This window comes from Ochotona curzoniae, unplaced genomic scaffold, assembly GCF_017591425.1.
Source record: "Ochotona curzoniae isolate NIBS_2020 unplaced genomic scaffold, NIBS_Ocur_1.0 scaffold_1852, whole genome shotgun sequence".
Taxonomy (NCBI): Eukaryota; Metazoa; Chordata; class Mammalia; order Lagomorpha; family Ochotonidae; genus Ochotona; species Ochotona curzoniae.
This window is the reverse complement of record NW_024467087.1, coordinates 54,449,177-54,563,009: the sequence shown is the minus strand read 5'-3', so window position 1 is coordinate 54,563,009 and position 113,833 is coordinate 54,449,177. Positions and strand designations below refer to the sequence as shown.

Genomic DNA, 113,833 nt, shown 5'->3' with positions numbered 1-113,833 from the left:
AAGGCTGTTACGAAAGCTGTTTTGTTTTATAATCTGTGTTAACTGATATGCATGTACATGTTTATGTGGCAAGCTATGTAGTCTATTTAATTAACATAGATGAAAGTGTTCATAGATGAAAATTGCTAAGTTAAATCTCTTCATTTTGTAAATAATTCCTTGAGATTAGGGCCACAGAGAAATCCTCCAACTTAGAATGCTTGAGGAATGACTGAGTATATTCCATTAGATCCTATACAGAAGAGAATAGGTGCTGTATAGATGCTAGATTCTTAACTACCCTGGACGTTAGGACAGAACTTTAGAAACTTACAAATGGGACCTGAACATACCCTGATATCCTCTTAAAGGGGTCACTATGGTCTTACCTTAAAGACCAGGAGGGGATCCCATGGCAGAGCAGGATGAGAGAGGTGTGTGCTCCTGGTTCCAGTGAGACCCCCGGAGGCCTCCCAAGTGCTCTTCGTTGCAGAAGCAATGGACACTTCGCCAGGAATCATCAGAAAGGACACCCAGGGCCGTGTCCCAACTACCAAGGAGGTCACTGGAGATGTGACTGCCCCTGAAGGCCAAGTACTTCAGGTCAGTCATTTCCCATTGGATCTCCCACATGGGACAGGAAGCAGCCCAGGAACCTGCACAGGCTCAAGGCCATCCACGGACTTTGGTGACACCACGGAACAGCACCCAAGAGCCCCGGGTGGTTCTCACAGTGGAAGGGAAAACTGTAAGTTTCCATCTGGACACTGCCTTCTCTATCCTAGCTAGCTTTGGCTTCTTCCCTCTCTTACAGTGACCATCAGGGTCTCTCAGGAGCCCCAAATTAGCTTAGGTGACAGAGTAATCTAGAAGCTCAGAAAAGAAGCCATTTCTAGGGAAAGGTTAGTTCACCTGTAACTGTTCAGCCTGCATCAATGACCAGGCTCCTGATAGACATGTTTGCCATCTCGCTCTTCAGTTTTACTAGACTTCACTGAGGTAGGATCCCTGAACTGTCATAAGGTAGACTTCATGTCCTCCTTATTTGCCGAGTTATTTTGGATTTCTCAGCTCATCTACTTAGGATTCTTATGTTCTTCAATCGCCAGTACATGCTTGTTAACCTGCAAGTTAGTAGATTGCTTGCCTCTGCCTTAAAGTGTATAAAGTTCTGTAAAATCGTGTTGGAATACTATAAACTGCTGGGTTATTGTAAACGAAATAGTTTAAATCTTGTGCCATCTACAATGTGACCAGTAGATCTTGTACCAGAATGTTTTAAGTGCTGTGCTTTATGTTCTAGGCTAGATGTCTTCTTGAAACTCTTAGGGCTTACAACAATTGGTAAAGTATAATTGTTTAGAAAAATCGAACACTTGCCCATTCCCTAGCTAGATGCAAAACTACTATAGCATTTCCAAGTGGAAGTTGGCTTGCATTTACCTGTATGTTCTGATGCCACATACTAATCCTTTCATTGTTTCAGATAACAATTTTATACAACCGAAAAGGTTTCATGTGTTCCATTGCATTCATTGGGTATGTTTCAAAATTTGGGATGTGAAATAGTTAAGTTAAACCTAATATAAATCTAGTCCATTGTTTTACTCTAATGTAATGTTTCCTCTGACAAAGGTTCAAACCTGACAATTCTTTTATATCTAAGCTTGAAAGCCCAAGTATTCCAACTGGGTTTCTAACTGAACTCATGACCTGCTAAGTTGGGAAAGATTATAATTCTAATATGTTTTGTTATCTAGACCAAGAAAGAGAAGCCTTCAAGTGCCAGGCAGTAGTACTTCAGACATCTGATGACTTCTACCTTCTACCAGGAACCTCTAGAACCCCCCTACTGCTACATTTCCTCAACGCCCCCTTTCAGCTCGAAGAAGCTAGAGCGGTCGTCGTCCCGTTATCCCTGTTCACTCCTGTTTGGAAATGTGAGGAGTTAGATAGTATGATAGGCAGTCAGGGTCTCTGGTTCCTGGTGAAGCTACTTTGTCTGCATTGACCGTTCAGGAGTAATGAATCCAGTATAAGAAGGCCTGCCTAACAGAAAATGAACTCAAGCCAGCTTTTCCAAGGGACTCTTAATAACCCTTCCCTCCATTCCCATCCACTGAAATGTAAAATTCTATTCTAATCAAACCATTAACAAGTTTCTTTTGCAGGACTAGAAGCATCCCTCCATCTCCTATTCCACCAGGCTGCAACCACTGCCAAGAGAAAACAGCTCCTAGAAGCCATAGAGAACAATGCCCCTCTTCCTTTATATATAACAAAAGGGAGGAATATAAGGATTTATTCCAATATCCCACCCTGGACCCTGCGCCATTTCTTCTTCCTCACTGTTCACGGGATTCGCGCCAGTGCAGCCATCCACCAATCGGATGTAACCTGGCATTCCACCTGAGAATCCCACCCCCAATCTCCCAGCCCCTTCCCCAAACCCGCCCACTTGCCAATCATCCCCAGGCATTCACCTGCAGGCACCAATCCCCTGGGGCCTTGCCCTCAATCCCTCCCAATCCCCGCCCTCCCACACCTGGCAGACAAAAAAGGCCCCCAGGTGCGGTTCGCCCTTTTTTTGCTCTCTGTCTTCCTCTCCTTGGTTCCTCTCCCCTGCTCTTCCTCCCTTCCCTCCCCTTCCCCTGTTCCTGCCCCACTCGGTTCTCTCTCTCTTGCTCTCTCTTGCTCTCTCTCTTGCTCTTGCTCTCTCCTTGGTTCCTCTCCCCTGCTCTCCCTCTCCTCCTTCTTACCTCCCTTCCCCCTCCTTCCCCTTCCCCTATTCCTGCCTCGCTGGAATAAACTTCCTAAGATATGTCGTTGCGTCTGGTGTTTTCAGCTCACGGTAAAGAACCAGGTTGCGAGAATTAGCTGCGCGTAAAGTATCTTAATATCCTATAACCGAAAACTAGAACTCTTACATTCTTTTAAATAACTAACACTGTGGAATTTCGAGAGAGATTGGCAGGGCCTTTAGGCAAGCCCGGGGCGCTTCGGAGGGTGCCTCCCTGTGGGCAAGCACTGCTCGGGCAGCCGTGCATCTACTCCCACCCGCCATCACCACCCAGGGCAAAAGCTCTGCCTCTTACAACTTAATTCTCCCAGTAGGAAACCAGCAAGGATTTTCGTTAAGAAAATACCAGTTACTGCAGTAAAGGGACGATTATTTCCTTGAATGAAATGTTCTTTCCAGCTTCCGAGATCATCTGAGAAAAGAATTGGAATTATGATTGGAATTAAAAAAAAAAATCTTTTTTTCCCCAACACCATCTTAGATAAATGGAATGTTGTCTTACTTGTTAATGCGGTCTTGTCATTATATGGATTAAATATTTACCTAGCCAGTATCTTCATAGATTGCATTACCAGCCTCCCCCCCCCCCCACATTTTTAGCAAAGGCTTTCGAAAGTCTAATTGCTTATTGTTTCGAAAGTATTTGGGAGTGATTATGTAGTTCCTTTCTCTACCAATCTGAAATAAGGAGAAGGTTAAATTGTAACAGGAAAAAAAAAATCACCTGAGATGAAGTTTTCCTGCCAGGAAAGGTAGGTATGCATTGATTTTCAGTTGTTAGAAGGAACTGGAATTTTCTTCCCTTCAAATGCTGATATAAAGGGGGAGAAAACTCGGTATGGTGAATTACTCTCATATATGAATTTTAAGCTCCAAACTTTCCAAACTGGACTTGCAGTACCAGTTTTGTATTCATAACAAAGAGGTACTGTGTGCGCCTGCTGACCATGACGAGTAGGCGTCCTGGAAAGCACACATTTGCTCTTCATCAAGGATTGGTGATTGTGTTTAAAGGCAATATCCCCTGGAAGTGTGTCAGAAACGCCACCCGGACTTCATGGATCTCAGGCCACCTGCTCACAAGAGCCCTAGGTGATGCCAGGCGCAGGCAGGTTTGCGAAGCGCTGAGCTGAGCAATTTCCTACATGGAGGAAATCCAAGGAACGTTCTATTTCCAAATATTAACTCCTCTAAGGTGACCCGTGGTTCAAATTTAATCATTAAATATTCTTTGGATTTCTGTGTTTGTAATGTTTCATAAAGGAATAACAGTGACAATAATATAATTTTACCTTGCTGTAGATTATTTTCACTTTTTTCAAATTATGTTCGTTACCTATGATGCCACTTGATGGCACCTCTGTGATGGACTGCTTATTAATCATTCTATGAATAAATACATAGTTAGATCAATGCTGTGTTGTTGTTGTTGTTGTTGTTAATATTTATTTTATTTTTATTACAAAGTCAGATATACAGAGAGGAGGAGAGACAGAGGGGAAGATCTTTCGTCCGATGATTCACTCCCCAAGTGAGCGCAATGGCCGGTGCTGTGCCAATCCAGAGCCAGGAGCCAGGAACTTCCTCCAGGTCTCCCACATGGGTGCAGGGTCCCAAAGCTTTGGACCATCCTTGACTGCTTTCCCAGGCCACAGGCAGGGAGCTGGATGGGAAGTGGGGCTGCCAGGATTAGAACCGGCGCCCATATGGGATCCCGGTGCGTTCAAGGCCACGCTACCGGGTCCTGTGTTTTTTTTTTCTATATAACATGTTATTTTTTTCCTATAAAACATGTTTTTTTTTTCCTATATAACATGTGGGAATGACATTCAAGTACATGTAAGTTGTGAGCTAACGGAGAACGTTGTAAGGATATGCCTCTGAACAGCAAAATACACAGTGATTCCCAGAGTTCCACCGGAGCCTTTTATCACTGGGTAGATTTTCATTGTTATTTGTAAAAATAATATGTATTCTAATTGTAAATGTAAAAATATAGCGGCTGTCATGCTTGCTCCAGCAGCACATGTACTACAAAAACATACTGGCTCTGAAAGCTACATTTGTGCTTATTTGAAAGAGTAAGCAACTTGGGTGCGCTAGAATCACCCCAGGAAGTAGAGATACACAGTACAAAAGTGAGGCTAATGTAGAGACCCAATTAACTCAGGGACTAAACAGACAGGCTTGTAGATGCCCTTGAACCCTGGCTGTGACGGTCTGGCTTGAAATGAAGAAGGTGCATCGACCCAGTAATACCACTTAGTGCAATAATCTGTGATGTTGCTTTACTCCACCTCTAGCGGTAGTGAAACCTCGTGCATCCTTACATCATTGAGGACCTGCTCACAAACACTAGGGCTTAAGAAGTGAGCAGGAGGGGCCAGCACCTTGGCTCAACAGGCTCTACCTGCAAGCACCAGCGTCCTATTGGGGCGCTGGTTGGTGTCCTGACTACTCCACTTCCGATGCAGCTCTCTGCTTATAACCTGGGAAAACAGCAGAGGACGGCTCAAGTTCTTGTGTCCCTGCACCGTGTGGGAGACACAGAAGAAGCTCCTGACTTGGATCACCTTGGTTCCAGCCTTTGCAGCCATTTGGGGAATGAAGTAGCAGATGGAAGATCTCTCTCTCTCTGTAAATCTGCCTTTGAAATAAAAATAATTTTTAAAGAAGTGAGCAAGAAATGATAGAAAACTATTGCTGGTTATGGAAGCTCCAAGTCCAGGCTGAATAGTTTTGTAGTTTTCAAACACATGTCTCAAGGGAATCTTTCTAAGTTGAAAAAGTGTTGAGTATAAGCACACCAACAGAGAAATCTAACTGGCTGAACTGCCTCCGGGGTCAGAAACATTAACTAGCAATGAATGAAAAGCCACAATTTGTAAGCTCAATGACAGGTTCTAGGTGGCTTATACATGTGACTAAATTACAGTTCCTTGTTTAATAGATTTGGCTATTTAATTAGAAGGTAGTATACAGATGTAAAAAGATGGTTCAAAGGACCTGCATCGTGGCAAATCAAGTTAAGTTTCTGCCCGGGGTGTTGACATTCAGTATGGGTGCCAGTTAGAGTTCTGGCTGCTCCACTTCTGATCCAGCTGCAGATAAAGCTGCTAACTTCGGCCTGGCCCCACCCTGGCTGCTGTAGCCATTTGGATATTGAACGGATGAATGGAAGATCCACCTCTCTTTCATTCTCTCTCCCAGTCTCTTCAAAGTATGATTAAAGTGTCAAATGGGTAAGAGAATAAATGCTAACTCAACTAGAAAAGCAAAGACGGCCGGAAGTCAAGCAACCCCACAATTGCACGGCCATTGTTATCAGTTAACTCGAGTTTTAGGCTTATCCCAAACACTTAGGGATTATAAACCTGGTACTCAAGTTCTCCAAACCTCGGTTTTCTCTTCCATAAAATTGGAATGATCATAACAGCTTCTATGTTGTTTTTCAGGAGCTAATGAACCGTGTGTAGAAAGGCTTAGCAGTGTGCCTAGCCACTGGATGTTCACTAGGACACTTTCTGCCCTGACTGAAGGATCCTGGGCAGGAGCACAGCAGCGGGTGTCTGAGCATGGCCTCACCCAAAAGCAGCAGCTGCAGACGCAAAGATGCAGCTGCGAATACTGTCTACTTCCCCAGGGCCTAAGGCCATCTCCAAAGGAAGACCTGGATCACATTCCCCGAAAGACACAGCTCTGTTCATTGTAAGCTTGATAACGTATGAGGGCATTGCAATAAAGTTCATGCGAAGTGGCAAGAAAATGCTTGTGACAAATGTGCTGTCATGTTAATGACAAGAAATTAGGGTGGGCATTGTGATGGAGCCAGTTAAGCCACTTCTTGGAGCATCCCACGTCAGAGTGCTGCTTTGGGTCCTGGCTGCTCTGCTTCCGATCCACCACCGAATAATGCACCTGCCATTTGGGAAATGAACCAGCAGATGGAAGATGTTTTCTTCTCAGTGCCTTTTAAATAAATAAATAAGTAAATAAATATATATATTTTTTTAAGTAATGGTGGGTAATCAGGACTGTGGCTCAATAAGCTAATCCTCCATCCTGTGGCACTAGCATTCCTTATGGGCACGGGTTCAAGTCCTGGCTGCTCCACCTTCAATCCAGTTCTATGCTTATGGCCTTAGAAAGCAGCAGAGGATGACCCAGGGCCTAGAGACCCTGCACCCACGTAGGAAACCTGGAAGAGAATCTTGGTTCCCATCTTCAGATCACCTCAGCTCTGGCCATTCTGGCCATTTGGGGAGTGAACCAGCAGATGGAAGACCTTCTCTTTATCTCTCCTTCTCTCTGTAAAGCTGCCTTTCAAATGTAAATAAATAAATCTTTAAAAAAAAATAGAGGAAGGGCGTGGTGTAGCACAGCAGGTATACTTGTCGTTATAGCGCTGGCATCACATGTGGATGCTCCACTTGCGAACTGCCTCCTGCGAATGCAGTGAAAAAAGCATCGGAAGATGGACTGAGTGCTTGGGAGGCTGCACCTGTGTGGGAGCCTGGCAGAGGCTCCTGGCTCCTGGTGTCAGCTGGATTCCTCCGTGGCCATTGCAATCACTTGGAGAGTGAAGCAGCAGATGGAAGATCTCTCTCTCTCTGCCTGTCTTTCCTCCTCTCTAACTCTGCCTTGCAAATAAATAGACATTTAAAAAAATAATAGGGAAAACTGGATAGCTGTACTATTTCACAGTATTTTAAAATAAACAGTAATAGATTTCACTTAAAAACATTTAGAAATTACTAAAAAAAAAAAAAAGAAAAAACCATAGTTCTATTACCCAACATACTGTTAACCTTCCCTGTGCTTTCCTCTATATTTTTCTCTATACATTCTTATATTGCATGCTTGTGATAACTGATTTTGCATTTGTATCTCTTTTACAGTCACCCTAAAAGGCAAGACTTCATTTCCTGCTTACACTACCACTGATATGCCCAACCTAATTTCCGTAATCCATACTGCCCCAAGATGTCTAACGCTCAAGCCTACTGCTTTTTAGAGGCAGAAAGATTCTGGTCACTGGGTTGGAGGGTGGAAGGATGAAAGCAAGGACCGGTAAAGGGAACACCGAGTAGCAGAAAAGCGCTTCCTGGCTATCCTCTGTACAGCACCGCCACCTGGTGGTTGTTTAGTGAATCACAGTATCCTGGCCTCCGATTGGTCCTGCCTGGCAGCCCAATGCTCCAGTTGTTAATTGAGAGAGCAGATTGCTAAATTCTGACAGCTTCCTGTGGCTGCTGTAGCTAATTACTGCAAACATGGTGGCTTAAACCAAAATACATTAATCCTGTCACGGTTATTGGGTCCAAAACTAAAGTGTCGGCTGAGCTGACACGTCTTCAGAGGCATTGGGGACCGTCCTGTCCCTGCTTTGCCTCTGAGGTCCGCTGGCATTTCTGAACTTGTGACAGCATCGCTCGTTTCCCTCTCTCTCCACTTGACCTTCCCATCCGGGTGGCTAATCTGCCTGTGCCTCTGCAAGAGTCCTCTCTCCAAACAGGGCAGCATTTGCAAATTCAAAACTTTTTACAGCAAAATCACTTTATCCTTTAAATTCATTTTCCTACTAGTTTTTGGAGTAGCCTCATACAGAAGATTAGTCTGCTGACCAGGGTAGGCGGAGAGGATGGGCTGCGAGACAGTGAGCTCTGAGAGCAGATGTGAGGAGGGAAGCAGGGAGGGAAGGATCTGGAGTGACTTCCTTCCCAAGGGAGGCTGCTTGTGAGGGGCAGCCCAGTGAGGGACCCTCTTGATGCATGCAGCGGAGGGAGTAGAGAAAGGACAAGATAGGGCCATTGAGTCAATACTTTAAAAAAAAAAAAGATGTATTTGTTTTTGAAAGTCAGCATTACAGAGAGAAGGAAAAACACAGAGAATGATCACTCCTCAAATGGCTACAACAGCTGGAGCTGAGCTGATCTGAAGCTAAGAGCCAGGAGCTTCTTCTGGGTCTCCCATGTGGGTGCAGAGTCCCAAGGCTCTGTCTCTTATGTAAACCAATGGATGCTGTGATGCAGCCCAACCCTGCCCACCACACACTCAGCCCTCATGCACACCAGAGGGCGCTGCAGCCTAGTCAGAGCAACTCCCAGTAGCCCCTACTAGGCTCCCAGACTGGTCCACTCTATTCCACATCTCATTCACCTCTTGTACACATCAATGGGCATTGAAGCCTATCTCAGTTTAACCAGCCCCACTATCCAGCACACACTAATGCCGGTGGGTGCCACCGCTTGTCTATCCTGGCCCACCACCAGCACTGATTGTCATGATTACCAGAGGGAGTTGCAGCCCATCAGAGAGGTGCCACATCAGTTTCCCCGCTGGGCCTACTCCCAGTCCTGGATCTTGTACTCTCCAGGTGGTTGTGTATTTCAGCTTAACAGGATTTTCCCCCAGTCCCAGCATTTATCAGCTGATGCTTGCAGCAAAGCCCAACCAGCCTGCCACCTACCCTGGCTCATGCATGCCCCAGTGAGTACAGTCGGTTAGCCCAGCCTGGCTCTCCTTCTAACCCAGCTCACATGCAGACCAACAGGTGTTATAGTCTGGCCTGGTCTGGGTCTGCCCTCAGTTCCAGATCTTGCTGGTGGGTGCTACAGCCTAACCCAGCCAAGCCAGCCCCCAGCCCTGGCCCTAATGTGAGCTGCTTGGTATTGTAGCCTGACCCACCCTGTTTTGCACCCTGTTCGGGTTCTCAGATCTGCCAGTGGGTATTATGAACTGGCCCAGCCTGTCCTGTCCTCATACCTGACCCCCACATATGACAGCAGGTACTGTAACCTAGCCTGATCTGGGCTGCTCCCGGCCTTGGTTCTTGCATTCACCTTTAGGGACTACATGCTGAAGGAGGAGTCCCCCAAGCTCCTCTATGAGGTCTCCTCCAGTGGCAGATGTCACACACAGCAGAGGGTCCTTGGCCCAGACTCAGTCCACTTCCTCAGTCCACTGGAAGGAACAGTGGCCTTGTCAAACCAGTCCACACCCATTCCGGTTCTTACTGTTGGGTGCTACAGCCCAACCACACTCGGTCCACACCCAGACACAGCTTTTGTGTGATTCAGCAGTGGCAGAGACTCAGTTCGGCCCATCCTACCCCCACTCTGGCTCTCACAAGCTGGAGTATTGGAGCCTAGCTTTGTCTGGCACAGACCCGGTCCACAACCATGCTGAAAGACACTGCAGTCATGTACAGCCCAGATTACCGCTCCTATTCCAGCTCCCACTCTCACCAGTGGGAACCACAACCTAGTCAAGGCATCCCCTTAGCCCCCCCAACGAGGCCTGTTCTCAGGCACAGATCTTGTGCATGCTAGTGGTTGCTCTGGCCCAGCTCAGCATAGCCCATGCCTCATCTAGGCCTTTGCCATCAGATGCTGAAGCGTGGCCTGTCCTGCCTGCACCCAGTCCCAATTCTCACTGGTGGGTGCTGCAGCCTAGCCCTGCCCAGTCTGCTCCCATCCCTGGCTCATGCAGATTAGTAGATGTGATAGCCTAGTCCAGCATGACCTACACTCCAGCCTGGCTCCTGCACCTGACAGTGAGGCAAAGCTGGCCCTGCCCTGTCTGGTCCACTTCCCCCTCCAGAAACAACCCACACACTTGCCTACGGGTAGAGCTTCCTTACCTGGCCTGACCAAATGGAACAAATGGTGGTTCTATTGTTAATTTTTTTTGAGGAAATTTCATACTATTTTCCATAATGGATGCTCTAATTAATTTATGTCTTTTATGATTTCTGCATTTGCTTTATGTTTGGTTACAAAAAAAAAAAAATCCAGGGCCCAGCACCATGGCCTAGCAGCTAAAGTCCTCCCCTTGAAGGCACTGGGATTCCATATGGGCGCCAGTTCTAATCCTGGCAGCTCCACTTTCCATCCAGCTCCCTGCTTGTGGCCTGGGAAAGCAGTCGAGGATGGCCCAAATCTTTGGGACTCTGCACCCATGTGGGAGACCCGGAAGAAGTTCCTGGATCCTGGCTCTGGGACGGCACAGCACCGGCCGTTGTGGTCACTTGGGGGAAGTGGAGCTGCCAGGAGTAGAACCGGCGCCCATATGGGATCCTGGCGTGTTCAAGGTGAGGACTTTAGCTGCTAGGCTATGCCGCGGGCCCAAAAATAAATAACTCTTTAAAAAAAAAAAAAGAAGTGAAAACGTATTGTGACAGGCAATGTTGCAGAGTCGATGGGATGCGTTGACTCATCTCTGTATGCACGTCCTTGGGTGAGCCCTTGGCCTTCAGTGTGTGTGCCCTGCGGTGGGCCGAGGAGGTGTTACGAGCCTTGCCCCCAGCTAATAGAAGATGGCAGAGGTTATAGATGTGACATCCAGGGTCAAATTACTGTGATGGTAAATATAAGCAGATTTTGAAGATGGAATCAAAGATACCAAGTTTGGTCATTTTGAATAAATCAAAGGGGGAAATTACATTGGGTGGAACTGACTTCATGAGGCAAGAGCCTTTATGAGAAAAACCTGGCCTTGCCTGAAGTGGAATTTGTCTTCCAGCTGTCGCCTCTGAAGCGGCCTCTGTCTTGGTGTCCCTTGCCCCACGGCTCCCAGGGCACACTCTCAAGCAGCAACAGGGTGGGTGCGGGCCTAGCAGTTAAGCCGTCGACACATCTCATCCCACACTGGAGTGCCCGGATTCGCGCGCCAGCTCCAACCTTCACCCCAGCCTTTCGCTCCCGCACATGGTGGGAGGCAGCAGGTGGTGGCACAGACAGGGCGCTGCCGGGCAGGTGAGAGAAGTTTCTCCACAGAGTTCCCTAGCACCAGCATAAACTCTTGGCCGGCAATCTCAATGAGCCCTTTATGTGCTCAGCGACCTCATCCTCTTTTGTGGATCAACTCATTCACTGATATCCCAGCAACCCTTTTTACTTTTCTCAAATCTCTTACCCTGCCATGCCTCACTGTCATTCTCAAATCTTACTTCAGAGAAGACATAGCAGCTGGACGGTCTCTCAGCTGCTTCCTACTAGCAGACATAAACATAGACAGCGACTTCTATGCACTAGGACAGGTATTCATCCCGCCTCTGTGGCGTGCATAGGAGCCCACTCAATAAAAGCCTTGTACAGGGTGATGAGGAGTGGACCGAATCTCCCTGTTGAACCAGCAGGGAGGAGATTGGGTTTTGGTCAGTGTGTGTGGAGTTCGGGTGCAAGGCTGGGTGCAAGTTGAGGTGCCACTGCGGTGGCGCAGTGGTTAAGCTCCTCTCCTTGCACGCCCGGGATCCCATATGGGCGCCAGTTCTAATCCCGGCGGCCCCGCTTCCCTTCCAGCTCCCTGCCTGTGGCCCGGGAAAGCAGTCGAGGACGGCCCAAAGCTTTGGGAACCTGCACCCGCGTGGGAGACCCGGAAGAGGCTCCTGGCTTCGGATCGGCATAGTATCGGCCCGTTGCGCTCACTTGGGGAGTGAATCATCGGACGGAAGATCTTCCTCTCTGTCTCTCCTCTCTGTATATCCACCTTTCCAATAAAAATAAAATAAATCTTTAAAAAAAAAAAAAGCCTTGTACAAAGAGTTTGAACGGGACAGAAGGTGACTTTACTGCTGCTTTAGCAGTAAATCCAAACCCCTCTCCTTTATGCTTTTGATGTGAGTAGGCGGTAGCTAGAGCGTGGCAAGGAGCAAGTGACGGCCAACACTCAAGTTGCACATGTTAGGGCCAAAAGATCCCCGAACCACGGACAGACAGGTTCCACACGCAACAATGCAAGAGCAGAGAAACTTTCTTGCTAGCTCGAGCTGGGGTCCATGTCTCATCCATCGCAGTGGAGTCTTGGCAAGGACCCTGCTGGTCTCTTGCAGACTCTTTTTGTTCCCTCCAGCAAGCGGTCCTTATCTTGGTCACGTAGGGCTCGTACCGGTGGAAGCCACATTCCACTTGCGGACGTGCGGATGCCTCTGATTGGCCCATCTTCAAGGTCATTCCCCCTGCCCACTCCATCAGGCTGAGGAAAATGAGACTTTGAAGCGAACTTAGACTTAGGCCTACTTCCCAAACTTAGGCCCATCATGGCGTCGGTCCTGTTCTTTATGCAGCAAAGTCAAGCAATGATTACAGAAGCCAGATATGGGGTTATGCTAACAGTTAAGAAACTTCCTTATCAGCATTGTTGTTAAGAGTAAATCCGTGCCACCCAGCCTTGCACCCCAACTCCACACACACTGACCAAAACCCAATCTCCTCCCTGCTGCTTCAACGTGGCCGAAGATTCGGTCCATTCCGCATCACGCAGCAAAGCCTCACTTCCCATCATGCACCATGTCACCGTCATGAAGGTCACCACGTGTGCTGCAGTCCCGCCCCCAACCCTGCCTGCTTTGGACATCCACTAAGGCCCTGCCTCAAGCACCGCATCTCATCCTACAAAAAGGAAGACCACAACCTGAGTGGGAACGATTCTCTGAGATAATCTTGATGATAACCGTGTCTCTGGGTGTACTATCCTTTTGCCTTTTAGTAAATCCTGCTTTTCTGCTCACCTTTATGGTTCCTGGCTCTATTCTTTTATTATTATTATTATTAGATTTTTTGTTGGAAACGCGGATATACAGAGAGAAGGAGAGACAGAGAGGGAGATCTTATGTCTGATGATTCACTTCCCAAACAGCCGCAATGGCTGGTGCTGCGCCCATCCGAAGCCAGGAGCCAGGAGCTCTTCCAGGTCTCCCACACGGGTGCAGGGTCCCAAGGTTCTGGACCATCCTCAACTGCTTTCCCAGGCCATAAGCAGGGAGCTAGATGGGAAGCGGGGCTGCCGGGATTAGAACCGGTGCACATATGGAATCCCAGCACATTCAAGGGGAGGACTTTAGCTGCTACGCTATCGCGCCAGGCCCCCCTGGTTGTATTCTTAAAGAAGCACCTGGTCTAATTGCAGTTGAGGGGCGCTCTGAGTCCAGCAGGGCCTGCAGATTCCCGCAATGTAATGTAAGGGTGCCTAACCCCAAAGCACGTTTGATGTCTCTTCCTTAGCTTGCAGTTCCTCTATCTCCAACGTGATGATACTGAGTCAGCTCAAGATCAAGTCCCTGAGAGACTGGTGCGTGTGTCAGGCTGACCTCCCAAGACCCCAGACAAGACTCAGCAGTTGGAGATGATTCATAGAAACCCTAGGTCCTAAGCCAACCAACTGATCGTCTACCAGCAGACCTCAAACAGGCTCGTGTCCATTTTGCCATCATTTCACATTCTCAGGATACACCAATAGTTATATGGCTGAGCAATCCTGGGCCATGAGCACTGAGAACCAATCAGAGACCTGCTCATGAACCGATCCCACAGGGCTGAAGCACTGCTTCGGAAGTCTCAACCCCTAATCCCTCAGAAAGTCTGGGAACTGAGCAAGAGCTGGCTGTGCTCTCTGTTCTGCACATTGTTAAATACATTTCCTTCTTCCACCATCCTTAAGTCGGTGATCGGCTTCCACTGTGCACTGAGCAAGTCAGCTTGGGTTTTATGTGGGGGTTCTACAGCAGTACAGAGGTAAGTGGTCCCGTGCTGATAAGGGAATTCTGAGTCTAAGGTGACTGCTCTAGCTTTTGCCATCTCCCAGACAGTGGGAATGGAGAAAAAAGCCAGAAGACACCAGGATCTTTATTTTTCAGGGTCCCAGTGTGAAAAGAGCTTACATGGGCCTGGCGCCATGGCCTAGCGGCTTAAGTCCTCTCCTTGAACGCGCCACGGGATCCCATATGGGCACCAGTTCTAATCCTGGCAGCTCCACTTCCCATCCAGCTCCCTGCTTGTGGCCTGGGAAAGCAGTTGAGGACGGCCCAAAGCCTTGGGACCCTGCACCCGCGTGGGAGACCTGGAAGAGCTCCGGGCTCCTGGCTTTGGATCGGCATGGCACCGGCCGTTGTCATTTGGGGAGTGAACCATCGGAAGGAAGATCTCCCTCTCTGTCTCTCCTCTCTGTACATCTGACTTTGTAATAAAAAATAAATAAATCTTAAAAAAAAAAAAACAAAAAACGAAAAGAGCTTACACAGGTTGCTCACTCTCAGCTACAAAGAGGGTGGGAAAATGCGGTCTCCTGCCGTGTGCCTGACTGTAACCAGGTGTTCTTGGGGAGGGAGTTCGGTGCAGCTGTCACTGTGCCGCTTGGGATGCCTGCATCCCACGCCCCAGTGCCCGAGTTCTGCTTTCCCTTCCAGCTTCCTGACGTTAAGGTAGTTAGGCAGGCATGAGTCTGTGTGTGTGTGTGTTGCAATAGGCCTGTCCTTTTTGTTCGCTCTTTTCTCATTACTTTACTCCAATGTCCCTGGAGGTGGCAGATCTATTTCTGAGGCAACACTTGGGGCCTGTTAAGGAATTAATTGGCAAAAAGAGGCCCCTCAGGGAACTTAACTAGTGCCTGTTTATACTGACTCTGAACTTCCTATCTCCCTTCCTTTAATATCCGAATGCTATAAAGAATGGATAACTTCAACAGTCAAAAGAAATGACATCTTAACATTTGTGGATGGCTTATTTTGTGCATGAAAGAGGATCTAGGTTACAGACCTGCTAAATCAGAGGTTATGGTAAAATCACACAGTTCTTATGCCTTAAAGAAATCCTGCAATAACTTATCGCCCACACTATGGTTCTTTCAGAGTTGAGGATGCTAAAATAATTCAACGTATGTAAAATATTTGCCGATTGACAGGTTGGTGTTATATTGGTGGACTACAAAAGAGTTCTGTTAATTACTTAACAAGTGGATTCAAGTGCCACTTGGGATCCCTGTATCTCTTGTCAGTATACCTGGTTTCATTTGGACTACTCTGCGCTTCTGATCCAACTTCCAACTGATGCACCTGAGACACAGTGAAACATGGCCCAAGTACTTGGGTTGTCACCAGCCACGTGAGAGAGCTGGGTGGAATTCTTGGCTCCTAGTGTGTGCTCACTCGGGGAGTGAGCCAACCAAAGAACGATTTCTTCTTTTCTGTCTGTCTGTCTGTCTCTCTCTCTCTCTGTGTTACTGCCTTTCAAATAAACACATAAACCTTTAAAAAACAAAACTTCAAAAATAATATTCCGGGCCCGGTGCGGTGGCCTAATGGCTAAAGTCCTCGTCTTACATATGCCGGAATCCCAACTGGGTGCTGGTTCTAATCCTGGCAGCCCCACTTCCCATCTAGCTCCCTGCCTGTGGCCTGGGAAGGCAGTGGAGGACGGCCCAAAGCCTTGGGACCCTGCACCCGCATGGGAGACCCTGATGAAGCTCCTGGCTCCGGGCTCCTGGTTTTGGATTGGTGCAGCTCTGGCCATTGCGACCACGTGGATGGTGAACCAACGGATAGAAGATATTTCTGTCTCTCCTCTCTGTAGATCTGATTTTCCAATAAAAATAATAAATCCTTTAAAAAAAAGAAAAGAAAATGTGTTACCTTGAGCTCTAAAGTTTTCAGAGATAAAAACTAATGTTCCAGCCTACATCACTAAAGTGCACATATGCTGTGGAAGAATAAAGCATGGTTGGACACCAGAAAAGCCTTCAGCTGGTGTGCAAAGTTTGATTTTGAAGTTTTGTAATTATATTGAAATATCTCCCTTTGTGGGAAATCTGTTTGATGGGGATTAAACTTTAATTACACAAATTAAATAAGAGGTCCTAAAAGGCTTGGTATCTAAGTTTGGCAAAAAAAAGTCAGAAAAAGTAAAAATAAATACAATATGCTAGACAGATTTCTGTCTGATAAAAACATTAGCCCCAGAAAGTTACTCTGAATGGAGACAAAAGGGCAGAAATTGTGAAAATATTTGAGCTGAAATATTTGTACATTCCTAATTCAGAAGCTAGCACTGAGAATATACTCCATTTAGTAGACAGTATTTTCTCGATTCTAATATTATCCATAGAAAATAATCAATTTAAGATTCCATAAATGAAAATGTATTAACCATGTAAGTGAAATTGTGAACTAGATTTCAGATAATTTAATCAAAAAATCCTAAAAATAATAAAGTTGTATAGGAAAAGAAACTTTTTGGAAGATTTCCGTTATACGGCAGTGGAGATGACATGGCTGAGACCTGACTGAGGATCTGAATACGTGGGTTCTTCAAAAGGTTCAGGACAAATGGAATTGAAAGGTAAATTTATTTTCTCACATGAAGCTTTAAAATCTATGTGTGGGGCCCGGCGCGGTGGCGCAAGTGGTTAAGGTCCTCGCCTTGCATGCCCCGCATCCCATATGGGCGCCGGTTCTAATCCCGGCAGCCCCGCTTCCCTTCCAGCTCCCTGCCTGTGGCCTGGGAAAGCAGTCGAGGACGGCCCAAAGCTTTGGGACCCTGCACCCGCGTGGGAGACCCGGAAGAGGCTCCTGGCTTCGGATCGGCATAGAATCGGCCCGTTGCGCTCACTTGGGGAGTGAATCATGGGACGGAAGATCTTCCTCTCTGTCTCTCCTCTCTGTATATCCGCCTTTCCAATAAAAAAATAATAATAAAAATAAATCTTTTTTAAAAAATAAAATCCATGTGTGGTTTTTTCATCATATGCATTTCTGTGTGCATTCTGAGCGACCTTCGACTGCTTTCCCAGGCCACGCACAGGGAGCTGGATGGGAAATGGAACGGCTAGGACACGAACGGGTGCCTGTGTGAGATCCCTGCACATTCAAAGTGAGGATTTAGCCATTGAGCCATCACATTCACACACATTTTCTAAAAGTTTCAGGAGTCTATCTTTTCTCTTTAAAATTATTTATTTACTTGAAAGTCAGAGTTATAGAGAGAGACAGAGTTCTCTGATCCACTGGCTCATTTCCCAAATTGCGCACAATGGTCAGTGCTGGGTCAGGCAGAAGCCACGAGTTGAATCCATATCTATGTGGGTGACAGAGCCCAAACCTGTAGGCTATCATCTGCTGTTTTCACAGGGAATTAACAAGGAGCTGGACAGGACATGGAGCAGCCAGGACTTGAACCAGTGCTCATATGCAGGTGGTACCTTTACCAGCTATGGCATAACACTGAGATCTTGGCTTGGTAACCTGCTCGAAGCCTTACCGAGTTATAAGCTAGGTGTTGGGCAGGGGAGGCATAAGCAGAGGTTCAACTAAGGCATGATCCAGTTTTTATTTTCTAAGGATTTTTGGCTGAATTCATCTCCTTACAGTTGGAGGAGTGAGGTCCTGTTTTCTTGATTCTACCAGGGGCTTCTGTTGCCCCCTGCAGGCCCCCACAGTTCTCTGTTGTGTACCCCATCACAGGCCCTTGCACAACAGGGCAGTTTATTTCAGAGCCAACAAGGGTCACTCTAGGATGTACCAGCTAGGTGGGCTCTTACATCCACATGGGAACCAGCTTATGGCAGTAATATCCCATCATGTCTGCCATATTCAGAAATAAGTCATAGGCCTAATTCACATACAGGAGGAGGGAATTATCCAAAGATGAGAACGCTAGAGGATAAAGATCATAGGGACCATGTGAGAATGGTTGTCTACCTTCCCTGGGGAGCAGGCTGTGAGATGGAGACAGATGTGCAGGGGGAGTATGTGGGCTGGGGGATGGGCTTCAGGAAACGACAGTTATAGAGGAGTGACGAAATAAGGACTGGATAGAGGGGGTACAGATTGCGATAAAATCTTCAGTCGCATCCAAAGACAGTTCTGAACTGGTGGTGGTCCTTTAGAAATGGCCAGAAACGAAGCAAAGTCAGCCTTTTGTGAGTGCTGTGACTAACCACTGTTGCATGCCCCAGGGAAGGGAGCAGAACCTTCGGCAATGCAGAATTTTTCCAGAGTGTAATTTCTTGAGGAATGACTTAACTGTGAACTGAGTACAATACTCCTCACTGTTAAGAATGAGTGACTCAGCGCCCGGTGCGGTGGCCTAGCAGCTAAAATCCTCTCCTTGAATGTGCTAGGATCTCCTATGGGCACCGGTTCTAATCCCAGCAGCTCCACTTCCCATCCAGCTCCCTGCTTGTGGCCTGGGAAAGCAGTCAAGGACGGCCCAGAGCCTTGGGACCCTGCAGCCGCGTGGGAGACCTGGAAGAAACTCCTGGCTTCAGATTGGCTCAGCTCTAGCCATTGCAGTCACTTGGGGAGTGAATCATCGGAGGGAAGATATTCCTCTCTCTCTTCTCCTCTTTGTATATATCCGACTTTCCAATAAATATAAATAAATTAAAAAAAATGAGTGACTCAGTTCTGAAAGGGAGATTCTGAGTAACATTGTCAGCTCATCATCACACCTAAGTGGATCAGAATATCTTCTGAAACAACATACACATTTTCCCAGCACACTAAGTAAAAGTGGAATTTATGATGGAAGCTTGCTAAGTGCTACAGATTGTATTGACAGATGGGTCAGCGGGTGGAGAGATTCAGAAAGAAAATGGTGGTACTGACCCAAATTGCCAAAGGTGTGTGAAAGTGGCTGAGAGCTCTGCCGGGCCTTCTGAAAATGGTTTTCAAACTAAGAACTTAGCATTCCTTTTTTTTTAAAATTAATTTATTATTATTATTTTAATTTGAGAACATGGAGAGAGAGAGGTGAGAAAGAGAGAGAGGGAGAGAGCTCACTCACCATATGTCTACGGTGCCCGGGGGTTGGCCAGGCTGATGCCAAGATGTTGGAACTCCATTCAGGTCTACCACACGGGTGGCAGGGGCCCAAGCACTTGAGTCATTAGTGCGGTCTCCCAGGTTTGCATTAGTAGGAAACTAGAATTGGAAGTGGAATTTGGGCACTGAGACGCATGGGCATCTCAATCAGCTTCTCGCTGCTGGTTAAAGGAATGCAGCTATGCCCTTATTAGAAATGTTTATGGGAGATTGAGGCTGGCTGTGTGGTACAACAAGTTAAACTGCTTGCAACACTGGCCTCCCTTATGAGTGCCTGTTCAAGTTGCAGGTGATAGGGTTAATTGTCAAGGTACCTGTGCTCCTGGAAATCTGGAATCTCTAAAGAGATACCTGCACCCTGTTATGAGAAAAGGCTCCTGCTTCCTGAAACACCAGGAGGCAGACAGGAGATAGGGAGAATCTTGGAATTTTTGAGATTTAGAGGAAAGACAGCTAGCTACCTTCCAGGCATGCTGTTTCACTACTGTCTGCATTGAACCGATAGGATCAGAATCCCAAACCTATGCATTGTAAATTTCTATTGCCTGCGGGGAGGGGTTGGGGGAATCCCAGAGCCTATGAAACTGTGTCACTTAATGCAACGTAATTAATTAAAAAAAAATTCTATTGCCTGCTTTCTGCTTTGTGTCACAATAAGCCCCAATCTATATTTGCCCACTGTCAGGTAGCTTTTGATTTTCCCATAGACACTGGCTATAGAAACCAGAGGAAGTAGCTTCCTGCTCATGGCAAGAGGTTGCCCCTGCACTGGAAAGCAGTATCATTTCACTTGCCACGGATGCAAAATTAAAATCATTGTACTCGCCTTGGAGTCTTACTCGAGGTCTTTGCACCCCAACACCCAGGTGCTCTGCTTCTGATTCAGCTCCCTCCTAATAAACCTGGGAAGGTAGCCAAAGATGCCCAGGTGCTTCGGCTCCAGCCCTATGTGGGCCGCCTCGGTGGAATTCCAAGTTCCCGGCAACCCCTGGAGATTGCAGCTGTTGCAGCCATTTGGGGGAGTGAGCCAGTGATTAGAAATTTCATTTCTCTCCCTCTCACACTGTCTCTCTTTCTCTCTTCCTCTCCTGCTCCCATATCCTGCCCCTCCCACTTCCAAGCTCCATCTGCGTAATTCTTGCAAATAAATAAAATCAATCTTTAAAAATAGAAGAGATGCATACTGAAGCATCCAGTGTACTATGTTCCTGAAAAGCCAATTTGAAAGAATTTTCCTTGTCTGGAAAATAAAATGTAACTGAGAGCATTTACGAGCTAATTGTTGCAGCCCACCACAATGATGCTTGTAGATCCTCATCGTTAGTCCTGCTTCTGTAAATCTTTAAAAGGATTTTAGGTTGCCTGGGCCAAGAATCAAAGTTAAAGATGCATTTCAGGAAAACATAAAATAAAAGGCAGAAGCAAGATTAACTTTAATAGGGCCTGGCACAGTGGCCTAGTGACTGAAGTCCTTGTCTTGCAACTGCTAGGATCCCATGTGGGCACCAGTTCTAATCCCGGTCCCATCCAGCTCCCTGCTGTGACCTGGAAAATCAGTCAAGGATGGCCCAAAGCTTTGGGATTCTGCACCTGTGTGGGAGACCTGGAAGAGGCTCCAGGCTCCTGGTTTCAGATCCACGTAGTTCCAGCCATTATGGCTGCTTGGGGATTGAATCAATGGTTGGAAGATCTTCCTCTCTGTCGCTCCTCCTCTCTGTATATCTGACTTTTTTTTTTAAAGATTTATTTTTATTATTTTTTATTGGAAAGGCGGATATACAGAGAGGAGAGACAGAGAGGAAGATCTTCCGTCCCATGATTCACTCCCCAAGTGAGCCGCAACGGCCGATACTATGCCGATCCGAAGCCAGGAGACTCTTCCGGGTCTCCCACGTGGGTGCAGGGTCCCAAAGGCTTGGGCTGTCCTCGACTGCTTTCCCAGGCCACAGGCAGGGAGCTGGAAGGGAAGCGGGGCGGCTGGGATTAGAACCGGCACCCATATGGGATCCCAGGCGTGCAAGGCGAGGACTTAACCACTTGCGCCACCGCGCCGGGCCTGTATATCTGACTTTGTAGTAAAAAATAAATCTTCTTTTAAAAGATTAGCTTTAATAGAAAAAAATCTAAAATCCTGTCTCTGAATATACCGATTCTTTGTAAAAATGAAAAGGGAGGGGGCCCGGCGGCGTGGCCTAGTGGCTAAGGTCCTCTCCTTGAACCCGCCAGGATCCCATATGGGCACTGGTTCTAACCCCGGCAGCTCCACTTCCCATCCAGCTCCCTGCTTGTGGCCTGGGAAAGTAGTCAAGGACAGCCCAAAGCTTTGGGACTCTGCACCCATGTGGGAGACCTGGAGGAAGTTCCTGGCTCCTGCAGTTACCTGGGGAGTGAAACATCAGACTGAAGATCTTCCTCTCTGTCTCTCCTCCTCTCTGTATACCTGATTTTGTAATAAAAACACATAAATCTAAAAAAAATTTTTTTAAAAGAAATATCCACAAATTGCTCCCATTTTTTACTTAAAGAGATAAAGCCTGATTATCCTTTTCCTGGATGTGGGATGAACTTAGTGTCTCACTACTAATGGAATGTGGTTAAAATGATGGTTTGTGATGTCTCAGAGCAGATCATAAATGGTATTGTGGCTTTCTCCTCATCCTCTCACTTGGGTCATTCGTTCTGGGGGAATGCAGCCGTCATGTTGTGAGGACACTCAATCAGCTTGATGGAGAGGAGAGGACCATGTGGTGAGATCATTGTCAACAACCATGTGAGCATCATCTAGCAGGGGGATCCCTTCGTCCCACTAAAGCCTTCAGATAGCAGTAACTTGACAAAGACTTTCTTCTTTAGCCCTGACTTCAGTCAGGCTTTTTAGAGCCCACTGTTGGATCAGACCTGACCTTTGCCTTCCCTCTCTGTCATTGAAGAATCCATTTCCATCAAGAATCTTGCTGTTAATTTAGGGACAATTCTCCAACCCTAGGGCTCTGACCTTCTTGATGCTAGATAAGGGGACTAGAAATTGCAGATCACTGTTCGATTGTAGATTAAGATAAGAACCTGGACTTCATTCTCAGGAGGGTTTATCTGTTCCTAGTCATAGCACTCGCAAGGTATTGCCATTTAGGGTTGCAAAAAATCCAAAAACTTTTGGGGTTTATCAGACACCCTTCTCCTTGGTGGGCCCCAATGTCTGATTTATTCTCCTCCAGTCTCTTGAATCTACTGAAGTCTTGCTCCTTTTCTCAGTCTTACAGCTGCCTGTGTTGGAGTTCACAGACACCATTGTGGGAAAAATAATTCCAAACACGACCTTATGTATTTCAGTTTCTTTCTTGAAAATTGGCTTTATAATGCTTCACTACCTTTGGAAGTTTTGTTTAAAAAAGCCTTATTTATCTGAACTGCAGAGTCACACACACAGCCTCTTCTGTCCGGTGGTTCACTTTCCTAATGGCTGAAATGGTCAGGGATGGGCCAGGCAGAATCCAGGAACCAGGATCTTCACCCATGTCTCCTGTGTGAGTGCAGGGGCCCAAGCACTTGGGCCAGCTTCTGCTGCTTTCCTAGGCCATTAGCGTGGAGTTGGATTGGAAGTAGAGCAGCCAGGAACAGGAACTGGTGCCCATATGAGCTACTGCCACCAATAATGTCGCAGTTTGGTCTGGCACACCTCCAGTCCTGGCTCTCGCAGGTTGGTTCTGCAACCTGGCCTGGTCTGGTCTTCCCCTAGCTTTGGTTCTTGTGTGTGTTGGAGGGCATGGTGGCCTGGCTAGGGGAGGCTCTCCAGTTTCCCTCATGCAATCCACCCTCAGTCTCAGCTCTCTTCATTACTTGCTGGTGCAACGTCCTTGTCCATGGAAGCCTTATAAAATCATTTTATATGTCAAACAAGCCCTCGGTGACCCTCATCCTGATCTGGCTCCAGTCTCCTGGCTCCAGGCACTGTATGACTCTCAAAGGTGCTGGTGAGCATCCGTAGATGCACAGTGGGTGCTTTGCCTCCTGTCCCCTCAAATCTTTTTTTTTTTAAAGAATAGACAGCTATACTGGCATATTGGCTACTTTTCTCCCAGCAGTCTAACTCTTGCCCAGGTACAAGACAACCTAGGCAGTTTCCTACAGCTGGGGAAAACAGATGATATTTTAAAGTTCTGTACGTTAAAAAAATACATAAGAGGCCAACATTGTGGCACAGCACATTGAGACACTGCTGCGAAGCTGGCATCTCAGACAAGTGCAGGTTTGAGTCCTGGTTACTCCATTTTCCATCCAGTCCTTACTAATGCACCTGGGAATGTAACAAGGAGATGACCCAAGCATGTGGGCCCCTGCCATTCACATGAGGGACCTGAAGAGGGTTCTAGGCTCCTGTCTTCAGTCTGACTCAGCCCTGGTCATTGCAGGTATCTGGGGAGTGAACTAGTGGGTGGAAAATCTGCCTCTCCCTGTCTCTCTTTCTGCAGCCCTACCTTTCAAATAAATCAATCTTTAAAGGAAAAGTTGAGATTTTAATTATTTCTCAGTGGGAACAACAGTCTTAATAGTCTCTTTAGCAGAGGTAGAATCCTCCCTCCAAAATTTTTTAAAATAACAAATTTGATCACACATACCACTCTTATTTCAATAGTACAGAAAGATATTTTCAGGGCCTCGTGCGATAGTCTAGTGACTAAAGTCCTTGCCTTGCATGTTCTGGGATCCCACACAGGCACTGGTTTGTGTTCTGGCAGCTCCACTTCCCATCCAGCTCCCTGCTTGTGGCCTGGAAAGCAGTCGAGGACGGCCCAAAGCCTTGGGACCTTGCACTTGCATGGGAGACCTGGAAGAGCTCCTGGCTCCAGGCTTTGAATCGGCTCAGCTCCAGCCACTGTGGCTGCTTGGGGAATGAATCATCGGAAGGAAGATCTTCCCTTTGTCTCTCCTCTTCTCTGTGTATCTGCCTTTCCAATGAAAATAAATAAATCTCAAAAAAAAAAAAAAGCCATTCCTGGAACTTCATATTACTTACCCACTGCTTAGCAGCAAAATAGAAGGGGACTGTAAGAAAATACACAAAAAAGGAATTAAAAGGTAAAGTTCATTTTAGTGCAGAGAAGTTTTGAAATGCATGCCTGCTTTCGCTAGAACATAAATTTTCTATCGCTTTTTTGTAACACCCACAGTGTGAAGACCCATAGCTTTTGCACCGAAAGAAATTCCTTACTTTCCATGAATTTCCAAAATTTCATTTGAATTTTTTTTATTTATATGTTTGAGAAGCAGAGAAAAAGAAGGAATCAAAGAGAGAGCTCCTGTCTGCTAATTCACTTCTCAAATGCCTGCAATGGCCTGGGAGGGGCCAGGGTGAAGCCAGGAGCCAGGAACTCAACCCGGGCCTCCCCTGTGGGTGGTAGGGACCTAGCTACTTGAATCCTCATGTGCTGCCTCTAAGGATGCACATGGCAGTGAGCTGGAATCAGAAGCGGAGCCAGGACTGGAACTCCAGTGCTCTGATATGGGGACATGCGTATTTCAATCAGCATCTTCACTGCTAGGCCAAGTGCCCCTCCCCCCACCCACGAACTTTCATACTTTAAAATTTAGCACCTTAAAACATCAAGCATGTATTGGAATTTGGGAAGAAAAGCCTGGGTAGTCCTGACTCACAGTCTCTCAGGAGACTGCAGTCAACACGCAGGCTGGGTTGATCTTCCTCTCTGCTCCTCTCTGTATATCTGAATTTCCAATCAAATAAATAAATCTTTAAAAAATATACTTGTGTGTGAAAAGGATCTGGATTGCAAATTAGCAAGCTGGTGCTCACAACACAGTGAGCAGAGGCAAGTCGCCAAGGAACAGTCCACACTGAAGAGGGGAATTCTGCTCCACCTTTCAAAAAGAAGAGTTTCGAAATAATTTGTAGACATTTTTCCAAATCACTGGACATTCTAAACCGAATGCTCCTGCAGGACAGTAACCCTGGCAGGAAGGTCAGGGGTGGGTGGAGAACAAAAGGCCTTGCTCCACTGGCTGCTCTGTTTTATCAGAGGGCAAAGTCTCCCACGACGCGTCGGCCTACCTCGCTGGCCCCAATTGAGTCAGTGCGCTTTCACAGAGCAGTCGGCAACAAAGGCCAACAGGATTACTATGCTTTGTTTAAGTCTATCATGATTCGCCTTTGGGGTTGTGAGATAAGCCTATCTTCCCCGGGCACCTGTCCTCAATTCAACACTCAAGCAAATCCGGTGTCTGCTAGGAAGGCAATGGGGAGGAAACAGTTGTTTTACAGGCAATGCTAACTGAAGAAATGGCTACCCATACCCCTCAGGATAAAAAAATCACATCTTTAACACTGTTATAAGGTTCAGTGGATCTGGCCTCAGCTTCCCTTGCCTCACCAATTTTATTTGAGACCTATTCCACCCTCCCTTTATTTTCCAGCAACACTGGAAAACGTCACCCCAGACTCCAACACTCTTAGGGTCTTTGCTCCTTTGCTGCAGTTTCAAATCAATAGTAGGACAAAGACCCCTGATCTTTCCGTGCATTGACGCGCTAATCTATGAAACAGACATCACACGGCAGCTGCTTCCCCAGGCTACTGCGCAGAGTAAATGAATCCTGCCAGCTCAGCACTCAGCAGTATCTAACAAATGGCAAATGGTTAGTAATTGGGGAGCACTATTACATCCCGGCTGTCAGCCTGTGAGCTTTTTGTTTCCTTTTTCTTTTAAAGGTTTATTTATTTTTATTGGAAAGTCAGATATACAGAGAGGAAGAGGGACAGAGAGGATCTCCCGTCTGCTGATTCACTCCCTAAGTGTGTGCATTCACTCCTCAAGTGCCTACATAGGCCAGAGCTGAGCTGAGCTGAAGCCAGGTGTTCCTGGAACCTCTTCCAGGTCTCCCACACGGGTGCAGGGTCCGAAGGCTCTGGGTCATCCTCGACTGCTTTCCCAGGCCACAAGCAGGGAGCTGGATGGGAAGCGGGGCTGCTGAGATTAGAACCGGTGCCCACACCAGATTCTGGTGTGTTCAAGGGAATGACTTTATCAGTAGGCTACTGCACCTGGCCCTTGTTGTTTCTTGACTTTTGTTGCAATTCCCTCTAATCACAGTAACTAGGCGGAATGAAAGCAGTGCTACATTTATCCAGAACGTTCCTGAGAGGGCCTGGAGGCACAGCTCAGCCTTCCGTGTAGTTATTTCCCAATTCGGTTTACCATTTTGTACAGGGGCAGGGTTGAAAGAAGTGTATGTGTACCTTGTAACTTTAAATTAGACATGTTGTGTCTTTTCTAAATCTCTCCTTACAGGGTGACTCTAAAATTGTTGGCTACTAAGGTCCTAGTTTCTATCAGTGACACTTAAGATTTGGTGTACTTAAGGACTCTGGGTCTGCATGGCCTGGCTCTGGACTCCCACTTTCACGCTCTGAAGACCTGAGCTAAACCTTTGCGCATCACCTACTTCGCCTGCAAAATCAGGATGTGGCCCGAGAGTTGTGAGCATTAGATTCTTTAATACAGGATAATGCTACACGGGAGTGCCACAGCGTTCACCACGCAGGAATCAGAGCAATTACTTTGCATTTCTCATTTAAACCAATAGTGGAGGGCGGCGGGGGAGGGGGGGCTGGGCTTTTCTTGATTTCTGACATACTTTAGGTACCACAAATCCATTTGGGGGAGACTGGCAAAAAGGAAGTGTCATTTGCATTGATGCTTCTTATGAAGGAGAGGAATTCCAGGGCGTCGTGGGCTTGCGCAGTGGCGCGGCTCCAGGGCCTCCACGTCTGCCCCTCGGCGCCACTCGGGACCCGCTTCCGCACCACCTGCTGGGGGCTCCTCGAGTTTGCCTCCAGCTCCACCCCTAGTCGGGAAGGTTCTTCGCTGTCGCTCCGTGCCGGACGTGACAAATGGAAACCGCACGTCGCACCAGTGCCCTCGCGGACGGACAGGGCATCGGAGCAATGGCATCGCATCCGCCCCTTCGGGCCGTAGCCAATCACCGCTGCTCTTGCCGGCGCGCCGGGAGCCGTGGCCGGGAAGGGGCGGGCGGGAGGCGGGGCTTGGGGAGCCGTGTGGACCCGCTGCCAGGCCGCGCACCGCTCAGTCCGCTCCACGCGTCCCGTCTGAACGCACGTTGCTCTCTGTGCTGTGCACGCCTCGCCGCTGCCCGAGACTCCGGCCTGTTGCATCCGTTCAACCGCCGAGATGTCGCTTTCGAACAAGCTGACTTTGGACAAGCTGGACGTGAAGGGGAAGCGGGTCGTGATGAGGTAATCCCCGTTTGTGTCTGCGCTCCCTCGCCCTTGCCCTTGGTCGCTGCAGCAGCCTTTCAGGCCGGGGCCCAACTTGCTTCCTCGGCGGCCCTAAGTCGCTTGTAGCCTTCAGACTGGCCCCTAAAGGGGGCGAGACTGCAGTGCGTTGAGGCTTGGACCTATAGAAGGTTTCTGGCTGCTTTTTTTAAAAATACTTACTGAGAAAGCGGCCGCAGTCACCGTTTGGGCGTGGATCCCACTGAATGAGTTAGGGCTCTGATAGCCCAGACACGTTTTGCCCTCCCCGCCTCCCACTTTTTTTTTTTTTTTCCTTGTGGCCTCCAGCTCCCAGGCGGCAAGATGGGACTTGACTGCTCGTCTCGCAAATCTGTAGGCCCCAAGAGAGGGACCTTGAAAGGTCATTGGACAAAATTTCCCTTCCCCCACCGCCCCAGATCATCCCAGATAAAGGCGAAACGGCTCCCATTTCAGAGGGCTCTGCACAAAGGGAAACCTTTCCCAGAGGATGTCAGATTTAAATATTCTGGAGTAGAGCTCCCCCACCCCTCCCAAGAATTAGGGTTGGGAGGGGCGCGCCAGAAGAGGACCCCCGTAGAGCTTATATAACCGGCCCCTGCTACAGAGCTCACGAGCCTGCAGGCTCTGAGGTGTGCATCAGCATTGTGACACAGGCTGGGTGAGGGTAAGCAGGGTGTGGCTCCCAGGCTGTCCTCCAGCCTCCCGCGGCTTGGAGACTGGAAGTGGGAAAGGCTGCTTTGGCTCTTCTGCCCACGTGGATCCCTGGTTACTCACCAACATGGCTTCTCACTTCACTTGCCAGAATTCCTAGCGTGGTGTATAGAGTGTACTGCAAAGTGCAGGAGGGTGATGAGGTAGGTGGCTGCTGGACCAGCCTGGCTGGATGTACCTAGGCAGCATCCAGGGGTGGGCTTTGGAAGGACTGTAAGGGCTTGGATTGATGGTGGTGTACAGCCATGACCTTTTGGGGGGAAGTTGTTGATTAATGGGGAGGCAGGTGTGATCCAGCCGGTTTCCCATTTTGGGCAAGGTAAAGTGAGGGATGTTCACAGACATACGAGGCAAGAGGGGATTTATTTAACCTTGTATTAAACGTAGGAGACCACTTAGGACTTCGAGGACTGTGTAGGTATTCTAAAAGTTCACACCTCTTTCTTTCCCTCTTAATTTCATTATCACCAGTGTGAGTTTGCAGAAAAAAGTGAGTTTGCAGATGGTCTTTTCTGCCTCGCTTTGAATTTAAATAAAAGACCCCAAATAGCTTCAATCTGTGTGGGAAACACGTGCTGTTCACATGTGCCCAATTAACAGGCCTCTAATCTCAGCAAGGAAGAAATCACAACCTTCTAAGTATTAGATAAGGATCCTTTCCAGCTTCATGATCCTAAAGAAAGGAAACAGACGTTACAAAAAAAGAAGAAAAGAATAGGTGGGTATTTGTGGGATCAGCCCATCAGTTTTCATTATTCTGTCCGCTGTGGCCAAGACTGACCTTCCCAGATCTGCCATAGCTGAAAGTCAAGGATGGGGACGGGGGGGGGGGGGGGGGAACAGCGCTGCGTGGAGGCCCAGTGGCTAATCCTCACCTTGCACGCATTGGGATCCCATGTGGGCACCGGTTCTTGTCCTGGCTGGAGTCACTTCCCATCCAGCTCCGTGTCTGGCCTGGGAAGGCGGAGGAGGACAGCCCAAAGCCTTGGGACCCTGCACCCACGTGGGAGACCCAGAAGAAGTTCCTGGATCCTGACTTCAGATCAGCTCAGTTTTGGCCATTGCGGCCACTTGGGGAGTGAACAAGTGGATGGAAGCTCTTTCTGTTTCTCCTTCTCTCTGTAAATCTACCTTTCTGGAAAATTTTCTATATATTATATATATTTTTATTTATGTGTGTCTGTATATATATATGTATATCTTGAAGTCCAGAATGAGGCATGCTGGTTACCTTCCTGTAGCTTGAGCATGTCTACTCCCCGGGGAAAGTGAGTGTTTTGCAGAATTAACTCCACTGGCTGGGGGTACAACTGGAGGAAGTGTTAGCTTTTCTCCCTGTGCAGCTAATAAATGACCTTTAGCAGGTTCACCCCGAGCCTTGAAATCATTGGCTAGTCGAGTTTGGTTGATGCACAGTGACCTGTTTGAGCTTAGTAAAGTAGGAAGTGGGTGCCAGAGTCCGGGCTAGAAGTTCAGTCTGCTTGGCTACGGGCTACCAACTAGATCCTCCCCATACAAGGGGACTTTTAAAAGGTTCTTGAAGAAATGAATTGAAAAGGTTATTGAGATGCATGCACAGTTTTGAGGAGCATTGTCAAAAGTCTGCCTTTCAAGGTCAGTTTGAACACAAACCCTTGTCTGCTGAAGGCTACAGTCAACAATCCCCCCCTTTAATACTCTACTTGTTTGGGCTGCAGTTATTTTGTGCTCTGGTTATTGATGTAGCCGCTTGGACGAATCCTCATGTTATTGGGCTATTTTTTTTTTTCTGAGGAGACCAGGGCAGCCACAGGCTGGCAGCTCTATTCAGCTTTTGTCTCCATGCCTTTATGTGATGCTTTCTGGCAGCGCTTCAAAAAATGGGTGGCCCCGGCTCTTTGTCCTTCCCAAGAGAACTCTCTGGTATTTGCTGAATCTTCTGGCCCCTAGGCTTGAGTAGCCAAGGGCAATCAACAGGAGCTAGAAGCTTCAGACTAGTTTGTTTCCAGATTCTACTCCAATTTTCTAGAGCTCCAGTCACTTCTGCAGCTTCTCTGGGGCAAACTTCCTGCTTAATTATGCGGTGTCATTTCCTTTCTTTCTCTCATAGGTTGCTAGTCATCCTTTGCCTGCTTATAAGAAACTTCCCCCTATTTTTTTTGTTTTTTTGGTTCCTTCAAATATAAACCCAATTTTTTTTTTCAAACTTGTTGTAAGTTGTTAAGCAACAGGTTTGTTGCAGTGGAGTGAAAAACGGGGAAAAAAGGAGACCAAAGCAAAGAAAGACAGCCAGAATACCCAAATTTTCCAGTAAAGAACAGTGAAGGGTGGCATAGTTTAAGAGTTTTAACAGAACCTGGCTTGGATTGCAAAATTTGAAGTAGTAGACTATTCTTATTCCAATTAAGTCTATTTTCAGTTGCGTTTTGAAATTATTTAAAATTTCCAGGAAAACAAAGGCTGTGCGTTGAGATCTCTGCTTACCTCGTTTTCCCCAATGGATACATTTTAGATCATTAGCAAAGGTTGACCTGTCTGTGCTGTTTTATTTATCACATGTTTAGATTTGTGTGGCTGCCATAATTGGGACAGAAGACTTTGATCACAGCCAAGATCTCCCTCACACTAACCCCTTTATGCTCCTGCCCCATTCCTCGTTCCTAACTCTTGGCAATCGCTGATCTGCCCTGTGTTTGCAGTTGCCATTCTAAGACGTTCTCCAAGTGAAATCAACAGTGCATAATTTTGGGGGGTTGGCTTTCCCACTCAGAATTACCCAAGTGGTTATGTGTATCAGCAGTTTCATGCGTTTCAGTAGTTTTCCATGGCCTGCATGTGTGACACATTGTTTAACTATTCTCCCGCTGAAAGCTGGGTGGTTTCCAGTTTTGAGCTCTTTCAAATATTGCTGTTGTGAACACTCTTGTGCAAGCCTTGGTATGGAATATGCTTTGTCATTTGGGAGGGTAAAAACAGAGGGAGTAGGTAGGATTTTGGGGTCACATTTAACCTTTCAAGGGAGTCCTCAGACTTCCAAAGGCACTGAATCAGTCAGCCTTCCTCCCACCGGTATGTGTGATTGGTCAGTTTCTTTATATCCTCCCCAACATTTGATTGTGTCAACATTTGATTTATTACTTTAGCCATTCCTGATGGGTGTGTTGGGGACATCAAACTGCCTGCCTGAGGCAAAGCGCACAAGCATCTGGGGGAAGTAGAAAAGGAAGGGGTGCAGATGTTGCGAAAATGAGCCCTGTTAACTGGCAAGATCAGTTCCTGTGGTGGGGTCAGAGGAACCTAAGCAAAGCTGTTCAGAGTGAGGGAAAAGAAAGGGGCAGGGGAGCTAATCTGGAGGGCAGAGGGAGAGCGTGAATCTAATATGCATCATAAGCTGATGCCATGGCATTTGGCAGGACTTTCTCAGTGTTTCTGCCCTAAAAATCCTCCTTCCTGTAAGGATGTGGGGGTGGGGAACAGCCTGGCAGGTGGTGCCACCCTCTTAGCGAGAGCCTCTCTTTGGACCACAGGCCTTCTGGGAGACTGCATAGGGGAACATGATCCAAGGTAATGGAATACTCTATCCTCTTTGGAATGTACTTTAAGGCTGGCCAGGCCTTGGCCAAGATATTTAAAGAAGATGCTTATAATCAGAATCCAGCAGTCTGAAATGAAACTGATTTCTCCCTTCAGAGATGTAGTGTTTTTAATTTGGAAAGCTTTGAAAAATGCGTTTACAATTCATGCAACACAAAGTTAATTTCCTCACCTCATCTTTGTAAAAGTTGCTCTGCAGTGAGGTTGATTAGGTAGGTCTGTGGGGTGTAGGAAGTTTTGTGATCCTGTCAGGAGGTCTGTAGGATTTTTTAAATTATTTTTAAGATTTGTTTATTTTTGTACCTGGCATGATGGCTCAACTGGCTAATCATCTCTGTTCAAAGTGCTGGGATCCTGTATGGGCACCAGTTTGTGCTCTGGTTCTTCCGCTTGCCGTCCAGCTGCTTGCTTGTGGCCTGGGAAAGCAGTACAGGGTTCCAAAGTGTTGGGACCTTGCATCTACATGGGAGACCCTGAGAAATTTCCGGACTCCTGGCTTGGCTCAGCTTGGCTCAGCTCAGCTCAGCTCTGACTATTGCAGCCATTTGAGGAGTGAGACAGAGGATGGAAGATCTTTCTGTCTCTTCTCTATAGATCTGCCTTTCTTTTTTTTATTATTATTATTAATTACATTGCATTATGTGACACAGCTTTATAGGTACTGGGATTCTCCCACCCCTCCCCAGACCCTCCCCCCTAGATCTGCCTTTCTAATAAAAACAGAAAACTCAAATCTTTGGAAAAACCTGATTTATTTTTATTATAAAGCCAGATTTGGAGAGGATAGGCAAAGATCTTTGATCCACTGTTTTACTCCCCAGACGACTACAGTGGCTGGTGCTGAGTTGATCCAAAGCCAGGAGGTTTTTTTGGGGGGGGTCTCCCACATGGGTGTACAGGATCCCAAGGGTTTGAGTCATTCTCTGTTGCTTTCCCAGGCCAGGAGCAGAGAGCTAGATCAGAAGTGGAGCAGCCAGGACATGAATTGGTGCCCTTATGGGATGCTGGTGCTTGAAGATAGATGAAGGATTAGTCTGTTGAAGCATGATGCTGACCCCAGGCTATAGAATGTGGAGCCCTTCTGCCATGTCTTGGCCTTAGCCTAGAAAGAGAAGTAAAAAGGGGAGAGAGCAGAAGGAGTTTGATCAAGAAGAGCAGTCATCTCCTTGACCAGGTCATATTTTACCATATTCCTTTATTTACAATTCATTTTTATTTGAAAGACAGATTTAAGAGAGAGAGGAGAAACAGATCTTCCATCTGCTGGTTCACTCCCCAAATAGTTACAGTGGCCAGAGGTGATGGAGCTGAGCTGATCTGGAGCCAGGAGCCTCCTCTGGGTCTCTGTAGATGCAGGACCCCAGGCTTTCTGCTGCTTTCTGAGGCCATGAACAAGGGGCTGGATGAAAAGTGGAGCAACCAGGACACAAATCTGTACCCAAATGGGCTGCTGGCACTGGTAGGTGGAGGATTAACGCAAGTGCCACCAGCTGTTCCTTGTAGGGAACATTTTAAGGACGTGTGCTAGGAACTCTTTAAGCACAGAAAAAGTTTCTAACATTTAATTCCTTCAGTCATTATGAGGTAGGTATTTTCCTCATTGTACAGATCAGGAAAAAAATCATGAGTGAATGATTTCAGTAGGCAAAGGAATAAGCTGAATTTCAGAAATACAGAATAACTTTTTTAAAGAACTGATTTTTAAAAATAGTAAAGAATGGAACTGGCACTGACACAGTAGGCTAATCTTCCACCTATGGTTCTGGTATCCTGTATGTGCCCCTGTTTGTGGCCTGGGAAAGCAGTCGAGGATGGCCCAAAGCCCTGGGACCTGCACCCACGTGAGACCCAGAGGAAGTTCCTGGCTTTGGATTGGCCTAACTCTGGCTTTTGTGACCATATGAGAAGTGAACCAGCAGGTGCAAGAGCTGTCTCTAAGACTGTGCCTTGCAAATAAGAATAAAATAAACTTAAAAAAAATGGTAAAAAAATGTTGGGTAAGGAAGGAAAGACTGCAGTGAATTACTGCCTCTGGTCGTCTTGGTCTCATCCCTTCTGATTGGTTGGGTGGGTTCGAGTGTATGTCCCACCTTTTCCTTTTAGACTGATAGGCCATCTTATTTACATTACTTGTGTGAACTTTGTACTGGATACTTAATTTCCAGTTAATCTAAAGGTCAAGGTTTTCTCCAAGAAGAATTCTTGGCTATTCTCTTAGTGTGTTTTATTACTCCACTTAATTTCTTCCTTTTGAGTGGTATAGTGGCAAACGAGGGAGACCCAGGAGCATTCCTTGGCCTTCATCACCCTTCCCGCTGCTGCTCCTTTGGAAATCATGCTTGGCCCAAGCAGTAGCCGCTCTAGATGGAGCTGGTTTTCACTTCTGCACTACTTACTGTGGCTTCAGTTGGGTTTTGTCTGGACATCTTTCCAAAATATAAGATCCTTGTCTAAGAGGGCGCATCAGAAGCTCAAGGAATTACCACAAATCTGCATCCCTATGCAGTCATCCAGGTCAGGAAATGGGAGGTAACCAGATGTTCTCAAGCCCCCTGCCCTGCTGGTGCCCGTGCCTGTCACTCCGTTCTCCTCCCCAAGGCTCAGTACTGTTTTGCCTTTTAACACTACTGAATAGGTTTAAAGTGAGAGTTGAACTTGAATTTGTAGACCTGGGTCATTCACAGTCTTCTGCTCTTGGAGACAATAAGTAGATCTTGGTTTTGAACCTAAAACTTTTTTTTTTTTAGGGTGGACTTCAATGTGCCTATGAAGAACAACCAGATAACGAACAACCAGAGGTAAGGGCTGTGCGAAACCGACTGGCCGTAAGAAAGCTGTGCCACTGCTGGGAGGAAATGGCATTTCCCTTCATGTTGTGCGAGTGAAGCAACTACAATTTTGGCTTTTCACTAACCCACCGGATGGCCTGTTGGGTTAATTGAAAATAATCATTTAATTGAAAAATAATCATATTAAGAAAGTGAGTTTCTCCATTTTTTTTTTAATCTGAGTTTTGAGATTTTTGTTTCAATTCCAAAGTTTAAAGTTAAGTGGCTTCTCTAGCAAACCAAGGAACTATGCAAGACAGGGATTTTTTAATGTGATTAGTTATTAAGTTTACATGTCATCTTTTAAACCCTCATCCCAGATGGTTGAAATTTATTTTTTGAGAATTTTTATATCCTTTTGCTTTTGAAAAACAAAAGGGAAAAGGATTCAGAAGTAACATTGTCAGTTGGGAAAACTGCTCCAGTGTCTTAGATTCCTGATTTGGGAGCAGAAAATTTTAGTATCGATAATGCTTTTCAGTACTCTAAAACTGCTGTCAAATGGCAGAGCAAACCACATTTTATTTAATGTGCTATTTAAAATGGTCATTTCAGTGTGTAATAAAGCTGGAAATGAAAGGAGCATTTCGCTTTTAGCTCCGTTTCTTCGAGGTATAACATGTATTTTATAGTTAGAGCATGTCTCAGTTTTAGGCTGTTCACGCTTCTGGTGCTCAGTAGGCACATGTGGCTAGTGGCTGCCACCTTGAAGCATGTACAGCTAGACCCAGAGCAACTTCAGTACATGGATTACTGTGCTGGCATTCCATGTGGGCAATGTGGAGTCCTGGCTACTTCACTTCTGATGCAGCTCTGTGCCAAATGTGCCCGGGAAAAGCAGTGCAAGGTAACCCACATGCTTAGGCACCACCTGCAATTGGGATGCTCCGAAGAAGCTCCTGGACTCCTGGCTTCAGCCTGGCTCTGCGTTGGCTGTAGTGGCCATTTGTGGAGTAAAGAAGGTAGTGGAAGAACCATCTCTTCTATCCAAATAAATAAATTAAATATAGAAGAAAAAAAGAAAATAATAGAATTTACTGATAATGGCTAACAATTAGTTTCATTGGGCAAATTTTATATAATACATATTCCTTTTATACAATGACTTTTTGTATCTGCTAGATACATAGGATACTTTGAAAGAACTTGGGTTTTTATCATCCAGTATACTTCAATGGCACCTTCAGGGTCTTTCCTTTCCCAGCCTGTCCAGTCATTATGTGCTATATTTTGTTTACATGTACATACATACACACACACACACACACAGTCTGTTGTCTCTCCCTCCTTTAGATTTTTACTTACATTGGAGCAGAGGCTGTATTGTGTTTCATTTCTGCAGCCTCAGAACGTGGAATGTCTTGTACATATGAAGCATTCAATAAATGTTGAATAAATTAATGCTTTACTTTGTTATCAATATTTCCTATAAGCTGGTAAAGGTAGAAAATAGCAGTATGTGCAAAAGTTTTCAATATTACAAGAAACTATTATGTGCCATATGGAAAACAATGTATTTATAATAATGGGAAAGCAGTAGAAGAGGGCCCAAGTCCTTGGGACCCTGAACTCGCATGAGAGATGCAAAAGCTCCTGGCCTCACATCAGCTCAGCTCTGGCAATTGTGGCCATTCGGGTGGTGAAATCAGAGGATGAAGACCTCTCTGTCTCCTTTCTTTGTAAAACCTGCCTCTTGAATTAAATTTAAAAAGTTGAAAGGAAAAAAAATGACATTATGATGTTGTGAATAAACTATTTCCCACTAAGGCCTGGAATTCACATTGTTCTGTCTGTTCTTTTTGGTTACAGAATCAAGGCTGCTGTTCCAAGCATTAAATTCTGCTTGGACAATGGAGCTAAGTCGGTTGTTCTGATGAGTCACCTTGGCCGACCTGATGGTGTTCCTATGCCTGACAAGTATTCCTTAGAGCCAGTTGCTGCAGAACTCAAATCTCTGCTGGGCAAGTACGTGCATGGTCTGGGGGTTGTGAGCTGCCATGGCAGGAGGTATGGCCAGGCGTGCTGGTACTGCTTCTTAATGTTCTGACTGCTAGCATCTTCATCTGCCCCCCTCTGCAGGGATGTTCTGTTCCTGAAGGACTGTGTGGGCCCAGAAGTGGAGAAAGCCTGTGCCAACCCTGCTGCTGGATCCGTCATCCTGCTGGAGAACCTCCGCTTTCATGTGGAAGAAGAAGGGAAGGGAAAAGATGCTTCTGGGAACAAGGTGGGCCATGGGATATTCGCCTGATTGGTGTTGGTGCTTTTTGTCAGGTGCACGAATAAAGGATGTTTAGATTTATTTTTCTTTAGAGACCATGTTATTGAATTATAATAAATGTAAAAATGCATGCAGCTTACCTAATAATTATTAGGTAAACCTATCTGTGTGCCCACTACCCAGGTCATCAGTAAAATGTTGCTAGCATCTCCGAAGCCCTTCTGCTCACATGGGTTTGAAGTGCCTTTGACAAAGTCACCACCACTGGGATGTGAGTCGGTGAATATTTCTGGAGAATTTGGAAGCATTTTCCCTTAACATTAGGAGGTATAAGTAGCTGCCTGATTTCATAATGAAGCTAAGCCTCAGGATGCACACACAGCGTCCTTTGAGGTTAGAGGTGTGTGCTGTTGTTGTGGCATTCCAGAAGATCAGCAGAGTTTATCTATAAATGGACAGATGGTCAATATCAGGATTTGTGGGTCACATAGTCACTTATGACCATTTATGGCCTGTGGGAACCACTCAACTCTGCTTTTGTGTAAAAGCAGTCATTGCTAATGCACAAAGCGGACTGCTGTGACTTGAAAACCAGAATCCAAAAACTGGCTTTTAGAGGATGATTCTTGAGTTTTCCTGTTGGCTAACTGGGACACTGAAGGCATGTTTTAGTACTCTGGTGGTCCACTCTGGTGTCTTTTTAGAGAACATATGCACCAAGGCTACTAAGTCGGTTCATTTTTTTTTTAAGGCTAGTAACTTTTTTTTCCCATTTTTTAAGTTTTATTTTTGACAATCTTTACATAGTTGATTAGGGCACAAAGGTTCAAGGGCTACAGGAAAGAGAGTAAGACTATCATTTCCATATTTTTTTTCCCTATATCTGGGGTAAAGGGGGGAGGTAAAGGGAGAAGCCCTACCCAGTCTCCCACCCATCCCAGGTCCCTGATGTGGGGTATCCTCTGAAGGACCTGCTCAAGTGGTTTGAGAGTTCAGCGGTTATGAATTGCTGCCAATCTCACCATCCCAAGCACAAAGAAATCACTGCAGAATCCACTGATTGACATAGTCCATCTTAGAGTCTCCGATTGCCCTGTTTTTCACTGCCAACATATGGCTGGGGTAGTTGATTTATTCTCTCCTCTGTCTTTTCATGATTAGGGATCTGAATCTGGCAGTTTGAGGGGATCCCTAAAGAAACTTTGTCTGAGGTGTTCCAAGTCCAGATTCTTGTGTGTGCTAGCAAGTACACAGGGTCCAGTACAGACTATTGCCCCAATCAGCTGGTAGTTGCAATTGCTGGGTCGGTTCTGTTTCCAGCGCTGTCTTCTACTGGAACCAATGGATGTTGCAGCCCAGTCAGGCTAGTAACTTCTGACATTTCTTAAGGTCACTGAAAGTGCCTGCTTTCAAGCAGTTTCTTTTCTTAGCATCACAGGCTCTTGGCCTTGCCGTAGCTTCTCTTTGGCATGGTCTTGCTACTGTAGTAAGACTCAAATGCTGACCAAAAATCTGGTGCCCTTTGAAACTGAAACTCAAGATACACAAGCTCTAGGGCTTAGAAATGGCAGAAGGCAACTGGCAAATTGAGGCCTGTGAAGGCTTCTTTGCCTTTGCAGAAAGGCCTTGGTACCAGCAACTTGAGGCTAGTGTAATACTTGCTTTCACAAGGAGAACGTTAAAATGCAGAAGTGAGGTTGAGATAATGGTAGGGAAGAATAATCAGAATTTTGATCTAGAGGTCCTGGGGCTGCCTATAGCTAGGGTACATTATCTATGTGATTAGAAGTTGCGCCATAGATTGAGAATGCTTCTTGCTTTGCAGTTTGAGGAAGGTGGATGGTAAGGATGGTAAAAGGACCTGGACTAGTTGGGAGAAAGGGCAGGTGCTCTTGCCAACTTACTACATTAGCTCACAGTGGCATAAAATACTTCCACAGATCTTTTTGGAGCCATCACTAGTTCCTGTTTTTGTTTTTTTTTTCCTTACAGATTAAAGCGGATCCAGCCAAAGTAGAAAATTTCCGAGCTTCACTTTCCAAACTGGGAGATGTGTATGTGAATGATGCCTTTGGCACTGCTCACCGGGCCCACAGGTACCAAGAGCTTTAGCAGACCACTGTGCTGAGGGCAGCATTCTTATTTGAGCAGCATGAGTTTTGGTTTGAATTATACTGCCATCATTTGAGTTTCTCATTGGAGCTGCTTCTGTGGGTACCGGTGAATATCCCTGATCTACAGAAGAATAAAGGTTAAAACTGTTGGGAATTGTAGAGCTTTCTGTACAGCTGCAGATCACCCACTTTTTACTTTATTGCATTCTCCCTTTATGCATTTTACAAAACCTGAACCTTGTTTTGACATCAGCTGGCCAGTTACCTATGGAAATTCTGCTCTGCGCCTGTCACGGGATGTCTTTAGATACAACTGCATTGCTTTTGATTCTTTCACTTTGACCCTGTGCTGTTGATCAAAAACTTGTTAACTGAGTTTTTGTTGTTATTGTTGGCAGTTTAGGGATGGGAACTATGGTTTCCTGCAGTCACAGATATAAAAATATTTTGATAATGAGGAGATAACCTCTAGGACTGGCAGAAATGGTGAAATCTGAACAAAATCTGAATGTCTTTTGCTCTTTCCTAGCTCCATGGTGGGCGTCAATCTGCCACAGAAGGCTGGAGGGTTTTTGATGAAAAAGGAGCTGAACTACTTCGCCAAGGCCTTGGAGAGCCCAGAGCGACCTTTCCTGGCCATCCTGGGCGGGTATGAAGAACTCTTTAAGATCATGGTTTTGATTTTGTCTGGTGGTAGGCCATGGTTTGAATGGTTTGTAATCATGGAGTGCAATCACACTGGGTGACTGAGGAGAACTTAGTAAAGTTTGACTACAAAGGTAAGGGTAGGTTTAGGGAACCAGAAAGAGGCAGTGCAGTAATCTGGGGCTGGCAACGTGCAGTAGCATCCCGAAGGCCTGAGGGGGTTACCAGAATCAAGGGAGGGTGCTTGGTGGAGAAGGTCCTCTGGCAGGACTCAAAGCTTTTGGCAGAAGACTGCAGGGCTAATGATCTGGCAGGGACAGAGCCAAGGGAGGTGGATACTGTGATACTGACTCTGAAGGAGTCTTCTGCTCTCGCGTGTCCCCAGTCTGCTGAGACTCGCCTGGAAACCAGGGAGTGAGGGAGCGAGCGGGGTAGGGAAGGCAAGGAAGGAGAAATGGGCAAATCAGTGCAGATTGCTCATCTGATGGTTTTGAAGCCCTCAGTCCCTTTACGTGCTCCTCAGGCATGTGTAAGCTGTCATTTAGACCTCAGCACTCCACATCACACACTGACTTCGTGGGAACATGGGTAAGGATATTCTGATGGCTTAGTTAAAAATAGAAGCTTCAGAATTGAAGGTCAAGAGCAGAGACTTAGGTGATTAACGAGGAATGGGGATCTGGGATTACTTAAGATAACTTCCTGTCACTTGGCATGACTGTCTAGGTAGTAGGCCTTTTTATGGCTTAGAGGACCGTGACCTTTGTATGAGCAGGGTTTTATTCCCACATGGGACTGCACACACTCAGCATTTCTTGAGAAAATTGACTCTAGAGTTGGGTGTCAATTTCAGAAAGCAACTGCTCTCCAGCCACCATGAATGCAGTTTCAATGTCCTAAAAATAATTCAGGTGGATATAGTTTTCTGTGTCTTACAGAAAGCATGTTCCCAGAAGCATGGCTCTTGTGTGTTCTGGGTTTTAATGGTCAGACTCTGATCTTTGCTGTCCTGGAGATTAGGATCTGAGCTGTCTGGCTTTGTTCTCCCTTTTTCTGTAGACATGGAATATGGGATTGAGTGCCATCTAATGGTATGGTTAGGTTTAAACTTTTTTTAATATAAATTTAATTTGTACAAGATGAAGAAATTTCAATACAGATTTAGGAATATAGTAATATTTCTTACCCTACCCCTTCTCTTATTTTTAAAACATTTTTCATCAGTAGCATACTTTCATTTCACTTTACAATCACAGGCTTAAAGCTCTATTGGGTAAACTATAAACAAACAACAAGTAAAAAACTACCGTTCCTCAATAGTTTTAAACAAATCCTTAGTAATCTAATCTCAATGCCAGTTATACAGATTACACTTTTTCTATTGTATGTATTAGTTACCATGGATAAGGGAAAATATGGTATTTTTCTTTTGGGACTCATTTATTTTAATATACATAATGGTTTCTAGTTGCATCCATTTTGTTGCAAAAGTCATGATTTCATTCTTTTTGGTTAAGTAGTATGCCACAGTGTATATACACATTTTCTTTATCTAGTTGATGGACATCTGGGTTGATTTATTTTTTTTTTCCCCAAGGTTCTCCATCTGGTAGTTATTTCTTCAACTGATTATGTTTAGTTTATAAATTAGCACACCAGGAGATTACCAATAATAAAGTGGGACAATTAAGGTTTTCTTTTCCTGAAAGAGTTACAGAGAAAAGGAGAGACAGATTTCCCGTCTGCTGGATCACTCCCCAAATGGTGATGATTAGCAGCGCTGCCCCCGTCCAAAGCTGGGAGTCAGGATATTCGTCTGGGTCTTCCTCCCTACCACATGGGTGCAACGGCCCAAAGACTTGAGCCATCTTTTGCTGTTTTTTTGGCCGTAATAATTGGGGATCTAGATCAGAAGTAGAGCAGCACGGATAAGAATAGTGTCCGTATGGGATGCTGGTGCTGCAGATAGAGGATCACCTTGCTACAGCTTTTTGCTGGCCCCAAGAATTGTTTAATTCTAAAATTTTCTAGTTTAATATATCAGATCATAGTTGACAGAGTATAACAACCTCAGAAGGTGGAGGTTCAGAGAAGTTGAGACTGTCTTACCTCTTTTGAGAAGTTGATGTGAAGATTTATTTTACCAACTGTCTTGCAGCATAGTTCCCCTGCTTAGTGGTAGTAGTGTTGGAGATAATGTTATAGTTTTTGTAAAACAAAAGTGGAGCAATAGTATACCTCAGACACCTATTTCACCTAATTCTGCTTTGATAATTAGTGACATTTTGACCACTTTTTCATCTATGTTTTAATATTTTCATTTGTGCTGAATCCTTAGGCGCTGTGTGGTTATAGTACTTCTGTATACCTCTAGGAACTGATAGGGAGATTAATTTCACTTGAGAGATTTATTTGTTTGAAATGCAGAGCTCATGCATGCATTGGCACTTCCCAAATGGCCACAATAGTGAGGGCTGGTTCAGGCTGAAATCAGATCCAGGAACTACTTCTTAGAACTACTTCCTGCTGCTTTCCCAGGCACCTTAGCAGATCAGAAGCACAGTAGTACTCTGATATGGGATGCAAGTGTCCCAGGTGAGGGCTTAACCAAAACAAATTTCTTTTAAATAACCATACTATACTTAAGAAAATCCGAAATTTTAGTTTCCTGTCTGTATCTAAATGCTATTTCAGAAGTACGTCTTCACTGTTGATGTGTTTGCATAAGTGTCCAAATGACTCATACTACACTTGGTTGAGTATTAAATACCTTTTATTTTAGAGTAATCCCCCTTTCCCCAGTGCTTTTGTTCTGTTGATTTGTTGAAACAGGGTCAGTATTTGACCTGTCCCACATTTTTAGTAGAAGTTGAGCCTTTTGGGTGTGTTGATTTTGAAATCTCTGTATATCAGTAATCTTCAAAAACTCAAGGCAAATGTGTATTATGAAAAGATTCTGCATGGATTTCAAGATTTTTTGCATTAAAATAAACTTAGTTTGAATGCTATTTTCCATAAACTTTTTGAAGCAGTGTGTTTGTTAATAATTCAGGGTGGGCATTTGGCATAGCCGTTCTGAAGCTGCTCGAGATATTTGCATCTCATATTGAGGTGTGTGGATTTAAGTCCTGGCTCTGCAGACAGTGGCTGATGGCTTCCATCCTTGCCAACCAAATGGGGACCTGGATTAACTTTCTGACTCCTGGCTTTGCCTGGCCCAGTCCTAGATATCCCTGGGCATTTGCAGAATGAACCAACAGATGGGAGGTTGCTGTCTGTCTCTCTTCTTTTTCACTAAATGAAATAATCTATCCTCATACTCCATAGTGGCCAGTCTTTCCTTATACCTGAAATAAGAAATAACTTGTCACCGTTTTCCCATGTTAACTGTTTGGGTCTTCTCTTACAGGGAGGGGAAAATGTTCATGTGTATTTGTTTCCTTCTACTGGCAAACAAGCTCCAACAGCATAGGGATTTTTGTCTTGTCCACCGAGTTTTGAGTGCTTAGCAGTTAGGTACTCAACAAATGTGTTAGATTGTGGTCCAGCAGAAAAAAAACAATGCCATAAAGCAAATGTCCCAGCAGCCGAGCATAGAGTGTGAATTGAAACTAGGAATATCTAAGGTTTTTTTTTTTTTTTTCACAGTTTGTATAGTATACAATGATATCCCTGCACTGTGGTTAGGATAATTCTGGGTAGGCTCAGGGATCCCAGAGTTAGCAATCTTTCCCTCTGACTTTTCGCAGAGGGGGAAAAAGCAGGCATCTATGGAACCTGTGCTTCCATAAGATAATCTTAGTTCTTCTAAGTCCTTGATCTAGAGCCAAGTTCTTAGTTTGACCTCTTTGGTTGGAGAAAAGCAGCACAAAGCTAGGCAAGACTTCTGTCATTATGTGACAGTTCTCTATTTGCTTGATACAGAATCTCGAGCTTTCTGTATGTCACTTCCCTTGTCAGTTGCTTCTTTTGTTGATGATTTTTGTTTTCCTTTTAGAGCTAAAGTTGCAGACAAGATTCAGCTGATTAATAATATGCTGGACAAAGTCAATGAGATGATTATTGGTGGAGGAATGGCTTTTACCTTCCTTAAGGTGCTCAACAACATGGAGGTAGGGAACAGTGGATGTGACAGACTGGTGGGTTGTGTAAAGATGTGGGCCCTAAGAAGTCCCATTTTTATTTATTCTAGCGAGTTTTTCATTTTTCTTTGTTCCTTTGTTAATTCTGGTTCCTGTTTCTTTTGTGACACAAGCATGATTTTAGTATAGAGTCTGATCCTCAACCTTTTGGTTCCTCTGTATAGATTGGCACTTCTCTGTTTGATGAAGAGGGAGCCAAGATTGTCAAAGATCTCATGTCCAAAGCTGAGAAGAATGGTGTGAAGATTACCTTGCCTGTTGACTTTGTCACTGCTGACAAGTTTGATGAGAATGCCAAGACTGGCCAAGCCACCGTGGCTTCTGGTATACCTGCTGGCTGGATGGTAAGTCACTTGGGCAGATGAGTGAAAAGAAACTTTTTGGTATTAACAATTCATTCACTCCAACTACTAATCGACTATGTGTGGTCCCAAGACTCCCAGTATTGGGATCATTTCTGAAACCTCATAAAAATTGCAGGTTCTTGGGCCCTATACCAGACCTACTGAATCAATCTCTAGGGATGGGTCTGGCAGTTTTGAGTTTGAATAAGCTTTCCTGTTGATTCTCATGTATGCCAGAGTTTAAGAATACTGATCTGTCTAGTTCAGTGTCTTGGCATTGTGAAGGTACTCTCCAGATTCCTTTCTTGACTTAGAAATGGTTATGAGTCAGGTTTTTAATTTTTGTTCCAGAACAAATTCTGGTGTCCAGCTTTAAGTTCTTGGTAGAGGTAGTACCTGTTCCTCTAAGTAGTTCCTCTTAAGTTCATCCTCTTTTAATTGTTTTAACCATCAGGGCCTGGATTGTGGTCCTGAGAGCAGCAAGAAGTATGCGGAGGCTGTTGCTCGGGCGAAGCAGATTGTGTGGAATGGACCTGTGGGGGTATTTGAGTGGGAACCTTTTGCTCAAGGAACCAAGGCCCTCATGGATGAGGTGGTGAAAGCTACTTCCAGGGGATGCATCACCATCATAGGTAAGATTCCTGTACAAAACTGACACTGGAATTCTGATCAGTGGACAGTAGAGAGGAAATGGCTAGCTTTTCCCTGAGTCTCTTTGGGTAAATCTTGAGAGAAACGCAGGTGTATAATTTAAGGAGGATGTTCTCTTGATGAGGGGAAATTCATCAGCTGCCTTTAGGTCAAGGAGCACATTGCCTCAATATCTTAGTATCAATTATTTTCCTTTCTCCTTTACTATCTGGCTTTGTTTTGACAGGTGGTGGAGACACTGCCACTTGCTGTGCCAAATGGAACACAGAGGATAAAGTCAGCCACGTGAGCACTGGCGGTGGTGCCAGTTTAGAGCTTCTGGAAGGTGAGGTTCCTTTCTGTATTTTGGTTGTGTGGGCAAAGGTGGGGACAATACAGTGAGTAAGATAGTGCAGTAGTGGTCATTATTAGCTGGATTGTACAAATGGAAGGACTTGTTCTGGGTATCCATTTTAAATGGGGAGGAAAGACAGGAACTTGTTGTCAAAGAGGTCACATTCTAGTACACCTGGGGCCTGAAATACAAAAGGTGCCCATGTCTCATCCTGTAAAGAAGAGCCGACATGTTACTGGGGAGTTAGAAGGGCAGAAGTCAGGTGTAATGGACCCTATAGTAATCCTATCTCTATGTGTGCTCTCTCAAAAACAGGTAAAGTCCTTCCTGGGGTGGATGCCCTCAGCAATGTTTAGTGCTTTCCTGCCTTTTGGTTCCTGTTCATAGCCCCTAAATCAACTCGTTTTCTGCATCTCCACTTGGCATTGGCTAAAAGCTTTCCCAACATCAAGATTGAGCTAGTGGCCAAGGGATGCAGCACCAGGAACCCTTAAACGGTTGCACAGCATCTCAGCTCATCTTTACTGCACCCTGGATTTGCCTCCATTCATGAAGATCTCATGTAATTCCTTAGTGCTGAAACCATTGTACATTCTAGAGTGCATATATTTATATTTCACCTGTTAAAAAGAAAGTGAGCTGTGTTAGCTTAGCTATCTTCTTGATGCAGTTACTCTGATCAGCCTTGTCACTGTTTCACTGTTCAGCATGGGAACAAGATGAAGTTCTAGTTGCAGGTAGGCAGACAAAGTTGACTATCTCTTAAACAATAAAAATGTTCATTGAAACTGGGATTTTTCTCTTGTCATATTTTGTTAGGAAGTGTGAAAACAGAATGTTAAGAAAGGGATTGGCTGTGTGCATTTCTGAATATAGAAATGAGGCAGTAGCATGGCAAAGTAAGGGGATTAAATGTCTACATTTTGGCCAGGGCCTATTCTAGCACAGTGTGGTAATGCTTTCCACAGTTATGTGATTATATTTGATTTATTTTATTTTATTGGAGAGGCAGATTCACAGAGAGAAGCAGAGAGAGATCTTTTCATTTGCTGGTTCACTCTCCTAGTGGCTTCAGTGGCCACAGCTGAGTTGATCCAAAGCCAAGAGCCAGTAGTCTCCACCGGTTGCCCATGCTGGGGACAGGGTCCAAGGACTTGAGCCGTCCACTGCTGGAGGCCATAGGCATAGAGATGCATGGTCATAATTTTAAAATATTTGAGAGGCAGAAAGGCAGAGACAGAGCTCTGACCTATTGTCTCACTTCCCAAATGCCCACAAGGGTCTCTGTCCAGGGGCCGAAGCCTGGACCTGGGAACTCCATTTAGTCCCAAGGGGGGACTAAAGAGCCCAATTACTTGAGCTTGCCTGAGTCCCAGAGTCTGTGTTAGCTGCAGGCTGGAATAACTAACCCAGGTACTTGCAGATGGAATTGTTTTAATGCTAGGTGATGTTCTTGACCCATGCATGCTCGTAACTTAGAAAGTTAAGGGTTGCGGCTGGTGCTTGCAGTATCAGCATCCCATGTGGGTTTCTGTCCTGGTTGCCCTGCTTCTGATCCAGTTCTCTGCTTGTGGCCTGGGAAAACAGTGGAAAATGGCCCAGGTCCATAGGTGCCTGTGCCCACGTGGGAGACCTGGAAGAAGCTCCTGACTTTGGCCTGGTTCAACCTTGGCCTTTATGTCTGCTTGCGGAATGATCCAGCAGATGAGAGACTCCTCCACCCACCCATGGCTCTTCCTCCCCACCCCCCATAACTGCCTTGCAAATAAAAATAAATGAGGCTTTAAAAAAAAGTAGGTTATAATAAAACAATAATAATAATAATATAATAAAACAAGAAAAGCCTAGCCTGTCCATCCCATTCAATTCCTGTTACCCAGAAATGGCTGCTTTCAACTCTGTTTTTCTAAGCTTCACATTTCTAAGTCACATGCTTATACAAATTTCTGTCCTTGCTTAGCTACCACAAAAGATTGAACTCTTACAGCTTCTGTTCCATATAGTCTTACAGACATTCCTTGGCATAGTTGTGTCATTGTAGTTGAGATCAGAAGTCTGCATTATAAATATTGCTTGCAGTTGAGCAAGGTAGAATGCTATGATTGTATTTAAAATTATTTAGAATACATTTTTCTCTTTGCTACATACTTGACTGTCAGTTTCATTCCCAAAACTGCCAGAACTGTAAATGTCTCAATACCCTCAAGAATATAAATCTGTTAATGTTTAAAAACCTATTTAATTATCTGAGGCAAAGAAAGACGGCAAACTGCCATTCACTGGTTAGTCCCCACATGTTCCCAGCGGCTGGGGGCCTGAGGTCAGGAACCAGGTGGCAAGAATCCAGCCTTACATTCCTGCCTCCCAAGGTCTATACTGGGAGCTGGAAATAAGGATTGAACCCAGTCACTTTGAGATGCAGGCATAGTATGTGCATGGTAATTAAAGATGTATTAAAGGTAATGATGATGAGGAAAAAAGTCCATTCATTCTTACTATAACTTTTTAAAAAAATTTGTTGATTTGAAATATAGGGAGAGACAAATCTTCAATCCACTGGTTCATCCCTGAATGGCTGCAGCAGCTGCGTTGTGCTGGCAGTGACCCGAGTACTAAGACTGTCTGCTGTTGCTTTCCTGGGCACATTAACAAAGAGTTGGACTGGAAATGGAACAGCAGGGACTTGAATCTGGGCCTCACATGAGATGATGGTGTCAAGGCAGCAGGCAGCTTCAGCTGAATCCTGACAGTCATGTTTAACGCAATTCAGAATTTTTTTCAAGATTTATTTTTAAGGCTTATTTGAAAGGTAGAGTAACAGAGGTGGCTGGGGGAAGAGAGGGAATCTTCCATCTGCTGGCTTACTCCCCAAGTAGCCATAAGAGCCAGAGTTCCAAAGCTGGGAGACCTTCTGGAGCTCCCGTGTGGGTGGGTGTAGGGACTCAAGCACTTGACCATCCTCTGTTGCTTTCTCAGGACGATAGTAGGTTGCTGGATCAGGAGTGGAGCAGCCAGGACTCAAACCAGTGTCCTTACAGGATCCTGGCGCCACGCTTCTCAATCTGCCCTGGTGCTGCACCGTGTTTAGTAGTTTTTAGAAAATTGATTTCTGTGGTTAGTTGAATCTTCAGATGCAAATCCATGGATATGGAGAGCTCTCTATAGAATTTTTGCATGGATAACATTGTCTCAGACTGGAAGGCAGTGTCTTTCATTATCAATGGAGTTCTTTCCCCTTATAACTTTCCCTTCCTATGTCTTCCGGTCATTCTAATAAGGGAGTTTCGGGAAAGAATAGAGGTAAATATGATTGGAAAGAACATATTTAACTATCAGTTCTGCTGGGCATTTTATATACAACAGGTATATCTTACCTGGAAGAACTGTCAGAATAATCTGCAAGAACTCAAGTTCAAGTTTGGCTGACACTTTAATATTGTGCCTCCCCTGAATAAGGCCCCTCCTATACTTGGACTTTTTGGCTTAATTGGGGAAGAGCAGTAAAAGGAAATTTCAGTAGATGCTTTAAATAACACAAAACTTTGGAAGTTTCAATTTTGTTCTTATTTCATGTTTCAGTTAATGCTGTCCCCAACGTTATAGCTAATTTTAATGTTTCGAGAAATGGTTTGAGCAAAATCGGGAATTCTAATCTAGGCTTGCAGAATGATACCTAGAGACACCATCCATAGACCCAGCAAATTAAAGTCATTGCTGGACTAGAATTTTAGCAAAATGTTAGCTTCTTTCCTGCTGACTAACTTCCCTTCCAACATTTTATATCAAGCATACAGAGGAATTGAAGGAACTATAGAGAAAATATCCATCCACCCAGTAACTGTACCATTGCCAGTATTCTCCATCAATTCTAGAGTGCTGCTTTTGATTACTTTTTATTAGACTCTGGGTCTGTGATCTTCCTCCAGTTTATTGGATTGTTAATCTAAAAAACCAATGGGGAAACTCCAGTCTTGGGAATTAGCCCAATATTTGAGTACTCAGTATGTACAATGTATATAAGGCACAGTTGAGGGAATATAAAGTATTTTTTATCCTGAGAGAACTTAAAACTTAGAAAAGAGTGGAAGGGGCAGGCACTGTGGCATTGCAAGCTAATCCTCTGGCACTGGCATGCTAAGTGGGTTCCCACATTGGGTCCCCAGCTGCTCTACTTGAGATCCAGCTTGTGACCTGGGGGAGCAGTGGAAGATAGCTCAAGTCCTTTGGCCCTTGCATGCACTTGGAGACCTGGAACAAGCTCCTGGCTCCTGGCTTTGGATCAGCTCAGCTTGCCCTTGTTATTTGGGGAGTGAACCAGCACATGGAAGCTCTCTTTGTCCTCACTATAATTCTGTCTTTCAAATAAATTTTTAAAAATCTTTTTTTTGAAAAGTAGAAAACAAATGACAGTTTATTTATAAACTTAGTTCAAGGTATGGCTTCCCAACAATTATAAATTTACTGGTAAAATGTTGCTCACCCTTGTAAACTGTTTTTTTTTTTTTTTTTACTCTCAGGAAATATTTGCGGGACTTAAAATCCCTTTTTATTCTTTTGAGAGATAGATATACAAAGAGGAGGAAAGAAATCTTCCATCTACTGATTCTCTCTCCAAATGACCACAAGATTGGAGCTAAGCTGATCCAAAGCCAGAAGTTTGTAGTTTCTTCGGGGCCCAAGAAATCCTTGGGATGCAGGGGCCCAAGGATTTGGACCATCTACGGCTGCTTTCCCAGGCAGTAGGCAGGGAGCTGCAGTAGGGGAGCAGCTGGGACTTGGACCATTATCCATACGGGATGCCAGTGCTACAGGTGGAGGATTAGCATGCTGGTTCCCAATATATGAGGAACTTGAACAGATTTTGAAAAAGAAACGGATTTCAAATTTTTTGTATCAAAATAAGCTTTTTTTAAAAAAAATTTTGAGAACGGCCAGCACTGTGGTATAGTAGGTAAAGTCACTGTGTGCAGTACCTGCATCCCATATGAGCACCAGTTAATATCTGCTGCGCTACTTCTGATCTAGCTCCCCTACTAATGTCCTGGGAAGTAAGTGGTGCTTGGGCCTCTGCAAGCATGTGGGAGACTCGAAGAAGTTCCTGATTCTGGACTAGCCCTTCTCTGGTTGTTGGAGTCATTTGGGCAGTGTATGGAAAAGCTGCAGAGAGCTGGAAACTCAATTCAGGTCTTCCATGTGTGAGACAGAAACCCAATTACTTGAGGCATAACTGCTGTCTCCCAGGGCCTGGGTTAGCAAGAAGCTGCAGTCAGGAGCTAGGTATGACATGGATGTTGCCATCTTTAAAAATAATTTGAAAGGCACAGTGGAAGAAGGGACAGGCAGAGAGGTTTTCTATCCACTCATTCGCTGTCTAAATGGCTACAGGGTTGGCACTAGGATAGGCCTCAACCAGGACTCAGAAACTTCCTTTGGATCTGCCATATGCGTGGCAGGGGCTCACTCAGGCTGTCATCCACTGCCTGCCCACACACACTAGCAGGGAGCAGTATTGGAAGTGGAATAGCCAGGATGTGGCACCTATATGATGTAACCACTGCAGGTGACAGTGCTGTGCCTCTGTGCCAGGCCCCAGATGTGCCTTCTCCACTCAGTCTTTTCATTCTATTTTCTCATGAGCTTTTTGGAGTTTCTTCATATATATGCCTATTTGTAAAAAAAACCCTAATCTCCATTTTAAAAAATGAAGAAGGGCCTGGTGGCGTGGCCTAGTGGCTTAAGTCCTCGCCTTGAACGCCCCGGGATCCCATGTGGGCGCTGGTTCTAATCCCGGCAGCTCCACTTCCCATGCAGCTCCCTGCCTGCTTGTGGCCTGGGAAAGCAGTGGAGGACGGCCCAAGGCTTTGGGACCCTGCACCCCTGTGGGAGACCTGGAAGAAGTTCCTGAATCCTGGCTCTGGATCGGCATAGCATTGGCCATTGCGCTCACTTGGGGAGTGAATCATCGGACGGAAGATCTTCCTCTCTGTCTCCTTTGTCTCTCCTCCTCTCTGTATATCTGACTTCCCAATAAATAAATAAATCTTTAAAAAAAAAAATTCTACCTGGAGGCTGGAGGCCAAGAAAGCTGCCTCAAATTAACTCTAGCAGCTAGATCTGGGGAGATATGCCAGAGTAAGCAGTCTTTACACAAAAGAGCAAACCTACCATGATCTGATCTGCTAAGAGAACAGCCAGATGACAAGCTGAATTAAGATTTAAAGGGTATAGATATCCCTTAAAAACAGCATGTGATTTCATTCAACCTACTTACACCCTGATTCACTCACTTTCATTTTGCTTCATTATGAGTCAGACATGGGCTGATTACACAAAAAAGCAAACAAGCGTACTATGAGTTCATCCACTGAGTAAAACTTGATTATTTTATTGCTCTCAGAATTGTTTGGTCTTGTTCATTTCCCTTGACTCCCTTCAGTCAGTCATAAATGAAAGATCACCAATTGCTCAAAGTTTTATTAATAATCTTAGAACAAATATAATAGTAATAATCCCATATAGGTATCTAGCATTTTACAACTTTGCAAGAATGTGTACAAATGACACCTCACAACATCCCTGTGAGGTAGGCAGGACAGGTGTTATTTTCCTGTTACTAGTGAAGAGAACAAGGCTCAGAGGTGAAGTAAGGTCACACAGTTGGTAAGTGATGGAGCCAGGACTGGAACCTAGGCCTTCTGACATGCTGCCTCCCTGAGAACATTCAAGAAATGATATCCTGTGCAATGTAATGAGCATTTCTCTCCTATTGCTGATCAGATTGGTTCTTGTCAATTCAACATCCTCTTTCCTGAACACTCAGACATATTCAGATTGTGCTGATACATTTCTCTCTAGTGAGATTCTCTCAGACATATCAAGCACTACCCCACGATGAAACTTCCATTTACGTTTTCAGGATCCTTGGCCATAAATTCTAAATTACGTTGTGAAACTTTACTTCAGATTTTGCAAAAGCATTTCTATATTGAACTTAAACAGAAACAAGGGCTGCTTATGATGTCAAAAGCTTTGCAGCCATTCCCAGTTGAGAATTTTAGGTGTGGACAAATGGGAAATGCGGAATGTGATTTTACACCTAAATGGAAGCTGCATCAAGCTGCAGAGACAGGAAAAACATTGGAGTCTACTCCCAGGTTTGATCCCCTCTTGCATGTGACCAGCTGAAAGTATGATCTGAATTACGCCGCTAGGAGTGTTCAAGCAGTAGTGATGAAAGCATGTATGTGCATGGTAGAAAAGAAGAAAATGCTCTTCAGTGGTTTTGTCTTGTTTAAATATTCACCATGGCGGATTTTAGGCTATACCCTCTTTTTGTTAAATTTTGGAAATGTGAAATATGGTAGACTTATCAACTTGGAATAGAACATTGGAACAAATGTAACTGACCCAGAACTACCTGTCAAAGCAGAATAAAGCTTAACAGGCATAAAACACAAGGGTCGAAGTTCAACTGCTCTGCTTTGGATTCAAAACCAGAAAGCAAATGCAAAGCTTCAGGTAAAAGTTGAACCATAGACCATGAGGCATGTAGAACATATTTTCAAAATATGAAAATGATGGTTGCATTATCAAGAATGATATTTTTAAAATTCCACTTATGGCCGTTTGAATTTAAGAGCAACAGGAAGAAACTTAAAACCTATATGGTAAGGGTACAACAAATGGATGGGATCTTGTAAGGGAATTGAGGTGGAAAGTTAGAACCAAGAAACAAGTTAAAATACAATCAAAATAGATTTGTAATCCTAAATCTGTCCTAGCCAAAAATGTTTCTTAAATTGAGAAATTTGTTCAAAAAAGCTAGTAACAATAAAAGTGACTTTTATCTTATAAAAGAAGGCAATATTTAAATGCGGGTTAGAAGTTATGCTGTTAAAGATTAGGCAGATTGTCAGTGACGTGGTAAAACTCTGATTTCTCAAAATGCCATGGTAGGCCTCAATGTTAATAAAATTATTAAGAAACAAGTACTTAAAGCCTAGTAAGAATTGTATTCTTATTAAAGAAATCCAACAGTTTGAACTAATATGAAAAATATTGCAGCTACATTTTTTCTAAGACAAAATTTAAGATACAGAATGGTCTAGTTCAGTATTCTAGGCTCAAAAACTGTTTCACTTTGGAAATGCGTCTAGACTATTCACATGGTATCATTGTCGTCCTCATCATCTTCATGCTTTCTCTTCAATGGGTTTGACTCGTTGGCCGCGTTCTGTGATGATACCATGTTGGTAGTAATAAGAATATTTTTCGGCCCAATCATTGAAGGGTTAATCAGAACATTTGGAACAGAAGTTGTTGGAGTAACTGTAAACGGGGAAAAAAGCGCCCCCAAAATATGAATTACCCAGAATCAAAAGGAGAGACTATGTAACAAAACAGAACTATGTAACAATGCCAAATATAATTTTGATAACATAGGTAATGATAACGGCATTACTATTATTGACATATAACAGTTATATTTATGGAGTACAGGGCAATCTTCTATGTATGCAGAAAGTAAATCTGTTTAACCACATTTAGTGCAAGGGTAAAGAGATTCTGTTACTTTAACATAACAACTGTCTGAAATTTTCATTAGTACTTAAAGTCATGGAAAGCAGTGCCCTGGATTCATCATAGAATATGCTAGAGGTACCTATTCAAGGTCAGGGATCAAGGTTCTCACAGGCCAATATTTTATATAAATTGTTTATAAGCAATCAGTTTTCAGAGGTGTAAAATATAAATACAGGCATTAATAAACTGATTTAACAGAACTCTTGTATTATTCCAACCGTGTATGTAAATATTTGTGTACATATGCACATGTATATGCACACATACGTCAGTCTCCTATAAAGGCACAGTTTCTTCACACTCATCACTAACTTGTATTCTTTTTTTAAGCTTTTACTTTAAGTGCTTTTCCCTGAGCACGCCTGAGCTTTACAGACCCTACCTTTTCAGTTCACAATGTTGAGAATGTGACAAGCATCCTAAACATTCTCACCTCTCCACCTCCAAATGTCACATATATGTAAAGCTGTATATGCTTTTTAGCGGGTCCACAGAGCCCTCTGAAGAAACCAGATACACAGCAGGGTTGCCACCCTTCAGTGGTATGAAAACAATGTACCCCTTGCTATAGGGACACAAGACTGTTAACACAATTGTAAAATATTCACAAACTGCTCCTCCACCGGAATCACCTTACCTGGTTTGACAGGCGTAGACTGAGAAGGTGGAATCTGCACCGTGAATCTTTGGCTTGTCACTGATCCTGGAGCTGCAACTTTATTTGGAACAGGCGCTGTTTGTGGGGTTGCTGTAGCTATAATTAACAGATCATGTTATCTAGATGACTTCCCATACATATTTATATACTTTTCCCATTAGCTTACCACATACTACCTTCAAAGCACAGGAAACCAATGAAAAATGAGAAAAACAATCAGTAGAAATAGGAGCAAAGGAATTCTTGAAAAGCACATGATGCTACAGAATGTAGGTCTGGGCCCACATGCTTGCGTTTGAATCCAAACTCTTATGCCCCATTAGCTGAGTGTTCCTGGGGAAATGATTAATCTTTTTGTGCCTCAGTTTTCTCATCTGTAAAATGGGGATGACTATCCATTTAATAAACAAAAAAAAAGTCTTTTGAAAATTAAGTGAATGATCCATGTGAAACGCTTCATGAAGCATCTGGAATACAGTAAGTACTAAGTTCTAGCTACATGTAGCCATAGAGAGTTTGAATAACATACTAGAAGGAAGGCAAGCTTTCTATCAATTACTTCAGTGGTACTTCCAATCTTTGTCACTTGCTGAGAATTAGAAGATTCCTCCTGTGCCCATGATGCTAAGCCAACACGCATCTAACAAAAGCAGCTGATCTTTGAGGTCCCTAAGTAATCAAAATATTTACTGCTGTCCTATGTTCAGAGACTTTCCAAGCAGACAAAGATCTTGGGGATAATAGTACCAATCTAGTCCGAGCCCTTCATCATCTAAATTCTACTTAAGAACCATTTAGAACATTTAGAAAATGTCTTGATTTGTTTTGTCACAAGTCCCACCTCCTGCCTCTGGCATTTCCTTGACATGTCGTAGGAGTCCTATTAGTAGGATTTATTTATTTATTTATTTATTTTTATTACAAAGTCAGATATAGAGATAGAGAGATAAGAGAGGAAGTGGAACCACCAGGATTAGAACCAGCGACCATATGGGATCCCAGCACATTCAAGGTGAGGACCTTAGCCACTAGGCCACACTGCCGGGCCCTATTAGTAGGATCTTATCCCATATGCTAGATCAGAAGCCTTGGTTAACATCCTTTAGCCTTGGGAGCATACTGCTCCTGTGCTTTGCTCCTAACAGGTCCTCAACATAAATTTGAATAAATTTTCCAAGACTTCATATGAATACCGATGTCACTGCTCTCTCAAAAAACAGCCTTATACAAATGTGTCTGTTTCCAATTTTTCCTTGGGGATGCAGACGCGAATACTTCTCTTCCTCCGAGAAACAGTCCATTCAGGGATAGAGTTACTGAAGACAAAGATATTCAGAAATGGATCCTAGTGTTTCCTAGACTCAGAGGCGAGCCCTTCCTCTACGGGATCAGATATTCCTCATGGCTTTCTCATGCTTAAGTCTGACTGTTTATAGTTTTACTAGAGGACAAGTCAAATTATCAATGGCAACACAAATACAGGAGTTAGTGACTCACCTTTTGACATGGATTACAGTTCAAAACCAAAGGCCCAGGTACTTCTTTGCCAGTCAGAAAAATCATTTCCCCCTCTCACTTACCTAGAGTAGGAGTGGTAGGCCTGTTATTGACAGCACCAACATTTAAGCGAGGAATTAGTCTTCCTTGGTTAGGTCCCTGGGGGATTGAAGAAACAAACTAGTTTTAATATTGCTAAGATTAGACATATATTTACCAAGAGTGAAAGTCTGATTGTTGAGATTATGAATTAATTAATGGATAAACCATGGTGGACTGTCCTGCTTTTATTTTACCAATGTTCCCAACCCAATATTCAAACTAAAGTTTTCATAAGCAAATGTGTGATGAAAGAGAAGTAGACAGCACTATACAGTACTTAAGGAAGAGTCCTATTTGAATTAGCCTAACAGCAGACTTTCTTGTGATTTTAAAAATCTGTTTAAAAAAAATTATTTATGCGAAATTCAGAGTTAGAGAGAGATCTTCAATCCCTGGTTCACTACCCAGATGGTAGCAAGGACCAAGGCTGGGCCAACCTGAAGCCAGGAGCCAAGAGCTTCAGCCAGGCACCTTATGTGCATGTAGGAGCCCAAGCACTTGGGCCACTTTCTGCTGTTTTCCCAGGAGCATTAGTAGGCAGCCATTATCACAGGAGGCAGGACCAGATTGGTGCCCATATGGGATGCCCATAGCTGACGGCTTAACCTGCTGCATCACAACTCTGGTCTCTTGATGACCTTGAGTGATAGGAGAGCCTGTGGTTGTATTTCAGAAAGCAGGCTCTATTCCTATTGGTCTATCATTCACTCTATTATAACGCCTCACTAAAAAGTTTGGTGCAGTAGAAAGTTCGGAAGTTAGAAGCCCTCGTAATCAGTCTTAGCTTTGCTACTAACTCCATCATAAATGAGTTCAGACTCCATTTCCTGACATTAAAACAAAACAAAACAAAAAAAGAAAGAAGGAAATGTTGGGCTAGATGAGCAGCGCCTGGCACTTTTAGTTCTAAAAATTAAACACATTCTAGTAAATTATCTGAAGCTTTCATCAGAGAGTGGCTGTTCAGTGTAGCTGCTATCACTGGAATGTCTGCATCCCATATCTGAATTCTTGGGCTCAAGTCCTGGCTCTGCTCCCCAGTCCCAGCTCCCTGCCTCAGCTCCCCTACAAGACAGTCGGGGATTGCTCAAGTGCTTGCATCCCTGCCACCATGTGGGAGACCCAGATGGAGTCCCCAGCTCCTGGGTTCAGAACTGGCCTAGTTTAGGTTGATGTGGGTATTTGGGGAGTGGACCACTGGGTGGGAGACCGCTGTGTGCTTTTCCAAAACACATAAAGAAGTATCTTAACCGTTAATCTACTGAATGGGTATCTTATCTTTCTGTTTTTGTTTTCATTTTTTTTAAAAGAAAGGAATGTTGTGCTCGCTTCGGCAGCACATATACTAAAATTGGAACGATACAGAGAAGATTAGCATGGCCCCTGCGCAAGGATGACACGTAAAAGAAAGGAATGCTAACCAAATAGTCTTACCTTTTTGATGAAGGATTTCAGCCTGTAGTTTGGCGCTGTTAAGCAGTATCTGTCAGGTGGCAGTCTGGGTCCTGCATATGGCTTAATGAGTGGCAAGGGGGTTTGATTTTTCTGTCTTGCAATATCTAGTAAAAACTAAAGAAGAAAAGCTTTATGAGAAGTGTAATTCCAAAATGATTAAGTAGACATCCCTTTCAATAAATGCTTGCTCACATCTCTTGGAGGAGGAGAGGTAAAAGACTGGTCAGCACGGCACTGGATGGCCAGTCGCACGTCATCTGCATCAACATTAGGCTTCTTAGCATGGCTTGAATACATTTTTGCATCATCCAGAATTGTAGTCACGTAGCCTTTAAGAACAAAACAATTTTTTCTTAAACATGAACACAGCTTAATATTTACGGCTACTTGCCTTAAGAAGTTCTGCTAATTTGTAAAATGTTTGCTAAATTTTGCTTTTGATAGCCAATTGTCCTGTCCATAGGATAGGTTTTATACAGGTACCGCAGTATCTCACTGCGCTCTACACTGAGCTCTTTTTTTTTTTTTTTATCTTATTTGTTAGTGCTTTAGGCTGAGTTCTGTTCACACGCTTTGGTTGAAAAAATATAGTAAAGCAAACTCTTCAAATTCACAAGTTAGGCAAGCCTTGGGTGCTTTGTGAACTTACGGAAGGCAAACTCCAACATTTGATTTATGACCCGTGGTTCATACTCTGTGATTCCCATATCCTTCAGGATCTGCGCCATCACCTGTGGATTCCAACAGAAACGCCAGATACGTAATGTAGGCAGCAGAAATCAAGGCTGGCCAGCAGGTAGTATTCACGTTTTTGATACAAGGGCCCCTTCTGCATGTTTCAAACCTCTGTTCAGGGTTGTGCTAACAAGTGTCAGTGATTACCCAACTCACATTATACGCTCCCACCAAAAACTTTTACTCATTTTTTTTTTTTTTAATGTGGGTGGGGGGAATGAGAAAGAAAAAAGGCCGTGGTTGGCCGTTCGCAGAGGAGGTAGGTAGCGGTGGCACAGCTGGCTGTCATTTCCCGATGCGGCAGTTAGGGAAACTAACATCAGAAGCCTGGACGCCAAGGGTCAGGGCTCGAGGACTGGGCCAGACGTCTGAGTCCCGCGGCCCGAGGCCCAGGAGATAAACTGGGCGGCCGGCCAGTTGCGTGGGTTGAACAGCCACCCTCCGGCGGGGCTCGGCCAGGGCGGCAGGAGATCGCCTCGGGATGGGGGCCAGGAGGAGCCCGCATCGCACTGTGCCACCGGCCGGCCGCTCCTTTGCTGGGCTGAAAGCCAGCCGGCGAGCTCCCCTCAGGCTGTCAGCCTGGCTCAGCCCTGCAGGTGCCCGGCCGCGTCAGGCTCCGCGCCCCGCCTCTCAGCCTTTGCACTTACCAAAGCATCTCTCGGAGCGTTCTTGGGAGGAGGCGCCATCTTGCTCGACTCCATGTTATCCTGAGCCTCGTCATCCGGGGAGAGCGAGCTGGGGCAGTCGAGCGACTCCTCGCTCAGGCTCCACCCCTGCGGGGACGGGAGGCGGGCTCAGCGCGGCCGCCCGCGGGCTGCCGGGCGCTCGGGGCGCCGGCGCCCGGGAAGCCGGGCCGCGAGGGGGCGGAGCAGGGCATGGGGGTGGAGGGGCGCCGGCTCCGCAGGGGCGCGGGGAGCCGGGGGGGGGGGGGGGTCCTCCCGGAACCTCCGCGACCCGGGGCAGAGGAGAAGCCGGCCCTCGCGCGGCTCGCTGGTCCCCAGCTGTGAGGGTGCCCCGGCAGGAAGCACTCAACACCTGCCGCGCCCGCGGGGGCCCTTCCTGCTTCTTCCTACCCGGCCCAGGGTTAGGTGCACACGTGTTGTCAAGCAACACGCCAATAGCAACCTCGTTTTTATGATTAAGTATGTCCCAGACCTTGTTCGCGTTATAAACTACAGATGTATTTGTTGTTCCTTTGATGTTTAGCACGGGTGTTCGGTTTCTTATTTGTTAAATCTCGCAATCCTGTCCTGCTGGTCACATATCAGGACTTCTTTCAGCTGTTAACTACACGCAAGGCTAACGCATTTGATGATCATCAAGGGTCCTCCCGGAACCCTGCAGTTCTATATTGGGGTGTTTAATGGCTTCCTTTCAGCGCCCGAGGAGACCCTCATGGGGTCCTTCGTAGCCTTGCGGAGGTCCTCAACCCCGACCCCGCTGGAATGACTTTAACAACTGTCCATTTAGCTTGAGTAGTTTTTGGAAAAAAAAAAAATCCTACCAGGCAACTCTCCGGCTTCAAATGGCCTACAGAGTGCTTTCTGAGTTCTGCTCATCTGCCTCTTCGTGTCCCAGCGCCCGCCACCTGGGCCTGGCAATGCTCAGGCCGCCTTTCCGGTGCTCCCGTCGGGAGCCACACACAATCCAGGCCGGAGGCCGGCAGGGCCGCCGGTGCCACGTCAAATGCCTGGGCCTCCCACATCCCTGCCCAGTGCTACCACCTTCACAAGCCTAAGCCTTACTGAAACTATAGAAACTACTCCTCCCCGACCCATACATTCTCTCACAGTGCGCCTCCGTTTTTCATATAACCATAAACTATGGATTTCCTTAAAGACCTCCAACGGCTTCCTTATCTCTGTCTCTTCTCTTTTTTTCTCTCCCTCTTTCTGATACACACACACATTCTCTCTCTCTCTCACTGGTTTCCCAGATTTACTAAATACTTCAGTTTTGGGTATTATTAATATTATTATTATTATTATTTTACCTCGGAAGCATCTTCAGAATCTGACGGACTCGATGAAGCCATCCTGAGCTTTGCTGGGTAGCGCTCCGAGCGGCGTCGTTCACTGGTGCGTCACGGCTTCAGGCCCCCCACAACCACGTGTTCGCAATACATTGTTTCCAGCCGGAACATTCATCTGTTGTCTTCAAGAACGCCCTTCTTCAGCGTCTGCATGGCCAACGCTGGGAAACTAGTTAACAATGTTCTCCCTCCAGATGAGTGGGAGATGTACAGAGAATAACATTTTAACCGATATCTCAAAAATAAATTCAAGGCCAAGCAAGTCTGTCCTACCTGTTCCAGCCATTCATTTGGCTTTTGCAGAAGGCCCTGCTGCGCAACAGTTTCTCATCTATGCTGTTTACAAAATGAACATCCCCCTCACCCATAGGGCAACCAAGCTTTAGAGAGAGGCAGCTTGGCCCAACTGTACCTGATACGCAAAAACAGAACACCCTGCAAAGCCACATAATCTATAAGTATGTGTATATATGTGTAAATAACTGTTCTCTGGAAACTATGTCCTCATTTACTTCTTTATTACATAAACACTGTTATCTAAATAAAACAGTGGACTAGTTAGTAGTGGCGATTGGTAAGAAGTAATGGTAGGAGTGTGGAAAATCCATTTTTTATAATATTTGTGTCCTTGGTCAGAATCACTTATTTGAACTCTTGGGAATTTAAATTTTGAGTCATGTGATTGTGCATGCTTAATATTCATAACTGTAAACCTTTAGAAAGGAAAATGTAAATATGCATCCAACTGAATAGCTATTACCTATATTTCACAAAAAAATGAACATTGACATGTTTCTTTTGGTCCCATGGTATAACAGCATATTTTCACTACTTCTGTTTCTTTTCCAATAATACTTCTTTGAACTGCCTGCAGCTTTTGCGATACCCTTCTCTTTTAGACGGTGGTCAAACAATACAATCAAATGTGATATTCACTTGGGGTATACATCTCTGCTCTTATCAAGAACACATTTGATTGATTCTTGATGGCAGTCCATCCAGTGTGATGACACTGAGTTAAACATCCCTTCCAAAAACAATATGGAAATTTAAAAATCTACTTATGAGGAAAAGCAGACTTTAGACTTGTAGGAGTTCCTGGTTCTCTGAAATTGTCAATTAGAACCAGAAGCTTGTATTGGTCAACTACCTATTTGTCAGCCATTTGGGCTCTTTCTGTCTATACATCATATATGCTGTGGGCTTAGGGCCCAGGACAAAGTGGATACAGATTCGGAGACTGAGTCAGAGCACCTTGTGCGTTTGTGTGTCCTTTGCTGACAGTGAGGGTGAGAAATGTACAAGGAACAGTCATGTGGTCCCAACAGAGATGGGACCACATGAGCTATCCCCACTCGTGTCCATGGCAGCAGCTGAGTGCGCACACACATAAACAGCTATATCCACCAGCAGCCACATCTAGTCATCTAACCATGCCCCCAGTTGTTCATATGGGCTTAAAACAATAGTACCCTGGATGAGCCTGGTGCAGTAGACTAGTGGCAAAAGTCCTAGCCTTGTGTGTGCTGGGATCCCATATGGGCCCTGGTTCGTATCCCGGCTGCTCTACTTCCCTTTCAGCTTCCTGTTTGTGGTCTGGAAAAGCAGTGGAGGATGCCAAAAGTCTTGGGACCCTGCACCTGTGTGGGAAACCAGGAAGAAGCTCTTGGATTCAGATTGGTTCAGTTCCGGCCGTTGTGGCTGCTTGGAGAGTGAGCCTGCAGATGGGAGGATTCAGAAACACACAGATGTCATCACAAGTTAGAGGTATCTCATGGAAAAAAGGGCTCACTTATTTATTTATAGTATTTTTTGATGGCTACTGATATATTTAATACATGAAAAATGAATGCATCATTATGAAAATGAAAACATGCTTACCCATATAATACCCAGATTCTCTTGTGCTCTCCATAATCTGCATATAGCTTCATTAATTCCTCTGAGGCTTCTGGACTCAGCTGGAAACCAATTCTGAACAGTGAGCTTGCCTTGAGGAGAAGGAAGCTGCCAAACTAGCCATTCATAACTTGGCACCAAGGTCACATCATGGGACTGAGAGGAGGCACAGGACCCCTGAGTTGGCATTGATTTGAAGTGTGATTGTCGTGATTGTCTGCTGGCTGGAGAGATACTTCTTGAGGGATGGTCCCCAAACGTGTATCATGGGGCAAAAAGGCAGGCAGCAGCTGAGGCTTGTTATCTGGGAGTTGGAAGTTGGTCTAGTTCCATGACATCTGCCAGGGATTGTGCCCCTCACTGAATCCCTGTGGGCAGACCTGATGAAAAACCCTCCTTTCCACAGGGGCCTTTGATTTATGGGCGTCCCCTTTTGTTGGGGGAGTTACTGATACTGAATCACTGAGAGAGCCCTGGACATCACCAGGGGGACTCTGGAGGGTCACCCCTGAAGTGGCAGACCGGGGATCCTGAGATGAGATCGGGCACTTTCAGGGTGGTATGGCCGTAGACAAGAGATCCATTTATCTGGGGGGCACTGAAGATCAGGTGGCCAGTGCTAAGTACACTGAGATGAATGCGGGGAGCGGGTAAGAATGTGCTTAGTTCTGAGGGCATGGACGGCTAGTCCTTCCCAAAACACCTCCTGGTAGCCTGCGGCCATCTACTGCCACCCTGGACTTTGTTGTTAGGGTACCAGCTGGGTGGGTGGCTCACAGTGGGGTGTCCCTGGGGTGGGATGAATGGCTGCCCTGGCAGTGGCCAGTGGTGCCCAGAAGAGAATGAGAAGTTTCACAGCATTTCTCTCTTCACCATCCTTGGGACCTTCCTGCTGCTGCTTTTAGATTGGGATCCAAAGAACAACTTGTCGCAGTTAAGATAGAATGCAGCTCATCAGTCTGCATTTGTTTCTCTTCCTCCGTGTGAGCAAGCATTAAGGTGCTGCCACTGGATGGGTGACCTCATAGCTTCTCTTAGCCCCTGAGGCCTGGAAAGCCCCTGCACCCACCGCTGTACTTGTGTCGGTTTTCTGGTGGGACAGGAGCTGGGTGCCTGCAGGGCTGCCAAGGAGAATCTCATCTCATATGATGCCCCTCTATTCTCATCCTTAACATGTTTCCAAATTTAAAGGACTTTTTTTTTCTTGCTCCATATTTTAAAAATTCATTGATAGACAAAGACAGAAAGAGAAAGAGAGATCGATCTTCGACAGCGAGGCTAGGCCAAAGCTGGGAAGTGAGAACTCAACTCCCATCTGCTGTGCAGGTGGCATTAATTCAGCTTGCTAAGCTGCTTCACAAAAGTCCACCCTTTGTCCCACATTTGAAAAATATGAATTTACAGTAGCCCAGTATTTTACATCTTTTCTATATCCAGGAGCAATGGTGACCTCATCTAGGCACATGTTTTAAGTAGGTTCAAAAATATCTTATTAAGTGTTGTCTGTGTAATTTAAGGACACTCAGAGTAATCAACAACTTTCCTTATGAAAGCTTCCATATCCTGGGTAGACAAATCACATTCCCTTTTAGTAGAATTATGTAAGTTTGGCAGGTTAAGATCTTTTCATTTCTCTGAATCTGTTGAGCAATTTGTTCTTGTGGGTCAAATTCTTCAATTGATTCTTCAGTTGAATAGTTTATCTCTGAAGGGCAAATCCTTCAAACTCTTCTCCAGAGTGGGAAATAATGGGTTATTATTATTATTGCTTTCTAAAGATTTATTTATTTTTATTGGGAAGTCAGATATACAGAGAGGAGGAGAGACAGAGAGGAAGATCTTTTGGCCACAACAGCTAGAGCTGAGCCAGGAGCTTCTTCTAGGTTTCCCATGCAGGTGTAGAGTCCTAAGGCTTTGGGCCGTCCTCCACTGCTTTCCCAGGCCACAGGCAGGGAGCTGGAAGGAAAGTGGGGGCACTAGAACACAAACTGGCACCCATACGGGATCCTTGAGCTTGCAAGGCAAGAACTTTAGCCAGGAGGCTACTACACTGGGCCAGGGTTTTTAGTATTATATATACTCTGTTTAACCAACTATTGGTTATTTGGAAAATGTTAGCAATCTTTCTGCTCACGCTTTCTGCCTGTGTTGCAAGGCATAGGTTAGCCACTCTCGTTCATAAGCTATTGCTTGGTTTTCAACAAGCTCAGTTTAAAAGATCCTAACTTATGTTTTATGTCACTTCTTGGCATGCATGCCCCAAACATATTGGAACAAATGAAAAACACAGGAGAGAAGGGTGAGAAGGTTTGTCACAGTATGTTGGACTCAAATTTGGCTGACTATGGAAATAATGCTTTCAATTCCTCCTAACTGTGTATATCAAAAAATTTCCTGTTAACTGATAGGATGTTTTGACTTTATTTTTTATTATGTTTCAGCAAAAACATCAAAAAACAAATTGAAAGATGCATTGGTCAGTGGATTCTTTTTTCTTTGATACAAAGTTTATGGACTGAATGGAATGTGATTGCTTTTGTATTTGTACTCTACTTGAATATGAAGAGATAACGAAAATATTTTTGTATTTGAACAAAATAGCAACACTCCTTTATTTTATGTTTTCTGAAGTATTACTGTATCTGTAGAATCCAAGAAGAAAAGATGAAGCTCCATTATCAAGTCCAAGTTCCCAAAAACTTGAGGGAACTTTTTTTTTCTATTGTCATTAGTTAACATGTCAGTTAATAAACTTGTAGAATCAGCTGGGCAGTGTAGGGGACCAACAAACTTGTTGCTGAAATGTTTGGTTTTTGTTTGGTCATAGAGCGTTTTAATTGCAGCCTGAATCAGGAAATGTAACTTAATTTTGTAATGCAAACAAGAGAACTGGTGCTGGCTTTGTAATTGCTTTGATGTTCATTATGAGTTTTGGATCCTTAACATGGTCACAATGTTCGCAAAGTTGCATATTAATCCAGCCTTACCTTGATACAAAGCAAAAACAGGTCATCTGCAGGTCAAGTCAAAAATGAGTTGTTAATGTCCACAATTACATCTCCTGTGATTTGCTCACGTAAATCGTAAGATATTTTGTATATTTAATTTTGGAATTCATGCAGTTTTTGCACATTATATATTTGCATGAATATTTTGAAGTCCCCTTGTATACATATATTTCAAAATTATTTTGTACCAAAATAAACATTTTTTTTTGTTGTTGTTGTTGCTTCAGTGTTCCGTGGGCTTTTTGAAGTACCCTAGTATTCTGTTTTTTTTCCTAGCCATTTCTCTACACTAATGATTGACAATTTAGTGCTGATGGCTGAGAATGGCCATCCCAGTCTGAGAACATACTTTATATGATTTCTAGTATTTTTAAAGCGTGGGCCCAGATGGCTGTATTGGAGGATTTCACAAACATTTAAACAAGAATTAATATCAATCACTCAAAAATTCTTCCAATAAATAGGAAGTTGAACACTTTCCATGTTATTTTGAGACCGCTATTGTCTGATATCAAAACCAAAAGCATTGCAAGAAAATTATATATCAATATTTATTATGAATATACATGGAAACATAACCAACAAAATCTGGCACTAAATATAAGAGCATATAAAAAGAATTATGTACAGTGACCAAGTCAGATTCATCCTAGTCAGATAAGGTTAATTAAGCACATGAAAATCAATACCATACAACATAAAAATATGGAACGCTTCAGGAATTTGCATGTCATCCTTGCGCAGGGGCCATGCTAATCTTCTCTGTATGTCCCAATTTTAGTATATGTGCTGCCGAAGCGAGCACAATATCTGGTGTTTTCAATTTGCTACTTGGAGCCTGGGAAAGGATGTTGTGGGCAGTTCTTCCTGCTTGCTTCAATGCAACTTGTATCATTGTTCTATTGAAACCAGGCTTTGTGACCTCTCCCCTGGCTTCCCTGACTCTTGAAGAGCCGTGGTGTGTGAAGAGCTGTCCACACTTGAGTCTCCAGAGTGCTTCATCCAGCTGCTATCTTACTCTACTTCTTTATTCCAGTATTCTAGTTTTTTCATGGATCAATCTTAGTAAGCTGTGTGTGACCAGGAATTTGTTCAGTTATTCCAGGCTTTCCGTTATTGGTGTATAGGTGTTCATGACAATTTCTAATGTCCCCTGTGTTTCTGTGGTGTCGTTGCAAGGGCTTCCTTTTCATGTCTGATTTTTGGGTCTTTTCTAATTTTATCTAGTTATTCTCCCTAAAAATTTGTCATTTTTTTTCCGTATCTTTTTGAAGAACAGGTTCTTTGATCCATTTATCTTTTACCTTGTTTTCTTTAGTCTCTCATTTATTTCTGCTGTAGTCTTTGTTATTTCTTTTCTTCCGTTAACTTTCTTCTACTAATTTGGCTGTTCTTATTTTTCTAGCTCCTTAAGTAGCAATGTCAAATGTTTATAGCAATCAACTCTTCAAATCTTCTTTGATTGCTATAGACCTCCCTCTTTAGTAGTGTGCTTCGCCTTGTCCTGTAGATCTGGGCAGTTTGTGTTCATGTTCACTTGTTTCAAGAACTGAGCAGTGGGACTAGACAGCTACGGAGAAGCTGAGTGACAGATTCAGTTGAGTGTGGGCTGAGGTCAAGGAAGTGGCTACACAGAGTCAGCAGGAACTCAGCCCTCTGCACCCACCCCCTCCGCCTCCCACACATCTCAGTGAAGTCAGACATCAAAGGGATCGCTGTGCTCTCAGCGAACCTGATTGGGAACATCAGCCCCCTTGAAGTGCCCTCGGACTGGACTGGGGCAGACAGAGTGAGCAGTACCCTGCTCCGGTTCGCTGGCAGAAGCAAAAGAGCCAAGTTGGGATGGACCCTTCTTGTCTGGATCCCATTGGGAGTAGAGGTGGAAGGAGGTGGCTGAGCCGGCCTCTTGCTTGTGCTTGTCCCCGCGGCCACCCCCAGGTACAAAACGCCAGGACCCTTCTTTCCCATCAGACTCTTGCTCCTGGCAGGAGCTTCCGTGCAGGCAAACTGACAGGGACTATGCAGCTAGGATGGGTCCCTAGTCATGCTGGTCTCTTGTTGTGCCCAGATTTTGAGATCCCCAGAGATCACCAGGAGTCTGAAGTCGATCCAAGTGCACAAGGATGGTTTATTGAAGCTCAGCACATCCAAGCCTGGGTTCTTGGTTGAGAGCAGGTAGCTGGCTGACCAGCCGGGACCAACACCCCTCACCGGGAGTGTGGCCCTGAACAGAACATTCATAGGGTTTTTATAGGGGCAGTCCACGATAGCTTGAAAAGGGGCAATTCACAATAGCCTGCAAGGTAAGGGGAAATAACACACATTCCCTACTTACTTCAGCTGGACAGCCCATGCTTCCAGCAACTAAGGGAAGCACCCACTTAATTACTTGGAGCCACCTGTGATATAACCAGACTTCGGTGGGCCTTGGTTCATAAGAATTGGGACCCATCAGTACTAAAGGTCACATAGGCCGTTTAGCCTGCAAGCTCATACAGTTTCTTAGTAGCAATGAGCCATGAACAAATGCCATGAGCAAATGGTTGGGATTTGGATACTGAGGTTTTTCACTCTGCTGCCCTGGGCCCATCGCTGAAGTTGGTTAGTGGGAGATGACGGGGCCCAGTGGCTGGGCAGGTCCCTCTATCCTCTTTACACCTGTGCTTCAGGGCAGAGCGAAGAAGGTGGCTGAGGACGCATGGGTGGGATCTCTGGGTCATGAGTGGTGGTGCTGGTGACTGTGCTACTGGTGACTGTGTAGGTTGTGGGTGCTGGGTGCTGAGTCACGAGATTTGCTTCAGCAGGCGACCTAATCTGATTTGGCTTCTGCAGCCCACACGACCAGGGCTGTAGGCTAAGTGGCAGCAGAAAGGCTCACGATCGAGCCCGGCGAGGAGACTGGGCTCCTTGTACACCTGACAGCCCTCAGGTCACCACTCATCTGGCAAAGGAGCACCCCCTGGGCAGCTGGAGATGCCAAGTGGGAGTGCATCCTGTGGGGTCAGAGGTGGCTCCCCAGGGGGTTACCTGCCAGTAGGGCACCAACGTGACCCAACTCCCAATCCTCTGCCCTCCCCACACCAAACCCTCCTCTGTGGGACCGCTAGGGCCAGGAGACCTCTGAATCCAGTCCCACCCTGTAGCGGGCAGTGTTGACCGGAGGAGCGACAGAACCTGTAGTCACAATGAGAGAGGTGGAGGAGAGGAGGCCGGGGAGCAGGCCTTGAGCCCTTAACTCAGTGGGGTTGACCTTCACATACTTGTGAGGGGAGGGAAGAAAAGAATCCAGGCTGAAAAAAAGATGACCCAAGGTAGTACTCTCCTTCAATGGCCAGGATAGGTCTGCAGCTCAGAGGGGAAGGGTGGAAAGATCACAGGGTCTAGGGTCAGCCCTTGAACCAGGGCCTCCTGGCTGCAAGTCACACTCCCTGGCTGCCCCCACACCTCAGGCTCTAGGGAGAACCCTGGAATCATACAATAGCTCAGGCCTTGGGGTAAAAATGTTCATCTACTGAATGGGTATTGCCTGAATTTGGGGCTGCTTCTGGGTGGCTAAGCCAGAGCCAGTGAATGACTCCAGACCTCCAAAGCCATCATTTGGGTCCCTTTGTGGTACACGTTGTGGCCCTGCAGGTAGCTGATTCTGTAGCCATTTTAAAAAGGTTCTGGGTTGGAGAGGTAGCATAGCAAGCTAATCTTCTACCTGCAGCACCGGTGTCCCATATAGCTGAGGAGCTGACTGCTCCAATTCTGATTCAGCTACCTGCTTATGGCATGGAAAAGGATGGCCCAAGTCCTTGGGACCTTGTACTGTGTGGGAGACCTACAAGCTCCTGGCTCTTGGCTTCCGATTGGCTCAGCTCTGGCCTTTGTGGTCGTTTAGGAAGTTAAACCAGTGGATGGAAGATTTCTCTCTCTCTTTCTCTCTCTCTTTCTCTCTCTTTCTCTCTGCAATCTGTAAATCTGCCTTTCAAATAATAATGATGATGGTGATAATAATAATAATAACACAATGAAAAAATTGCCCCTTTAGGTCTAGCTCAAGCCCTACTATTGAACACAGCCCTGTTGCCCATAGGTTGCAGGTTGGGGACCAAAAATGGGATGAGGGTGGGGGTTCTGTGACTCAGTTTTCCCATCAATACCCAAAGAGCTGCTGATAGAATGAGGTAATGAACGTCAAGTGTCTGGCATAGTGTTCAGTACCTTTTCACAGACAGTGCTGGGCACCTGTAAGTAACCCCCAAATAATCAAAGCACCACAACCTTCGCATTAGAGCTTCGCAGGCCTTTAGAAAGCATCTGCCTTCACTTGGTGTGTGGTTGTATGCAAATAGCTTTACCTCTCTGAACCTTGGATGCTTCTGCCAAATGCAAAAAACACTCTAAAGGAATGTTATGGAGAGCTAAAGTTTTTATAAATAGCATATAGTATCTTGTAAAAATAAACATCTATTTACTTGAAAAGCCAAGTGACAGAGACAGGGAGAGACAGAGATGGAGTGGGGGAGGGGAGAGATACATCTCTCTGTTAGTTCATTCTCCAACTGCCCACAACAGGAGCTAGTCCAGGCTGAAGCCAGGATCCAAAAACTCCATTTATTTCATCTACTGAGTTGGCAGAAAATCAACTACTTAGGTCTTCATCCGTAGCCTCTCAGATACAACAGCAAGAAGCTGGATTCTAAGCACAGGGTAGCTGGGACTGGAGCCAGGCACTTCAAATATGAGATGCTATCATCTGAAGTTGTGGCATAACCACAGCAGTCAGGACTTTTCTTTCTTTCTTTCTTCCTTTCCTTCTTCTTTTCTTTCTTTCTTTCTTTCTTTCTTTCTTTCTTTCTTTCTTTCTTTCTTTCTTTCTTTCTTTCTTTCTTTCTTGATTTGTTTTATTTTTATTACAAAGTCAGATATACAGAGAGGAGAGACAGAGAGGAAGATCTTCCGTCCGATGATTCACTCCCCAAGTGAGCACAACGGCCGATACTATGCCGATCCGAAGCCAGGAGCCTCTTCCGGGTCTCCCACACGGGTGCAGGTTCCCAAAGCTTTGGGCCGTCCTCGACTGCTTTCCCAGGCCACAGGCAGGGAGCTGGAAGGGAAGCGGGGCTGCCGGGATTAGAACCGGCGCTCACATGGGATCCCGGGCGTGCAAGGCGAGGACCTTTAACCACTTGCGCCACCGCGCAGGGCCCTATTACTTTATTTTTCTTTCAAAAAAAATTTATTTTACTTATTTGAAAGGCAGAGTTACACAAAAGAAGAGACAAGATCTTCCTTCTGTGGATTCACCCCTCAAATGGCTACAATGGCTGGAACTGGGCCAGCCCAAAGCCAGGAGCCAGGAGCTTCTTTTGGGTCTTTCATGTGGGTACAAGGACCAAGGTCTTGGAGCATATTCTGCTGCTCTCCCAGGCACATTAGCAGGGAGCTGGATCAGAAGTAGAGCAGCTGGGCCCAGCGCAGTGGCCTAGCGGCTACAGTCCTTGCCTTGAACGTGCCGGGATCCCATATGGGCACCAGTTCTAATCCTGGCAGCCCCACTTCCCATCCCGCTCCCTGCCTGTGGCCTGGGAAAGCAGTCAGGAACAGCCCAGAGCCTTGGGACCCTGCACCTGTGTAGGAGACCTGGAAGAAGTTCCTGGATCCTGGCTCTGGATCCACACAGCACTGGCTGTTGTGCTCACTTGCGGAGTGAATCATCGGAAGGAAGATCTTCCTCTCTGTCTTTCCTCCTCTCTGTATGTCTGACTTTGTAATAAAAATAAACAAATCTTTAAAAAAAAAAAAAAGAAGTAGAGTAGCTGAAACTTGAACCAGTGTTCACATTGGATGCTGGCACTGCAGGAAGCAGATTTCATCTTCTATACCACAACACCCCCGCTATCTTTTTTTTTTTTAATGGAGAATTTAAGCCATTTGTAATGAAGGTAATGATTCATAGATAAGGTTTTATTACTGCTATTTTGATACTAATTTTCTATTTTGACTGTCATGCCTTTCTCTTTCATTCTTACAGTTTTAATGTATGGTTAAGTAGTGATTCCTTAAACTTTTGGTGACTTCATTATAAATTTTTGTTTTACAATTATTATGAGACTAACAAACATGGTATTAGTTATGATATTTTAAATGGCAGCATACTACGATTGATAAAATATTAAGAAAAGTAGGGCAGGTGCTGTGTCATAACAGGCTAATCCTCCAGCTGCAGTTCTAGCATCCCACATGTCCCAGCAGTTCCACTTCCCATCCAGCTCCCTGCTTATGTTCTAAGAAAGTAGCAGAGGATGGCCCAAAGCCTTGGGACCTTGCAACCACGTGGGAGACCTAAGGAAGCTCCTGGCTTCAAAGCAGCCCAAGCCTGACCATTGCGGCCATTTGGGGAGTGAACCAGCAGAATGAAGATCTGTCTCGTCCCTTCTCTCTCTCCTTCTTATTGTGTCATTCTGACTTTCAAGTAAAATTTTCTTTAAAACAATTTTCAAATCTCTCTTTTCTCTTTAATTGTAAGAAAAAGAATGGAGGGGTGGAATTGGGCATTTTCTTTCTTTTTCGGTTGAGTTTGGGTAAACCCCAAGTAAAAATAGTTTCTATACATAGTAGTTTTTACTAAGAGCAACATGATGTGCATATTTTGAGATGACTAGTTTCCCCTTCTTCCTGCTAGAAGCACAGGGGGGATTTTTAGAAGCTGCTGTTGATATAGGGTAGCTTTTTAATTAAACTCTAAGGTGAGCTGGAACCTTGTATCCTTGCTGAGTGGGAACATGTTGCATCTTTCACTGTTGATTTGTTACTTTCAACCCTGCCTGGTGTATTGAGGACCAGAGCCTATGCTCAGACCCCACACTTTGGTATCACACTGTACCTTGTAGAGCGGTGGAAGGTGGGAGTGGTTTTTTTTTTTTTTTTTTTGCCACAGACTAAACTTGGACAGCCTTCTGTCACTCTTGAATGGACCTCTCTGGCTCAGAGGTGCCTTTTTTTTTTAAGCTTTTTTTTAAAAAAACATTTATTATTATTATTATTATCATTTTATGATACAGTTCCATATTCCTTATCCCCTTCCCCCACCTAGTTCCTCTATATCATTACTAACATATAGTTCTTCATTCTCAGTCATATGTCCATCATTGCGGGCATGGACAATGGCAGAGATCCCAGCATCCTATTGTCAAGATATAGTAAACAGTTTCATTGTAAGTCTATCTTTGGAAGCAGAAATGCATACTACACTGCATCCTCACATTTGGATGTTAGTTTCCATTTCACAGCTACTGTACATCCCCTTAAATGAAAAGTCATGATACAAAATCAACAATAGAAAGAAAAATAGAAATTTACAATGCCATGAAGTTAAATGACATCTTACTAGATATGACAGTCTCCATTACACAGCTACTATACATCCCCTTAAATGAAGAGCCACAAAACAAAATCAACATCTGGGAGAAAAAAGAAATGAACAACACCAAGAAGTTAAACAATATGCTATTAAATGACTAACGTGCAGCTGAAGAAACGAAAATCAAGAACCTTCTTGAAGAAAATGATGCCACTGCATCATATACGAGTCATTGAATGATTTAATCAGAAGAAAGTGTTTTGAAGAGATGAAACTAACAGAAAACAACAAAACCCATACGATATAGTTTCTGCTGATTTTTGTTGGTGAAGTGTGTCTCTTCTAGACAATAAATAGATGGGTTTTGTTTTTTAATTTAGTCTTCTAATCTATGACGTTTGATTGAGCTTGAGCCATTTACATTCAGAGTTCAGTATGTATGGGTGGTACTTTGGTTCTGTCATTTTAGGAATGGGTTGTTCATTGGTTTAGTCTTCTGTTGTCTTTTTACTGGGATGTTCTTCCTGTTTCCCTTTGGTTTTGTATGGTGCTATTCCTCTTCTCTGTCAAGAGAACATTCTTAACTATCATTTGTAGGGCAGGTTTGGAAGAGATATATACTTTTAACTTTTTTTATTGTGGAAGAATTTTATTTCATTTTCAAAGACAAATAAAGCTTTGCTGGGTATGTTATCCTGGGCTGACAATTTTTTTCTTTTAGAATCTGGAATATGTCCCTCCATTCTCTTCTTTCCTGCACAGTTTCCTGTGAGAGATCTCCTGTGAGCTTAATTGGCATTCCTTTTTATGTCAATTGATGTTTTTCACGTGCACATTTAAGGATCTTTTCCTTATGTTCAATTGAAGAGAGCCTGATGATCATGTGTCTTGGTCAAGATCGTTTTTGATCAAGCCTGTTGGGAGTTCTGTGCCCCTCCTGGATCTTGTTTCCCAATTCTTTCTCCAGATTAGGGAAATTTTCCTTGATTATTTCATTAAATACATTTGCAAACTCAGTTTCTCTTTCTGCACCTTCTGGGACTCCCATAACTCTTACATTTGGCCTCTTAAGAGTATGTTTTAATTATTGAATACTTTTTTAGGCCTGATCCAGCTCTGCTTCCAGCTTTTTGTTTGCTTCCCCCTGATGACAGGAGATATCTGCCAATTCTGAGATTCTTTCTTCTGCTTGCTTCATTCTGTTTTGGAGACTCTCCACTGTACTTTTAATTTGCTCTACTGTGTTCTTAATTTCTGATATATCAGCCTTGATTTGCTTTATTGCTTCCTTAAATTCTTTGAACTCTTGCATGAGCTTCTCCTTTTAGATCAGAAGCATTAAAATGAGTTTTATGAATTCTGTGTGCCCCATTTTCTCAATCTCTTCCTCAGTTAATTCTGAGGTTGGCATAGGGCTTTGTTCCTTTGCAGGGGAGTTTTCCATAATATTCATTGTGCCTTTGTCTCTTCTTTTGCTCTTGGTCATTTCACTTCTGGCTAGCAGAGTCTTCTCCCTGCACAGGTTTCTAAGCTGTGTCACCCACAGGTCTACAATGCGATTTTACTTATTGCAGTTGGTACACAACTTTTTGCTTGCAGCAACTTGTGCCACAACCTCCAGCGAGTTCTAGGTCTGGGTTCTTATGTTAGAGTTCCACCATGGTCTCTACAGCCCCAGCTCTTGGCTCACCACTCTCCACCTCTTGTGATATTGTGCTGAGGCTGCACCGTTGTCTCTGCAACTTTTCTCCCACTTCTGGTTCAAGCAGGTCCCAGGATTAGAGAGACACCATGTGTCCTATATAGTTAGGTTGTTGGTGGCACTGATCTTGCTGGAACCTGTTGGACGTTAGGTCTGGGTGCCACACGGAACTATTTTGACCGGTATGATGCCACAGTCGTTATTGTTTTCCTGTGGGACCAGTGCAATCCACGGAACTCAGTGAGTTCTCACGAGCTCAACACTTGCGCAGTTCACTGTTGTCCCCTGCAGTCCTAAAGCTATTGCCACAGTGTACAAAATGGCACTCGACGTACCACTACTAGAGTTCTTGATCTGCTGGCCATCAGATCTGAGGGCTACCTACACCTGTCTTGGGTGGAACCTGTAGAATGCCATGTCAATGCAGTTCCCTGAGTCAAAAATGAGCTCATTCCCAGCTCAGTGTTTTCCCATGCCCTTTCCTCCTTATACAAAATGGAGCCCAATTCTGCTGTAGGGGCCTGATTGGGCTGTGAAATCCACCCTGTTCTCACATTGTCCGTCTGAGATCTGCTGCTCTGTCTCTGCTCCTGGTCAAATCAAACAGACCAGCAGGACTGACAGTTCATTGTCTGGGTTCACCTCCCAAGCTCCCAATGAAAGTCCCTTCCCACCTGGTTGCTGGTGGAGTTCCAGCTGCTGGTGGAGTTCAGATTGCGGTTAGCTGAATGCCGCTGGTTTATCTTTACTACAACACCACAATGCTGTGCCCGCTGCTTTCCTGTGTCTGTCAGTCTCCAGGTACCCCTCTGCTGTTGTTCCGTCCTTTCCCATTTCCTGAAAAATGTCCTCTCTGCTTCATCCTGATTAAATGTTTTTCTGTCCGTTTAAACGTGTCCTTACCTATTCCGCCATCTTGATTCTCTCGAGGTGCCGTTTTTGTTATGTTTTCTTTCTCTCATTTATAGGCATCTCTGGTCCACTCATACTGGGTATTTCTGTATGTGACATGGCCCCCACATTTGCAATATTGTGTGTTTTTTCCCTCTTACATAAATTCTGTTCTTTTTTAACAAAAAGATGTATTAATTTATTTTTATTTGGAAAGTTAGATTTATAGAAAGAAGGAGAGATAGAAAGATCTCCCATCTCCTGGTTCTCTCCCCTAGTGGTTGCACCAGCCAGAGCTGAGCCAATATGCAGCCAGGAGCCAGGAGCTTCTTCTGGGTTTCCCACATGGGTGCAGGGTCCCAAGGCTTTGGGCTGTCCTTGACTGCTTTCCCGGGTCACAAGCAGGGAGCTGGAAGGGAAGTGAAACAGCCAGGACACAAACTGGTGCTCATATGGGATTCTGACACATGCAAGGTAAGGATTTAGCAAATAGGCTATTGTGCTGGGCCCATAAATTCTGTTCTTATTTGCACATAATACTAGCTGCTTCAATGGCCAGGCCTGATCTCAGGTGAAGTCAGGAGCCATGAACTCCGTCTGGGTTTTGAGGAAGCCCAAGTATTTGGGCCATCCTCTGTTGCTTTCCCAGGTGCACTAACAGGGAGCTGGACCAGAAGCAGAGCAGCTGGGCCTTGAACTGGCCCTCTGATAGGAGATGCTGCTATAGAAACCGGCAAAGTACCCTGCTGACCACATGCCAACACCATCCATTGATATTTTTTATCAAAGTTTTATCTATGTTGAGCTTCCATGCCAGAGGCCAGCTCCAGCCGAGTTTGGAGCTTGAGAAGCGTGTGTGGAGTCGGCGAAAAGAAGAGATATGGACACTGTCACTTGGTGCCCTCATTTAATAGCTCAAGAAGCTCTTTTTAAATTTTTTTTTTTATTTACCCAGTTATATCGCAAGCTTCTGTACAAACATTTAGTTGTTCTATTTTTGCTTCATGACTAAGGGGGTATGCCCAAACATTTGGTCATTCTGCTTGTACTTCATGGTTAAGCAGATGTCCTTAAAGAAAATTCTGCAAAATACTATATTTATATTCTTCAAAGCAAGCCATTATTCCTTCTAGCCATGGAATGACAGTCACGACTTCAAGGCCAAGGCACATGTGGTTACCTGTTAATCCGTAATAATGTTCCTACTACATTTCTACTTTTGCAATTTACCTATCACTTAATTGAAAAACATGTCACAAGGAAAAAAAAACATGAAGATCTAAGACCAAAGTTTTAAATATTAAATCCCCATACACTTACAGACTCCACAATTCCATAAACAATTAAGCAATAATTAAAACCGTATCTCTATTAATAAAAGCATCTTTAATTCCATAATGTTGTATATTGATACTGATGTTTTGTTGGGGCTTTTAACTGACTGGATCTTTACTCTGTTAGCTCTACCTTCAGACCAGAGAAGGTCTCCCCAAGAGGCCACTGAACTTATCTGGACAATAAGACGCTGGACTTTATGCTAGGTATATGCTTGCAAGGAAGGAATCTCAACTGAACTTGAACTGTGGTTATGCAGCAAGGTGGAGGAATCCACCATGGGGGGAGGGGTATGGGAGGGGTGGGGGGAATCCCCAATGCCTATAAAACTGTATCACATAATACAATGTTAATAACAATAAAAAAAAATATATAAAAAAGCATCCTTAAATTCCTCTAGCTAAAAATTATAAAAGTACAAATACATTTTCTATGCTGAAACAAATACATTTCCTATGCTTCAAAAAATTGCAAGAACAGGCTAGCCTTTAAGATCACAATAATTGTATTTATTGCCATAGCAGTTTCATCTCATACTCCCATCATTTGCATTAGTATTTAGGATACTTATCAAGCCCTTTCCCAGAAGGTGTGCTACATTTCTGGATCAGATTCAGGGACAATGGTTATTCACACAATAAGGTGTCCAGAAATGGTACGGGCTTACTTGTACCCCTGTGTGTAAATTGTAAAGACTTACTCAGCAAGACCTGGTCAGCAATGTCAAAACTCATCTCACACTCCCAGATCCTCACCAAGGACTATCAGTATGGGCACCAAGGACTACATCCGAACTGCCAAGGAGACCACGGGGAATTGGAGTGCCTTCGGAGGCTGAGAACTCTGAGGCCACCCACCTGCATTTGAATCTCCCACATGGGATAGAAGAAGTCCAAATCCCTCCTCGCAGAGTCCAAGGTCATCAGAACAACAGCAGGAGCCCTGAGCGGTCTGCAGAAACAGAAGAACAATAAACTCCCTTCAGAACTAGGGAGAGGAGTTTTCTCTGCTCCTTGCTTAGTTCCGAAACTGAATCCCCACCCTCTCTTTCAATGACTATCAGGGTTGCCCTGGAGGTCCCCCACCCAACAAACAAACAAACAAACAAACAAAACAACAAAAATTAGAATAGAGAACGAAAAGGAAAGCTTAGAACTAGACAGGAAACGGTCAGTGGGGATTTACATATACCTTACTAGGTAGGACATGAAAATAAGTTACTCCTAACTAGGGTATGGAGGATTTCTCTGCACACCCCTCCCTCCCAACAGTGTTCTATGCCTCAACTGGTGTTATATGTCTTGCTGGAGGTATAAGCCAGTTTAGACTATCCCAAAAACTGCCAAGTTCAGTAGAAATTATGCTTCAACACAATAAGCTGCTAAATACTAAAATGAAAATAGATACGAGACAGCTGAATAGTATCCTATAGCCATTTTAAGGTGGATAGAAGCCAGTTGTATATAAACTAAAATTGAAATGTTAATGAAATGGTCACAGGATGTGGTTAAGGACCTGCATTTTCTAACATATCAGTCACTCAATACCATGTCAATTAACCCCATAATGTTGTAAAACTGTTGTTGATGTTATGTTATGGCTTTTAATTGGGCGGAACGATATTCTGCCAGCTATGTCTTCAGACCAGGGATGGTCTCCCCAAGAAACTGTTGAATTCGACTGGGCAATAAGATACTGGACACTGTGCAAGGCACATGCTTGCAATGAAAGAAACAAGATTGAACTGTAATACTGCAATAAGGTGGAGTAATCTACCATGGGGGGAGGGCACTGGTAGGGGTTGGGGGAACACCAGAGCCTATGAAATGATGTTGTAAAATGAAATGCAATTAAAAAAAATCAGAAAAAAAACAAACCCATCTCACAAGGGCAAACAATAATGCCTAAATGGATTACAGAATTATTTTTTTTGTAATTTAAGATTTTTAATTTTTTTTTTATAGCAAAGTCAGATATAAAGAGAGGAGGAGAGACAGAGAGAAAGATCTGCCATGTGCTGACTCATTCCCCAAGTGACCACAACGGCCGGTGCTGCGCCAATCCGAAGCCAGGAGCCTGGAGCTTCCTCCGGGTCTCCCACATAGGTGCAGGATCCCAAGGTTTGGGGCTGTCCTTGACTGCTTTCCCAGGCCACAAGCAGGGAGCTGGATGGAAAGTGGAACTGCTGGGATTAGAACCGGCGCCCATATGGAATCCTGGCACGTTTAAGTCAAGGACTTTAGCCGCTAGGCCACCGCGCCCGGCCTGGATTATAGAATTCTTAGAGCAGTGATTGAGTGTCCATGCACAGATGGGTGAAACTGCGTTGAGGTGGTTGGAGAGACATCGATCAGGCCCTGGCATACAGCTGGAAGCTCCTCTCCGCCTAGCCAACAAGGGGAACTGTCCTCTTCACACTTTCGTATCATCCATACCCACTGCATGGACCCAGCACTTCCATATGATTTTCAATTAATTTCAATTTCTTTGTAGTGGTACCCATTGTCACAGAAGTTTGTTGTCAGCAAAGAGACAAATTTTACTCCTTTCTTCCTGTTGGGTTGGGGTTTCGTTCTTTGTTTTTGTCCAGTTGTGTGATTATATTGTATTGGCCACATTTTCATCTCTTCATCTGTTAATGGACACTTAGGTTATTTTCATATCTTAGTTATTGTAAATAAAGTAACAAAGAACGTGGGAGTTCTGGGATCTCTTTGAAGTGTTTTTGTTTCCTTTAGATGTATAGCCAAGAGACTGGGTTACTGGTTATGCATTAGTTCTGTTTTTAGTTCTTTTTTGAAAAATCTTCATTGAGTTTTTCATAATGGTTATACCAATTTATATTCCCACCAGCAGTGTCAAAGTGTTTCTTTTGTATGCATCCTCACCAATGTTTGGGAATTGCTTTTTACAATAGCCATGAGATATATATCATTATGGTTTTGATTTGCATTCCCTAATAATCAGTCATATTGAGCATTCCTCCCTAAACCTGTCACACATTTCTATGTTTTATTTTGAGAAATGTCTTTTCAGGTCCTTTGGCCTGAAAAATGTTAAAAATTTCAAAATTTCAAAATCAGGATATTGTCCTGTATTGAGATAATTGACTTCCTTATATGAAAGTATTTGAAAAATCTCATAGAAAATGGAAGTGTAAAAAGTTTTCTGAAATCCATGCATTTTTCATAATATTCATTTTCCAGGAACTTTTTGAAGATCCTTGTATATTTAGAATATTAGCCTATTATTATATATGTAGTTTTCAAATATTTTTGTTACAATATTTAGAACACCTTTTCATTTTGTGTGTTTCCTTTGAGTGTAGAAGTTTTTTAGGTTTTTGTTACCTGGGTTTTTGGTGTTATATCCACAGAAACCACTGCCAAGGCAAGAGTTATGAAGTTTTCTCCCTATTTTGTTTGAGTGGTTTTACAAGTTTGGGACTTATATTTAATTTTTTTTTAAAAAAACATTTTGAATATGCACACTTGCTTCCAAATCAAAGATGGGCTTCCAATGTTTTACTTTTCTTTTTAAGGTTTATTTTTATTGGAAAGGCGGATATACAGAGAGGAGAGACAGAGAGGAAGATCTTTAGTCCGATGGTTCACTCCCCAAGGAACCACAACGGCTGGAGCTAGGCCAATCCGAAGCCAGGAGCCAGGAGCCTTTTCTGGGTCTCCCACGTGGTGTAGTGTCCCAAGGCTTTGAGCATATGGGATCTTGTGACCATATGGGATCCTGGCACGTGCAAGGCGAGGACCTTAACCACTATGCTATCGCGCCGGGCCCAGCTTCCAATGTTTTTCAATGAATATTTGAAAGCAGAGTTACAGAGGGAGGAGAGAACGAGAGAGATGTTCCAATGACTGGTTCACTCTCCAAATGGCCACAATGGCCCGGACTGAGCCAAGAGCCAGGAGTTTCTTCTTGGTCTCCCGTGGGGGTGCAGGGACACAAGCACTTGAGCCATCTTTCTCTGCTGTCCCAGACAGAGTAGCAGAGAGCTGGATTGGAAGTGGAGTAGCTGGGACTTAAACTGGTGCCCATTTGGGAAACTTACACCACAGGTAGGGGCTTAAGTCACTACACCATGACATTGGTCCAATAGGTAAATCATTAAAAATTAAAATAAAAATGAATGGAGAAGTAACTTGCTCAGAATCTTAAGAAAGCAGCAGGTTTAAAGTTTGTAGAATCTTCTATTCCCAGATAAATTCTTTCTCACTCTGTCCTTCTCTCCATTTTAAAAGTGTATCATGTAGGGCCCGGCGCCATGGCCTAGTGGCTAACGTCCTCACCTTGAACCCGACAGGATCCCATATGGGTGCTGGTTCTAGTCTTGGCAGCTCCACTTCCCATCCAGCTCCTGCTTGTGGCCTGGGAAAGCAGTCGAGGACAGCCCAAAGCTTTGGGATCCTGAACCCGTTTGGGAGACCTGGAGGAAGTTCCTGGATCCTGGCTTCAGATCGGCACAGCACCGGCCGTTGTTCTCACTTGGGGAGTGAATCATTAGATGGAAGATCTTCTTCTCTGTCTCTCCTCCTCTCTCTATATATTTGACTTTGCAAAAAAAAAAAAAAAAATCTTAAAAAGGAAAAAAGGTTTTGAATAATGTATACCTGCTTCCAAGTCAAAAATGGGCTCCCAATGAAACTGTTGGACATATTTATTTTTTTAATTTAATTTTTGTTATATTTTGACAATCTTTACATAGTTAATTAGAATAAAAAGGTTCAAGGGCTACAGAAAAGTGGGTAAAACTATTATTTCCATATTGTTTCCTTCATGTTTATAGAGGGTATTAAGGGAGAAGGCCCACCCAATTTCCCACCCACCCAGGGCCCTTGATGTGGGGCATGCTCCGAGATTCTTGCTCAAGTGGTTTTGATAGTTCACCGGTATGAATCACTGCCAATCTTGCCACTCCAAGCATGATGAGGTCTTCGAAGAATTGACTGATTGACATAGTCCATCGTAGAGTCTCTGTTTGCCCCGTATTTCACTGCCAACATATAGCTGAGGTGGTTGATTGACCCGTTCTGTCTTCTGTCTTTTCTTGGTTAGGGTTCTGAGTCCAGTATTTCGATTGGGGAGATCTCCAAAGAAACTTTGAGGTGTTCTCAGACCAAATTCTTGTAGGTACTGACAAGTACAGGGTCCGGCACAGTCCATTGCCCCAATCAGATGGTGGTTGCAATCGCTGGGTTGGTTCTGTTTTCAGCCCTGACTTCCACTGGAACCAATGGGTGTTGCGGTCCAGCCTGTGTCCAGCACATACTCGGCCTTCGCATAAACCAGTGGGAGCTGTAGCCTAGTTGAAGCCACCCACAATAATCCCCACCAGGCCCACCCCTTACCCTGGTTTGCCAGCATGTGTAGCAGTAGTCCAGTCTGTTCCACACCCCATTCAACTCTCATACATGTCAATGGGTGTTAAAGCTTTGTTCCATTTAACCAGCTCAACTATGTAGTCCCCACAGATGCCGTTGGGTGTCTGTCTAGCCGTCTCAGCCCCTGTCCTAGCTTGCAGAAAGCTGGCACTGGGGGCTAATTCTGTCAAGTCAAACCATAGAACTACCTACCTGGAGAGTGCATAATCCGGGAGTGGGAGAGGCCTAGAAGGGAAATAGTGGGCTCCTCCCTCTTGGGTTACCAATCCCCTGGGAGGGCACGAAACTAGGACAGGGGCTAGGGTGGCTAGACAGAGAGGCACCCAACAACATCCGTGAGGGCTGGATAGTTGAGCTGGTTAGATGGAGCTAGGCTTTAATACCTATCAACATGTATGAGAGCTGAATGGGATGGCAGACAGACCAGCCTAGTCTGCTGCACATACTGTCCATCCAGGGTAGGGGGTGGGCCTGGTGGGGGTTATTGTAGGTCGCTCCGACTAGGCTGCAGCTCCCACTGGCTTATGTGAGGGACGAGTGTGTGCTGGGCAGAAGCAGGCTGGAGTGCAACACCCATTGGTTCCAGTGGAAGTCAGGGCTGGAAATGGAACTAACCCAGCGATTGCAACCACCATCTGATTGGGGCGATGGACTGTACTGGGCCCTGTGCTTGCTAGCACATACAAGAATCTGGTTTGAGAACACCTCAGACAAAGTTTCTTTGGAGATCTCCCCAATCAAAATGCTGGACTCAGAACCCTAACCATGAAAAGACAGAAGACAGAACAAGTCAATCAACCACCTCAGCTATATGTTGGCAGTAAAAAACTGAGCAAACGGAGACTCTATGATGGACAATGTCTATCTATGGATTCTTCAACGACCTCATCGTGCTTGGAATGGTGAGAGTGGCAGTGATTCATAACTGAGTCCATAGACTACACAATCAAGTTGTGGTGGTTCAGGTGGGAGTGGCTTTGTTCTGACTCTTATTGCTCGACTAAAAGGGCTTAATCCATATTGATTGATGGCTTGAATTCTGATTCTAGTGATAAGAAGACAAAATTAAGATCTATTAATTTTTAAAAATTTTGTCTTTGAAAGACAGATTTACAAAGAGAAGGAAACACACACAGAGCAATAGAGATACACATATATATAGAGAGAGAGCTTGCATCTACTGATTTACTCTGTAAATGGCTTTAATGGCTAGAGCTGAGCCAATCTGAAAGCAGGAGCCAGGAGCTTCCTCCACGTCTCCCACATGGGGGCAGGAAGGATTTGAGCTGTTCTTTGCTGCTTTTGCAGATCCTAAGCAAGGAGCTGGATCTTAAGTGGAGCAGCCAGGACAGAAGCATGCATCCATGTGCGATGCTAACCCCACAGTTGGAGGCTTACCCTAGTACACCACAGTGTTGACCCTAAGATATATTAACTTAGATTTAGTAAAGAAAGCCATTTTTGACATGTAAGCCAAGCTCCTCGTACCCTAGTGGGGGACATTAGCCACAGTATTATACTAATTTTTAAAGACAGGCGTTCAAAACAAAACGTGATTTTCATAATGTATTGACTATTATTGATGAGAAATATAAATTGGTTCTTGGTAATACTCGATTTCTCTGATATTGTAGGATTGTTTTCCAAAGGAAATACTGTGCAGATGATGTAAATATGCAAATGGAACTCCACTCAAAGTGGAGATGGCTTTTATCACTGATGTGAACTTGGGAGTTAATGTTATTGATAATGTTCTGGTGAGGGGCCTTTAATTGCACACAGGAGTACAATTAAACCCATGCCATTTCTGGACACTGTACTGTGTGCCTGCTTACCCTTTGCCCTGAAATCTGGCCCAGACATATAGCATGCCTTCTGGGAAATGGCTTGACAAGAATTTTACAAACTAATGGAAGTGATGGAAGTATGAGCAGAAACTGCTATGACAAAAAAAAATACAGTTATTGTGACCTTAAAAGTTAGCCTGTTCTCGCAGCTCTTTAGCACATAGAAAATGTAGTTGTTTTAGCTGCTTTAATATTTTCTTAACTAGAGGAAATATAGGGTGATTTTATTAACATCATAGAGATATACTTTGGATTACTGTTTGATTGTTTATGAGGTTGTAGAGCCTGCAGTTGTAGAGGGATTTAATGATTGAAACTTTTTGTCTTGGATCTTTATGTTTTTTTTTTTTCTCTTTTTTGTATTTCTCCCACTAAGTGATAGAGAAGCTGTGAAAATAAAATGTAGCAGGAATGTTTCACTGATTAGTAGGCAACCATCTGTGCTTTGGCCTTGGAGTTCTGGCTGTCATGTAATGGCTGATTCTGAAGAATGAATAACAGCTTGCTTTAAAGAAACTGATAATAGTAACTTACAGAATTATCTTTAAGAGCACCTGGTTGACCATGAAGTAAAAATTAATTGAACATCTATGTATGCTGGCTTAGTTCTGAAGTTAAAGATGGTAAAATCAAATGTTTGTGAGGGGCTTGTAATGTGTCTATGTGTCTAAGTAAATAAAAAGGACAGCTTCTTCTTGAGCTGTAGCAAGAGGGCACAAAAAAAGAAAAGAAATGTTGTCAGAACAATCCCTTGTGTTACTCTGTAATAACCACAGTACCTTCCCCTCCTCCTCTCCCTGACTCCCAGCAGCTACTAATTTGTTCTCCGTCATTTGACTTTTGTCATTTCTGGCATGTCATATAAATGGAATAATTTCGTATGCCAAAATTACATGTTTCTTTTAGTCAATATAATCCCTTGACCTCCCTCAAAGTTATGGTGTTTATTAGCAGATTGTTTCTTTTTCCTGTTGAGTAGTGCACCTTGGTGTGACATGTGTCTGTCGAAGCACATTTGGGTTGTTTCTGGATTTGGGCTTTTACACATAAAAATGCTGTGAGCATTCATGTACAGCTTTTGATGTGGACATGTTTTCATTACTCTAGGATGAGTACCCCAGATTTCTAAGTATATAGAAAGTGCATATTTAGGGTGTTTTAAGATGTATTTATTTTTATTTCACAGTCATATATATAGAGAGGAGGAGAGACAGGAAGATCTTCTGTCTGCTGATTCACTTCCCAAGTGGCCACAACGCCTGGGACTGAGCCAATCCAAAGCCAGGAACTTCCTCCAGATCTCAACGCCCAGGTGCAGGGTCCCAAGGCTTTGGGGCTGTGCTCAACTGCTATCCCAAGCCACAAACAGGGAACTGGATGGGAAGTGGGGCAGGTGGACTTAGTACCTGCAGCCATATGGGATCCCAGCTTGTGCAAGATGATGACTTTAGCCCTTAGGATATTGTGCCAGTCCCTCCTATTTAGTTTTATAAGAAACTGCAATGCAGGGGCTAGAATGTTCACCAGAAAGCATGAGTGATCCAATTTCTCCACATTTTTGTTGGTAAAACTACTGATGTTATTTCTAGTTTTTTTTTTTTTTATAGCAAAATCAGATATACAGAGAGGAGAGACAGAGAGGAAGATCTTCTATCCAATGATTCACTCCCCAAGTGACTGCACCATCCAAAGCCAGGAAGCAGGAACCTCCTCCAGGTCTCCCACACAGTGCAGGGACCCATGGTTTGGGGCTGTCCTCGACTGCTTTCCTAGGCCACAAACAGGGAGCTGGAATGGCAAGAGAAGCTGCCAGGATTAGAATCGGCACCCATATAGGATCCCGGTGCGTTTAAGGCAAGGACTTTAGGGGCTTGGCCACCATGCAGGTCCCTGATGCCCTGATGTTATTAGTGTTTTGTAATTTAGCCATTATGACAGGTACTTTATGATATCTCTCTGTATATTCCATAATAGGTTAATAGTGCTGAACACCTTTTCATGTGCTGTTTCTTGTTTGGCACCTGTACATCATCTTTGGTGAATTATCTGTTCAAGTTTTGTCTACTTTCTAACCAGGTTCTTTGAACTTTTAACTGCCTAATTTCTGAAGTTCTTCATATGTTGGACAACTAGCCTTGTGTCAGATAGAATATTTACAAATATCCTTTCCTAATCTGTAGCTTGTTTTATCCTTTTAAATAGACCTTTTTTCACAGTAAACACAATAAACTTTAGAGGGATTAAATTAACCATTTTTAAATTTCATGACTTATACTTCTTTTTAAAAAAAGAGATTTATTTATTTATTTATTTATTTGAAAGACAGAGGTGCAGATTAAGAGGGAGAGTAAAGAAAGAGCAGCCCCAACACTGTGGCCCAATGGCTTAAGTCCTTGCCTTGAATGCTCTGGGATCCTATATGAGCGTTGGTTCTAATCCCAGCAGCCCCACTTCCCATCCAGTTCCCTGCTTGTGAGTTGGGAAAGTAGTTGAGAATGGTCCAAAGCCTTGGGACCCTGCTGCCACGTGCGAGACCTGGAAGAGCTCCTGGCTTCATATCTGCGCATGAGCAGCCATTGTGCTCACTTGCGGAGTGAGTCACTGGAGGGTAGATCTTCTTCTCTGCTTGTCTTCCTATATGTAGTGCTGCCTTTGCAATAAAAATAAATAAATCTTTAAAAAAAAGAAGAAAGACAGAGACCTTCTTCCATCCCCTGGTTCATTCTTCAAAAGCTTGCGATGACAAGGCTAGGGCCAGACTGAATCCAGGGATGTCCTTGCAATCTCTCATATGTGTAGTCCAAGCACTTGGGCTATCTTCTATTCTGCCACATATATTGACAAGGAAGTTGGTTGGAAGTGGATCAGCCAGGACTCAAACTGGCACTCATGGGATACTGGCCTCGCAGGGGGTGGCTTAACTTGCTGAGCCACCATGACCCCTGGCTTATACTTTTGTTATCAAATCTAAGAATTACTTTTCTACTTACAGATTTTGATCTTATGTTCCTGTCATTTTTCATCTAAACACCTTTTAGTTATTTAGTGCTCTACAATCATTTTAATTTGGGGGAAGACACGAGGGAGCAGATTGATGTTAATTTTAAACATCAGTTAAGGATGGATAATTGTATGAGTCATTGAAGAGTTTAATCAGAAGAAAGTGTTTTGAAGACATGAAACTAAAAAAAAAAAAAAAGAAAGAAAATCTATGAAATATACTTTCCGCTGATTGTTGTTGGTGAAATGTGTCTCCTGTGGGCAAAAGATGGGTTTTGTTTTTTAATCTGGTCTACTCATCTATGCAGATTGATTGATGACTTTAAACCGTTTACACTCAGGGTTAATATGTATGGGTGGTACTTTGGTCCTGTCATTTTAGGAATTGGTTGTTCATTGGTTTAGTCAACTGTTGTTTTCTTATTTGGGTGTTCCTCACATTGGCCTTTGGTTTTGGTGGGTGCTATTCCTCTTCTCTGTTAAGAGAACATCTTGAAGTATCATTTCTAGGGCACGTTTGAAAGAGACAAATGCTTTTAACTTTTCCTTACTGCGGAAGAATTTTATTTCATTTTCAAAGACAAAAGAATGCTTTGCTGGATATGTTACATTGGGCTGACAATTTTTGTTGTTGTTGATTTGGTAGTGTGGCTTTTCGTTTAAGAGGATGTTCAGCAACTGTGAATTGGAGACTAACATATCCAGATCTGATTATACAATGCAGTATGCATCTCTACTTCCAGACTAAAGATGCACTTACAATGAAACGGTTTACTATATCATTTTTTATTTATCTTAAAAAAAGGTATAGATTTTAATTGGAAAGTCAGACATACAGAGAGGAGGAGAGACAGTGAGAAAGATCCTCCGTCTGATGATTCACTCCCCAAGTGAGCGCAACAGCCGATGCTATGCTGATCCAAGCCAGGATCCAGGAAGTTCTTCCAGGTCTCCCACATGGGTGCAAAGTCCCAAGGCCTTGGGCCGTGCCCGACTGCTTTCCCAGGCCACCAGCAGGGAGCTGGATGGAAAGTGGAGCTGCCGGGATTAGAATTGGCACCAATATAGGATCCAGGTGCGTTCAAGGCGAGGAGTTTAGCCACTAGGCCACTCCGCCGCGCCCCTGTTTATTATCTTGACAATAGGATGCTGGACTCTCTGTCATTGTCCATACAAGCAATAATGGATATATGACTGTGTATGAAAGCTATGGTATAATAATGATATAGTGGAACTCAGTGAAGGGGGGGAACTAGGGAGCGCATAAGAGAAATCCCAGGGGCCTATAGAACTGTATCATAAAGGATAATAAGTAAATCAATCAGTCAATAAATAAAATATTAAAAAAAAAACACAATGTAGTGCAATACGCATCCCTACTTCCAAATCAAACATGGACTCCCAATGAAACTGTTGGACATAGCTAGACAATGAGATGCTGGACTGTCTGACATTCTCTGTATCAGCCATGTCGAGGCATGCTTAAATAACAGACTGATGGAATTATAACTTATTAGAAGGAGTGTACTATTGTGACAATATGGGGAAAATGAGTCTGGGAGTGGGATTTTGGCAGGGAGAATCTCTGACCCTACATAATTGTACCATAAAATCCAAAATGAAACGAAAAGGAAATCAGAAAAATGAAACAAACCAAAAACTAGGCCCAGCAGGGTAGGCTAATGGTTAAAGTCCTCACCTGACATGTGCTGAGATCCCATATAGGCTCCGGTTCTAATCCTGGCAGCCCCACTTCCCATCCAGCTCCCTCATTGTGGCTTGGGAGAGTAGCCAAGGATGGCCAAAAGCCTTGAGATCCTGCACCTGTGCGGGAGAACTGGAAGAGGCTCTGGGCTGCTGGCTTCAGATTGGCTCAGCAATGGCCATTGCTGCAGCTTGGAGAGTGAATCATCAGATGGAAGATTCCTGTCTGTCTCTCCTCCTCTCTGTATATCTGCCTTTACAATAAAAAAATGCAGAAATCTTAAAAAAAAACCAACCAGAAATGGATAATTCAGTTTCTCTAGCATGATTTGTTGAAAATGCTATTGTAAATTTGTTAGCACCTTTGTCAAATGTCACTCGGCCAGGGACAGACATTTGCACAGTGATTAAGATCCTAATTGGGATGCTGTGATAACATATCAGGATGAGGGGAAACAGGTGCCTCTGACTTGGAGGATGGGAAAGTTCACTGCTGAGTCTTAAATGTAAGCACCATGCTTACCAAAGTCAGACAGTGCCGCATAGCCCCTACTTCAAGCCCTGTGCCTTGGGACTGAGTATTTGGACTTTCAGTAGCCAGGTTGTCTCTGGAAACAACAACAACAACAAGCAGAACCGTACTCAAGCCGATGCAGAATAGGGCAGGAGAGGGAGCTTAGAAGTTTGCCTTGGAGTTCAGGGCTGGAGATCCTGCCATGAGACTGAGTTCCTGATAAAGCCCTAAGTCCTCTACTGCCAGGCATGTGTCTGCAAATGGCAGACTGGCATTGGTATCAGGTGGGATCTGTGCTTCGTTTAGCTAGACGCCTTTCTCTTATATCATACTCAGCCTCCAGCAAGCTTGGCCTATGTCCCTGACACTCCACAGGGCATAGGGTCTGTAAAAAGCATGGGTGGCACAGCCTGGTCCTAGGGACCAGGGGCAAGGATCAAGGGGCTGCTGCCTTTATCACTTGCCTCCAACCTTGGGTATACAGTAAAAACCACTGGACTATGCCTTTGGATCCAGTGCTAACTTGGTAAAGCCCAGCACTGGAATGATCTTAAGGTACCGGTTTCCAAACCAATGGCAAAGGATGGAGACTCTAGTCTTGCCCCAGTACCAGGTGGCAAACTGCCAAGAGGGACTCTCATGATTTCATGGGCCTAGTGAATATCTAGTCAGTTGAGTGGCTGCCTCTGGCACTCCTGCAGTCTTGGGCAGACAGTAAGAAACCCACACGATTGAGATTCAGTGGAAAGCTGCTAATCCAACTCCAGGAGACTGTAATAGAGCCTGGCCCCAGCACAGTGCTTGCAGGTGCACTCTCTGGACCCACTATAGTGCAAAACAGAGTTTCATGACCCCAGCTGATCAGTCACAGACCAGCCAGCAGGACTAGTAGGTGGCCGAAATGTCACTGGCAGTTAGTCCAACTCAATAGCAAACCACAGCATTGTAGGCTCTGGTCCTAACTGCAGGCTGCATAAGAATTCTACTGTACTCATAAGAATTGGGCTGTACTCTAGGTGTGATCTAACATTGTGGCATTTGTGGCCACAGGGCTAGGCACCTGGGCCTATCTCAGTCCCAGGAAAGGGTTTGTAGGGACTGACTGCTGCTTTGGTACTTCCCTAGTTTATTCTGAAGAATATAACAACTGCAGATTTGGGAAATCTAATCTGGAGAAATATTGTAAGCAGGAAAAAATAATAGCAGCAGATCTGAAACCTCTGCGTAAGGCGCCATCTAGTGCTCAAATGTCAGAAGGGCTCATAAACTTAGAGAAAATGGACAGCTGTGAAGTTTTGGAAGAACATCCCTGAACAAAACCACATTACCGTAATTGATCCTTCAATGACAGAAGATGTTATATACCAAAAATGACAAGAATTTCCAGGGAAAGTATTGCATTGAGAGAAAAAGAACCACGTGGGATGAAGAATGCTGATGGAATCTTTGGGACAGTGCAGGATTCTAGGAGATGTGAGAATGCCATAAGGGAGAAAGCATCTTCAAAATTTCCCAAATCCAGAGGGAATTCCAACTCTCCAGCTACAAGGAATTCAGAGATCACTAGTCAGATGTAATTCAGCCAAGTCTACTCCAAGACATACTTGATGAAGCTAAGGAGGGCTAAGGCTAAGGAGAGAATCCTGAAAGCTCCAAGAGAAAAGAAACAAGTCACACGTGAAGGGGAGGGAATCCAATTTGCCTGACTCCAGACCTCCCTGCAACAATCTTGCAGGACTGAAGGCATGGGCTGAGACTTTCATGGTGAAGGAGAAACAAAAATGCCAGCTGAGAGAACAGTGCGCAGCAAAACTCTTCTTGAGATGCAAGGGACAAAGGTCTTCCCAAAGTAAAGCAAAGAGCATTTACAACCACCACATCAGTCATCTGCACAATGTTAAAGGGGGTTCTTGAAACGGAAAGAGAGACTAATGAGTAGGAATAGCATGAAGTAGAAGAAGCAGGGTAAGAGTAACTATACGGACAAAGCCAGGAGGTTCTAATATCATACCATGACGTGCCAATCATTCTTGTTATGAAGACGGAAAAACAAAACAAAACTAACAGCTACAAAAATGATGAGAGATAGGCAATAAAGAGGTAAAATGGGACCGTACAAATTCAAAACGTCAAGACAAATGGAGTGTCAGTGTGGACTCTTTGTTTTTCTACCTTAATAATCCATGTTAGACTGCTATCTTTTCCAAATAGCTTGTTACCATCGAAGGCAGTATTTGTAAAATTTGAGCAAAAATTCTAATCAAATTACTGAAAATAAGAAGTAGTCAAAGCAAATTGCTATAGAAAATCATCAATCTCATTAAAATACCATTAGTTTGAACTTAGCAGTACTTGGTTTATCGGAAGGTTATATATGTTAATAAAGCATCATGTCAGTGAGTGGGAGTAGCAACCACAAATGCACCCAATATTGGAGCACCAAAATACAGTCATGAGTTTAAAATACCACGTTCAGAAAGGAACAGCTCATCCAGACAGAAAATCAACAAACAGCAAAGTTAAATTGCACTTAGATCAATTGAACCTAACACACATCTCTAGAACAACTGAACCTAACACACATCTCTAGAACATTCTGTCCAACAGCTGTGATGTACAGTGTTCCCAACAACATACGGGACGTTGTCCAGGATTGACCAAATGGTAGGTCAACAAAGAAACATCAACAACTTTGAAGAAATAGAAACAATCAAATCACAAGGTACTAAAGCATCAGTAACAGTGAAAACCTCCTAAGTACATGGAAATGAACAGCTTACTCTTGGGGAACGGCTGACGCCTTACTGTCTGTAGTAGGGAAGGATTCCTACGCCTCAGTGCCCGATGTTGAAGCTAAAGTGTGTGACTACATACATTTAACACTGACAGCAAATGCATGAAAAAGGGCAGGGAGTACACACAAGAAAACTGTTTTGTGAGTTTTTATAGCTTTTTAGTTCAATTATTGGTCAGATACAAATATGCCACATTTAGCGTATAAGAAGAAAAGCAGAATTAGGAAAAACAATCCTCAAATTCAAAAGGAAACATAAGTGACTGACTAGCCAAAGATATTCATCAAAGAATGCAATGAGACCCTTATCTGGTACTGTGTAGCACAATCCACTCAAAATAGATTAAAGACTTAAATGTGATATCTGAAAATTTGAAGCTTCTCTACGAATACACAAGGAGATACTTCAGTACACTGAAATGGACAAGGGGTATTTGACTCAGACCCTCCAAGCCAAGCAAGAAAAGCAAAACAGACAATTGGGATTTGGTCAAACTAAAGTGCTTCTCCACAACAAAGAAACGGTCTACAGGGTAAAGAACATTTACAGAGTGGGCAAAAGGAGCTGTGACTTTCCTGTTTCTTCTACCCTCTAAGGAGTTTTCCTCTGTTCAGAGCATTCTGAATAGTATGTAAGGAAACCGTGGATCCTATTTAATACGTTTTGAGTTGGCAATCTGTCTCTTGAGATACAGCAGTGCAAGAGTTGGATGGATGCATAGTCAACTGCTCCTGTTTGGGCTCTGCTGACACTGGCTTGCCCAAAGTGGGGCAAAAATGCTATTTGCACTGTAGCATTGCCTCTGAATGGGGGCGGAAGTTCAGTTCCTCACTGGCTGTAAGGGGTGAGGGGAGGACTGAGTGGCACCTCTGTTCCTGAGTGGTAGCAGCAAAAACTCAGGTGGCAGCTGGATTTGATGACATCAAGGGGAGAAAGTGAGTGTGCCAAGTACCATCGCCTCGCACCGCCTACCATCAGCCCATTTGATGCCAAGAGGGTGTGGAGGCTAAGCTCCCTGTTGCTGGCATAATGGGAGAAAGTCACGTTCTGCCTTGCCTTGGTTCAGCCTGGGAGTAGCCTGCTCCTCACTCAAGTCTCACTGACATAAGAGTAAGGAGGAAAGCGAAGCACAGACTAGCTTCCATCACTCCACCTTATTCTGTCTATTGCTGTGTGATGAGGAGGAGGCTCAGCTTGCTAATGTTCTCCTTGCACAAGAATTAGAAAGCTGCTTGCTTCTGACAAAGATGTCTAGAAAATTGTCAGCTCCCTGATTGCCACACTTAGCAGTGGGCACGGGAATGAAAGAAGAGTATCAGGCAGGGGGCTGGAAGGTTAACTCCTTGCTAGGCCCTGCCAAAACCCTAGGTGGGGAAATTAAAGAGTTTTCCTTGCTTTAGGGGGTAGATTCGGTGGCTGGCTTGCTGCTTAACTGTTAAAACGTCAGGAGCTGAGAAAGAACAGGATGTGTACGGTTTTTCCATTCAAGTTTAGCTGAAGTAAGGGGGCTGGCTGTTGCTTAAAAGATTTTCTGTTGAACATGGCCACCCTTTTCTTGAATATTTTGCTGGGGGGAATAGGCTTTTGTTTTTAGTGTGTTTCCCTGTCCAGGGCTGTTGGCAGTTGAGTCGAAGCCTTCCCTAGGACCCTTTCTTTAGGTCTGTGGGAAATGATAGGAAACTCATCAGTTCCACCACTATGTTGTCAGTTTTCTTCTGTTCACTCTTCAGAGGCTTCCTGCACACTTGCTTGATGTCCGAGGCATCCCGATTCCAAGAGGGATGATCTTGGAGGAAAGGATCTATTTCATCTTGGTAGGAATGCATTCTGTAGATTTGTATCATCCTAAAATGTTGAAAATCCCTAATAGGGATTTTAAATATCTCCACATTCCACCAATAATGGTCTTAATGTTCACAGCCTCATCATCTATCCTCTAGACCTTTGCTGATGAATAAACGCTGTGAGGGCATTTATCCAATAATATATAGGAACATCCAAAACATCTGATGAAGAACTTAGTGTTAGAGATGGAGGTTAGATATCCTGTATTAGCACTCCTAGGATTCTTTGATGGCTTGCACTCTACAGGCCAATCATATCCCACTTTTGTATATTAGGACTCTCTCAAAACAAAGTTTTGTATTTTATCATTCTAGCTGTTCCAAAGAGGAAGAGCTCATGACCAGTGAAGGTGAGCTGGTTTGGAAGGGCAACATAAGCTGAGAGTGCAGTGTGAAAAATACACAAGGCCTGCTTGCTGGTGGTAGAACAGATTTGTTTTGGGGCGCAGCTTTTATGTATGTCTTCCTGTCCCGTCCAGCAGGACAGTCAACCAGGGTCGCAACCAACCTAGGAGAGAATGAAGGGACAAGAGACACGAAGAATGGAGAACAAGACAGTATGTCTGATCAAGCTGTCAGTTTATTGATTTCAACTGAGGGTCTTTATATTCTTCAGTAACTAAGGCTCAGGGAGGGAAGGAAAAACTGGGACGCAAGCCACGGTCTCAAGACCGATTGTTCTTGAGCAGCCACCATATCAACAATAGTAACCAGCATATCGACAATAGTGTAGGTAACCAGGAACAGGATGTCGGCAGGTACAGCATAAATCACATTCTGAAACAGTTGCTACAAACAATTGAAGCTAAGCGTGTGATTAGTTTGATAACCTCTTTCCCAAGCATCCAGCCAACCGGGGGTTTTCCACTGGCCCATAGTTCTATATTCAAAATGGCTTCAGTGTGGCTATAGGACACAGCTCCTGACATGTTCCCAAATGATGAAAGATCTTTTGAATGCTTGTTAAACACACTGATTAGCAAATCTCTGTATTAGAAATTTTGATTCAATACATCAGAGTGGGATATAGGAACTTGGGTTTTTTATTACGTGCTTTTAGTTTTGCTACTTTTGATATTTAATTAGGGTGTGAAGGGTCAGGGGCTTTAGGAAAGTGGGTGAGTCCATGGTTTTGACATTCTCTCTTTTTCCTTCCTGTATGTAGGGCAAGGCAAGAGATAAGGGAACTTGTGGTTTTAAAAGCTATTTAAGGGAATTCCCAAGTTCATACAGAAATTTGGGAAAGAGAATGGCATATGCCTTTGGAATGGTGAAATCATGTAGAGTTTAAAATAACAAGGGAAGGAGCTTCCAATGCTGTCACTGAAAATGAGATTTCAGATTTCTCTTTGGGCTCCCTTCTGGTCTCTACACTAGAATTTCTGCCGATATCATAAATGTGGATAGCATTGGTTAATAGCTGTTGTGTCGCTTAAACTGGAAGAACAGACATGATTACTAGGATTCTGCAAAAACATGTAGTTCCAGGATGGAGACCTGGATGGAGACCTGTCTCTTCATAGCTCAGACAAGGGCCTGTGTAAATCAAATGCATTGATTCTTCAATTTGTCTCCGTTCTAAACAGAAGCCAGTGGGCATTTGGGAAGTGAGTCAGTACATTGCAGTTCTCTTTCCCTTTCCACTGTAAGAAAAGGAGAAATTGTCCTCTATTTTTTTAAAGATTTATTTATTTGTTGGAAAGTCAGATATACAGAGAGGAGGAGAGACAGAGAGGAAAATCTTCCATCCGATGATTCACTCCTCAAGTGAGCACGCAACGGCCGATGCTATGCCGATCCAGAGCCAGGATCCAGGAACTTCTTCCGGGTCTCCCACACGGGTGCAAAGTCCCAAGGCTTTGGGCCGTCCTCGACTGCTTTCCCAGGCCACAAGAAGGGAGCTGGATGGGAAGTGGAGCTGCCAGGATTAGAACTGTTGACCATATGGGATCCCGGGCGTTCAAAGCGAGGACTTTTAGCCACTAGGGTACGCCACTGGGCCCCAATTGTCCTCTATTTTAGATTAGAAAAGATTTGTTTGTTTATTTATTTATTTATTTAGTTTTATTGGAAACTCAGATATACAGAGAGGCAGAGAGACAGAAAGAAGGGTCTGTGATCTGCTGGATCAAGCAGCAAGCAGGTAGGTGGAAGGAAAGCAGGGCTGTCTGGGACAGGAACCTTTTTCCATAAAGGATCCTGTGGCTTGCAAGGTGAGGATTTAGCCACTTGGCTACTGTGCCAGGCCCTCTATTTTATATCTTTAACGTCATTCCAAGAGAATGTTCTTTTTTTCATTAGGGTTGGCTAACTCCTCCTGTGTAGTGTCTCATTTGGCCTTGGGAAACGAGATTTGAATATCCTCTCATTCTACTGAAATGGTTGCTGACTAAATTGCTCAAAACTATTTTGAAGTGACATCCAGTTTAACTGAAGGCCAGGCATTGAAGCTCCCTTGTGATTGAGGTATCTGGTTTTTCCTGGGGGTGGGGATCATATGAAGGTTCAAGCGTAATGGTGAGAAGTAGTTGGTGAAGAGCAGCAGGAGCAAAGAGGTGAACAGGGATCAAGGCAGAGGTAATTCAGGAGCAAGTGGGGTCAAAAGACAGTAGAAATGACATTACTAGAGGTAAAAAGGTCAGAGTGTTTCCGGATTTTTCCCCCTGGTTTCTTCTTATCAATGAAGGAAATTCAACCACTACTGTATTAGTTGTCCAATTTTGATTTTATTCTAAGGTGCCATAAAAATGCAGAAGTCTTGGACTTTTTCCATGAAATTTGAAGGAGCCTCTCCAGTTCACAATTGTCTGTGGGGTGGCCAGCATTGATGTGAGTCCCAGCTCTTCTGTTTTTAAATCCAGCTGCTTGCCAACATGCAGCAGATCAGCCCAAGTGCTTAAGTCACTGCAACCCACCTGGGCAAGTTGGGTGGAGTTTCTGGACCCTGGTTTTGTTCTGATCCAGAACTGGCTTTTGCAGCCATCTGTGGAATGAATCCGTGGATGAAAGATCTCTTTCTGTCCTTTACAACAAATATATCTTTTGAAAAAGATGATCTGTTGTGAAATCATGCCATTTACATGGGAGTTGATCAAGCTAGGAAGAGCTAGCTAAACCATTTATTCCAAAGGGATCTGGATAAGTCAGGGGTTTCTTGGGATAAAAGGGATCCAAGATAGAAGACGGGAGAAGGGATTTGTGTAACTCTCAACCTGGGGCAGACATTCCCAAAAGTCAAAGGAAAACCAGAAGCAGAGATTTACCCAAAACAGGAAAGATGAACTACCAAAACATTCTGCTAGGTCCTTGTCTGTTCCTCAGCAGTGTCAACTCTTCTACTCTATGTGGTCTGGGGCCTTTTTCTTCCGTTTCAAGGATTTATTTATTTATTTGAAAGGCAGAATTACAGAGAGAAGGAGAGGGAGAGGGGGAGGGAAAGAGATCTTCCATTCATTGGTTCAATCCCCAAGTGATCACAACAGCCAGAGCAGAGCTGATCTGAAGCCAGGAGCCAGGAACTTCTTCTGGGTCTGCCACGCAGGTGTGCAGGGTCCCAAGGCTTTTGTTCCTCTTCTACTGCTTTTCCAGACCACAAGCAGGGAGCTGGATGGGAAGTGGAGCAGCCGAGGCACGAAGTGGCTTCCGTTGTATTGGATACTAGCACTTGGAGGTGGAGGTGCTGGCACTGACTTTTAATTTCATTAAAAAAAATTGTTATTGGTATATGAATGTGCTGCTCAGAGTCATCCATCAGGATGAAACTTGCGAGATTTTTTATGAAATTGAGTCATGAAACTGTAGCCACTGAAGTGAAGAATGGAACACAGGTCATTGGAACTCACACATGTATAGACGTCAGCGTGAATACATACCCTAAAGCTATAAAAATGACCTTGAAGAAGAGAGAACCCATGCAGCTGGAAACACTGGGTATCCAAAGGAATAACAGATATTTTAGTCTTCCGGACAGCTTACTCTGGACACACTACTTGTGGGCATTGAGCCCAAGGTGAAAGCTAAGAAGAGGGAAGTTGTTGCAAGAAGAGGCTGAGGTAGGGGAAGAGGACGTGGCTGCAGCAGAGGAAGAGGGCGTTCTTGGTAATAATGTGTGTCAAGATTACTGTTTCAGAGTGATGAATGATTGCACATATTTCTTGTGCACGTTTGTTAATGTCACTTTTTAATCTATGTAAGTGCTGAAAACAAAAGGAGAAAGTGCTGTTTATCTTGTGTCCTCCAGAAATTATTTTGTTTTTTTAAAAATCAGTTCTAGGGCCCGGCGCGGTGGCGCAAGTGGTTAAGTCCTCGCCTTGCACTCCCGGGATCCCATGTGAGCGCCGGTTCTAATCCCGGCAGCCCCACTTCCCATCCAGCTCCCTGCCTGTGGCCTGGGAAAGCAGTCGAGGACGGCCCAAAGCTTTGGGACCCTGCACCCGCGTGGGAGACCCGGAAGAGGCTCCTGGCTTCGGATCGGCATAGTATCGGCCCGTTGCGCTCACTTGGGGAGTGAATCATCGGACGGAAGATCTTCCTCTCTGTCTCTCCTCTCTGTATATCTGCCTTTCCAATGAAAAAATAATAAAAATAAATCTTTAAAAATCAGTTCGAATAATATTTTGGAGGAGTGTTCAGGTTTACTGTGTATAAAATCACATTATTGGTCACAGCATGATAGTGTAGCAGCTAAAGCCCTCGCCTTGCATATGTTGGGATCCCATATGGGCGCTGGTTCTAATGCTGAAGGCCCCACTTTCCATCCAACTCCCTGTTTGTGGCCTGGGAAAACAGTCGAGGATGGCCCAAAGCCTTGGACCCTGCACCCGCGTGTGGGACCTGGAGGAAGTTTCTGGCTCCTGGCTTCAGATTGGGGAAGCTTCGGCCATTGCGGCCACTTGGGGACTGAATCATTAGGTGGAAGATCTTCCTCTCTGTCTCTCCTCCTCTGTGTATATCTGACTTTCCAATAAAAGTGAAATATAGTTTTAGAAAAGATCGCATTGTCTGCCAATGGGATAATTTTTTATTGTGCATTAAGCAGTCTTTATTAACCAAGGTTGGTGATAGCAGAACCCACTAGAAATTAGCAAATGACAAGTCCGTATGGCAATCCAGTCTGAATCAGAACCCCAAGAGGAACAAATGGTCATTACCCTGAAGTCCATCCGTTAAACTGAAAACCTATGTCTCAGCTTCCCCAGCAAAATGCATTATCCTAAGAGACATGCAGAGAACAACACGGACCCACTTACAAAGCTGCCAATATTCACCTTTTCTGGGCTTCTCTGTTCATATTCCATTACTGCTAGTTCTCACCTCTCCTGGGACTCTTGAAAGTACACACATTACAAATACAAAGCACCCTAGCATTACCATTTCACTGAGTTACCCATGTAATGAACATAAGACATTACTATGATGAATACAGACATACGGAGGCCATGCTCAGGGGCTACCTGTCCTAGGAGTCTGTCTGCAGGAAGCAAGAGAGCAAGCAGGCACTGGGGAGGCCAATGGTAAGGGTGCAAATGCAACAGAAGCACGTGACTTAGAAGTGAGTCCCAGAACTAGCATGGGACTTTATGAGAGCTTGTGAGCGAAGTGGTTATGCAACAATGCAACACTGCCCCCTCTCAGGTTCCAGGTGATGATAGGTGAACATCACAGGTGGGCAGAAGGAACCACATAGGTGGTAGTGGGGGAGTGGCTTCCAAGCTGGTGACCCTGAACTAGCTCCCTACCCCACAACAACAGTATATCAAGATCATGTTACAAAAAAGTGGTAGTTCTAGTTGAACTTGGAATGAAATGAGTTTGGATAATATGAAGATGCGTTATAACATCCCATAAAGAGATCAATAAACATCTATTGAACTCCTATTTCTAGAACATAACATGCTTGTCATTGTCCTTACAGAATGGTTGTGAAAACATTTAGGATTTGCTGTGTTACATACACTCCATTTCTTCTAAAATGCTTTGTGAATGCACACATTGCTAAGTGAATCAAAGCATGTCTATTATCTCTGCCTTTCTAGGTTTTCAGCTTTTTATACTCTTTTTTAAAATTATTATCTTATGTAATATTTACATAGTTGATTTGGGTTGGAAAGATCTAGGGCTAGGGAGAAGTGGGTGTGATCACTGTTTCCAAACTTTCTGTTTCTTCTTCCCATTTCTAAAGGGAGGAGGGAGATAAGGTGAGAACCTGTACCCAGCCTCTATTCTATGCAATGGTACCAGATGTCTTCTCTGGACCCTAACTGACTACCATATCCTCTATGTACACCATGCTCTGCCGTCCAACACTCCATCCTTTACACTGTGGAGGACGAGTTCTCATAGGTGAGCCCATGGACCCGGGCCAGGTGGCGTGAGTCCTGTTGGATACCCTCACCTCTGGACCTCATGGACTTAGCACCTACCATACAGATGGGCGCAAGGACCCAGGCCAGGTGACCTGAGCACCTCTGGAACCTCCACCAAGAAGAATAATTTTTATGCTCTACTTTCCTATTTTGATAATCTATTTATTTCTTGCATGATTGGTCTGTTGATGATTTGTGATTCTGAATTACAGTGGTGAATATGGACATTTTTGCCTCACTCTTGGCTTTAGAAAGGGATTTCTTTTTTAAATTACATTTCATTTTATGACACCATTTCATAGGCTCTGAAGTTCTCCCAACCCCTCCCCGTACCCTCCTCCTGTGGTGGATCACTCCACCTTATTGCAATATTGCATTTCAAATCCAGCCATGCTTCTTTCATTACAAGCATGTATCATGCATAGAGTCCAGCATCTTATTGCCCAGCCGAATTCAACAGTTTTTTGGGGAGACCAACTCTGGTCTAAAAGCAGAGCTGGCAGCCTGTCGTCCTGACCAATTAAAAGCCATAACATAACATCAACAACAGTTTACAACATTATGGAGTTAACTGACATGGTATTGAGTGACCGATATGTTAAAAAAAAATGCAAGTTCTTAACCACGTCCTGTGACTACTTCATTAACATTTCAGTTTTGGTTTATATACAACCAGCTTCTATCCACCTTAAAATGGCTATAGGGTACTACTCAGCTGTCTCGTGTCTATTTTCATTTTAGTATTTAGCAGTTTATAGTGTTGAAGCATAATTTTTACTGAACTTGGTAGATTTTAGGATAACCCTAACTGGCTTATAGCTCTAACAAGGTATATGTCAACAGTTGAGGTACAGAACAATTTTAGGAGGGGTGTGCAGAGAAATCCTGAATACACCAGTGAGGAGTAACTTATTTTCGTGTCCTACCTAGTAAGGTACATGTGAGTCCCTGCTGACCGTTACCTGTCTGGTTCTAAACTTTTCTTGTTGTTCTCTATCTGTCTATTCTAAATTTGTTATGTTTTGTTATGTTTTGTTTTGTTTGGGGCGAGGGGGCTCCGGAGTGATCCTAATGGTCATTGCAGGAGAGGTTAGGGATCCAAAGTTGGAACTAAGGACCAGAGAAAGCTCCTCTCCCTAGTCCTGAAGGGAGTTTACTGTTCTTCTGTTTCTGCAGACTGCCCAGGGCTCCTGGCTGTTGGTCTGATGACATTGGATCCTGTGAGGAAGGATTTGGGTTTCTTCCATACCATGTGGGAGATCCAAATGGGAGTGGATGACCTCCGAGTTCTCAGCCTCCAGAAGCACTCCAATTCCCCATGGTTTCCTTGGCAGTTGGGATCCCAACTGCCTAGAAAGGGATTTCATTCAGCCTTTTTTTCCCCCCATTCAATCTGTAGTTAATGTTGAACTTGTTACATACATCATTTATTATGTTGAAGTATGTTCCTTCTACATCTAAATTTTTCCAGAGGTCTTTTGCTATCATGAAAGGATGTTGAGTTTGCCAAATCCCTATTCTTTGTCCATTGAGATAGTCATAAGGTTTTATGTATTTCATTCTGTTGACCTGGTGTATTATACTTACTGATTTGTGTGAGTCAAAGCATTCTTGTGTCCTCGGAATACATTTCACTTGATAATGTAGCAATGTATTTGGTGTTGGACTTGAGTAGTCACTGTTTTTAAAACATAATCTTCCCATCTGTATTTCTTTGAGAAAGTGTTCAGTAGCTTTTTGTTTCTGTCATGTCCTTGTCTGGTTTTTGCACCAGGTTAATCTTGCTCTTGTATAATAAATTTTAAAGGGGTTATTTCTCCACCAATTCTTTGAGAAATTTGAGAAAAATGGGACCAGTTTCCACTTTTATTTTTCAGAGTCTGGTAAAGTTCAGCAGTGAAGCCATCAAATTCTGGGTTGCTTTTATTTGTTACTGATTCGATCTTTTTATTCATTGTTGATTTGCTCAGATTTGATTTATCCTTATAATTCGATGTTGGTAGGTTTTGTATGTTCAGACATGTACCCATTTCTTCTAGGTTTTCTAACTTGTTCGACTGATAACTGTTCATAGTTTCCAGTGGATTCTCTTTTTTATTGATTGTAATATTTCCCTTCTTCAGCTCTAATTATATTTGTTTGGGATTGCTCTCTCTCTCTCTCTCTCTTTTTTTGTTTGTTGAAGAGTTTGTCAATTTTGTTTATCTTAAAAATTTTCAGACGCTGACTTGGTGATGTAACAAGCTAATCCTCTGCCTGCTAGGCTAGCATCCCAAACAGCTGTTGGTTCATGTCCCAGCTGCTCCACTTCCCTTCCAGCTTCCTGCTTGTGGCCTGAGAAAGCAGCAGTGGATGGTCCAAACCCTTGGGACTGTACCCGTGTGGCACCTTGAGAAACTCCTGGCTCCTGGCTTTGGACAAGCTCAGCTTTGGCTGTTGGCGGCCATTTGGGGAGTGAACCAACAGATAGAAGATTTTTCTCTCTGTCTCTCTATCTTTCCCTTCTCTTTATAAAATCTGCCTTTCAAATAAAAATAAATTTTAAAATTTTGCTTCACAGATATTTTGTTTTATTTTTAGTCTCTTGCGTTTATTCTAATAATTTTACGGCTTTTTATTATCACTTTACTAAATCTTTGAGTCATTAGGTTGCTTTTTTTTGAAATCTTTCTTTTTTCATATAGATATTCTTATAAACTTCCTGGTACATTTCTATTGTATAGCATAGGTTTTGGTTCCTTTTCATTTGTTTCAAAGACTGATTGTTTAATAAAATGTGTTTAGTTTTGATATTCTTGTGCATTTTCTGAATTTCCTTTTTTGATTACTTGTCTATTTCATTGTGATCAGAGAAGATATTTGGTATGATTTTGATTTTTAAACCTTCTTTACAGTTGACTTTTGGGCTTAGCATACAGCCTTTCTGGAGAACATTCGATTTTCTGATGAGAAAAATGTTGCACTCTGCAGCTATGGCATGGTTTGCACATGTCTGTTAGGTCTATTTATTCTAATTTAACTACAGTGTTTGTTGAATTTCTGGTTGAATGACTTGTCCGCTGAGGAAAGTGGGGTGTCTAAATCCCCAGCTTTTATTTTTTTTTAGTTATAATGTTTGTTTTACATATTTGGATGTTCCAGTATTGTATGCATATATATTAGTAGTTGCTGCTTGCTCTTGTTGAGTAGATCCTTTATCATTATATACTGATTTTTGTCTGTTTTGTAAGGTTGTAAACTTAATGTCATGCTCCTTTGATGGGCACATCAGCAGGGAACTTGACTGGAAGCAGAGAAACTGGGACTTGAACTGGCACTCCAATATGGAATGCTAGCACCATAGACAGCTTAACCTGCTTCACTACAGTTACTGAACCCCTTTCCTTGAATTCTTTAGCTCTAAGATTTGTTTGGTTCTTTTTTATAGCCTCTTTCTCATGGAAATCTTGACTCTGATTCCTCATTTCAATGATTTATCTGTTTTCTCTTGCATCTCACTGAGATTCCTTGAAGTCACTGTTTTCAATTCCTCCTCAGGAATTTCACTGATTTTCTTTCCTTTGGTGTCTATTGCTGGGGAATTTTTTGTGGTCTTTTGAAGACACTGCTACTCTGTGTCTTTATGGTTTCTGTGTTCCTACATTAATATGTATACTTCTGGTGCATCAATTGCCTCTACTGACACTATAGGGTATCTTTTGTAGTAGAAGAAATTCAAGCCCATCAGGATGGATCAGTGGCTTGCATGTCACCTTGCAAGCACCGTGATCCCATATTGGCTCCAGTCTGTGTCCCAGCTGCTCCACATCCTTTCCAGCTCCCTTTGTATGGCCTGGGAAAGCAATACTGTCGAGGACAGGCCACTTGGGGAGTGAAACAGTGGATGAAAGATCTTTCTCCCTGTCTCTCCTTCTCTCTGTAAACCTGCCTTTCCAATAATTAAATAAATAAATAAACTATTAAAAAGAAAAATTTCTGGTTGGCCTCACTAATCTGTCAGTTTGGTAAGTTGAATTAGCTTTGGTTCTAGGTAGGCAATTAAGTATATTGTTCTTAGAGCTTTTCAGATATAATCCATGTAAGCAAAGCCTATGTCTCAGTGGCCTGTGTTGCTTGGTTCCTGGGAATACAGCAGTAGGAGCAATTCAACTTTCTTAGGTAAGTGGCTCTGTGTGTAGTATGTCTGGCTGTGTGTGCCTCTAGGTCATGTGGGAGTGCTGTACCTGGCCTATGTAGGTGAGGCATGGCTGGTGTGGCACTGGAGAAAGGGGATTTATCACTTTCTGAGAGTCATACAGTGGTTGGGTCACTCTGATGTGCTCAGATGTGTTTTAGCATGTTTAGTAGCATGGCATGATGCCTATTAATGTCTATAAGGCCTGTTTGGGAACTCGGCTGATCTTGTTGGTTCAGATTGGGGGTTCATTAGTGTCCTCAAGCAAGAAGATGATTTTTCAGGTACTGTATGGCTGATCTTCTCAGAGCATCCTTCCTGGGGCTAAGGGTGTGTTGATGGGACAACTCATCTTCTTATCAGTGTTTTGGCAGGCCAAGTCAATCACAGAAGGCTACTCAGCTTCTTTCTGTGTTTGTGGGTGAGTGGACCCACCCAGCTGCTTGCCAAGGTCATGGGTGGATGGCTGGCACTATCTGACTGTCTTCTAGGCCCTCAGTCACCAAGTTGTCTCGAGATGGACTCCTTGACTGCTTGTTGGAGCAACAAGGTGATGGGTAGGGCTTCCCAGTTCGTTCCTGGAGGCCTCAGCAGGCTGAACTACTCAGTGTGGGCTTCCCTGTTGCTTTCCAAGATCACAAATGAGTCTGTGAATCTGCCTGACAGCTTCCTGGGACAGCAGGAAGACTGGCAGGGCTTCCTAATCCCTAGGGGCTTTGGTTGTTCCAGCTGCAGGAGCAGGATGCCCAGGTGCTTCTGAGAAGCCTGGGAGGGTAGAGGGTAGGTGGGACTGCTTGGCTGGCTTATAGCATTGACATGGCTGAACAGTTGAGGGCAGCTACCTGATAGGTTTACAGGACACCAAATGAGCAAAATATCCCCATGGGCACTGTGTAGCAGGAGCCTGAGTAGGGAGGGGGACAATTTAGGCTTTGTCTTTGTTTGGAGCAGTATAGTTAGTTCTATGATAATGCATCAGCTCCCCAAATTGGGCTCAGGGCCTCTAAGGACTGCAGGCTTCTCCATAAAGAAATATTTCAGGTGCATCGTGTGGGATAAAGACAACTGGTAATCATCTTCTTACCTTTCTCCATTGAGTGAAGTCTGTCTTGTTTAGGGTCGACCTTAAGAGGTCAGGTGGTAGATGATTCATTTCCTTTTCGTTAAGGCATCATGTACCTGTGCTCTGCAATGTTTTTGTCACATGTGTAATACACTCCCGCACTCTGCTTTAGTCAGATACTTTACTGGTGTCACTACTTATTTTCAAACTGTTTTAACTTCTCTGTTAAAGTTCTGAATTATTTCTCTTACTCTCTCTTCCTTTTTGCTGCAAACATATTTTTACATTATTTAAAATGTTTAAAGTTTTAAGTATTCCTTGCAGTGGTGAGAGGAATGGGACTGCAGACCCATGTGGGGGCCTCTGGTAGGGATGGAGAGGATCAGGGAGGGGAGGAGAGGTGAGAGAGATGTATCTGCAGTGGGGTTGAGGGAGGGGAAGACGCTGCACTGCTCCTTGCTGTCAGACTACATTAGTGGTGGGGGATGCAAATGATCTCTCTCTGCTCTCTAGGTGGGGGTTGGAGGATCTGCCGGGGAGCGGTGCATATCTTGGGAGTGTTACCTGAGTGGAAATTGTATAAAAGGTGACCTATTCCATCTGTCCTCACAGAGCACTTCCTTATTTTCTCTGTGTAAGTTCTAAGGCCTGTTGATCATCCGTGTCTGCCTCAGAGTGTTCACAGGCCTAGATATTTTCTGTAAAACTAGGCCTGAAGTGTTGTGCCACTTGTTCTTTTTTCCATCCTTTGGAAAGGTACCCATATGAATGGGATCCTATATGGGTGCTGGTTCGTATCCCAGTTGTTCCACTTCCCTTCCAGCTCATGGCCTGTGACCCAGGAAAGCAGTAGATGATGGCCCAAGCCCTGGGAGCCTGCACCAACATGGGAGACCCAGAAGAAGCTCCTGACTCCTGGCTTCAGATTAGCTCAGCTACAACTATTACAGCTACTTGGAGAGTGAACCAGTGGATGCGAGATCTTTCTCTGTGTCTCTTCTTTTCTCTGTATATCTCACTTTCCAATAAAAATAAACAAATATTTTTAAAAAGTTACCTGAGGTCTTCTATTGGATTAGAGGCTCTGGATGTTTTATGTTTCACATACTTCTGGGTATGCTCATCCTTTCTCTGGAGTCAGCAACAGGGACGGCCTGATCCTACATGTACTCTGTGGTTGCCCGCATGCTCATGGAATGTTCCTTGAGATTGTGGATCTTGTCAGACTAGGGTACTCATACGACTCGGGGTCCCCCTCCCAACCAGGTCACACCAAACTAGTCCCCAGCACCAGTTCTTATCCTCCTCAGTAGGTGCTGCAGCCTAGTCTGGACAGTCATTTTCCCTGTCTCCTGTTGTGGAGTCCCTTCCAGAACCCCTACCACATTAGCCCCTAGCTCTGGTTCCTGCAAGTACGGGTGAGTGCAGCCATCTGACCCTGCCTGCTCACAGTCCTGGTTTTCATGTGCACTAGTGGATATCGTGGCCCAGTTGATACAACCCTGTGAATCCTACTAGGCCCTTCAACAGACCCAGCTCCCATGTGTACTAGTGGATGTGACAGCCCAATCTAGCTGGTCTTCAGACCCAACTCATACCTACCAGTGGGTATGCTGGACTGGTCAAGGTGACCCAAGTCATGCTGTGGCTTGGCCTGGCCACTCTACAGTCCTGGTTCTAGCAGCCACCGGCAGATACAGCAACCTGACTGGAGAGTCCCCTTAAAGCCCTTCTGCGATATACTCAAGACCAAATTTCCACTCACTCTGTGGGTACTATAGCTTGGCATGGCCTGCCCCAAGTCCTGACTCTTGTATGCACCAGAGGGTGTTGTGGCCAGATCCTTCCCACTCCAAGATTTAGCTCTGGTGCTTAGTAGCAGATAGAGCTCCCCAGTCCAGTGAATTCATGCAAACCCCCAGTATGACGATCCATAGTCATGGCTCTCACATGCAGCAGTTGCAGACTATGTGAGCAAGTGTAGAGGCCGAGATCTTGGAGAACATTCAGGCGCCGCTATATGTTCTATCACCTGTCACTGCTCTCTTGTTGACCTGTGTGTGTAGTGGCCTGCCTTTTGGAGGTCCCTAGCAACCATTTTAGACATCCTAAGTAGTCCTCAGTGGCCTCCTTCTGGCCTGTTTTTATTTGATGGGAAGGCTTGGTGGTGCCCCACCCCTGACTGCCATGTACCACTTCTCTGTATTTTCTTGAAACCTTTTTCTTTATTTTTTAATGATTCATTTTATGTTTGATGATGCTTACATAGTTGAGAGGAATGCATGCCCATGTGGACCCACAATTAGGGCTGAGGGTGTGTTGAGGAATGTGAGAAAGTGGATTAAACAACTGCATCCAGTCTCCTTTTTTCTTCTGGTATCTGGGGAAGTGGAGAGAAGGAGAGAGGGCCACTCCCAGCAACCCAACTGCATCAGTGCACAGGCTTGGAGGAAGGCCATCCAATGTCATTCAAAGGTCCCCAATGTGGAGCTTGTTCTGAGGACACTGCTTAAGTGGTTTTGATGGTTCTACGATGTTGTTGATTTCATAGGTCCAAGGTTGAGGAAATCCTTCCAGGGCCCACTGGCTGACATAGTCCACCTTAGCATCTCAATTTGCCCAGATATTTGTCCAGGAGACCTGTCCAATTTGTTCTGCTTTCCATGGTGCTAGATGTCCTCTGCAGGCCTCAATAAACTGGTTGTCATGTCCCTCATGAGCATCTGGGATGCCATCCACCACACAGGCCTTAACAACCATGATGACCCAGTTTCGACACATGTGCTCCAAGGTCAGACCAAAGATCCTGTGATTTTCACTGTGGTTGGAGTTCTGAGCCAAGAGATTTAGTTGGGGGAGGACCCCTAAAAAAATCTTGCCAGAAGTGATCCAACCTGAGTCCTGTGTGTGTTAGCCATTGTGGCTGGCACTGGCTCAGTCTGTCACCCGTATCAACCTACACACACAGTGGTGGTGGCAGTCACCTGGACAGTTCTGTCTCCAGCCCCATCTCATATGCAAACCAATGGATGATGTGGTCCAGCCTAACCCTGTCCTCTGCCCACACTGTCCTTACATACAGCAGTAGCAACTGCTGCTTAGTGGTCCTAATAACCCCCACTAGGCCTGCCCCCAGCCCTGGTTCCTGTGCCTGCTGGTATGTGCATCAGACTGGTCCAGTCTGTCCTACATCCCATTCAGCTCTCATATACATCAATGGGCGTTGAGAGTCTAGCTCAACCCAACCAACTCTACTATCCAGCCCACACTCATGTCAAAACGTTCCACTACTTGTGTAACCATACCTGCCCCCAGCCCTGGTTCTCATGCTTACCAGTGGGAGCTTTAGCCCATTAGAGAGGTGCCAAGTTTCCCTACTGGGCCAACTCCCAGCCCCAGATCTTGCACTGTCCAGGTGTTTCTATGTTCTAGTCTGATAGGACTTTTCCTCAATCCCAGCACATGCCAGCTAATGATGCAGCAATGCCCAACCAACCTGTATCAACTCTGGCTCATGCATGTACAGTGGAGATGGTTGCTTAGCCCACCCTGGTTCTCCCCATGTCCTAGGTCACATGCAGGTCAACAGATGTTGTAGCCCTGTCCGGTTGGTCTACTCCCTGTCCCTACTCTCCTGTTCACCAGTTTTCTGCCCATCCTGGGTCTTACGTGCTGTGGGATCTGTGGCCCAGAACGGTATGGTTCACTTCACCTTGGCATTCACCAGCAGGTGCTGTAGCCTGGTTCAACCCGGGCTGCCTCCAGTTCCAGCTCATGCTGGCAGGTGCTGCAACCTGGCCCAGCCCAGCCCAGCCCAGCCAGCAGTCCTGGCTCTAACATGAACTGGCTGGTAGCGTGGCCCAACCTGGCCTATTCTACACCCCATCCTGGTTCTTGGATCTGCCAATTGGTGCTATGAACTGGCCGTGCCTGGCCTGTCCCAGACCATACACACACATATGCCAATGAATACTGCAACCTGGCTTGGTCTGGGCTCCTCCCAGCCTTGGTTCTTGAGCTCACCTGCAGAGACTATGTCCTGACAGATGACTTCCCCAAGGTCCTATATCAGGTCACCTTCCAGGGCTCACACACACTGGTGGGTCCTTGGCCCAGCCTGATTGGTCCATATCCATTCAGTTTGTTACTGTTGCATACCACAGTCTAGCCAAGCCTTGTCTATCCCTAGACTCAGTTCTCCCATGCTTCAGTGGGTACAGATACCTAGCCTAGCTTGTCTTACACCTATGCCAGCTTTGTGATTACCAGCAGGTGCTGCAGTCTGTCTCAGAATGCCACACCTCACACCTGGTCCATACTGGTGCCAAGTGATGCTACAGCCATGTCCAGCCCAGTTCACCACTCCCATTCTAGTGCTTGTGCTCCCTAGTGGGAACTACAGTCTAGCTCGGTGTTCCCTTAGCTCTCTGACCAAGCTCATTCCCAGCCATAGATCTGGCACGTGTTGGATGTTGCCAAGACCTAGTATGGCAAAACCCATCACCTCTCATTGGCTTTGCCATCAGATGCTATAGTGTGGCCAGGCCTGGTCCATCCCCAGTCCCAACTCCTACTGGTAGGCGCTGAAACCTAGCCCTGTCCAGCCTGCCCCCATCCTTGGCTTTCATGAAAACTGGTAGATGTAATAGAATGGCCTAGCCTAGCATGGAACACACCTCATCCTGTCTCCCACACATGCCAGTCTCCCACATATTCTGTCTCCCACATATGCCAATGTGCCCATGGCCTGGCCCTGCCAGTTACACCCCTTACAGAACGAAGCCACACACCTGCCAACAAGTGAAGTAGTTCTGCCTGGTCTGATCAATGCCCAGCCCTCACTTATGCTCTCACCAGCGGGAACTAAGGCCCACCAGGGAAGTTCTCCCAACTCCCCCACCAGGCCCATTCTCAGAGCCACATCTCATGCATCAAACTGGGTCCTAAGCCCTTACCTGTCAATCTGTCCCCCAGTGTTGGCCTTTATGGGTGCTGGTGGATGTTGTGGCCCAGCCTGGTCACACCCAGTACTTGGGTGTGCCTGTTAGATGCTACAGTCTGGACCAGCTTGGTTTGCTCCCAACTCCAGAATCCATGAGTATTGTTGAGTTCCACGCTCATGCCTAGCTCAGCCCATCACCACCCCAGCCCTTGAGCAAACCAGCTGGTATGGAGTCCCACAGGGGTGAGCCCACGATTCCCTACAGAATCTGCTCCCAGACACAGTTCTCTCATGAGCTGGTCAGTGCTATGGCCCAGCTTGTCATGGTCCACACCCTGCCCACAACACTCTCTGGCAGCTACTGTGGTCGAGCCCTGCCAGGCAGGCCCCTAAGACATGGCTTTTGTATGCATTGGCAGGTGGTGGTTGATACCAACAATCCCAGCTCAGGTCTCCCATGTGGGAGGTTGTATTGGTTTGTCTCCAGAAGGTCCTCCAGTTTCCCTCCTCTAAACCACCCAGTCTTAGCATCCCTGTTAACCTACAAGTGTAGTAGCCAGGTTGGTGGAAGTCCTCCAGAAGTCAATCCTCACCAGTCATGTTCTCCCTCAGCAGTCCTCCCTCCCACACATGTCCAGACCCACTTCCCTGAGCAATCCACAGCCCTCATGCCCAGTCCTCTGCTGTCTGCCTACCCAGGGCCTACCCAGGATGTGTGCGCAGGTTCCCAGATTCTGGCTGTTGATGTGCAGGTGTCTGCTAGCCACATATTTAAAAAGTAGACGACTATGTTGGCACACTGGTATAGTTAACACAAATTTGGCATTAGTGAGGCCCAGGATGCCCACCAGCTATCAGCTGTTTTTCTCACAGGAGTGTAACAGGTGCCTAGGCACAAGGCTACCTAGGCCGTTGCCTGTAGCTGGGGTTCTTGAAAGTCTTGCTGAGCTTCCTAAAAATAGCTGGTTTGAATATTTTGCATGTTCATTTTTAAGGTCAGTGACTAAGATTTTATTTGTCTGTTAAGTGGCCCCTGTTTCCTTGAGTAGCTTCTTAGAAAGATTATTTATCTAAAAGACAAAATGATAGAGGGAGAGACAGAAGAGAGAGGGAGAAGCAGACAAGTCTTCTACTGTTGGTTCACTGCTACATGTCCACCATGGCTGAAGGCAAGAGACTGCATCTCCATCTCAGTCTCCCACATGGGTGGTAGGGGCCCAAGTGCTTGAGACATCTTCTGCTGTTTTCCCAGGAATAGTAGTAGGAAGCTGGATTAGAATACATAATCAGGCTGGCATACAACACATACACTGCAGTGGGTTAAGCAACTAGCAATAATGTGGGCAATGTCATATGAACACTACTTCAAGTGCCAGCTGGTTCACTTCTTATCCAACTCCCTGCTAATGCACCTGTGGATGCAGTGAAAGATGGGCTCCTGCACCCATGTGGGAGGCCTGGAAAAAGCTCCTGGCTGTGCACCCGCCCAATTCCAGCTGTTGTGGCTATTTGGGGCATGATCTGCTGGATGGAAGTCCTATCTCTCTGGCTCTTCCTCTTCCTGTAGCTCTGCCTTTTTAAAGAAGTAGAGTATTTGAGACTTACAGCATGCCTCTGATACATCAACAATGCAAGTAGTGGCTTGTCCTAATGTACCACAGCACCAGCTCCTCCCTACTTCTTGAGTCTTACAGTTACGCCTTGATTTCTGCATATTGACATGGTGTTTATTCTAGCTTTTGCATGTGTCTTTGTCTGGGGCATACCCTTCACAGTAAGTGTCTCCAGAAAGTACTGAAACATTTCTATTGTAATTTAAGCCCAGTGCAGTGCTAGGGAGCACCCTAAACCCAAGATTGCCATGGCCAGAAAAGAGTGCCAGGCTGGAAGCCTGTCATTGCCAATGCTGATGCCCAGTGTGGCTCGAATCTAAGCCCCCTGGCCATTGCAGTCAGCCTGCCATTGTGTGTGATATTGACCCAAGGCCCTGAAGTCATCTTGTGGCGATTTGGATGGGAACGTGAGTTCTCGTGGTGACTGTGGCTTCCCAGTTGGTGCTGAGGAAGATGCAGAGACAGTCCATGAGTATCAGCCTGTTTTCAAAGGCCTTGGGAGATGTCTGGCATTGGGATATACTGTGATAGGCTCCATCAAACGACAATGTCTTACCTCACACTCTGCTGCTTAGGATTGGGAGAGGGCTGATTTGGCTAATGTAAATCTGTCCTCCTTCCCCTCTTTACTCTTCTGGTGCTCTCAGTTGATTTTCTTGGCCAGATAGTGGCTCAGCTCAGTATTTTTGCAGAGGGTTGATTATGGCAGATTACTATTCTGCCATCTTGTGTTTCAGTTAGTTTCTAAAAATCATTTTTTCTCTCAGTGTTTAGTTTCTATGGTCATGCTTTTATGTTTAATAACATTTCCTTTTGCGACATCCAATGTCATGCAAGGTCAACAAACCAGTCTGGCAAGTCACTGTGTGGGATGCAAGTGGGACAAGATCTGCTGTGTTTGCATAGAGAACTGCATAGATGCAGACCAGCTCTTGTGCTGGCAGAAACAAAGTGCTACCTGTCACATGATGCCATTCAAGCTGTTCAAAGCGAGGATCCTGGGCCAATGCCTATGAACATTTACCAGTACTTTTTGCCATATTCTATATTTTATACTATGTCAGTGATGGCATATTAGTCAATGAAAGGTGACATCATACAATATGTGAAATTATTTCTATAAGAATCAGACACTTTCATTTTGGTTTAGGGATTTTCGGTTTTAAAGTGCAGAGAGAAAATTCAGGAGTAAGAGATACGCTTCAAACGTTTTCAACAAAGGTAGTAGATAGTTTCTGGCAAGGTTGCCAAAAGAGTTCCTGGAAGATAGATTTTGGGAATAGAAAACAGGTACTTCATTGTCACTAGAGATGGATGTACTTCCAATTATGGGAGAGCAACTGATTTTAATAAGAATGGAAAATGTGAACCATCAAATATAGAATATTTCATTATTCTTACTACAAGAGAAGCAATACAGGATGTATTTAAACAGTTTAGAATGATACAAAATGGCTCCCATTCTCCTATTTCGACTTTCTCTATTTCTGTTATAGCAAGTTGCTGTAAATCAGTATTTCCATACTATTCAAAGCGGGTAGCAGTGTACAAGTCAATGACAATACATTACTTTGAAAAAGCTACAGGACAAGCATTGTAGTGTAATGAACAAAGCTGCTGCCTGTGTCCCTGGCATCCCATGTGGGCACTGGTTCATGTTACAGCTGTTCCACTTCAGATCCTGCTCCCCGGAAAAAGCCTTGGAGAAGCATCAGTAGGTGGCCCAAGTGTTGGGGCCCCTGACAACCACACGAGAGACTTAGAGGAAGCTCCTGGCTCTTGGCTTTAATATACCATAGCCCTGGCGATTGCATCCATTTGGGGAAGGAACCAGCAGGTGGAAAATCCCACTCTGCTCTAACTTTGACTTTCAATCAATCAATCAATCAGTCAATCACACAATAGTACAGTATAAAAGGTTTTAGATATTTAAAAAAAGATTTTTTTTAAAGACAGACTAACAGTTAAAGAGAGAAATATGGAGAGTTCATTCAGCCACTGGTTCAGTCTAAATAAACATACAAGACTTAGGGTTGGACCAAACAGAAATAAGAGCCACACTCACATGGCAGACCCAGAATAACTGCCTGGCTCCTGGCTTTAGATGGGTA

The 113,833-nt window shown here is 44.5% G+C and overlaps 2 protein-coding genes, 2 non-coding genes and 1 pseudogene across 6 annotated transcripts; 3 read left to right on the top strand and 2 right to left on the bottom strand.

The window, feature by feature from the left end:
* Positions 1-9,731: 9,731 nt before the first annotated feature.
* Positions 9,732-46,012, top strand: PGK1 (phosphoglycerate kinase 1). Of its 2 annotated transcripts, XM_040999446.1 has the most exons (12): positions 9,732-9,737; positions 27,542-27,639; positions 34,692-34,742; positions 36,582-36,737; positions 36,852-36,996; positions 38,983-39,086; positions 39,634-39,753; positions 43,747-43,861; positions 44,056-44,235; positions 44,690-44,867; positions 45,113-45,211; positions 45,536-46,012. In XM_040999446.1, exons 2-12 carry the CDS (start codon positions 27,575-27,577, stop codon positions 45,574-45,576), a joined length of 1,254 nt encoding a protein of 417 aa, XP_040855380.1. In that variant the 5' UTR covers positions 9,732-9,737; positions 27,542-27,574; the 3' UTR covers positions 45,577-46,012. The 2 variants fall into 2 exon arrangements, with proteins under 2 accessions (XP_040855380.1, XP_040855379.1); XM_040999445.1 differs by lacking the exon at positions 9,732-9,737 and having other exon boundaries at positions 27,454-27,639.
* A 5,629-nt stretch (positions 46,013-51,641) lies between these two features.
* Positions 51,642-58,997, bottom strand: TAF9B (TATA-box binding protein associated factor 9b). Of its 2 annotated transcripts, none has more exons than XM_040999751.1 (7): positions 58,898-58,997; positions 58,165-58,246; positions 57,708-57,844; positions 57,495-57,629; positions 56,042-56,117; positions 54,441-54,551; positions 51,642-53,548 (listed from the first exon to the last, which is right to left on the bottom strand). In XM_040999751.1, exons 1-7 carry the CDS (start codon positions 58,949-58,951, stop codon positions 53,382-53,384), a joined length of 762 nt encoding a protein of 253 aa, XP_040855685.1. In that variant the 5' UTR covers positions 58,952-58,997; the 3' UTR covers positions 51,642-53,381. The 2 variants fall into 2 exon arrangements, with proteins under 2 accessions (XP_040855685.1, XP_040855683.1); XM_040999749.1 differs by having other exon boundaries at positions 54,441-54,557; positions 58,898-58,995.
* Positions 57,382-57,488, top strand: LOC121169554. Its single transcript, XR_005885859.1, has one exon. It is a non-coding gene; the product is annotated as a U6 spliceosomal RNA (small nuclear RNA).
* A 6,891-nt stretch (positions 58,998-65,888) lies between the features above and the next one.
* On the bottom strand, positions 65,889-65,994 carry LOC121169553. The gene has a single exon (XR_005885858.1). It is a non-coding gene; the product is annotated as a U6 spliceosomal RNA (small nuclear RNA).
* Positions 65,995-97,320: 31,326 nt separating this feature from the next.
* On the top strand, positions 97,321-97,667 carry LOC121169144 (annotated as a pseudogene).
* The last annotated feature ends 16,166 nt before the right edge of the window (positions 97,668-113,833 follow it).

Bases quoted from the DNA above. Each gene is read 5' to 3' on its own strand.
- PGK1 (XM_040999446.1), top strand. From the start codon at position 27,575: ATGTCGCTTTCGAACAAGCTGACTTTGGACAAGCTGGACGTGAAGGGG. The intron at 36,738-36,851 runs GTACGTGCATGG...CCCCCTCTGCAG, and splicing joins CTCAAATCTCTGCTGGGCAA to GGATGTTCTGTTCCTGAAGG. The intron at 44,236-44,689 runs GTAAGTCACTTG...TTTAACCATCAG, and splicing joins GTATACCTGCTGGCTGGATG to GGCCTGGATTGTGGTCCTGA.
- TAF9B (XM_040999749.1), bottom strand. From the start codon at position 58,951: ATGGAGTCGAGCAAGATGGCGCCTCCTCCCAAGAACGCTCCGAGAGAT. The intron at 58,247-58,897 runs GTAAGTGCAAAG...TGGAATCCACAG, and splicing joins ACGCTCCGAGAGATGCTTTG to GTGATGGCGCAGATCCTGAA. The intron at 57,630-57,707 runs GTGAGCAAGCAT...TTTCTTCTTTAG, and splicing joins CCTCTCCTCCTCCAAGAGAT to TTTTTACTAGATATTGCAAG.